The following is a 138,655-nucleotide window of genomic DNA, read 5'->3' on the forward strand; positions in this document are numbered from 1 at the left end:
GTGTAAAAGTTGTTTCTGGAACAAACATTAAAATCAGATTTTAGAAAAAAGGCAATTAAATACTCCCAGTCATGCAATTAAGCACTGGAACATGCATATTGTTTAGAACCCTGGTGGTCAATGAAGGGTTTGGGGACCTCTTATTCCACAGTAAAAATTAGGAATAACTATAATTTCTTATAATTATGACCATTAACGCTAATTTAATTTGAATTTGTCCTAATTAGAGAATGACTAAGGATGACTATTCTTCTCATAAGCTGCTCTCTCACCACTTGTATTTCACAGCTGCAGTATAGTCAGTTTGAATTAAATTAATTCATAAACTCTTTACTTTAAAAAAATGCAACTCTTGTCTTTAAGCAGTCATGGCTGCCTGATACTGCTGTACACAACATTCTTACTGTGTTTCAACCTTTAGCCTGACTTTAAAAAATGTAACAAGACCCTGACCAATAAAAGATTACTCTGATTAAACATTGCACATCAGGTTTCTATCCACATGTATCACAAATATTAAGTGAATTTTCCGAAAACCATCAAGAGACAATTAAAAATACTGTGATGTAAATATCTGGCGGTGGCAGCAGTTTGTGGCACTAATTCCCCAGTCAGGTTTCTTAAAACATCGCAGAAGAAGATGCAACAAAATAATAAAAAATAGTCAATAAAACATGAAACGATGGAAAATCATACAGAAAATGCATTTTGGCTTTGTTGCATTCATGATTTATGCTGCAGTCTCCTCGTAGAGCCACACAGATCTGATCGGTTGTCAGCGTTACTTGTCTGTCAAGTGTCAATGGACAGTAAGTCACTAATTCAACTGCAATTCTTTTGTCACATTTGACTTTTCTGAAGTGTTTTCCACTTGCAATGTGGACAATGTAGATGGAAACAAATCAGTAATTGGACTCAAAGAAGTCAGTTTTGTCTCTACATTCTTTGTCCTTGTCAGAACCTGGTGCCTTCAACTCGACTGCCAATCGTTAAATCAGAGGTCAGGGTGTGTTAATGTTAGCAGCTAATGTACAGAAGAGGGACAGGCTACAGAGAACTGGTAACTTCACTTCTTTCAAACTCTACACCTACAGATTTACATTTCACTCACCTGACTTCCCTTGAGACTGTGTGGGGCTTCCTCTGGAGCCACAAAAGACTTAATGCAACTTTTCATATAAGCAGTAGTGTTCTCCAACACCTATAGATGAAAAACTATTTTTTTCACATGCTCTGTGTTTGAGAACATGATAAAAGTCGTGAGCAGAGACTCGGGATGGACAAAAAAAACCCTAATAACCTTTAACTGAGACAACCTGAGCCCATTTCCCAAATCTTGTAAATGCATTTTCTGAGAAAAGCTGCAAGTTGAAGGTCAGCCAGGACAGCCACCTGGTCCAGACATTCTTCAAATACTATCATTTCTATCATTTGTCTGTGGCCTTATCAAATCATTTTACTTCACCCCTCTCCTCCCTCTTCAGTGAAAGACTCATTTCAACATTTCTGCCTCTTCATATGAGCTGGCCCGTCTTTGAACCTGCAAATTGCTTTGCCAGAGTGGATATTGAGCCTATTTTCCCCTCCAAAGCATGTGATACACCGTCTTATGCGCTGTAAGACTTTGTACCTACAAGAACATTGCTTATGAAAGACAGACAAACAGCAGATAAATCAAAAGAGGCACTTTCTCTTCCTTTAATACGACTTTAACCAAGCGTTAAAGGAGCATTAAACAGGTGAAAAGTACAACTTTTGGAGGATTTTTTTTCATCTCAATCTCAGGAGATCTTTTGGGGGATAAAATGTTCCATGTCTGGATTTGTTCGCAAGCTGAGAAGATCCTCAAGGACAGAGAGCTGGTCTTATTATGTGGTGTGTGGCAGAGCTGTGAAAACGTGTAATTGCCAGAATACCACTGAGTTTATCTCGGGAGAACACGGGCGGCTTAAAACAGAGCACAACACAATGCCAGAAAACGTACGTTTTATGGACGCCAGAAGTTTTAGCGAAACAGATAATGCTTCCCCGGGTTCAGGGCTGGATTCAAGGGTAGATTAAGAATTTTCTGCTGAGAGCCAAGACGCTGCCTGAGAAGTTGATAGGTGGGAATCGTTGGCAGAGACCCAGCGGAGAGCTTTGCAGCGTGCATCAGAATTAAACGAGCTGCACTTGCAGCTGCGAGCCTGACTGAGAATATCAAGTCCTGCCACGCAACAGTCATAACAAATTTATTCTCATTATACTATTAAATACCAGAATGTCAAGGGGCGCCACGTAAAGGAAGAATAAATACATGTCAGTAAAGAGTTTGACCGTGAAAGAGAAGAAGAAGATGTATCCCCCATAAGCCTCAGCTGTTGACTAAGTCAAACTCTGCGGTTGAGTAGCACCCCGGGGGACAGTTCCAGACATTTAACACTCAACCACGATCTGAAAGCGAACGTATTTAAACTGCTGAGTGGTTCATCGCGTCTCTTCAAAGGGTACTCATTAGCTTTAGCTTGTTATTAGTGGCGCAAGCTACAGAACTGTGAGCTTATTGATTAAATGTGTCTCGGTTAAATGCGTCATGGGCAACCCTATCAGCAGACATTGACGCTGGAAGATGCTGCAAAAACCCTCGGATGACATTAAGAGACTGTGGATGGCTGTGGTTACTTTAAGGGAAAGACTGAGGTTACGGTTCATAAAAAAGCCAACATTAATTACAGGACATTAATTCTGGTCTCCAAGTTGTGGATGTCCAATATGGTTGTATATCCTAGAGATACTGGGCCTGTGTTTTTTTTTTATGTACAGTCTTTAGACCTCTGACTCTGCTCGTCTTTGTACTAACGATCCAACCAGGAGAGTTTAATTTCCACTCAAGCCCTGGAAGCGCTCCAGCTGCCAGCCATCTAATGTTCTCTGTGCAGAAAATGAACTGGACTGCCCAAAATAACTCCCTCCGGAGCCAGTTATTAATACCAGTATAAAAAAATGATGTGACAACCGGCTTGTTAATCACCTCAGAGGCTTACAGTAAAATCTGACACGATATCTGACCCGACATTCAACATTAGCCGATGATCAGATAACCTGCTGTACTGGGAAAAGATGCAGTTATTAATTTGTTATATCATTGATCCTTTGCTGTGGTATATCTAGACAGTGGCAAGCTCAGGGTGTTTAAAGGGGCAGGGGCGAAATCAAAAACGGGGGCAGTAGCTGTATGCGTTGGGGCAACAGCGCACAGACATTTGTGATGCTAGAGAGCACTTTAACGCGTTTTCTTCACTGGAAGGGCATCTTTTGCTGCGTTTCTTTAGGGCACCAGGGTCAGCAGATTGCCCCTCGAGTCCACCAGTGTATCCAACCATACGCTGGGGCAAGGGGGGATAAAATGTTGGGATAAAACCCAGAAAAACAAAAGAGGACAACAGCAAATCAAATGAGCTAAAAGCTGTGCATCAGACTGAGCTATCCTCAAGTCAATTTACCTCCAATAAGGGCTCAATAAGGGTTTGTCCAACTGGGTCTGTCCAAAATGTAAAGGCATTCTCTGCCCCTGTGTTTGGCTTGGCATTAAAGTTGGCGTGGGTCCACGCCATCACTCAGCATTGCTGTAAGCTGCTTACAGACAACCTTCTCTATAATGCAACAGAGGGATGTCAAAGCAATGAGGGAGACGAGGTGCAAATGTAAAAGTTGCTGCACACGTCCTGAGGTAGTGAGGAAGCCGTTTGGACACGCAGGTCACAGTGGTATAACATGCTGTGTCCTACCTCGTGAGGAAAATCCAAAGTCAGACAGTCTCTGCAGCGGGGAAGCGGATCACATGTAGCGAGCGTGGCTCTGGAGAGGTCAGCATATACTGTAGGGCAGCATAATGCTGCTTTCAGTGCCTGACTTCACAATGTCATTTATAATAAACCTGACATGACATGCAGATGGGACAGGATGATGTCAAAACTAAAGCTTTTCTATAAAGAAATACTACCGTGGTGCAATTTATTGATTGCATGATGTCTAAATATGAATTATGTTATGGCAGAATCACTCAGTGTGTGATGCTTACCCGACAAAGGTTCCCTGAATTGGCTCAGCTCCATATCATTGTGGGGAGCATGAATTTATTTAAGATGGCTTACCACGCAGGAACTTTGCCAAGAGTCTGACAAGATGAGTGAGGGTGTTAAACAAATGCCTTGGCAAGTTTCACGGAGTTTAAACACCAAAGAATGTGAAGTAAATCTATCGGCCTGATTACCCAGGAGCAAGAGAAACATTAGTGTGAGGTTGTTTTGTCATTTATGAGTCCGCTCTGTGATTTTGAGTGCGCTCGCCATAAAGCAAACTCGTGCCCGATGAAATGCTTCAGTAGTCCATACAATCAATGGTTCTGCCTTTCAGCAAAATTGACAGGGCTGAACTCTGCACATTTAATCATGCAGATGCTTTGCAAAAGCCCTGGCTACATTCAGGTGGTCTTTGGGTCACAGCGATACAGCTGGGAGTAAGGTCAAAGACCTTTTGTCAGTGTGGGCGTGAAGGGCTTCATATTGAAGTCCTCGATCAGGGCAGGACAATTGTAATCAATGTTTATGAAGAATGACAGAAAGAGGCACGCAGAGCAGGCAATCAGTCACAGGCAGGAGCACAAGGAGAATAAAGCAGGGGTAGGTTGCCAAAATGGGGTTCAGGGACTTTTAGGGATGCTTAGAGAGGACTTAGACTCTCTAAATGCCTATTTTCTACCTCAGTTATGTAATTTTAGTGATTTTAATGATGAGGCTGTACCCTCATAATCAGTATCTTGTACCAAAAGACTGTCAGCATACAGTTTAACATACTGCTCTTTAAATGTACCCTTTTCTTGCCCTTAAATGCCTCTATGGGCTCATCTGTGTGGTGTGGTGCACTACACGTTAAAGTTAACTTTCCTTCTAATGTACTTCAAACAAATTTAGACACAGATGAAAATATAAATTAAATTAAATGTGCGCGGAGAGGCAGAGCAGACATCCTAAAAGACATTAAAAAAGAGGTTTAGATGTCATTCAAAGGTGCAAGTGAGCATGAAATTTAAATTTGATACCTCGGTGGGTGCAGTGGAATGAGCAGATGCTGTAGATGATAACAGTATGACACACAATGAGGCCATAACGAAAAAAATTCATTTTCAATCCAATCTAATATTTTTTTTTCAAAGAACTCAGTCAATCATTAAGCCTCATAAACACCTGCAATGAAGTTAAGTGTCCATCAAAAGTTAATAAAGACTCAAAGTTTTCTCACTTCGCATGAATAAAGACAGAGCTAGCTTGGCTCAGTCCAAAGGTAAGAAAATCCGTTGCCAGCCCTTCTAAACCTCACTAATTAACACATTACATCTTGTTTTTTGAATCGATAAAAAAACTGGAGTATAAAAACAACAACAACAAGAGGTTATGTGGACCGGTGGTTGCATGGCAACTGTATAATGGCAAGAAATAGCACATAACCCTCCTACTGAAAGGCAAATTGTCCTATAATACTTTTGTTCAAGATATATACATGTAACGTGTTCATTAGTGAGCTTTAGAGGTGCTGGCAGGTGGATTTAAACTTCACCTTTGGACAGAGCCTCGCTAGCTGTTTTCCTCTTGTTTCCAGTCTGTATGCTAAGATTGATAATCCATCATCGGTGGTAGCTTCATAATTACCGACTTGTCTAACTTTCAGCAATAAAACGAATAAGAGTACTTACAAAATGTGAAACTACATGGAACTGTCTGAAAATCACGTGACTGAATTTTGTACTTGCAAGTAAGCATCATAGCAACACGTGAGGTGACAACACAAAACTGAAAAAAACAGTGAGTGGTGGAAAATAAATACATTCTTTATTTAGAATAACATCACTTTCTGTAGTATTTCAATGTTTAATTTGAAACCATTAGCTTCATGATAGTAGTTTGCCTTTTGCAATTTAATATATTAACTAATGTTACAATGTTACAAAGCACCTGATATATACCACGTAGAAGCTAGGCAAACCTTAGTTTAGGTTAAAGTTAGCGAGTGTGTCGCCCCTGCTTTGCAACGCTCTTGGCCAGCAGAAACAATCATTAGTTATACACCTAAATAGTCAATTATCAGCAAATTGTTCTCCAAGAATCAAAAGTCAAAAGTATTTATTACACAGTCAAGCAGTTAAATTATGATATATGATTTTATTGTACTATTGCAACTGATGCTGCAATGTGGAGGCAGCACTTTACTGTTGTAGCTGGTCAAAGTGTTGTAATTTTAATGTGGTTAGGTTAATGCATCATTTTGCAAGCTGATCACAGCATCTTATAATTTGGCTGTGAAAATCTTAATCAGCAAAGCAGGCTAATTAGTTTGTTGGTAAGCAAATAAATGTAGGAGAGTAGCCGACAAAGTAGCAGATGTCACTCTGTAATATGTGTAAAAGTGGCAGAAAATGGAAATAATCAAGTAAATTACACCTCAAACTTGTACTGATTATCAAAATGACAGCTTTTACTGCTCAATGACGTTTATGCACAACCAAGTTAATTGCTGAGACAGTGTTTTCAATCAAGCCCTCTGTTAAATGAGGCTATGACATAATGGAGGAGATGAATACATTTTATTGATATGATTGGATGATCATCTCTGAAAATGGTGTACTGTTAATAAAGTTACCCCGGTGACTCACAGCATTAGCAAGGATCTTAATTCATCGAGGGAGAAGAGGGAGAGACGCGACCACAGCGGTGCAACTCGCACTGCTGCGCCTCTGCGCATATCCAACAGACACACACACACACACACACACACACAGACACACACACACTCTCACACACACACCCCAACAGACACACAGCTGCTGCAACCCTGCACTGACAGGAGGTTGTAAACTGCGATCTAACAGTTGGATCCGGACTCTTGAGCAGGCTGTATTCTCTGGATATCACTGCTGCTACGGGACGTTAATTTCTTAAGGATGATTTGTGGTTGTTTATTTTTCCAGGATGTCACCTCAAAGAAAAGGATTTACCCCCTGTGACTGCATGCTGATCCGAGCCGGACAGAGTGAAGCTGTCAGGTAGGTGCACTCTCTAATAACAATCCTAACTCACTTTTTATACTTCTTCTTATGTCATGATTGAGTTTATCTTGAAACAAATCAGTACTTCAGGTGTGAAAGCCGAGAATCTCGGAGCTTGGTTTCTAGCTATAATTATTATAGGATTAGTTTGGTAACAACCAATTAATTTATGAATTTTTCAGCAATATCCTTAATGGAACATTAGGAAACTATGTAAAGCATTCTTTTAGAGCAGTAGCTACTCTTCATTACAACCAAGCTGGTGATCATTATCGAGATTAATGAGTTAGGTTTTCCAAGAGCCTAATGTGACATCTTAATGTCCAACCTACAGTCTAAAACATGAGAATATTCAATATATTATTAAAAAGGCTAAGACAAGAAGGAAATTATCATATTCTATTTCAGAATGGAGGCTGGAAACAGTTAAATTCTGGCATTTTTTGGCCATCAACCTGCTGGTTAATTTCTAGATTGTTTAGTTAATTGTCTGGGTTATGGACCAAGATGATGTTTTCTCACAAGAGCCTAATGTGACATCTTTATGTCCGACTAACAGTCCAAAACACAACATCCTTTTTTTCATCTTAGAGGTTGAAGAAAACATGCAAATATTCATATTTTGAAGCAAAAAGGGGAGACTTGAAACAGTTAAATTTAACTTCGAACTTTAACGACCAATTCATAATCAAAATTATTGCATTTCAATCTTCTGGCGACAGACAAATTGATGAATTGATCGACTGTTTCAGCTCCAGGTGGTTTAAATCTCCCTAATTGTCAAATGAAGCAGATTTACTAATGCAACAACACATTTATTTCCATAAAATCTCCTCCTCTCTGATATATTGTGATTGGCTATCCGACTCTATTAGTATTTCAGCAATATTCCTACACTGATGTAATGAGACATTTATCTTATCAATATTCATTCTGGGACACCTGGAGGCATCAAAAAACTGACATTCAACATCTGATCAAAAAGCTGTTTGCTGCCTATCAGTGGCTCTTTGTACCGTTATCATCCAGCCGAATGCATTGTGTCCTGACGTCGTTTTAATTTGCGCTCTGACCTTCACTGCTCTCACATGCACGACTGTAAATCTTATAGAGTACGGACAGGTTGTTGTATTTAATCACAAATCACTGTTTCAAAGTTCATCTGCTGCATGTTGATGAGCTCACACCTTGTTTAATGGCTTGTCGTTCTCTCGCAGGGACAGACTTTGAGTGAAGGCAGCCGTATTGTAGAAACATGCTATTATTATGATAATCTTGAACTTTACTAGCTACCTCTCAAAGGAGGAAGGCATCTGAAAGGAGACAAATGTGTGGGAATTTCACTGAATATGTGCTGTGAGATGATGTTGACAGAAAATGAACAATGGCCTGTAAGTTTGAAGAGTTTTTCCCAATTCACATCATCAGAGGTTTTAATAGAGTTTTTGGAAAGCAAAGCACCAACAGAAAACTCGGTTGGCTAGGTCGTAAAATACAAAACAAAGGAATTCCTACATGTGAACTTTCTGCAAGGACTTGACATTTTCCTTCTCTCACCTCCATCTTATCATCACTGTTTCTTTTCAATTGCAGGTTTCTTTCATGAGCACATGCCCTCCCACCCTGGATACACAGTTATGACTCCTCCTGTCAAAAAATGTCCTTCCTCCTCCTCTACTGTGCTGCACTGTGACATCTCATTTAACTAGTATGCAAACCTTTGGACACTTGCTCCTTTTGTGTTGGATCGGGACTCTGTTTTCCCTAACTGTCAAGGTATATGATGAACGATAATGTCCGAGTGAATGTTGGAAAGTGCCCTGAGAATGAAACCTTAGAGACTAAGTCCATGTTGCAGACAGACTTTAGCTCCGGGTGAAGGAAAGCATCCCCTTCGTTCATGTGAATGAGGCCAGCTCGGCGAGGAAGCGGTGATGCCAGCGTAGAGGGGTCATCTGCCAAGAAAGTTGAACCGAGCTTAACTTTTGCTGGAACATAATACAACATCACCCAGCAGGGCACTGCATCAGCAAATCAAATGCGTTCAAGTGGACATTCCTGTGATAACTTCCCAGAGCTGTAAAACCTTGTCCCTTAGGATCATAAAGCACTGCGTAGTGTTTCGGTGTCTGATCTCACTCAAACTGGACCTTCTGGATTGTACTTGGATGTCTTACAGGTACCTTAAGCAAAACACCGCCACCAACCCAACGCCAACGAAACGCAGGGCTGATTTCAGTCTGAGCACTCTCTAATGGGGGCCTCTCAAAGGTCATCCACAAAACCTCCTTCCTGTCTTCCTCTTTCATTTGTGGGAACATTCTGGCTTCTGTCTGTGATTATGACTGCGTATGCTTGCCCTAAGATCTGTCACTGTACGGACAGGAACGGTGTGGTGGTGCAGTGCACCTCACGCAACTTGGAGAGCATCCCGCCGAACTTGCCGAAGGACACTGTCGTTCTCTTGCTTTCATCTAACCGGATCAGACACATCCCACAGGAGGCCTTCACGGACCTCCACCGCCTCAGGGAACTAGACTTGTCTCACAATGCCATTGAGAGCATGGAGGTCGGTGCCTTTCAAGGAATTTCAGAGAGCCTGCGGACAATGGATCTTTCAAACAACCACCTTAGCAGCCTCCCGAAGGACACCTTCGCCAAGCTACATGCCCGTGTACGTCTCTCCCACAACCCCTGGCACTGCGAGTGCTCTTTGCAGGAGGTGCTGAGGGAGTTGAGGCTCGACCCCGAAACGGTGAATGAGGTGAGCTGCTACACGTCAGTGCAGGAGGAGTACGTTGGACAACCAGTAATCCAGGTCCTGGACTCAGGAATCAACTTCTGCAATTTCCACCACAAAACCACAGATGTGGCCATGTTTGTAGCCATGTTCTGCTGGTTCTCCATGGTGACTGCATACATCATTTACTACATCAAACACAACCAGGAGGATGCCAGGAGGCACATGGAGTACCTCAAGTCCCTGCCCAGCTCTTCACACATTAGCAAGGACTACGACACAGCCAGCAGTGTGTTCTAGTTGCAGCTGTACCAATGAATTTAAATTAAAGTGCACCAATCAATATGTTTACAGCATATAAAGAACATTGTCAGCGAGTGATAAAACTCTATGATAGACACTGCAGAAGGCACAAAGACATAAGGAAGACGTTTAAAAATCACCATCAAGTGCGGGGCAAAGATTAGCACCAGACTCTTTAAAAGCGACAAAATCAGACAGTAACTTTGAATGTGTGACCAGAAGTTTAAAGCAGTCTTGATTTCTCTCCTTCAATGATAACAAATCGGTGGCAGAGCATTATATCTCATTAAAATGTATGTATGATACAAAATAAAACAACACTTTTGCATTTTATGATGTGTTTTAAGAGTTCACAGTGAATTCATCCACCCAGTGAGGCAAACTGGAGAGCCATTTTAGTGTCAGTAAGAGTTTGGGGAAAATTAGCAACCTGAAAAATAATCCCCGCAGCTTTAGAGAGGGATAGCTTGTAGAAAAATATCACTTTTAAGGATGTTTATGTGAGAACGTAAAGTTTTATGATGTATTTCAAAGAAGTAGAGCCTCACTGGGGACTTGTGAAGGGTAGTAGAGAAAGAGGTAAAAGCTAAAGTAAAATTTAGATGTATCATCTGTTAAATTCTTATGTGTATTGCTTCTTAATGTGAAGACTTTGTATCTTTAATAATCCACAAAGGATCTAACCAAGTGGTGCAGACTTGGTGGCATTGAACTCCTCTGGCACCTTATATTAAAGGTGTATCAGCTGCCTGGAAAAACATTTCACGCTTAAACGATTGTCACCTCACGTATTGTTTTCCCTCAAATGGTAATAAGTGTCACTTTTGAGGGTGCAAATAATCAATTCCTGTCACAGAACGCTTCGATTAGATGACCCTGTCTCAGCTCAGAGGTTTATATAAATTGCACTTGCGTAATCTTTCTGTAGATAGTACAAAGTAGTTTTGTGAAATTCCGACATGCAGTATTAGGATAAACATTGTGAAGCAGAACGGATCACAAACATTCACACATTCAGACAACTAAATGAAAGTATTGTTGCAATTATGCAATCAATTGTCATTATGTGCACTCACTGGAGCTGAATTTCTTCTTCTACTTCGGTCGGTTCATGTTTAAACAGACTGCAGCATTTTAGTCAACTCCCAGTACAAAAACTTCTCCCTTCCTGTTGTGCCAAACACCTGAAAAGAATTTGGGCAAATTGAGCCATTTAATATGGTCTCACAAGTTAGAAATTTCCACCAAATCTCAAAACATCAGGTGGCGCTAATTTTCCAGTCTGCCACTGAACTATGGCAGAAAAAGGAGGTGAAATGGGATGATGCATTTGAAAAAGTTTGAGTCAAATGGTATACAGCAAGGTGTAGAAAATGTGATAGTTTCATAGTATTAATTTGAGGAAGGTTACAGTCTCTTCAACACAGACCCAGAATCCGCTGGAGGGATTATATAGCTCATCTGGACTGGGAACACCTTGGGACCCCCCTGGAGGAGCTGGAAAAAGGTCGCTGGAGAAGGACATCTGGAATACCCTACTGCGCCTGATGCTGCAGCAACCCAGTGTCCATTACAACAAACATTACTAGTCCAGTGACCTTTGTTGTTATGCCAAAACTGCTACTCGGTGAGAGTTAAGCAACAAAACTACTTGCATAGGTTTGTGAAAAGATCATGGTTTCGGTTCAAATGTGATGTTTGGTAAACACATTATGTAAGTCTCACACGGGACATGAACACCGGTCTCTTGTGTTATCTTGTATGTAAGTCCTGTATGCAACCATTCCATTAACCTGACCTCCTGCCAACATGGACTTTCCTGCTATTTATATTCTGTCAGTCGCACATGGCACCATGTCATGTTGTCACATGATGGGCAAAAGCAAAAAATGCATTGTGATAACACACAAAATGATGTATGACATGAGCGATATAAGGCTGTCAGAGAAACATCTTGGTTATATTTCAGAAAAGACCGTAGTGTGTGTCACAATAACTCCTTGAGCTTTGCATCCACCCTTGACACCCTTTTTGGACTTTGTGGATCTATAACAATGTCACACTGTTTCCTTGTTTGCTCCAGACTGACAAAAGTCATAACTAATACAACACAATGTAAACGGGCAGACTGTGGCAATTTGCCCAAAAAAAGAAATGTTTCTTTGGGCAGTCTCCTCATTAAGTGGTTTCATCAGTGACAGCCCCTGTTTTTGATTTAATTTTAATAAACTTGTTGAATTTTTATTAAAATCTTGACTGCTGCACCTTTGTTTGTTCAAGTCAATTTTCTAGTTGTGTGTTGAGCTCCTGTCCTCGTGTGCCTGTCTCGCTACTTCTTATCCCCAAGACAGTGCTTTATTTACTTCTTTCTCTCTTGTTTAAACAATCCAATAAAACGTAACATTTATCAGCACCCTGCTACTTCTTCCCTTTCAGGAAATAATGAATCTGTGTCTGTTTGTTGGAGAAAGAGATTGAATCCTGCATCAAATTCTGTGTTTTGTAAGGACACTGGCATAGTGAATAAATATGCCACAAGTTTAGACAACTTTTCAACCTCTCACACCATCCTTTATCAAGCCACCCCTCACAATGAGATCCTGTTATTTATCTCTACAGATTACACTGACAAATACCCACAGCTCCAAATATGGAGCCCATATATCTTCTGCTGCATAGATCGGGGTAAGGCAGAGTATTAATACGTGTCTTGCAACCCAGAAATAGTTTCGTGCCACTGACAGTTCAAATCTATAAATCTAATGAGCCTTTGTGGAGGCGTTTCATTTCCAGATCTATTTGGTTCTTACTACAGTATCCATCTATATCAGGGATGTCCAAACACATTTCAAATGGGGACTGTACACAATAAGTCACATTTGTATCTGTTACATTAACATTTATATTATCAGTGAAATAACTATTTGTTCAAGCGGGAGTGCAAGCCAGTTGATCTTAACTATGACTTTGAAAGTGAAATGTAATTAAAATGTTACAATAAAGGAATTCTGAATCTGAATCTGATTCTGATCTGTTGATGTTCGACATATTGAAACCCCTCAGGTCATAATATCCCTATGGGCCCAATTTGAATTCCATTAAAGATGGGAGTAAGCAATTCTGGAGAAAGCTATTTAATTTTTGTTGAGTCTCACAGGCAGGTTGGAACAGAAACATTGCACGTAGGTGGAGGTCAGTTAGCCTGAACCTGCAGCAGTTCTTGCTGAAGTCAAAAACAGAAAATGTCTACTCGCACAAATATCTGGAGCTGAACAAGCTCAGCAATTTCTTTGCAATTTCTTAAAAGGTTCACAAGCTTGCTATGAGGACACAAAATTATGGCCTGTCTTCAAGCTTCTTTCCTTCTGCCTGAATTTAGCACTTGACATATCTTGGTGTCTAATGCTGACCTTGTAATGTGACCCATCTCTCCAGTCAAACGGTCAAAACATTAATTACAGTCCACATTACTTTGTCTTACAAGTCCCAAGGGCTGCGCTGTGCATCCTAATAAATTCAATATCATTAATTAGCCGCATAGAGTTGAGGTCAGTGTGTCTCTCTAAGTTTAGGGTCAGAGAAACGAGTGGTACTTCATTAGCATTACATAAGCACCAGGAGAAGTGCTTTCTTCTACACTTACTTACTTACCATACTTCAGACCAGGGTGGGAATTTTGTCATTTTAGGGGCAAGGCCATTTGGCCTTCACTTTTTTTTTCTTAGGGGCATCAAGGCCACATGACAGGGCACAAAGGCCTTTGAGTAAAATTCGATGATTTACCTTTCAGATTGATACCATAACATCCTAATTCATAATAAGACATGGATTATGTATTGAATTTTTTTTTTATACCAATATCAAGTTAATGCTACATTAGAAAACCTTTTTTTTAAGTAGGGTTAGGTTTAGGTGATTTTTGTGACACTATTATTTGTGACAATTATGGCAAAGCACATTTTTTCAAAACAAACAGGTGTAGAATAACCAACAGGAGACCACTGATGTGTGGAGTGATTTGGGTGACACTGCACTGAATAATAGTGAAGTTATTGAATATTTTTTGTAGTATCTCTTTTCGGTGTTGAACTTTGTAGATGGTCCCTGCACCCTCGTCTCACAGACGGCTGACCATAGAGACAAATGCTTATGTCCAGCCCGGCGGAGCGCTCGTTTTGATGAAAATACGGTTGTAGCTCATTGTCTACCTTACTACGGCAGGAATGAGGTGTCGTTTGTGTTTTAACAATGTTTCACTTATGAGTTATTGATCCGGGAAGTTTGAATCTATGAATATATTTCCAACTTTACCAAACTAAATCCTACCACATAAGCCAGTTAACGTTACGTATCATATCAAAACCAGCTGAGCTCGCTTGCGCACCTGTGCTTTAGTGTCGCTCGTCTGTGTTGAGATGCTGCTGCTGTGTGAGAGACTTTAATGTGAGATCATCGATGTGATGATGAGACTCCACCTGCGCGAACCGCGTACTCACTGTGATTTTTCTTTCACGGGGCATCAAGGCAGCTTTTTATTCAGCACTGTCCCTGATGTTGGTTTTGGAATACTTTAAAATCATAGCTCTAGTAATGTGGTGTGGAAGGTATGGCGGGAACATTCTCATATTGGAAATGACTTCTCTACAAATTGACCAATATTGCTGATCAAGCAAGACTCTTAATGTATATCAAATATTAAAGAAAAATATAGAGTAGATAGGCCAGGCCATAAACTGTATAAGTGTACATTGCCACTGTGATGTCACCCACTGGGTTAAGGACTACCGTTTTGAAGCCTCGAGTTTGGCATTTTGTGTATTTCACTCTAAATTTGACTGTAAATTAGAAACTGAGCTGAATGCTGTGTTGGAAAAGTGAGAAACTTAACGACTGAGAAGTCATAAGTACATTTTACAGAATTTTTGAAACCAAAGAAATTCTAAATGTACACTCATGATTGTCAGATTTGCTATAACAATACATTCTGATACAATTCAAATCTATTAAATCAGGGTGTATCTGCAAATATTATGTTTTAATAATGTTGTATTCTTATTTACTTGAAATCCATTGCAGTGTCGTTGATTTATGATACATATTTGTCACCTTCAAGCAAAGGGGAAAACAGGATTCCTTTATAGAGATTTACTTGCAGACTGCCTGAAGGCCATCCACTGTCATCACCCATAAACAGCGACCTTCAGGAAAATAGAAAACATCAAGAAGCAAATGTGTATGCTTAGTACTTTTGGTTTCTTTCCTATAACAGTCAGGTTTAGGCCTTTTTCTAAGTTCGATGTACTCTTGAGTGTGATGAATTAATTTGAAAAATTATCGTTTCTGTTGCAGGGTCCAATGTTAAGGCATGTACAGCTGGTGGGTTAGATGGTTAGAACTTGGAGCTGATGATGCCAAGGTCATGAGTTCGACCCCCCATACCGGCCAGAAGTTTCCATTTAGCTGACTTACACTGTGGACATATAGTAAGCAGTGTTGTGGGTAACGCGTTACAAAGTAATGCCTTAGAGTACTCTAATTACTTTTTTCGTGTAACGTTTAACGTAACACGTTAGTTTCATGCGTCAAGCAATCAGTAACTTCATTATTTTTTTTAAAAAGTAATCCGTTATTTTAAGAACTTCTGCGGATAAGGAAAGGAAAATCCCGACTGCAGCCTGCTTTTTGTCAGACAGTACTGTGCCACCTGCGGATGTGTCAGCAGAGGCGCAGCGCTGTGATGCGTCTGTGCCCTGCTGCTGACCTACGTTACCTGTGTGTGTGTGTGTGTGTGTGTGTGTGTGTGTGTGTGTTTTTGAACCCTTGGCAAGATGGCAGAGAGGACAGTATTGCATCGTGAAAATATGCACATTATTTTCAATTTGCCAGCGAAAAGGATAAGAACAACATAACGGTAAAATGCACACTCTGCGTTGGTGAAAAGCTTCTGTCGACCGCAAAAAATCACGATTTCTCAGTGCATTTAAAAGAGGCTGTGTGTGTGTCAGTTAAGTTGCAGCATGTGCAGGGCGCTGCAAACGACTTTTAATTTTTGGTAACGCATGAGTAATCTAACGCTTTTATTCATAGGTAACGCTCAAACGTAACTGATTACTTTTAATAGATGGTAACGTTGTAACCTAATTGACTACTTTCCAAAGTAACTATACCCAACACTGATAGTAAGTCAGGAGGTGATCAACAACTTCACCCACAAAGATGGAGAATTTTTTGGAAAATGTTGACAAAAACAACTCAGCTCAGCTGGTTAGAGCGTGGTGCTAATAACGCCAAGGTCATGGGTTCGACCCCCATACTGGCCAGTACTTTCAATTTAGCTGACTTACACTGTGGCCATACCTCTGCTGGTGAGTAAGTTAGGAGGTCATCAACAACTTCACCCACAATGATGGCACATCGCTGTTGACTCGGCATCCAAAGTGAACCCCAGGGTCACGGCTGTTCATGATGAAGTCAGTGACAACAACAGGCACGTCGGAAAAAAAGGAGAACAGCTACGAGAAGGTGACCACGTGGCCTAATGGACAAGGCGTCTGACTTCGGATCAGAAGATTGAGGGTTCGAGTCCCTTCGTGGTTGGAATCCTCATTCCGACTTCATGCAACAAGGCAGCTGATTCCCATCTCAACCAAGGGGACCTGCTATAGTATCAGATTGGAAAGTCACTGCTGAGAATCTTTAGTTCTGCGCAGAAAGAAGCTATGGAGACCTTGAAAATTAGCTCCACTTGATCTCACATGCGTAGCATGAGGTCTGCCATTTCAGCTAATTGCTCTCCAAAGAAGCTAACTGCAAGGCCGTCACAACAGAAACACTATATCCAAAACAGAGCCCACATTTTTACTTCTGTCGAGGGCCAATTTTTCGGAAAATGTTGACAGAAACAACTCATCGCATGGCCGGTTAGCTCAGCTGGTTAGAGCGTGGTGCTAATAACGCCAAGGTCATGGGTTCGACCCCCATACTGGCCAGTACTTTCAATTTAGCTGACTTACACTGTGGCCATACCTCTGCTGGTGAGTAAGTTAGGAGGTCATCAACAACTTCACCCACAATGATAGGCACATCGCTGTTGACTCGGCATCCAAAGTGAACCTCAGGGTCACGGCTGTTCATGATGAAGTCTGTGACAACAACAGGCACGTCGGAAAAAAAGGAGAACAGCTACGAGAAGGTGACCACGTGGCCTAATGGACAAGGCGTCTGACTTCGGATCAGAAGATTGAGGGTTCGAGTCCCTTCGTGGTTGGAATCCTCATTCCGACTTCATGCAACAAGGCAGCTGATTCCCATCTCAACCAAGGGGACCTGCTATAGTATCAGATTGGAAAGTCACTGTTGAGAATCTTTAGTTCTGCACAGAAAGAAGCTATGGAGACCTTGAAAATTAGTTCCACTTAATCTCACATGCGAAGCATGAGGTCTGCCATTTCAGCTAATTGCTCTCCAAAGAAGCTAACTGCAAGGCCGTCACAACAGAAACACTATATCCAAAACAGAGCCCACATTTTTACTTCTGTCGAGGGCCAATTTTTCGGAAAATGTTGACAGAAACAACTCATCGCATGGCCGGTTAGCTCAGCTGGTTAGAGCGTGGTGCTAATAACGCCAAGGTCATGGGTTCGACCCCCATACTGGCCAGTACTTTCAATTTAGCTGACTTACACTGTGGCCATACCTCTGCTGGTGAGTAAGTTAGGAGGTCATCAACAACTTCACCCACAATGACGGCACATCGCTGTTGACTCGGCATCCAAAGTGAACCCCAGGGTCACGGCTGTTCATGATGAAGTCTGTGACAACAACAGGCACGTCGGAAAAAAAGGAGAACAGCTACGAGAAGGTGACCACGTGGCCTAATGGACAAGGCGTCTGACTTCGGATCAGAAGATTGAGGGTTCGAGTCCCTTCGTGGTTGGAATCCTCATTCCGACTTCATGCAACAAGGCAGCTGATTCCCATCTCAACCAAGGGGACCTGCTATAGTATCAGATTGGAAAGTCACTGTTGAGAATCTTTTGTTCTGCACAGAAAGAAGCTATGGAGACCTTGAAAATTAGTTCCACTTAATCTCACATGCGAAGCATGAGGTCTGCCATTTCAGCTAATTGCTCTCCAAAGAAGCTAACTGCAAGGCCGTCACAACAGAAACACTATATCCAAAACAGAGCCCACATTTTTACTTCTGTCGAGGGCCAATTTTTCGGAAAATGTTGACAGAAACAACTCATCGCATGGCCGGTTAGCTCAGCTGGTTAGAGCGTGGTGCTAATAACGCCAAGGTCATGGGTTCGACCCCCATACTGGCCAGTACTTTCAATTTAGCTGACTTACACTGTGGCCATACCTCTGCTGGTGAGTAAGTTAGGAGGTCATCAACAACTTCACCCACAATGATAGCACATCGCTGTTGACTCGGCATCCAAAGTGAACCCCAGGGTCACGGCTGTTCATGATGAAGTCTGTGACAACAACAGGCATGTCGGAAAAAAAGGAGAACAGCTACGAGAAGGTGACCACGTGGCCTAATGGACAAGGCGTCTGACTTCGGATCAGAAGATTGAGGGTTCGAGTCCCTTCGTGGTTGGAATCCTCATTCCGACTTCATGCAACAAGGCAGCTGATTCCCATCTCAACCAAGGGGACCTGCTATAGTATCAGATTGGAAAGTCACTGCTGAGAATCTTTAGTTCTGCACAGAAAGAAGCTATGGAGACCTTGAAAATTAGTTCCACTTAATCTCACATGCGAAGCATGAGGTCTGCCATTTCAGCTAATTGCTCTCCAAAGAAGCTAACTGCAAGGCCGTCACAACAGAAACACTATATCCAAAACAGAGCCCACATTTTTACTTCTGTCGAGGGCCAATTTTTCGGAAAATGTTGACAGAAACAACTCATCGCATGGCCGGTTAGCTCAGCTGGTTAGAGCGTGGTGCTAATAACGCCAAGGTCATGGGTTCGACCCCCATACTGGCCAGTACTTTCAATTTAGCTGACTTACACTGTGGCCATACCTCTGCTGGTGAGTAAGTTAGGAGGTCATCAACAACTTCACCCACAATGATGGCACATCGCTGTTGACTCGGCATCCAAAGTGAACTCCAGGGTCACGGCTGTTCATGATGAAGTCTGTGACAACAACAGGCACTGTCGGAAAAAAAGGAGAACAGCTACGAGAAGGTGACCACGTGGCCTAATGGACAAGGCGTCTGACTTCGGATCAGAAGATTGAGGGTTCGAGTCCCTTCGTGGTTGGAATCCTCATTCCGACTTCATGCAACAAGGCAGCTGATTCCCATCTCAACCAAGGGGACCTGCTATAGTATCAGATTGGAAAGTCACTGCTGAGAATCTTTAGTTCTGCACAGAAAGAAGCTATGGAGACCTTGAAAATTAGTTCCACTTAATCTCACATGCGAAGCATGAGGTCTGCTATTTCAGCTTATTGCTCTCCAAAGAAGCTAACTGCAAGGCCGTCACAACAGAAACACTATATCCAAAACAGAGCCCACATTTTTACTTCTGTCGAGGGCCAATTTTTCGGAAAATGTTGACAGAAACAACTCATCGCATGGCCGGTTAGCTCAGCTGGTTAGAGCGTGGTGCTAATAACGCCAAGGTCATGGGTTCGACCCCCATACTGGCCAGTACTTTCAATTTAGCTGACTTACACTGTGGCCATACCTCTGCTGGTGAGTAAGTTAGGAGGTCATCAACAACTTCACCCACAATGATAGGCACATCGCTGTTGACTCGGCATCCAAAGTGAACCCCAGGGTCACGGCTGTTCATGATGAAGTCTGTGACAACAACAGGCACTGTCGGAAAAAAAGGAGAACAGCTACGAGAAGGTGACCACGTGGCCTAATGGACAAGGCGTCTGACTTCGGATCAGAAGATTGAGGGTTCGAATCCCTTCGTGGTTGGAATCCTCATTCCGACTTCATGCAACAAGGCAGCTGATTCCCATCTCAACCAAGGGGACCTGCTATAGTATCAGATTGGAAAGTCACTGCTGAGAATCTTTAGTTCTGCGCAGAAAGAAGCTATGGAGACCTTGAAAATTAGCTCCACTTGATCTCACATGCGTAGCATGATGTCTGCCATTTCAGCTAATTGCTCTCCAAAGAAGCTAACTGCAAGGCCGTCACAACAGAAACACTATATCCAAAACAGAGCCCACATTTTTACTTCTGTCGAGGGCCAATTTTTCGGAAAATGTTGACAGAAACAACTCATCGGATGGTCGGTTAGCTCAGCTGGTTAGAGCGTGGTGCTAATAACGCCAAGGTCATGGGTTCGACCCCCATACTGGCCAGTACTTTCAATTTAGCTGACTTACACTGTGGCCATACCTCTGCTGGTGAGTAAGTTAGGAGGTCATCAACAACTTCACCCACAATGATGGCACATCGCTGTTGACTCGGCATCCAAAGTGAACCTCAGGGTCACGGCTGTTCATGATGAAGTCTGTGACAACAACAGGCACTGTCGGAAAAAAAGGAGAACAGCTACGAGAAGGTGACCACGTGGCCTAATGGACAAGGCGTCTGACTTCGGATCAGAAGATTGAGGGTTCGAGTCCCTTCGTGGTTGGAATCCTCATTCCGACTTCATGCAACAAGGCAGCTGATTCCCATCTCAACCAAGGGGACCTGCTATAGTATCAGATTGGAAAGTCACTGTTGAGAATCTTTTGTTCTGCACAGAAAGAAGCTATGGAGACCTTGAAAATTAGTTCCACTTAATCTCACATGCGAAGCATGAGGTCTGCCATTTCAGCTAATTGCTCTCCAAAGAAGCTAACTGCAAGGCCGTCACAACAGAAACACTATATCCAAAACAGAGCCCACATTTTTACTTCTGTCGAGGGCCAATTTTTCGGAAAATGTTGAAAGAAACAACTCATCGCATGGCCGGTTAGCTCAGCTGGTTAGAGCGTGGTGCTAATAACGCCAAGGTCATGGGTTCGACCCCCATACTGGCCAGTACTTTCAATTTAGCTGACTTACACTGTGGCCATACCTCTGCTGGTGAGTAAGTTAGGAGGTCATCAACAACTTCACCCACAATGATGGCACATCGCTGTTGACTCGGCATCCAAAGTGAACCCCAGGGTCACGGCTGTTCATGATGAAGTCATGTGACAACAACAGGCACTGTCGGAAAAAAAGGAGAACAGCTACGAGAAGGTGACCACGTGGCCTAATGGACAAGGCGTCTGACTTCGGATCAGAAGATTGAGGGTTCGAGTCCCTTCGTGGTTGGAATCCTCATTCCGACTTCATGCAACAAGGCAGCTGATTCCCATCTCAACCAAGGGGACCTGCTATAGTATCAGATTGGAAAGTCACTGCTGAGAATCTTTAGTTCTGCACAGAAAGAAGCTATGGAGACCTTGAAAATTAGTTCCACTTAATCTCACATGCGAAGCATGAGGTCTGCCATTTCAGCTAATTGCTCTCCAAAGAAGCTAACTGCAAGGCCGTCACAACAGAAACACTATATCCAAAACAGAGCCCACATTTTTACTTCTGTCGAGGGCCAATTTTTCGGAAAATGTTGACAGAAACAACTCATCGCATGGCCGGTTAGCTCAGCTGGTTAGAGCGTGGTGCTAATAACGCCAAGGTCATGGGTTCGACCCCCATACTGGCCAGTACTTTCAATTTAGCTGACTTACACTGTGGCCATACCTCTGCTGGTGAGTAAGTTAGGAGGTCATCAACAACTTCACCCACAATGGTAGCACATCGCTGTTGACTCGGCATCCAAAGTGAACCCCAGGGTCACGGCTGTTCATGATGAAGTCTGTGACAACAACAGGCATGTCGGAAAAAAAGGAGAACAGCTACGAGAAGGTGACCACGTGGCCTAATGGACAAGGCGTCTGACTTCGGATCAGAAGATTGAGGGTTCGAGTCCCTTCGTGGTTGGAATCCTCATTCCGACTTCATGCAACAAGGCAGCTGATTCCCATCTCAACCAAGGGGACCTGCTATAGTATCAGATTGGTAAGTCACTGTTGAGAATCTTTTGTTCTGCACAGAAAGGAGCTATGGAGACCTTGAAAATTAGTTCCACTTAATCTCACATGCGAAGCATGAGGTCTGCCATTTCAGCTAATTGCTCTCCAAAAAATGTTGAATCCTCTCTCTGACTCCATGGCCAGATGTCAACATGGAGACACATTTAACATCAAACCCGATACATTATATATCATTTGGGACAATAATCATCAAGTTGAAGGACTATTCAAATTACATGAATGCCAAAATCAAAGATTTTACTCACAACATAACTGAAAACAGAAACTAAATCTGTTTAAGTTTCTGTTCATTTAAGAATCTGCTCTGTTACAGTCCTGCTTTCAGTTTATAAAGAAACAAATATGTCTCTGTAACACTGACTTCTTATAATGCTTACCAACTTGCACACATACACACACTTCACCTTTATCGCTCAGAGCTGATGCATGACGCGGCACCTTCACGGATCACTGTTCAGGGTTCAAACACCTGCAGAGGAGACAGCAAATAAGAAGGATATTCATGCTGAGGTGCCCTTAGGTCTTGACCTGTCTGTCAGTCACATTCTTTCTTTCAGTACAACTTCATTCAGGGATAATTAACATGTATTACTTTCTAAATAAGGAAGGACAATATTTAAATGCAATATAGGTATAGTCGTGATGCGGTTTTTATCAGTAAAATGACAGATCAACTAATTCAGGTTGAAAAAAAAATTGGTGAATACAGTACGTAAAGCTGGGGATATTACTCTAACGGAGGCAATGGCATGCTGACTGCACACCTAGAATCTGTGTCCTCGAGGAATTCAATTTCATCTACTCCTCTCAGCAGGGCGAACACATTTCAATGTACCAAAGTAAATGAATGTTATTGAGCGGGGGTATATGTCTCATTTTGTTTTTTCAGCATGTACATTAGGAAAGAGGCGTTTCACCTGCTTTACATGCTGGCGATCACCCTAAATATGTTGCAATTTATAAAAAGGGTTTATTTATTACAACATATTAACCTTAAACCTAACCCAGATTGTCAGAGAAGTCTTTGAGGACTCTGGTATATCCTCAGAACAACAGCTGTTTTATAACCTTTAGGTGTTTATCTTAAAGTAGTTAATTATTCAGGAAAATGCATGATTACATAATCCATACTCAAACAAATGACCTATATATAACTAATACCGGTTATTATTAGCTGTTAGCGAGGATATTCTGATGACTGAGCAGGAGTTTGAAAACTGACCTCAATCCCTTCATTAGATGTCTTCTTTGTGTTTTCTGGTCTGAATTTTAACTAGGTAAGTCAACCAAAAATGGGTTAATGAAACTAAAGAGCTAAACAGAAGAGTGTCAACTAGACGAAAGAATGTGAGCTAAATAAAATAGGTTTAACTAGCTAAACCGAAACAATAGATATGCAGAATAACATTAGCCAGGCAAAAGAATGTTTGCAAAACAAAACAATATTTAAACTAGCTTAACAAAAGAGTGTTAGCTGGACAAAATTTTTTTACTGAAACAAAAGAACATCAGCTAAATAGAAGAGTGTCAACTAGCTAAATGAAGAACATTAGCTTGACAAAAGAACATAGGCTAAGCTAAACAAAACAATGTTAGCTAAACAAAAGACTGTTAGCATCTATCCAGAAAATAGATAATTTTACTAAATCAGGTGTAAGTGCATTCTCAAAGCAGATTTCACTAATGCCACAACATTGTTTTTAAAAATGTCATGAAAACAAACTCACCTTAGAAGCTGAAAGCTGGCAGGTACACAGGTGATTTTTGTGTCAGTCCTGTCATCACTTGGTGGTTAAGGTGACTCCTGAAAGGTCTGTGTGGTCATTTTAGAATTTTTTTTTTTGTACTTTGGCTATTGTGGTGTTTATCCTGGTGAAGACCTGAATGCTAGCAGCTGCCCCACAGTGTTTCTGCAGCAGCTCTGCTCTGGCACACCTGATCCAATTAAGATCTCATGAAAATGTGTCTCCCTTAATTGGATTCGAGGGCTAAGGGCCACTTTTATATTCAGCACAGGCTCATCCACCTGAACACATGTTGTCCTTTGAGGTAATGAGACACATTTTTCAGATTTTTTTCACGTAATTTGCAGTAATTCTTACAAAGATGGAACAAGATAGCCGCAACTTTTCCCCGTCAAACACGCGTACACAGATGTGGCGCGGCTTTTTCGAGGACATCCATTTTCAAAATTGCTTCTGGAGAAGGGTAACAATGAGTTGAACAGATGACAGCTGAGCGGAAAAACAACGAAAAAAAACCCTGCAATGAATACAAACTCCTGTTTTTGAGGATATTCATGGGCGGCATGATGTCTCATGATGACCGTCTGTTCTCCGAAAGTGCCTGGGGAGTGCATGCCAATGAGACAGGCCTCAGGCTCAGGATGCACCCTCAAAAGACGACGCAAGCGGGTGAATGAACGTCGTGCATTCTCTGAGCACGTTTAGCCTTTTTTAATAGGCGAATGATGTAAATTAAGACCTTAAAAAAAAAAGAATGAAAAGGCGAGCAGTGAGTGCACATTCCAACAGAGTAAGTTGAGAGGTTCCCGGCGAGGGGTCGTTCAATTTGCTATGCGGCCTTGAAGGGAGATGCAGTGGGTGAGTTTAGAGGGGAGGAGGGAAGCATCCACTGTCATTGTGTTGCACAGGGGTTGGTGGAAGAGCACGCTGAGAGAGGTTCAGCGTGAATTCTCAAAGATATGAAGCGCTTGTATTGTGTGTGTGTGTGAGCGTGTGATGAGGCAGAGTCAGATAATAAAAAAAAAAAAATGAATGAGTTCAGCTCTCTGACATGACTTTTTATTCCGGATGCAGGCTCTGAGATGCAGTTTTTTAAAATTTATGTGCGTTTGACTAGAGAGAGAGAACGCAGCGATAAGATTCTCCGCGGCCAAAAGTATGTGGACAGCCAAACACTATGTCATTCATGGACATTTCTCTCCACGGGCTTTCATCTCTAAATAATATTACCCCAACACCCCCCGAAATACCAGTGTATATATCTGCATATGACAACTATGTCGTCACGCTGTGGCTGGTTTTGGCACAAAATTCGCTTCAAGTTAAGAAAAGATCATTAAAAAACTGATTTGGTGAAGTCCCTGTTGCACTGTTTATTTTAGCAAGAGTGATTTTGTTCATCTTATTAGTTTAATTTGCTTAGATCCCCGAAGAGTGAAAGCAAACAGTATTTCACAAGGCCCTCCCCAAAAAATAAACAGAAACATAGCTCATTTTTCTCCATTATCCGTGTAATCATTTCTGACTCTTGCAATGTATCTTGGGAGCCCACATGGTGTACCAACTACTCAGTTGGGAATTGCTGGCATTCTTAATTACTGGGTTTGATTTGTGGTTGCATAAGCTAACAAAAAGTTTACTTTCGGTTTAAACTGTTTTATTTGTTAAAGTTTTATGTTTGATGTCTTGAAGCATTGTTCCAATAAGATTCAGCACACGGACGGTCCAGAACCGGTTAGTGCCCTCAGCTACCCGACCAGCAGTCGGGGAGGTCATTTATCAGCAGCTGCACAACAAAGAGCTCGTTTATATCTGTGAAGAAAAAGTTAAAAACAACTATATCACAGGTGAGTGTACCTTCACACAGTGGAATGTTTAATCCCTCGATGCTGCTGTAAGTACACTTAATCTTTTCCTCCTCCGCTGCTCTTGGATCAGAGGATTGTCTTTGCTGCGTTGCCGAAAAATCTTCCCCACACCCGGAGGTTTCCGAACTCCCCAGCAGTGTGTCATGTGTGCAAATGTTGAAAAGGGGGCATCAACGTGCCTCTTTCCGAACTTAGAAAGTTAGGAAAATAAATGGCCATTCTCTGGGTAGCAGCATTACAACAAAAGAAAGCACATGTACAACAAACTATTCAGAAAGGGACGCCTTTGAAACGACTTCTCACTTCATGAAAAAGAGCTTCAAAGATGTATCTGATTATGTGTCCTCAGTAAATGTCCCCTCACCTACAGCACTGAAATTGGACGTCCTAACAGCTTAGATGGGAGCTTGACATGATCCTCTTTGACTTGTCAACTTGTCACAGGATTTGCATGCTCGCGCTGATGAAACCTTTTCAGGCTTTTCAAAGTCAAGCGCACGGACCACAGATCTCTGACAAATGTGTTTTCCATCTCGAGAATATGCTAAGAACTGGGGAAAAAAATAAAATGAGTGAAGCTAACACCTTCTCATCGTCTGTCAGAGGGCGTTTTTCGAACGTCTCCGCATCGCTCTGAGCCCATCGGACTGTGTCTGCGGGTGTTTCCGCCGGCCTAGAGTCACGCTCAGCTGCAGGCCGAGGACGAGGCTTGAATGCATCAACTCGGCACGATTACAGATGCACAGCTGAGCAAGCAAAGGACTCCCCGGGGTGCCGTGTGCCTGTACAACAGCGCTGTAAAACACATTTTGACATCCTATTAAGCTTAAGTTTAAATGTGTTTGCACAGTGATTTAACACATTGGAATACAGTTTCAACACTAAAAGAGGAGATGCAATCATCAACGCGTGAGAAAAAATAGTAAAACATTAGTTAAATCTGTCTCTTCAGAAGAACACATCCAAGAAAAAGCGCAAAGATTTATGAGGCTAATTCACTTCTATGAATAAAGTATGAATGAGTGAGAATAATTTAAAGGAGACCTGTTATGCGTATTTCATTTTTTTTCCTGTTTCATTTGGGCTCCTGTGCATATATAAGATTTTGAAGCTCCTCTCTCCCACAGAAAACAGTGCTCCTTAAACGCCTCAACAGCAATCCCACCTCAAATTCTGTGACTTTGTGACATCACACTATGTCACCACACAGCGGGACTTAAAGTAGAATGAGGAAGCTGGCATGTTTTTGGTTTTTTTTTCGCTTTTAAGCATGTAAACCTGTTCTAGCAGTGACCCAAAATAAAATGACATACATGAAAATTAGCAGAACTTGTCTCCTTTCAAACAAAAGCAAATCTAGATCTGGAAAAACGTTTTTTAATATCAAAATAATTGCCAATGAATTCTGTCAGTTAACCAGGTAATTAATCTGTTTTTGCTGTGCTTGTAAAAACTACTGAGTAGTTTAATTTATGACAAAGCATCATATTTAAAAAAGTTCTGGTCAGATAAATGTCAAGTAAAAATAACAGTTTAATCAAATATTAAAGGTGCAATATGTAAAATATCAACAGTTTTGAATGTATTGTTTGATATACAGCCTTTTGAAGTTATCATGCTAACCAGCTAGCCAGACTAAAGCCTCTGTGCAAGCGGAAACACCAACACTCTTCACCGAACTCTCAGTTTGGACCGCTAGCTGCACGGCTAACTAAGCTAACTAGCTAGCGCCAGCTACAGTTAGCAGTTAGGCTTACTCTTGCGGTATCTAGCAAACAGGTGGTCAATTCTTACATATCGCTCCTTTAAAGGAAACAGCAGTTTATGTGTCATGGAGCAGTTTGAATTTAAAGAACAGCGATGAGAATTGTCACACAAACAAATCTGAGTGCAATGATCCTTTAACACGTACCTGAGTAGGAAGTGATGTGAGCTGCCATGTTCCTGATCTGAAATCATTTTCACAGAGAATTAATGACTTTTAAACTCACATAGGTGGAGTTAACGTCGTTAATGTCATTTCCTGCTTTCACAAGTGTCTGCGGTGAAAAAGGTCAGCCATATTTATCCATGAAGCCTTTATATCTGTTCACCTCAACACCATGTGAGACACATTTCTCCTGGTTAACTTTAGAGTCCACGGATTAATCATTTGATTAATATTCTCCATTAATTATCCTCGGCACGGCTCAAAATACATGTGCTAGTCCAGACAGTCTGACTCCTTCTTCTTCTTCTCCTCCTCTATAAATAACACGACGAGCACTTCGCAGCGGTGCAGCTTTGTTTAAAGATACAAATCTTAAACACAGCGACATGGAAAAAAAAACAACATTTTCCCTCCTGCAGCCGGGATGTGCAAAACCAGATGAAGGAGACACAAACACACCTCGGAGAAAATGTTGATTTTTCTCTATCAGCTGATGCATTATTCATAACCTGAGAGTCTCAGACGACGTGTGGCTTCACTTTGAGTTGTGTTTATATTGTAAAAGTGCATTTTGTACAGCAGTGACTTAATGAGAATTACAACAAAATGACACAATTCTTCATCAGTAGCTTCACTTGGGTTGTTCGCAGCTTTTCCTAAAGATTGTCTCGACTTATTCCGCCAAAGTAAGAGCACTTTTAAACTATTTACATCCAGTAAACACAGAAATATTAGACAAAGAGAGTCTTTCTTCCCTTTTCCCCCCCGTTACTACACATTAGAGTCCTCTGCAGTCTGGTGGTCCAGGAGGGAGCAGCGGTCCTGCTGCTCCTGGACAGAGTTGATAGACGGTCCCTGGCCGGAGAGTGCTGGTGTGACGGCGGCGCTTTGGCCCGGCTGTTCCCGAGGGAGAACCGGGCTCCGCCGCTGCACGTTCACGCCCAGATGTGTGCTGATCTGCGACGACCGCAGGCTTCTCATTTGGCCCCGCGCTCGCACCTCGTACAGCTCCACCGAGGTCTTCTTGTACCTGGAGGAAACGGAAGGTTATTATATTCACCTCTGAGGTATAATATGATGAGATGAAATGAAAAATTTAATAACAAGAAATAAAGGAGAGAGGACGCTGCGGCAGCGCAAGGAAAGGTCACAGGATACATCAGGGAAGGCAAAATATAGAACGCATACACAGAGTGATTTTTTTTTAACCTACGAGTGAATTTTAAACAAACTTTTGAAATGTTGCGAAACAGAAAAGAAAGAGCAAATAAGTTCTGTCAGTAGATGGTGGTATAAGCTACATTATACATGCTTATAATATATAGAGGAGAAGAAGAAGAAGAAGAAGAAGAAGAAGACCTGAACTGGAAACAGAACCAGATGTTAAAAGATCAAATCAAAAAGATAACATTAATAACAGAATGATAACACAAATGTATATTCTGACTCACATTCTCAGCAGTAAAGAAGACAAAACCACTGAAACAGACGAGGCAGCCATCGCAGCAGAGCCCATCCAGGGTTGAAGCACGAGGCCAGCGGGCATGAACACACCTGCAACCAACAGAGGAGAGGATGGTGTTGGACAGCAGTTGGACCAGCTTTACTTCACATGACAAAGAGAGGATTCAGAAGTGTACAATCCGTCCACACCTGCAGCGATGGGTATTCCCACAAGGTTGTAGATGAGAGCGAAGACGAAGTTGATCCTTATCCGCCGCACCGTCTTCTGCGACAGCTCGATACTCGCCACCACGTCCAGCAGGTCGTTCTGCCGAGTAAACACCTTCAGGTCAGACAGTTTATCTCGACACACCGTCAGCCTCGGCGTCGGCGTCACCTACCCGGATCAGGACGATGTCGGCCGCCTCGATAGCCACGTCCGTGCCCGTGCCGATGGCGATGCCGACGTCAGCGCGAGCGAGGGCTGGCGAGTCGTTGACGCCGTCCCCCACCATGGCCACCCGCAGGCCCTTCTCCTGCAGCTCCTGCACTTTGGCCACTTTATGCGAAGGCAGAACCTCCGCCAGCACCTTCCTGATCCCCACCTGCACTCAGATAAAACATTTCATTGCGTATAATATATTTTTAAGTCATAAAATATTTCATAAACGTGTGTTTTACCTGGGCAGCGATGGCTTTAGCCGTGCGTCTGTTGTCTCCTGTGATCATGACCACCTCGATGCCCATACTGCTGAGTGTCTGCACTGCTAACGCCGCCTCTGTTTTAACTGTGTCAGCGATGGCTAACATGGCACACAGCACACCTGTGCACGGAAAACACAAACAGAAAACAGTGACGTGTGAATGCACGGAAGGATATCTTTGTGACAGAATTAAAGACAAAGTCAAAACTCTTAGTTTAAAGTCGTAAATTCTGAGAAAAAAGGTAGAAATTCTGAGTTTAAAGTCAGAACTGTGGCTGGCAGAATTCTGGAGTAAATAATCAATTGAAATAAAATGTGAATGTTTTTTTTTTTTGCTCCTCACCATCTATTGCCACCAGGATCGCCGTCTGTCCTTTCGTCTCATGGCTGGACATGGCGGCGTCGACGTCGGCCTGGATGTGGTGGCCGTTCCTCCTCATCCACTCTCTGTTCCCGATCAGGACGGAGTAAGACGAAGGCTCAGCTGGAAGAAAATAAATATTGTGAAATTTGCTGCATTTTCACATGATTTCGCTGTGTTTGGTCTGTTTCTAGCCGTCAGGGACTCTGGAGAAAGATCCCCAAATCATAATTTGTTCCCATAATATAAGTATCAACGTATACGCAGGATTTTTAGGCTCACCGGTAAGGTTAAAATTCCTTTTATTTCCCATGATTAGTGACTTAACTGAGGAATTATAATGTGAGGAAGGTGGAAAACTAATGGATAAATTGATGGATTTTAATATATCAATGTATTTTGACAGATTATTAAGATGGTCTAATTTCTTCTGACGGGTAAGATATCTATATTGAGATTGAATAACATTTAAAACCTCTTCGTATATTATAATCCACAAAAGAAGATATGAGTGACAGCGTTTTTGCACTTTTATTCAGTAAATAAGTGTTTTTTACTCCATAACAACATTCAAATCTAAGATATGCTCTAATTAAATATCTGAATACTGAGTAAGAATCCCTTAAAATATCATTAAAGTGTTGTTGGATCATTGAAACCAAACTCTTAACCTTGAAAACAACTTTAAACTAATAATCAAACACATAAAAATGAATGTTAACACTACGCTGTTTGTCATAACTCCTTGAGATATTGTAGTTTAAAGAGTTGAGCTGATAATTAAGGGTTAATTTAGGCATTTCTAGAAACTGTAGTTGCTATGAAAGAAAGATTTTTACGAGAATAATTAGCAGCTAATGTGTTTAAAGACGGCTGATTGTCTCGACGTTGGAAGCCGTCAGACCTGCAGGCGACAGCTCGGCAGCAGAGAGGAGGCTGCTCTCGTCCGTGGTGACTCCCGGCAGCAGGAAGCGCTCGTCGCTCTGTGACTGCAGCAAATGTTCCACGTTGGAAACCCGACAGCTGATCCCACAACCGGGCACCGCCTGGAAGTCCTGGCAGTACCCCAGCACGCTGGAGCCCAGCTCCTGTTATGTGCACACAGATTATCAAAGGTTTTACGAGGATAAAAACACAAACATGTAGCTGCTCGTGAGCCTGATCTCTGTTACCTCTTTGCAGTGTTTGGCCACGGCGATCCCCAGCGGGTGCTCGCTGCTGGCCTCCGCCGTGCCGACCAGCGCCAGGATCTTCCTCAGGGGCATCCGGGCCACTTCCCACAGCACCAACACGCGAGTCACCCGCGGCACGCCATTTGTGATGGTGCCGGTCTTATCGAACATCACCACACGGATCTGAGGCACGGAGACACAGCAGAGTCACGACCCTGTCTTCTTCTTACAGCAGATTTTGTCTCTTATCAGACAATATCAAGACTTCGGCAGTTCAAATCAGTGATAGGATCAGATGAGTGCAATCTGACTAGAATGATAAATCCGTCTGGAGCAGAACAAACAGTTAAATCCAATGTTGTGATCTCACTGGAGTGTCTTCAATCCAGCACAGTCAGGGTGGACGTGTTGGATTTAGATGTTGGTTCTGCCTGCAGGCAAACATTTACTCATATTCAGACTGTAGACAGCTTTGAAGACCTGAGACCTGCTGCAGGATTACAGGATCAAAGAATACCAACCAAAATATTATATTTATCCTTTTTTTTTGACTCCTTACAGTCTGCCCAGACTGCATTTTGAAAACTGCTGGTGTACATGTAAATGAGAGAGATCTTATAACCGTCCTGCAATTGTTCCAGTACCATCTGTTACCACATGGTGTCACTAGTTAATCAGTACTGAAACAAATTGGATATTACAGGAAGCAGCCCCCAGTAACAGGATGTAAAGAGTATTGCCTTGTGGGCCATCTCCAGCGGCTCGCCTCCCTTGATGAGGATCCCGTTCTGAGCTCCGACCCCGGTGCCCACCATCACGGCTGTCGGGGTCGCCAGCCCCAGAGAGCAGGGGCAGGCGATGGACAGGACTGTGATGGACGCCTGGAAGGCAAAGCGGACGATGACCTCCGCGTTGGAGATGTTCGGGTTGTAGCCCTGCGAGGAGGAGAACGGGTTATTAGATTGAAATACTTAAACTTTTATTTTGAAAACGAGTGTAAGCATCTGTGTGTGCGCCTACCGGGAAGTTCTCCTTTACTATGTCAAAGTCGACGAAGCCGATTCCGAGCCAGGCCACCAGAGTGAGCACAGAGACGATGACGATGAAGGGCACAAAGTATCCACTGAGCCGGTCGGCAAACTGCTGGATCGGAGCCTGAACAAACAAAAACAACCAGGGAGGGAAAAACTGAGCGTGCTGCAAGCAAACAAGCTCAACTCCAGTCGTAACATATACATTTTTTGACATATTTCAATCAAATAATTTATAATTTATCTTTTTTTCATAATTTATTTATGATTAGTAGTAGTTAGACGTATCAGTTGTGTTTGTTTATTTAGATTTGTGTTTTTTTCCCTCTTTTTTTTCTTTACTATAAAGCAAAATAATATATTGTGAGAATGCAAATAATAATAATAAAATGTCTGAAATTGAGGTTTAAGAAAAAACAGGATTTAAAGCTTAAAAAAACATGAAATTAAAGGACTAAATTGAGTGTTTTCTGCCTTTTAAGCTGCAATCTATGAACATCTTGACTTGTAAAGAAAACAAGGAATCCTTCACACTTGTATATTATGTTCTATGCGATGGACAGCGTGTGTTTGTCGTCCTGATCTTTATTTAAGTTGTTAAAACATGAACATAGAGTTCTTACCTTGGAGGTTTGGGCCTCTTCCACCAGTTTAACTATCTGAGACAGAGTCGTGTCGGCACCGACGTGAGTCGCCTCCACCAGCAGAGCACCGTGAGCGTTGATGGAGCCGGCGATCACCGAGCTGCCCACCTTCTTACTGACAGGCATCGGCTCACCTGACAGAGACACAAGCGGTGACGCCTAAATTCATTCCTAAAGTCGAAATCAAGAACGAGGAATCTGGAACCATGAATGTGTCTATTGTAGCCTATAAATTCTACCTGTGATCAAGGACTCATCCGCCATGGAGTTTCCCTCGATCACTTTCCCATCCACAGGGAACTTTCCTCCTGGGGCGACTTTGACGATGTCGCCCCGCTGGACCAGCTCCACCACCACCTGCTCCTCGCTAAGACACGCACATTAGTTTGATAACGGTGGGTTCGACATTGTTTGTGGTTTTACACAGCTGATGTTGATTCTTGTATGTCGCTGACTCACCTGATGATGGAGTGGTCATGTCCCAGGGTGACCACGGTTGCATCAGTGGCTTGAAGTGACATTAATTTTGCCAAAGCCTCCGAGGTTTTACTCTGAAAATGTCGAAACAACAAACACGCCTACTGTTACAATTTCTGAGTTAGAGTTACCAACACCAACAAAATGACGACTGTATAAAAGCATGTGAGGATCTCAAAAGTTTATTTCATCTTGGTATCTTTTGTTACCTTTGCAACGTGCTCCAGCCATCGACCCAGAGCGATGAACACGAAGAGCATAGGTGGAGTGTCGAAGAAGGTGACGGGGCTCTGGCTGGCTCTCTCTGCCATGGCTACGATGAGGACCACACAGGAGTAGATGTAGGCGATCGAGGTGGCTAACACTATCAACACATCCATGTTGGCTGTGCGGTGCTTTAACGAGCGATACGCCTGGACGTAGAAGTATCGGCCTCCGAAGATCTGGGGGGGAGGAAGACCTGCAGTGTCTAAGACGTGAAAAGAACGAAACCGTGGAGCTCCGTTTGTCAGACATGCTGTGTTCGCTTACCTGCACAGGTGTACAGAGCAGGAAGAAGGCCAGGTTGAGGAGGGACAGGCCGGGCAGCAGGTTCTGCTCCTCGGGCATGGAGCCTCCATGTTCCTGGTGCTGACTGTCCATCACCATCATGTAGATCATGAGGCCCATGACGGGCAGGCCGAAGACAAGACTGAGCAGGAAGGAGTTCTTCCACCTGGAGAGAGACCAGACATGGAACAACGACGCCAACAATATATACCTGTCATTTCCTTTTGACAGAACACGTCACCTGTACATGGATTTCACAATTAACATGGTACTGTTTCACGTCAGAGAGAAAATAACGAGTTTCTGACAGATTCCCTATATGATGTATAGCCCCAGTGGCCTAATGGATAAGGCCCTGGCCTCCTAAGCCAGGGATTGTGGGTTCGAGTCCCATCTGGGGTGTTTCCTATTAGTGGAAGCATGCTTGGCCTCTAACCTTCTTCTCCTCTGACAGTTATGTTAGCTTAATCCTCATAGATAGTTACAGAACACCAATACCTATCCAAATTGCCGCTTTCCTGTGGATTGTCATTAATTTCCATGCACCTTTTCCAAAGAACCGCAGCTCATGCACTTTCAAAAGAACATATTTTTTTCACAGAATAGCAGTTTTAGCTAAGTGAACGCTTGACCCGCTCTGACAGCGAGGGAAGGAGGCCCCAGCGATGCCTAAAACAACATGCTGACAGCACATTCTTGGCGATAGAGATTGTGAAATGGGGTGAAGCATATGTGTGCTCATCCAAGCATGTTCACCCAGAAAATGAAGAAATGTTTTATGGACTACGAAACTTCTCATTCTGATGATGAGGAGGATTTTAAACCAGATACTTGCTGTCGTATTTCTTCCGTGTGATCCAGGTTGTTTTTGTAGCCCGACTTCACCAGACTTGCCTCGAATCCAAGACTCTGGGGCGAGAAATGACACCATGATGTCAAAGATTTTACAGGAGAGGAGAGAAATAGAAATAGAAATCGATCGTCACCTGAATGATCTTGATGATATCTCGCGCTCCGAGCACGTCTGGATCAAACTGGACTTGTGCTTTTTTGGTTGCAAGGGCAACCGAGGCCCCGAGGATCCCTTTGGTTGTGTTGAGCTTGGACTCGATGTTGTGGACGCAGGATGCACACGTCATGCCTGTTATCTACAATGAAAACCAGTGGAAATGAATGTCCTCTTTATATCATTACTCTTCATGAAGCTGCTTCATGTGTGGACTTACAGCGAGGTCCAGTTTCCCGTGTGCTACCGCGTTGTCTTCGATCAATTTGGCGCCAAAACCCAAGTCTTCGATGAGCTGAGTAACCGCAGCAGCGTTCAGGACTTCTGAGTCATACTTCACTTCCGCCTTTCCAGCCATTAGTGACACCAACACCATGATGATTCCTACCAGTCAAGGTGAAACACCGGCATTAAACGTGTAACCTAAAACTAATATCATAACGGCGATTGTCCTTTCTTACCCTTGTGTTTAAGGAGGTTCCGCTCGATGTTGGCCACACAGGAGGCACAGGTCATCCCCGTTACGCAGATGAAACATTTTTGTACTTTAACCTCGTTCCCGGTGGTTTTGTGTGATAGAGTGCCATTGCTGACCCCTGCCTTATTCTGTGATTTTAAGTCAAGAAGGTCAGAAAGTCCAGAAAAGACAGGCCTGGACTTTTCTTGACCCTGGATGCTCTTTGGAGGTTCTGTAGAGAAGAAGGAACAAAGTCAGTGGCGGCATCAGCAATAGCCAAAGAAGATAGAGGTTTATATTAATGAGTGTCGAAATAAAGTTTAACTCCACCAATTTTACAAGTGTACACGTCTTGTGGAGCACTACTGCATATGTGAAACCAGTGGTGAGTTGTTATTATCTTTTTGGCAGATTGAATGAACCCTAATCTATAGTTTTAATGTTCTACATTTTTTTATTCTGTTTGTGACAAGCAATAGTTTATTGACCATGCAACGCCCATTTATGTTTCCATTCATATAGGTAAAACAACAAAAACCAACCAAGATAAGATATCGTTAAAAATTCGACATAAGCGACTGAACGCTTCACTTCTTTCTACTAACTAACTAAGCCACCTGCAGGAAGCTCGACCTTGAAAGGCACATGAAAGACTCCGCTCCTAATCTGCCCGAGTTAATTCCACGTCTTGGCAAGCTGTTTTCGTCATTAACTCCAGCAAGAAAGCACCGGCCAGCATAAGGGCCCTCCAGGTCCGATGGGGAGCATACTTGACTGGTTGCCACAGTGACCGACCAAAACAGCCATCAGGCGAGGTGAATGTGAGGCGTCCTGTTGGCTTAGAGGACTGAAGCTGGATTTCTGGGCTGAAAAGTGTTTTTGCTCATAATGTACAGATGCTAAACCTTCTCTAGACTATAAACAGGGGAGTTATTACAACTACTAACACATTCAATGGGTACAACAATTGAATGCAACCTGAACTGGACCACTTTCAAGTGACACATTGCCATCACACCAACTTACTTATCGTATGTAGATGTGAACTCTGGAAGGTTTAAGGTAGGGAAGGCGATTCTGGAGAAAGATAGATGATTGTTGAGTCTCGTTCCCAGGTTTGGCCTATGATTTTAACCCAAAGCGCGAGAATTTGACAACCTGGAAACAATACTCAAAAATCAGCTATCCCTCCTTTTATAACTGTGCATTTAAGGTTGAGTGGATTGAGAAATAACTTCATTCCAACTTAGGTAAAAGACCAGCTTGTCTGTTTGCAGTGAACGCTGGACATTGGATCAATGGTCAGTTACAACATCAGACATGGTTTTTAGGGGGCAAAAACAAAAGCCTCCACAGCAGTGGATAGAGGTAGCTTAGTTTGCTTAGCTTAGTATGAGGAGTAAACAGCTGGCCTAGCTCTTTACCCAGAATTGTTTTTTGCACCTTCAGATAACAACATTTAATCACAAGTCAGTGTTTTTTCTTGGTGTCTACCTTCAAGTGATGCTTCAAAGCCCATGTCCTCGATCGCCGCCCTGAGCTGCTCCGGCTGCGTCAGACTGGGGTCAAAGGTTATTGTTCCCTTTTCTTCCTTCAGTGACACCGCGATGGACCGCACTCCCGTCGCTTGAGAGATCCTCCCCTCTATGGACTGAACGCAGGAGTTGCAAGTCATCCCTACGATCCAAATGGTAACTGTCTGTGTCGAGTTAAAAACGTCCCCCTGATCAGCGGTTAATAAGGTGGCTTCAAAACCCATGTCCTCGATCTTGTCTTTTAGTTCTTCTTGTGTAACTAGAAGAGGCTGATATACAATCAGCGCTGCAGCGTCTTGAAGCGAAACCTGAATATGTGAAACCCCAGATAAAGGACCAATGTGTCCCTCGATGGACTGCACACAGGACTGGCAGTGCATACCATTCACTCCGATCCGCACTGCTGACTCCACATTGAATCCTATCGCCTGGAGCTCCAGGACGATTTCTTTGGTTGTGATAACTGAGGTATCATAGTCCACTTTGGCCAGGCTGCTGGCTGAGGACAAGCTGGCAGTGAGGACTCCATTGAGGCCAGAGACTCTGCTTTGGATGGCGTGGACCTGGTGCTCGGGGGTGAGTCCCAGGAGCTTAAAAGTCGCTCTGCAGGAAGCTGTCGATGGAGGGTAGAGTTCACTCTGACTCCCGTACTCGTAGGCCAGGTTGTCAAGGCCGTGTTTCTCAGCGTCAAGGCCATTTTTCTGGAGAGATAAAAGAAAGTCTTACATAAAGTCATTACAGTATTGGCTCAGGAACAAAGTCAGGCTCAGGAACAAAGTAAGGCTCAGAACAAAAGCAACATAAAACTCAAACACTTTTAATTTCCTGCTCTATCAACAAAAAGCATGCCTCCCTGTTTTCATTTCCTGAGTTCGTGAAATAGAAAGTGGAACGAATGGATGAGTTCCTCCAGCCAACCACCATCCACCTACTCAACAAGCTCCCACTTGACCCCATACAGGCTTTTTCAAACCCCGCGTCCTCTAATCTCTGCTCTCAGTGAACACAAATCCCAAAAGTTGTGTGGTCAGAGATTAGTCAGTTATCAGTAGGAGTAAGACAATACAACACAGAGCAAAAAGAGCACAAAAGTGTTTATTTGCAACAGATGCTGCTACAATTTTGACAAACAGCTTGTAAAGCTTGGTTTGGAATTTAGAAATTACCACCACAGCTAGATAACTTTGGACAATAAAGCAAAAAAAGCATGAAGCCTGGTGTAGAACTAGCTTTATAATGATGATGATAAACATTTTTTGCTGCAACTACTCATCGCACTAAAACCAAAACTAGGAGGTGTAGTCATGGAACCAAAGTCAGTCCATGCAAACACGGCAACAAAACAATTACAAAAGAAACACTGTATTACAATATACACATTTCATGTTGTCAGGACGTCCATATAGGTCGACTATAAAAGCAGCTGCTTACAACCCTCATTTCGTTTCTTGTTGGGCAGGGACCTCTGGTGGCAAGAGGACTCATTACAGCAGCAAAGGAGAAAGTCAAGAGGACTAGTATAAAGAAATTAACTAATAAAACTAACTGCATGCATATGATGAAGGGCCACTAAACCTACCGCTGGTAGTGGCAATGGACAATCTGATATTTTCACTTTTATTTTGAAATGTAAGCCTCAGATCCCTTTAGATTCCATGTTGTGTTTATACTTGTATAATCTTATAAATGTTTGGACCAGACAATGGTCTTATCCTGACACAACTTTGACATAAAAATTCATTTTTAAGCCATGTTTGTAAATGACCAAACAGCATAACCAGACGACTATTTATAAGTAAACATAATCTTTACAATAACAGCCATATTGAGGATTTATGACCTAATTTTTCCATCTAAAACGTCTCTGTGAGTCTATTTTCTTAAGACATTATCATATAAGAGTTCAGCTCGGTGGCTTAAGTAAAAGTTTTCCATGCCAAGAGTTTTAATCCCCCTGTGACTCAGACATTTCTCATGCCTGCAGACTGGACTGGTCCGTTCCTGTTAATCAGCAAAACTTGACATTAAGAGTTCATCAGAAACTTCAATATCAAAGTCGGGCTACCACATACTGATCAGATTCATGTGTTGATACTGATGAATTCCAAACTCAGAGAAACTCCCAGCATTGCAGGTTTGGGGCCAGAACACCACATGACTCGCCCTCCATGTAATCCTCCCATTGTGACTCTGCTTAAAGTCAACAGTCATTGGCTGCTCAGAGAAGTGAAGAGCTGCACTCCAAATGGGAAAAGCCATTCAGAAATACCATTTGTGTTATTTTAACTTCTTGAAATGCTATATCTAAATGCATCATAGTCACGGTACAATACAGAGTGTCATTTTTTAATTTCTGTTGGTGGACAACTAACTATGGAAGAGAGCTTATTGAGAGAATATTATAAAAGTACCGTAATTTTCAATGTCAAGAACGAGAAGCATATATCTCAGATTAAACAAAAAGATTTACTACAAATATGAAGTCGATCTTTGAGCTAATGTAGGTATAGATTACAATATTGACTCAAGAAATTTGGGCTAAATCTGGGTAGGTTTTATTTTGAAAACCAGCCTATATGATGGGTAGGTGGGTTGCTGTGAACCACTGGGAGTGTTTTGAAGGTTTGTCTGGAGAATAAAAGCAGCAACCACCCCAGATGGGACTCGAACCCACAACCCCTGGCTTAGGAGGCCAGTGCCTTATCCATTAGGCCACTGGGGCTTTGATAACAGGTGTCATCACCTGAGTATTCGATCTTAAAACATGAGACAATGAGCTTTTTTGATGACAGTGATTAGGGCAAGTGACATAACATGTTGACGCCTGAATTCATGAGTACTGTTCAGCTGTTCAAAGTGCAACACACACACGCACGCACGCACACACGCACACACACCGACAGACAGACAGTGTATCTAGACAAACATTTCCCAGAAACATACATTTTCAGCGTCTTTATGACGTCTCAGCGCACTGATATCTACACAAAGTAAACTCTGACCCACTGACCCGACAGTACTTTATTGTTTGCCAGGAGTGGAAACAGGAACAGATGAAAATATAATTCACTCTGTATATTAATCTGTCTTTGTATATCCATATATGCACTTTTAGGAATGTTGTACCCTCCCTTATTTGGATAATGAATACAAAAAATACAGATAACAAAGGTTTTCATAAATACATGGGGGTAATATGCTAACAGGAAAAAAATATATATTAATACACTTGAAAATAACTAATTAATCAATAAATTGCTAAATGAAATGGGAAAAGTAAATAAAAAGGGTTAAATCAGAAATATTTATTTATTTTTTTACATTTTAGCACTTTAAATGATTAATTTTAAACTATATTGTTTTCATAATCAAATCAAATTTAAGATCAGTTGAGGAAACAGATTTAATTGCATTATTTTGAGTTATAAATCGCTAAATTAAAAGATGTAACATGGCAAATATTATTTAAGTAAACTAAAAATCCCTACATCCCTCCAGCTTGTAGTTACACACTTTGTATATTGATGAATAGGGATATTTTAATCACTAACATCACTGTATTTACAGTTAATAACAATCATATATGATGCCTACCTGCATCATGATTACCTGTTGTTTTCATTCAAAAAATTTGAATACTGTCATTAAGGATGGACAGAACAGATGTGAACAGCTGGAAACCTGCTGCAACCATCAAGTCCATCCACTGAAATAATCTTAATGTCAACACTGGACTGGATACATGTAATAAAAGTAATGAAATAAATTATTCTAAGTGTAACTGTGGCAACAATCATTGGGTGTTTGATTTCACGTCTTATATGGTCTAATCCTAAACTGTCCGAGAGACGACGACTTGCATGATTACGTTACATTTATTTGGCTTTTATCCAGAAAGCACACAATCAGAGCTTTCACCCAACAGAGCAACATGAGCTACATGTTACACATGATACAGATTCTTTATTCGCACCTGACAATTAAACGTCTGTCCAACGCGGGATCAGCTCAACAGAAATCAAAAGGGGAGACACATATTTGGAGGAGAAGCGTATCTAACTGTGAACCTCCCAACAGGTTGTATATAAGTACGAGTTGCAGCCAGCTCAACCAAGAGTGAAGCTCTCTGTACCGGAAGAGGTGAGACTGTCCAGGATTTCACAATATGGAAAGAAAATAAAACGTGTGAAAAAATGAACAGAGTTTGGTGTAGCGGTAGTTAAACTGCATGTTTCCAGTGCTGGAAAAGCACTTATTAGTAAATAATGTACTTTTTATATGAATTTGACAGACAGATTCAATAGTTTCTTGGCATATTAACATTTTACGTTTAGGTTAAACCCACTCCTTGTCAGTGATGTAATGTAACTAAGTACATTTACTCAAGTACTGCACAACTTTGAGGTACTCTTACTTTACACCCCCACTCCACTATATTTTGGAGGCAATTACAACTACTTTTTACTCCACTACATTTATTTCAATAACTTAGTTACTAGTTACTTTGCAGATTACGTATTCCATCATAATTACAATTTAATATTAACTACATTTAATATTAGATATTTTAAGACTTTTACTCGAGAACTTCTATATAATTTATAGTCACTCACTCATATGGGTGACTTTCACTTTTAATAATAGTTTATTATATAGTAATATTTTAACACAATATCTTTACTTTTACTCAAGTTTGAATTTGGGGTAGTATCATGTTATGTTAACACTTTTTTTCAGAAAATACTACCCAAAATGATCAACAAAGGATTATTTGTCTCATTGTCAGAATCACTCACATCCTGTACTGAAGGAAAAGTAGCAATACTCGTTGAATAAGAAGCACATTATTACAAGTTTTTGAAGTTTAACGTACAAAATTTGATATCTTATAATCAGATGATAATTTTTAATGCAAGAAAATGTCATCTAGTTGAGTAAAATCTTGAATATTAACCTCAGGATTGGTACATAAAGTTGCATGAAACTGAAATACTGAAGTAATGAGTAGAAGTACTTCAGGTAAATGTAATCTAGTACACCCAGTCTGTGCTCTCTGACCTGTTCCATGTATTGATTATCATCACGGGCTGATCAAGGTCTCCATTAAACCACCTGCTGCCACAATAAACTCAATCAAAACTTTTCAAAATAAAACTCCATGAAGAGGCTCGAGATGTTGAGGGACAGGTGAGGCCTACCTTGACGTCTCGCGCCGCGCAGTGTCTCGCGCCGTGCTCGGTGCAGGTGCAGTCCGGCTCGCAGACACATTCGACCATACAGATGTGCTCCCCGGCCGCCGGACCCGGCCCGGAGACATACCTGGACAAACTTTTAGGCGACTTAGGAGAAAACATGCTCGAGCTGCTCTCACACCGGCTGGCCTCTTATCTTCACCTGTCTGCGCGCGAGGGCAAGAGTCCGCGGTGGGCACGCGCTCCTGATAAGAGGAGCGCACGGGGCGCACAGATCTGGAGCTGCGGGGGTTAATGACAGGAGGAGAGGCCGGTCACATGACCTCTGGAGGCTGGAGCACAATGAGCATCAGACTCACAGGAAGTTAACTTCACTACTAATGTCACTATTTATTGTAATTAATGACTCATAATATTAATAATTAATGAAATTATATTATCAGTGATGCTTTCTGTAGAAGAGTGCGAGTCCAGATAAATTCATGTATAAGATGCCAACGAAGGCAGACTTTTATAATAAGAGATTAAATATGCATTTTCAAAATAAAAGTCATGGGTATAAAAATGAAATACTATTAAAAGGTGCAATATTTAAGAACTCGCCACCTTTCAAATTCATACTCTTAGTGGTTACTCTGGTTCTTTAAATGGTAGAAAATGTAAGAATTTAAATTAAAACATTCATTAAATCACCCAACTTTATCAACAGAATGTGAATAATAGTTATGATTCTATGAGGTATATGTATTGTCTTGCGGAGAAGTCTACTAAAGGTAGCATGCTAACTAGCTACCCCAGTCTGGACTGATAGCTACTTGGCCAAGTCTGATACCCGTCATACATTTTCAAAATAAAACCCAAGTTTGATACCTGGAGTTTTCTGCTGTTTGTCGAGGCTCCTGTAATGTTTTTAGTTGTTTAAATTGAAAAAAAGAGATACAGAAATAAATCGTGCTTTCTGTAGAAAAATAGGTTTTTATTAAAGTTCAAATAAATTCAAATACAAGCACTTAAAAAATGCCAAACAGCCCCCCTTCCCCTCTTTATAGCAGACATTTATCATATGGGATTCAATCTAAATCTTCCAGATAAAAGCAAGGTTATACTTATGCACAACTTCTTCTAAAAACCACTTCAAACAAACTGACTCTTGAGTATATATATTTACAAAATACATTTTATTGAGTGTACTGTGTTTGTGTGGAAGGAGGAGGAGGAAGAGGAGGAAGGCGTCAAAGCAAACCAAGAGGGCGTTAAAAAAAGAAGCATAGGAACGTAGCAAAATGAATAAAAAACAGACAAAAATCTTTTTTTTTTTTGAGTGTGACCAAATGAATATAAAACATGGAACACTGCAAGAAAAGTCCAACGTTAGTCATTTCATCCTTTTGTATCTTAAAGATTTCTTTTTGGGAAGTGACAAAAATCTGCCGACAGACAATTCCTCTGGTCAGGAATTAGCAGAAAAACGTCCCTGATTGCAGATTATAGGAGTGATTGATCTAATTACCTCTGATGAGTCTGCATAGAAGCTAGAAGGCACTTAACCTCCACCAACTCCGACACGCTGTTATAGTTTATTCAATTTAAAACATAAACTCAATCAATTTGGAACAAAGAATGAAAAACGTTAATCTAAAAAAAAAAAAAGAAATTATACTAAAAAGATCCTCACTCGTGTTTTCTTCACAAATCCTGCTGGCAGACAAACAGGAAATGAAAACAACCTCCTTGGCCAGAGCAACACAAGGAATCACCTCAACAGACCAAAATGTTCAAACGGACATTTCTTGCAGTGTAGATCTGTACAACGGGGCTGCAGGTTGGGAAGAAGAAGCAACAGGAAACAAAAAACAAAAAAACCTCCAGTCTGAAACGATTCAGCGCTGTCGATCCCAACGCCAAATCGACGCGTCGTCGCACACGGCGATCAGAATGCTGCTGTCGCGGCTGAAGCTCGTTTGCCGGATGGCTGATGTACATTTAGGGAGGGTCAGCGTGATGCACCTGGGGAGCAGAGATGAGAAACAATCATCCATTAGCTACAGCAGGAACCTCATAAGGTTTTTGCTTGTTTTAACTATCAGGCTTTTATTGACAGTAAAGTTTATTCTTTTAAATTCTAACTACAACTACGTCTGATGGGGAATTCTATGATTACCTGATTATTTGTTTAGTTTATAAAATGTCAGACTAAATCAAAAACAACTCTCAAGGTCTGAGCCAACATCCTTAAATTGCTCGTTTTGTCAACCTAGTCTGGTTCCAGCGCTTCTTTCGCTGTTCTTCATTTTATATCCTCATTATCAGATTATCTTTTGGTTTTGGACTGCTGATTGGTTGATTTGAAGGCCTTAACCATCTGACAGTCTAACCCCAATAAAACTTTATGAGCCTCAACATTTATTATGTTAGTGTTTCTGTTATTTTGTCTACGCCCTGTGTGTCAACACAAAGTTCAAACTGGAGCGAGTTGTTTTACAGTTTATTTTGCCTGAAGTTACACTCATCTTTACGGAGTCACTGAGGTGCCATTTAATGTTTAAACCTGTTTTACAGCAAAACAGTCTGACATGATTCTTGCACCAAACTACATTCATATTTTTGGCAATTTAGCTGACAGTCCTAATCAGTAACAAAAGGAGCTGTCCTGGCTGTCTTCAGGTATTAGTAGTGATTAATTGGTTATGATTTGAGGTTGTTAACTTACTTTGCTTTGTGAGGATCTTCCACTTCAAGGTCCCACACGTAAAGCTTCCCCACCTGGTTACCCAGAGCCAGCATCTGTGAACCGGCAGCATAGAAGACAAAATATCAGCACGAGGATCGGATCTAAGCGGCACTGTACTGGATCATGACAGCAGCTGAAAATACTCAATGAGTACAAAATGAGGTGTAAAATTACCTGACGTGCAGACACAAATAAAAGTGAAATGACTTTACCTTCTGCCAGAAGTCCATGGAGAAGCGCATGTACCAAATGTCACACTGGCTGTAATCGAAGCGTCCCAGAATCGTCACATTTGATTCGTTGGGTTTAATGTGATCGATGTCGTCCTCCATCTTCCCTGGTTTCCAGCAGACAATGGCGTTTTCGCAGGACTGCAGGGAAACAAAAAATACAAATAGAAGAGTGTTTAGATTTAAACATATTCATTTCAAAGGCAGTTTTTATATTAAGATTAATTATTTCAAGTTAGATTTTTGGTTTATATTTTTCTGGTACAGAAAGTAAGACAGTTTAAGTTGAAGCCACTTCACTACCGACTAACTTGCCTTAGAAAGAATAAGGTCTCCCAGCCACCGCACGCAGTCCACATAGTTTCTGTGGATGTCTCGTGTTGAGAAGTCAGGGAAGTGAATTTTCTGTGAGACAAACGGTCTGAAGAAGAAACAGAGTTAAAGAGTTAAAAACTGAAGATCTGACAGCCTTAGAGTCTACGCAGTTAAAAACAGTTTGTTTGTTTGTTTACCTGTTGGTCTTGGAGGGATTGTACTCATAAGAGCCGCGAATGGCTTTCTGCATCCTCTCCGAGTTGATTCTCCAGAGTTTGAGGGAGTGGTCCATCCCACAGGACATTATCTTTTCACCCAGGAGATCAAAATCCTGGGGAGGGATGAGAAAACAGAAAAACATTCAGATCCAGCAATAGAATTTGTTTCTCTCAGAGGACCTGACTTAACGACACTCACAGCACTCAGGACTTCATCTCGATGACCTTCAACTCCACCAAATATGGCCACTAATGTGTCCGTCTGTATGTTCCATAGACGAAGGGCGTGATCTTAGGAAACAAAGAAATAACATCCAGTCATTAAATCAAGCAAAGGAAAAGACTATATATTCTATAGACAAAGACTGAAGCTGCTATAATTTGTATTTATTGACTTTTGGCTCATTGTTTGGCTGTCTGGCCTCAACTTTACTGTTTTGGGTCCCTCTCACTACTCTTAAAGCATCATCTCCAGTCACAGCAGGCCTCAAAATGCTTAAAAATCCCACCATACACAACCTACTGAGGATCAAAACACCAGACAGACATAGCTGCCAACTACCTGTTGAACACTTAGACCACTTCTACACCAGAATTAGAGCATATTCGCAGGTATTTTGAACGCTTGTAAACCTCCTAAAAATAGGCAATTAAGTCCTGTCACATTGGCCAAGTTTCCCTTTCTGGTGTTTCTCGTCGTGTTACACGTTTGTCATCATGAACACAGCAGGAAACTGGAAGCTGTTGAAAGCAGCAGATTATAACCTCATCAGAAAACATCACTAAATCAGAAATCTCTGACAACGTCCAGCCAGTCAACTGGTGCAATTCTGCATTTTACAGGCCATAACTTCAAGGAAAGTGTGTGTAAAGAAACAGACTTTAGACATCAGTGTTATTATCTACATCTGAGCTTTTCCTACTGTTTCACCATAAAACATCCACTATGCTGACAGCCTATCTGAACACAAGTGGCGCTCTATTGCTTTCTCGTTTCACAGTCTAATTAACGTATCACTTGCAGCTGTTGGTGGTGACAGCGAGGCAGCAGCTCCTTCACACTGAACATCATGATGCCCTTTAACGAGACGAGGAGAGGCAGCTGTTCACCTTCGTGGCGTCAATGTGTGACTTTAACAAAACGCTCCACATGCCGAGCCAACATTCTTCTGATGAAATAAACAGATTAAACTCTCCTGATGTTCACATGACTTTCTTAGGAAGCACCTGACGATCACACCTGCTGCAGGCTACATGTTTTTCACTTTATCGACAAGCTTCAGCCACAAAGAAGCAGCAACAAATCATGGACGACGTTTACAAAGCCATAAAGGTTTTCTTGTGTCGTTGCTTTGTATTTACCCTCAAAACAAACATGGTTAACCGTCTTCTGACTGATTTTCTGTGTCATGGTTAGATTTTATTGTTGCAGGTTACTGTAGGTTGTTTTGTTTTTTTTACCTTTGCTGACAGACAGAAGCAGATTTGGATCCCTCGGATGAAACTTGAGCTCATTGATGGCGTTTCCGTGACCGACATAATGCTGGAATTAAAGTTATAATAGTTGACATTACGTTGTTTTTATTCATTCTCAGCAAAATAAATAAAAAATGGCCCCAGTCTCACAGCAAAAATTAGATGTGGCTCCTTTAAACATTTCAAGGCAGGTGGAGGTTGAGTGTTGTTGAATGTAACCACAGAGGAGACGTGTGAATTTTACCTTGATGCACTGCATCGTGATGTGGTTGATGACCCGGATGATGCCTCGGGACCCGGCTACAGCCAACAGTGGGTGGCTCGTGTTGGTGTCGTAGGTCCAAGCACACGTGTAGAAGTTTTCATCTGCCTTTTTTCACGTTCAGTCAAGGAAAATACAACAAGAACTGCCCCAGTGAACTTGAAAACACAATTCTGCTTCCTAAAAGAAGGTTGTCATTATTTCTTTCCTTCAACATACTACAAGTATATGCAGTTACATGCTAGCAACAACTTTTGTCTGTCATTGTGCAGCTCTACTGGACAAACTAAGCATTTAGGGGCTTTCATCTAAGCTTGGTAGGTAAAGCAATTCATATTAACCTGAATTTTCCTTCATGGTTGGGATCTTTGCACTCTAAAATGTGACAGAATCTCACTTCCATGCTAGATGGGAGGATCAAACAGTGACTGTGCTCAGTTTTAACACTGAAATATGCATCTGTTTTACTGTTTTTAAAGCAGTCAGCAGTGCACTGTATGGCTTTTATCTCGATCAAATGATTTACAGAACATGAGATCAATGCAATCCAGTCATTGTTAAGGCTGACCTCAGCTGACAAGGAATTGCTTATGTCTATGTTGTTTTTTCTGTCAGACAAAAGCAGCTTGACTTACTATGTGAACTTGACATTATGCTTAAGTGACAAATGGACATTGAGGAAAGAAAACGCTTTTCAAAACAAGTGAAAGGATACGTCTGCATCGACATAAGACTGCAGGAGTCTTATTTCTCCCTGAGAGTGACATTCATACAGAGTTACCTGGTGAAGACAAGATAACACTAGTTAAGTACGCACTGGAAAAAACTCAGGACATTAATTTTGGTGTATAGATTAGCTGAAACACAGAGATTCAGTCCTCATCACATAAAGGTTTTTCATGCTGTGCAGAAAAATAGAAATATCAAGATATGAACTGCCATCATCATCATCATCACTTACCCTGTTACTCCCGACTGTGGCGAACACCAGCGGGTCTCCCTCCTTACTGTGCCAGTTAAACTGAACTCCAAACAGCGGCTGACCGTGATCCTCCTGCAGAGAACATTATGATATTGTTACAAACATACAGCGGACGAAATGAGCACAAGTCATCTCACACATGCTGGATATTCAGGCATGAGTCGCGACTGTACTGGGCAACGGCTGGTGTGTGTACTCACCCTCAGACTGTTGACACATTTAAAAGAATATCTGCACTTCTTGGACTTCCATTTGCCCTTTCCCCAGCTCTTTCTGCCCGGAGCGTTGGCGGTGTTGGTGGGTGTGTCTGGACGCTCTGCGTTGGTCCCACTTTCAACACTGACAGCATCATCCTGCCATTGAAAAAACAACACAGGTGATGTTTAGGATGTATCTTGCAGACGTGGCAGTCACTGCTGATTAACATCTTAGTAGGAAAAGCACTCATAATCAACCACCTGAATTGAATTTTACAGGCTAAACAATCATTTTCTTGCCAGTGTTGTCTTGCAAAGTCTTGTTTTCACACTAACCTTACAGCACTTGGTCTTCACAACCGCTGTAGCATAGATCACAGTAAATAAAACACATTTTTCTAGCTTGTATGTGCCAACAGGGGGTAAATAGTGTTAGCTACAGAGACCAAAATGGCTCTGACACAATTTTCAAAACATCCCTCATTTGTTTAACATCCTCTTATGATCCCTTAAGCTGACTCCTGTACATTATATCTTAAATTAGTCAGGGAAAGACGCCCTGTCCACCTATTAGCTAGCTGCTAACGCTAATCCCCAGGTTACACGTGAATGATGGTCTGAACGTGAGAGAACATATTTTCTGAAAGAACACAATCAAGTCTGAGACTGTCTGTGTGTCGTGTATTCAGGGCAGAATAAAGTGATAACCAGCTAATGTCATTAAAGCTAATTCAGACCAGCTGTTTGAATTTAGCCGGTGCAGATGAACAAAGCTGCTAGCTAACCACTTTAGCCGGCCGGCTACTTTAGCACGATGCTAACTCGCTCGAAGCGCCTTATGTGTCGCTTTTAACCGAACAAACAAGATGTTTTAGCTGCTTACATTCTCGTCTCCTGATAAATCGGGATTACTGTTCTCGTCACTGCTTAGTTTCTGTTTTTTCGCCGGTATTTCTTTTCCCGCTTGAGAGGGGGACTCGGACATGTTCTTATTTTCCCTCATTTTGGCTCAGACTCCGCCTCTTCCTGTCTTCCACCGCACGGACTGCTGGGTAACGTAGTCCGGTTCAGGTTCAGCTCATTTTCATATTTCAGAAGGAAAATTCAAATTATTTGCTCTTCACAGCTGCTTAACTCTGTTATATTTCATTCTAATACTGGTGTTGGTTTCATTAAGAGTACTTTACATATGTTTATGCCTAAAATTTACATAGATTAAGAATCAAAAACTGAACAATTAACCACTTTTTAGGAGGTGAAAGCCTGGAAATCACATTTCAGATCCATCTAGGAGATGCACAGGTCAGTTACAATTGACATTGCAATAGTTACTGACTTAAGTGTCATTTTCAAAGGTGCATTAATAGCACCAAATGTTAAGTAAATACTTTGTGTAGCCACCTTCAGAGAAAAAACATGGTCAAAAGCTTGTTTTTGCAGCTCAGCTCAACCTTTTTTGTTGCCAACTGTGTCGTGGATTAGATTTTCTACATTTCTCAATAAAAACGTTCAATTTCACATCGTTTCAGACCATCACTAAGACTATATCAGTCTTTAAAAGTTGAAATAGCTGGAGCAGATAACACCAAGCACCCAAAAAAACTTCATGATAAAACTTGCAAAATAAGTTCAGTAAGCAGTCTGTCAGTTAATTCATTTTAAAACCATCTATAATGCTGCTGCAGCGTGCTGCCCAAATTGTCTTATAATTCTTGATGTAATGGTAAACAACCCTGACCAGCATTCAATGCAGGTGAAATAAAAAGGTACAAACATGCACAATTACATGTATTTAATTAAAAAACAGTTTACAATCAAAATGTTTTCTTAAGTACAAACATATATGCTTTTACAGTCCACCATTATTCTTCTCTGAGGCTACAGAACCATGTCTGCTCCCTCAATAGAGGCCTCGCTCATCCCCTCAGACAGCTCCTCCTCCTCCTCATCATCATCCTCCTCCACGCCCTCGTCCTCCTCAGCTGCTCTCTTGATGCCCCTCTGCTTCGACAGAGCCACGGCGTAACGAATGTTGTACTTGTTAAAGTCACACCTGTGCAAAGAAATCACACATTTTTGATCAGAAATTTGGTTTGAAGTTGTTTGTGAGGGATCACTGAGGTCAAACGCTGACTTACAGTTTTGAGAGGCTGTCAAAGTGTCTCTGGATGCTCTTCTGCAGCGCCTGGAGCGTCGGCAGTATGGCTCCTGACCTGCACCACGCAAAGATAATCAGGTCAGTCACGAATATACTGAGACATGGTGAATAAACAGTCGTAAGGGAGAAGGTGCACACCTGTTCTTGAGTTTCTGTCCGTGCAGCATGAGCAGATTCTGAGCCCACGTCATGTAGAACTGCAGGTGACCCGACTTCTCCAAACACGCCGCCACGAAGCCCAGAAGCTTCTCCACGTAGATGTCAGGAAGAGAGGCGCAAACTACAGGAACTGGAACGACAAGCGCAAAAATCCAGATCAGCCACGTATTCAATTCACAGCCGTTAGTTTTATATTCAGTGTGTTGTGAGATTCACTCACTCTCCTCGTGTGGCACCGTTTCCAGCACTTCCTGCTTGAGGGCTTTTTCGTTCAGTCTGAACGCCAAGACGATGGCCGACGTCCAGTCCTTTAACCGCAGCTGCTTACGTATGCTGGCCGGCGTCACGTCCAGGTCCAGGTCGTAGGGGTCAAAGACCAGAGTGCTGTCGAGGGAGTAGACCAGCAGGCCCTCGGTGGTGGTGGCCGACCAGCTGCGACCTGAGAGAACATGGAACCACTTTATATCATCGCAGTCCTCTTATTTAAACTACAACTGTTTAATGTTAAAAGTATGATAAAGTGGATCTGCATCGAAATCAGCAGGAGGCAAGCTAGTTAGCTGTTAGCAACCAATGGATCTAACGCAGCTAACGCCTAACAAAGCTAATACAGCTAAAAGAACCAAGAGTTAATACTTCAGCTGCTTCTGTCACCTACCAGTCGGGGAGAACCGCAGCGACGTCACTCTGATCTCTGGCTTGAAGTGTCGAGAACTCATATCACCTGTAAACATACGCAGAAAAAGACGGTGAAGAACTACAGAGAATAAAGTCAGAGAACGAGGGGAACGTGACAGGAAGTCATCAAGAAACAAAGCCTGCCTGAAGTTTAGACCTTTCTGTTGAAAACCAAGCCCGGCGTTCCACCACTGCTAATTTCTTAATGTCCATCTGGTATCTGGTTTAAGTGTTGGAGTGAGCGTCATACCTCTCCTGACTCCAGGGAGGCTGATGTTGACTCCGTCTCCATCTCCAGCTCCTTCGTCCACCAGAGCCAGGCTGCCGAACTCCGTCATCTTCCGTCGGTCCAGGAACTCCTGCAGGTAACGCAGGACCACAACATGAATCAGACAGCCGGACTTGCACGCCGACTTACACACCAATGTCCAGTTACAGGTTGTGACCGAGCTGAAGACGGGACCGTACCTCCATGGCGTCAAAAGACAGGTTACAGGAGATCTCAAACTTCTTCATGAGCATCTGCTCCTTCACGTTGTAGATGCAGACGAACTTGGACTGTCCTCCCGCCAGCATCGACTCCCCGTCCGCAGAGTAGCACAGTGAAGTGAACGACCTGGAGCATAAAATACAGCCTGAATCGATGCCCACAAAGAGTCATCACATAAAACCAAAAGGGAGTAACTCCAGTTCTCTCACTCACTTGCCCTTCGCCGACTGCTTGGCTGTGATTTTATCGGTCTCTTTGCGACCCGTCTCCAGGTCATGGCGTCCGGCCACCGAGCCGGTCTGTGTGGCGGTCTGTGGGTTCCAGAAAGAGATCTCACCGTTCAGAGTGGCCACAGCCAACTCCTGACCGTCAGGGCGGTACGTCACCGACAAACCTGAGGGAAAAAACACAAAAAACACATTAGGTTTAATTCCTTAACCCTCCATAATTAAAATCATTTCAGTAATGTCAGGTTATATCAACAAACAGATTAGTTAAGGATCGGCGTTTACCATCAGAGCTGAGGGGAAGTGTCTCTTTGACCTGCCAGCTGTCCAACATGTCCCACAGCCGGACGGTGCGATCCCACGAGGCGCTGGCCAGGATGGACTGAACCGGACTGAAACACAGGCAGCTGACCGGACCCTCGTGGCCGCCGAGGACCTGGTGGATCACAGGAAGAAGAACATTTTTATCATATTTCACCGGAGCAATACGCATATTTTTGCTACTAATAAATGTAGTTCTGATCCTACCTCCAGCAGTCGGCCCGTCTGCATGGACCACAGGAAGATCTCAAAGGAGTCCTGAGCTCCGGCGCTCACCAGCTCTCCGCTGACATCTACTGCCAGGCAGGAGAACTGCGCCGGCCGGGGTGAGGTGAACGTCCTGAAGTTTCTGTACCTGTAATCAACAAAAAGACACACATACGGTTCACGCTCACGCACATTGATATTCTCCGTGGCTGCTCAGCCTTCACCTCTTCTCTACAAGTCACCTGTGCAGGTCGAACGCTCTGACCGTGCCGTCCAGCGAAGCGCTGACGATGACGAAGCCGCTGGAGGTGAAGGTGACGTTGCTGACGCTGCTGGTGTGTTCGGTGAAGGTGACGAAGCAGAGGCCGCTGTTGGTGTTCCACACTTTGACCTGTGGAGGAAAAACACAGTATGATCTCTGACACAGATACTTTCAGGAAACAGCAACAAATCTGCACTGGTCACCATTTACTGTTTTTGAGGGTTTTACAAAAACTGGTTTGGTGTCAATAGCGTGCAGTGTAAAGTATTTAACACTCACTTTTCCATCGTCGCCTCCTGTGGCGATGTACTGTCCGTCTGGCGAGTAAGCCAGAGACGCCATGTTGTTGAAGTGTCCCTGCTGCTTGAAGACGTAGGACTCGCTCTGCCACTCCCACACCAGCAGCTGACCCATCCCTGAAACAACACTTACATTAAAAAAACAACAAAAACAAAAACAAACAACCAACACAAATACACACGGAAGACATTCTTACCCGAGCACCCAAAGCCGATCCAGTCTCCAGAGCTGTTTATAGACGCTGACGTGATCCTCTGGTCTGAAATACTGGAAGGACGAACATTCAAATAATATTATTTAAATGGGAAACCAATCATTTAAAAAAAATATTCAACAGCAAGTTAACGTTTCTCTCACCTGAGGGAGTGAATGAGGTTAAACTCCGGCAGCTCGTGCAGGTGGAAGATTCCTGACGCGAAACCCGTGACGAGGATGTGAGTGGGCTTGTGGTAGGCGGCCGCTGTCAGGTTGTTAAAATCCCCCTCTTTGTTAAAGAAGTGTCTACAAGAGCAGGAAAAAAATAATATATAGATAATAAATAAGAAAGTTAAGCTGCAGAAGTCAAAAGGCAATTTAAAATCAAAGCCGATGTCTTTTGTATCGACTTAAAACTCGGCACTTGGGCGGCATTTTCTGTCGTCATTTGGTCTTTATCTCCGCTCTGCACCTTGTTGGTGACGACATCTTTGAAGGTGTAATTAAAAAGAAAAAAATTGACTACAAGAACTCTGGCTCAAGCGCACAGTACCAGCTGATTTTCATTACGAATGCTGATGCCGCGATTACAGTTTTAGAGCAGCCAAGGGACGTTTAAAGCTGCAGGTTTGGGAAGCCAAAAGCTTAATGGAGAGCAGGACGGCTGCCACTCAGAGTGTCAAGAGTACGGTGGTTTTTGGAAGGACTCCTGAATGTAAAGAACGACTCTGACTGAGAGCTCAGAGGGAAAACAAGACAAAACGAAAACACAACTAAATACAACTTAATATGACAGGTAATAAACGATGTCATCTCTTACTTGCTCTTCTGTTTGTATCGAACATTTTTGGTCTTCTCCCCTTTGGGAGCTTCAACTTTCCCTCTGATGACCTCTCCCTCCTCTCCCTCCATCTTTTCCTCCTCATCCTCCTCCTCCTCTTCGTCCCCCTGCCTCGGGGTCTTGGGTTTCTCCCGGGTCTTCGTCAGGACGAGGCCGTCCAGCTCGGTGTCGCTCTCCCAGACACACAACGTCCCGTCCTGGCTAACCGTGTACAACTAACAACACAGGGAAAAAATGAATAAACAAACACTGTTTTTGACTTTTCTTGTGCGAAGCCTAAAGCACATTAGTGGAAAACGAAATTAAACTCACATCCAGGCTGTCCTTCTCAAAGAAACAGCCCACGATGACATCCTTGTGTCCACCCAGGGAGTAGTAAATAAGGTTGGCCCAGCGCTCTGCGCCAAACACCCACGTTGACATGTCCTTGCTGCCCACAACGAAGCACCTGAAGGAAAATGTCACGACAATAATGTAACCGTATGCTCTTGATTGTTCTTGTAAACTTAGGACTTCATTGAAATGTCAAATCGCTGGTCCTTCAGTAGTGTAACATAGCGTATTCTAGTTGACAACAAGTACAGAAGAGTCACCTTTAAATGGATAAAAATGCATAATCAAATGCAGTTTGATAAGCCGAACTTAAGTGTGAATGCCAACACACCACAACAAAAAAGTATTTAATGTGCTACATGAGTTTTACCTTCATCTATATGTAATGACATTAAATTGACCATTTTTCGAATGAAGTTTGGTGCGACAGATCGATGTAAACAAATTGTACTCACTTGGAGTCGTCTGTCCAGTCGATGCAGGTGGTTTCATCGTAGGGACCGTAGTAGCTCTTGTCCAACACGAAGGCGTTAAACTCGCGCTTCTTTCCAGGAGCGTGGTACATCAGAGCGACGTTCTCCTTCGTGACAACAAACTTCCTGAAAAGGAAAAATACACCTGAGGTTATTTCACCTGTCGAGGCTCCTAAAAAGTGACAATTCAGTGCTTTTCTTTGCCATAAATGACAGTAAATTAAATATATTTAGGGACTGTTTTGTGAGAGGTTACTGAGACTTAATTACCTGCCGTCAGGTGAGAAGCGGATGCTGTTGACAGGCTTGTGAAAGTGGAAATGATGAAGAACTGCTCGTGTGATGAGACTGACCAACAAAGCTGCACCATCTGTTCGACACAAACACAGAAGTAATTTAGATTTTGGATGTTTTTGTTGCAGCCAGACTCTTAAACCTGCAGATTAGTGGAACTTCTCACCTTCATCTACCACGATTGCTAAATTCCCATCAGGTGAGAGACCCACACATGTTATGTTTTTAGTGGTGGAGAGAGGTAGAGTCTCGGATGTGTTGCTGGAGGACAGAAGGACAGAAATCAGTGTTTGTTTGTTTTTTGCTTTTGCTTTTAATGACAGTAAATTTGGCATTAATTATCATATGGCTTACTTTTTCAGATCGAAGATAGAGACTCTGTTTCCAACCGGACTGATTACAGCGTTGCCATCTTTGGAGAAACTCAGATTTCCCTGACGATAGACAGCTCCGAGCAGATTGGAAAACTACAGTAAAGATAAAGAAAAAAACATTTTATAGCACTCATATGTTCTTGTTATCAGATGGGGAGGGAACGTTTTGAACTGCATTCAAAAATGTCTGTATTTTGAAGTGGTTTGCTTACAAGCCGGTGTACACACAGTGAATACAATGATTCAACCACTTTACAACAGAACTGTAACATATTGTGTCAAACGTCCTTAAAATATGAATGATTTTAGTGTAAAACAATAAAAGATTAGCCCATTTTAGAATGGTAAACCTATGTGAAGAAGTGCAGTTTGGTGTCATACATGTTAGCCGAATATGAGTTTGAACAGAAACACGTCTTAACAAATAGTGATAAATGTGCTCTGCGGCTTTTTGGCTTTAAACGACACGTGATGACAAATTATGTTCAAAACTTTTTGAATGAAGTTTGGCGTGACGTTCTCTCTCAACACGAGCCGCAGATCGATGATGCTAACAGTGCTACAGTAGCAAGTAAGCTAGCAGCGACGTACTTACCCTATAAGCAAACTTCATTTCGGCGAGTATTCCTTAAAATCCACGCATTTATCTTCTTTTTAATTCTTTGTATATCTCCTTAAAGGGTTTATATGACACATGCTTCTTCCTGCACCGCTACGCCACACGTGTTTGCATTTTGTTGACACTTGACACATCCGGTTTGAGGGGAGTCGAGCTCAAACCACTGCGCCCTCTGGCGACAGGGAGGGTGACAGCATGGCACTTAAAGTAGCAGCTATAGTCTGTAAGTATTTTTTGTTATATTTGCTAAAATTGTCATTATGATCTGACAGTATAAAAGGATGCAGGTCTGCTCTTACCTGGTCAGATACGTTCCAAACAGTACAATGGAGGAGAACAGACAACAACAACAGAGCCGAAGAATGCCCCACCATTTCCCACGTAAAAGAGAAGAAATAAGAAGACTGACGATGAAAAGCAGTGTCAAAAGAAAGAAGTCGATCGAGCCAGAGAGAAAACATCATTTCAGAGTTGGAGGGAGATGCGGGATTTAGAGTTTGCTGCTTTTCTGCTGGACAAGTAAGGACCCCTGCTTGATATATCGATATGTTTCATTCTATGTTTTAACCACAAGGCTATGGTGGCAGCGGTTACAGTAATACTGGCAATAGAGCATGTGGCCGTATGATGTTGCAGTCAATCTCGCTTGTTAGCTTGTATGCTAACTCCGGTGTTTAGCTCTGTCTTTATGGCTACTGGTTAGCAAAAGTGTATTTCAAGTGACTGGGCAGTTAGTTTGTGTTCAGTACGCTCTGGAGTGGTTGAACTGGTTTAGAGAAATAACGTTACGTATGCTTCAGAAAGGCAGCATGAAGTTGCACAAGGTAATGATTACCAGGTAACTCTGTGTACCACAATATGAGGAATATTGTTTGTTACTCGGGATAGCTACAGTGATCGGCATGAAGTACTCGTCATTGTAATTAAGTTGTATTGGTCAGAAAGAGAACAGTCAGGGCTTATGTTGTTGTGTTGTCAGGCGTCCTCTGTTACCACGGTTACCAAGCCTGGTGCACACTGCAGGTTCCACTGTGGGGAGGAAAGGCAGGGCTGCAGGCAGCAGAGAGGAAGAAGGAGGGTAGTGTTTAGCTAGCATAAAAAGCTAAATGCAGCATGGATGTTCTCATAGAAAGTAAAGCAGCTTGATTTGTGTCAAACCTGTTATTGCAAAAAAAAAAAAAAATGTTTCAGTATTTTTATAGTGTTGGAACCTTGAATTAAAAAAAACTATTTTAACAGCAATTATGTAACTTCTATGTAACAATGTAACTTCTAAACTGCCTTTCTTGGTCTGGCATGATTGCAAGCTTGCTGTGGCTAAAGCTAGCTAGATGTTTTCCCACTGACATTAAAGTTTCTGTGTGTAGGATTTATTGGTATCTAGAATTGTGATTGCAGATCGCAACCAACAAAAATCCCCCTCGCTTCACCCTCCTTTCTCTTATGGTGGTCGCTAAAAATGCATAAAGTGCTACTATAGAAAGCATTAGCTCATTCTAAGCAAAAAAAAAAAAAAAACAGCCATTCTTAGTTTCAGGTGATTGTATACGGTTAAAAAGATAATTGTGCTAACTTTATCTGTTTTTGCTCCTGTTCTGCTAAATTTTATCATATCTTTAAAGCAAACAACTCACAGGAAATTGAGGAAAATGAATTGAGACATTTTCCTGTAATTGCCTCCTGTAGCCCGTAGTGGCCACTGTTTAGCATATTCTCGATATAAATCTTTTTGAAGGTAATAAAAGTGGTAAGAGCTATTTACTAGCATATGTAACTTCTGTATATACACACGAGACACAGTGAAAATAAAAACAACCCTACTCAAACTGAATGACACACTTGGAACAAAACTAAACCAGGCCACCGTCGGCCTTCACACGATCCCACTGGCCCATTATCATCCAATACCCCTGCTGAATAATTCAGCATCTGACAGCTACAGTACAGTGCACGTGTAGACATGGGCCTGAGCCAATAAACTGAAAACGACACTGAACATTACACCCAGAGTGAGAGAAAACATCAGGTTTATTTTTGCATCTTTTACTGGAACAGTTAGGTGTTGGCTGAGGTGTAGTGATTCAGTACTAAGTCCAGTTTTCATGACTTTTATTTTAAAATCACACCTCATAAAACAGCTTGGTAAACACTTACACTTGTAGTATCTTGCACCAACAAAGCAAAGTTTTTCATTACTTCTTTTCTTCACCTCAGCGTTTTGTGCCAGAGGTCAAAACAAGGCACCACATGCAGCCGGACGTATTTCTGTCCCCCAGTTGAGCACTCCACACAGCCGTAAACAGTCTCCCTCTTCTGATTTCCCATGCCGCAGAGTGCACAGGGCCCTTTTGGGATGTTGTGTTTGAGGAGGTTGACCCGTGTGTGAGAGCTTTCCCTCAGGTACGCCGTAGACACGTCTGTCATGCTGGCAGCTTTCTCATAGTAGTCGGTCACCATGTCATCCATGTAGGTGTCGGAGTGGGTGAGCTCCTCAAATGTCCGGTTTTCTGGAGTAAACAAAAATTAAAATGTGGCAAAAGTTGAGGCATTTTCATGATGTGGCAGGGATTGAAAGAGTACCTGCTCTGAAGGGGTTTCCGTAGACAATTCCAGACAGGAAGCGGCGCAGTCGACCCATTGAGAAGTGACCGATGAAGCCGCCGATCTGCTCTCTGATCTGCTCACGCTCAAACCCTCCCTGGGACTCTGGAGCTACACAAATATCTGACAAAGAAGAAAAAAATCTTATTTCAGAAAACGGATCTTGTCTTGACCAGAGGTTGACATCATGTCAGCTAATAGATACTGAAAATCAAATTACTGTTTGATACTATGATGGCAACACCCAACCATCATAAATGCTGTAATGAGCAGTATGGGGATTGAACCAATGACCTTAGCATTATTAGCAGCATGCTCTAATCAGCTATTCTAATCTAGCATGACATCTGAGGAGGTTTAAAGTTGCCTTGAGTGAGCTGAAATACTGTTGACAATTTACTACTGTACTGTCTACTACCTCAAACTTGAAAACCTCGAATGGAGAGGTTTATAAAGTCTTTTGACAAAGTGATTAACTTGGAGTGCTAAAAACACAGACTTCATCATCAACAACTGTTAACCTGGGGTTCACTTTGGATGCCAAGTCAATGACAATGTGCTGTCATTATGATTGAAGTGGGTTAGGGTTAGAGGGATGTCCACAGTGTTGAAAAATGTGAGGGCTCCATTCTGGACATAGTGTTTTGGTTGTGACAGCCTTGCAGTTAGCTTCTTTGGACAGCAATTAGCTAGAATGGCAGACCTCATGCTCAAGGTCTCCATAACTCCTGTCTGTGCAGAACAAAAGGTTCTCGACTGTGACGTTCCAAGGTGATAGGTGATAGTCGCCCTGGCCTCATCGGCCTTGTTGCATCAAGTCGGAATGAGGATTCCAACCACGAAGGGACTCCAACCCTCAATCTTCTGATCCGAAGTCAGACGCCTTCTCCATTAGGCCACGTGGTCACCTTCTTGCTTGTGTTCTCCTTATTTCCTGACGTGTCTGTGGTAGTCACAGACTTCATCATCAACAACCATGAACCTGGGGTTCACTTTGGATGCCAAGTCAACGACGATGTGCCGTCATTGTGAGTGAAGTCGTTGATCTCCTCCTAACTTACTCACCAGCAGAGGTATGGCCACAGTGTAAGTCAGCTAAATTGAAAGTACTGGCCAGTATGGGGGTCGAACCCATGACCTTGGCGTTATTAGCACCACGCTCTAACCAGCTGAGCTAACCGGCCATGTGATGAGGTGTTCCTGTCAACGTTTTCCGAAAAGTTTGTCCGCCACAGAAGTGAAAATGAGGGCTCCATTTTAGACATAGCGTTTTTGTTGTGACGGCCTTGCAGTTGGCTTCTTTGGAGAGCAATTAGCTTCAATGGCAGGCCTCATGCTTTGCATGTGAAATTAAGTGGGACTCATTTTCAAGGTCCCCATAGCTCCTTTCGGTGCCGAACAAAAAGTTCTCAACTGTGACTTTCCAAGGTGATACTATAGCTGGTCCCCTTGGTTGAGATGGGAATCAGCTGCCTTGTTGCATGAAGTCGGAATGAGGATTCCAACCACGAAGGGACTCGAACCCTCAATCTTCTGATCCGAAGTCAGACGCCTTGTCCATTAGGCCACGTGGTCACCTTCTCGTAGCTGTTCTCCTTTATTTCCGAGGTGCCTGTTGTTGTCACAGACTTCATCATGAACAATCGTCACCCTGGGGTTCACTTTGGATGCTGAGTCAACAGCGATGTGCCATCATGGCGGGTGAAGTTGTTGATCACCTCCTAACTTACTTACCAGCAGAGGTATGGCCACCGTGTAAGTCAGCTAAATTGAAAGTACTGGCCAGTATGGGGGTCGAACCCATGACCTTGGCGTTATTAGCACCACGCTCTAACCAGCTGAGCTAACCGGCCATGCGATGAGCTGTTTCTGTCAACATTTTCTGAAAAGTTTGTCCGCGACAGAAGTGGAAATGAGGTCTCCGTTTTGGACATAGTGTTTCTGTTGTGACGGCCTTGCAGTTAGCTTCTTTGGAGGGCAATTAGCTGAAATAGTAGACCTCATGCTTTGCATGTGAGATTAAGTGGACCTCATTTTCAAGGTCTCCATAGCTCCTTTCTGTGGAGAATTAAATATTATTGACTGAGGCGTGCATCAAGTCTGAATGAGAATTCCAATCACGAACTTTCTGACCCAAAGTCAGACAACTTGGCCATTAGACAACTGGTATTATCATGAAACTCAGGTGCATTTAGGATGGCAAGTCAACATTGATCTGGCATCATTGTGGGTGACGTTGTTGAGCACCTCCTAGCTCTCATACAGTTAGCCACCTAAATTGAAATCACTGGCCAGTATGGGGGTCGAACCCATGACCTTCAAACACATTTTTAAATACTAACCCTCAACTTTCATCCTGATAAACTTATCTCCAGTTCCTTGAGAGTAGATATCGTTGTAGTATTAATACTCCTCATATGTAAGATAAGATATGTGAGGAGTGTTGAGGAGCCTCAGGTGTTAACCACAACTGATGCACCCACAACTTTTCATGTGGCACAGTTTTCAACCATAAAGGGATTGAAGCCTTAAATCTTCACAATAATCATACGCCTCATCCTTTAAGTGCCACCGTCGACTTTAATCACTCTCTTTGTTTGTAGTAGATTAAAGTCAGAGTCAGCAAAACTGTGGAAAGCAGAACAATTTCACTCAAAGGTGAAGTTTCTAATTTCAGCACTTCAGCGTTTTGTGCCAGAGGTCAAAACAAGGCACCACATGCAGCCGGACGTATTTCTGTCCCCCAGTTGAGCACTCCACACAGCCGTAAACAGTCTCCCTCTTCTGATTTCCCATGCCGCAGAGTGCACAGGGCCCTTTTGGGATGTTGTGTTTGAGGAGGTTGACCCGTGTGTGAGAGCTTTCCCTCAGGTACGCCGTAGACACGTCTGTCATGCTGGCAGCTTTCTCATAGTAGTCGGTCACCATGTCATCCATGTAGGTGTCGGAGTGGGTGAGCTCCTCAAATGTCCGGTTTTCTGGAGTAAACAAAAATTTAAAATGTGGCAAAAGTTGAGGCATTTTCATGATGTGGCAGGGATTGAAAGAGTATCATGGCGGGTGAAGTTGTTGATCACCTCCTAACTTACTTACCAGCAGAGGTATGGCCACCGTGTAAGTCAGCTAAATTGAAAGTACTGGCCAGTATGGGGGTCGAACCCATGACCTTGGCGTTATTAGCACCACGCTCTAACCAGCTGAGCTAACCGGCCATGCGATGAGCTGTTTCTGTCAACATTTTCTGAAAAGTTTGTCCGCGACAGAAGTGGAAATGAGGTCTCCGTTTTGGACATAGTGTTTCTGTTGTGACGGCCTTGCAGTTAGCTTCTTTGGAGGGCAATTAGCTGAAATAGTAGACCTCATGCTTTGCATGTGAGATTAAGTGGACCTCATTTTCAAGGTCTCCATAGCTCCTTTCTGTGGAGAATTAAATATTATTGACTGAGGCGTGCATCAAGTCTGAATGAGAATTCCAATCACGAACTTTCTGACCCAAAGTCAGACAACTTGGCCATTAGACAACTGGTATTATCATGAAACTCAGGTGCATTTAGGATGGCAAGTCAACATTGATCTGGCATCATTGTGGGTGACGTTGTGACATTTCAGCACTGAGACATTCATTTAGTCATTTTTATATTTTCAACCACATTCCCAAGGTATGTTAGCACCACACACAGACATCTGATGTTACCAGATGTGTCTGTGATACCAAGTAAAAATCAAAGAGGTTTAAAAACAACTGGAAACATGTCGTTTGTGGAGTCTTTCCCAGTAGCCTTGATGGGTCTCTCTGAACCACTGAAAGCTTTCTGACAATGTAGGAAACTCTTGTGGAAGTTAATCAATTTCGTAGATTTCAAGGAGCCTGATTCACTTTTATATTTTGCCACTTTCATTATCACAGTACAGTACAGTACAGTTTGAGGAGTTGAAAGCACGGTTAATGATGTTGGTATCCGTCTTACCAAGGCGTCCGTCTAGTCGAACAAACAGCTCACAGATGCTGAAGGCAATGGTGGTGTGAGCCGGGATGACGATGGCCTTGTCTCGACCCTTGGGATTTCTGCCATCGTCGATCTGAAACTGAAGCATTAACAGAAAAACAAGTCGCTAGAATAGTGTGTCAGAGAAACTGTTCATATTTAAAGCTATGGACCTTGACATTTTGTTGATTTTGGAGGCCCCCGGTGGACAAATGTTGTCATGTTTCCACCTTCAAAACTATGAAATATAATGTCAACATTAAATTAAATTGTTTATTTGTGTGTTACCCTCATTGTAGTGCCTCTCATCCCTGCGTGGACTGTCAAAGAGCACTGACGTGTGGTCCGGATGCTCTCCACAACAACACAAAGTATGCTGCGTCCGCTCTCCTTGGACTGACGGACCAGGCAGTGATCCAGGTCAACCTTCCTGAACAGAAATCAATAACAGTCTTACATAGTGATCTTTAGAGGTGCCATAACTTGACCTTTGTTAGCTTTATACTGCTCCTCTGCTAAGAGCTAAGCTAGCTGTCTCAAGCTTACAGAAAGCAAGTACTAGCACCACTAAACTCGCTAACACGTTACAAAAATATTAATGTTGTGACAGTTTTTGTAGCTACAGATTCATTAAATATTAACACCAGTGCCCGTTTTGGTGCTGGTAGGTGGATGTTGTTAGTTTCAAACAGAGCCAGGCTAGCTGCTCCTCAGCTAACTGGCTAAGCTATCTGTTTGCAAGTAAAGACGTAACAGTGCTACGACATTTTTACTGAACTCTTGTCAAGAAAGCTAACGTGTTAGTTGTTGAGCCCATATGTCATTTGTTTCATATCAGTTAAGCTAAACAGTATTTCCAACAGCTACTATAGACCTTAAAGTTTGCCACCTGTTAATGTCAAACGTCTATGTAACAATGCAAGACAATAAATGGACTCTATAGAGTCCATTTATTGTCTTGCATTGTCTTCATGTATGTAGCTCCTCTATGTATGCCAGTGTAGAATAACATATGATTTATTCATCTTTACGGGGAAAACCCTCATCTCACGTTCCCTCTGTCACATGGAGGTCAGAGGTCAGGTATCAACTTATAGCTGTTGTTAAGGAAAGCGAACATGAATTGAGATATAATGTCACATTTCTATGGAGATAAATAGATTTATGAGCTCATGACCGCTGACTCTTAAGATACTTATACCGGCGTCTCTCTTTTCAAAAAAGATAAATAATTAATCAAAAATAGATCATTTAACTTGGTTATTAATAAAACATCGCAGAGATGGCACTTATCTAATCTGCCTTAAGTGACACGATGATGATTATGTTGCTTTGACCTCCAGCAGATGAAGATAAGAGTGCACACTGAGCAGCTGTTAGCACTATCACGTCGTGTTACCTGGAGTTGAGTTCTCGCAGTAAGGTGGGCACCTCCAGCTCGTGTTTGGTCACGATGCCGAAGGAGGCTTTGACGGCCACAGAGTCTGACCCGCTGATGTTGAACCCCACGTCGTTGACGAGGTGGTTTCCTAATCGACCGTTGAGGGCTACGTCTGATTTGTCCTCGTAGTTGAGGAGCTGATAGGAAGACACGCCTGGCGCAAGTGAAACATAAGTACATTTATTAAAATAATGCACATTACAAGTGACTTAAGTAATTATTTAAATGCAAAACATATGAGTTTACTGATTATTGTGATTATTACAAGTTAAAATTAGGTCCAACAACAAATATTAAAGCAGTATTTTTCTGCATTTGAGTAGAAGAAGAAGAACATTTAGCCAATTATTGAATATTTTTTCTTAAGTTGCATTTTTAGCGCAGGACTTTCCCTGAAATGTAATCCAATCTTAAACGTGAATATAAATCCTATGGCTCAAAAACTTTTTTTCTGGGCTTGGAAGAGCTGTCGAAAGTTAAAGCAACTGACGTACACTGTTGCAGAGGCAGGCAGTAAAGTTCTGACTCACTGACTCACTGCTGATAGACTTGTTCGTGCTTTGCTTCATTTTAGTAGCCAGCTAATCTGGCTTACTGGCTAACCTTGCTAGTGAGATGCTAAAAACACACATTTTTTGTTGGTTTAAGGCGTTGCAAGGTGCAACTATAAAAAAAAAAACATTGAGTCGTATTTTCCGGACCTGAAGCTTCTTAAAGGCATAAAACTAAGAAAATTCTACATTCAAAGTCAAATTCAACCTCATTTACAGGTTGATCCTTTTTTTCCGACGTCTGTTTCATGACTTTACCTGCTGTAATCTCTTTCTCCCCTACCAGGATGTCTTTCAGTGAGAAGGGGGTCGAGGCGTACTTGGTCTTCTTCCAGAAGTGCCTCTTCCTCTTCCTCATGACCAGGCTGAGGGGCTGGTAGCGGTCGGCCTCACTCAGGCTCGGCACGGGGATCAACCTCCCCGTGTCTCCCACCTGCTTCACAAAGTTCTTAGTGGCTGCTGCGAACATTTCCAATGATGCATGAGTATCAAACCAGGTAAAAAAAAATATATATCTCCCTCTATTCAGAAATCACCTCCATCGTGTGTGGTGAGCTCAGAGCTGTTGAGCAATGACGGGGAGGTAATTCGGGAGTGTTCTTTCGGACTCGTGAAATGTTAAATAATGCAGGTGGTGCGTAAGGGAATACGGGACAAGGTGTGTGTTAACCTGATAGGTCACTGTAGGCCTGCAGCTTCCTGTCACATGGGAAATGGGGTGGAAAAAAGCTAATTATAGGATCATTGTCGTAGACGTTTCATCAGCATACATGACTCTTTTTTTTTTAACTGCTGACTAAAACTTGACCTATGATTAAAAGTCTTCATCTTGTCCTGAACATGTTTCCCTTCAACTAAAACATCTGTTTTGGCAACAAGCTTTTGTCTCAAAGCCTGAAAAAATGCTCTGGATTATTTTTTTTTTCGGGATGTCTCTGTGGTTTCTGTAAGATCTAATGTTTTTTCATGGCAGACCTTTTTTTAGTTTGGATAATGTCCACCTTCCTCCGCTCACAGTGTGTGTGTCCTGCGTGCTCTCGTGGGCCGATCTCTCCTGTGGTCGCGCTGCTGTCTAGTCTATACATCCCAAAATAACTTGCGAGTTGGAAAGGATTTGAATGCCACATGTAAGAAGCTTTAAAAGGAGCTGAGATCGGTTTTTAGTTTTCTATACGTTACACTCTGTAATTTTTTTACTGCTCGGTCCAAAAGAGGCATGATTTGAGGATATAAAAAAAAATACCTCATACTGCAATTTACACTTGCATGCAGCTCTGCCAGCTTTTTGAAATTACAGGAACAACTATCGTACATCGCAAGGGGTTGAATCTCAGTTTATGCATACCTCAGTTATACCTCAGTTCCTACCTACAGTTGTAGTACAACCTCACTTGGTTGTACTATGAAATACAGTAGGTGCAAATTGTAGCAGGTCAAACTCGAAGTTTCATCATTTTTTCCAGAGTTGCATACAAATGCAGTGAATTTCAAGTATTTCAAAAACGACTGAACAATTAATATTCCCAAGGAGGAGGAGCTCCAGTTTTTTGATTAATGTAAAATATGTGCCACCAAATCATATTTTTCAGACGTAAAGGAACGTGCTTGTTTGGTACAGACTGGCGAAAAATCTTTTTATAATTTTCAATAAAAGTTGAATGCAATAATTACCATTCCCACTAAAATCGTGACTTATATCTACCAAAATAAACAGTAGGAGTCTAGTTTTGATCAAACCAAGTATACAAGGGCCAGAATCACCTTCTGATACAGATACTCAATTACTGACCAACCCTTACAATTATTTTGACTTATTAGAATTAAGACTTATAGGTAGCATGGCTTAAATGCAGTGCTCTGTGACCATTTTTGTTTGCAACGTACCATTACCTACTCCCTCCTTGTGACGATATCCAGCCAGCATCACGTTTCCTATAAAAACGTATTTGAAATCACAAATTGTGTCGTCCTGTGTTTTCCCCATGGTATGTTTCTGGTTTTCCTGTTCCTCGTGGTTTTACTGGTTTGAACTTTTGCTTTTTCATTATACTACTGGTTTTTGTGGTTAAATAAAGCTCACTCCTCACCTTTTTACCAGAACATAACAAACATAATTTCAAAGAGAAATAGTTGCATAAATATAAACAATTTAGTTATTGATTGATTCGTGCAAACCAACCAACCTCAACTGTCCAAATATTGACCACCTCTTGATTGACTCCCAACTAAGAGTAATTTAAACGATAGTGGGAAAGTCTACAAATTAAATATTGAGAAATATTAAAAACCCCTTTGAATGAAGAAATGTGTCTTTTAGCATACAACTCATCAATTCAAACTGTTTTTATACAGAATAAGTCAAAGATGGTTGATGGTCAGAGTTTGCGGTGCAGCTATGATGATAAGAAAAGATACAAAACATGTATTCATCATTGTATAGAGCCGTACATCCCCTGACAGTACGTACTAATCCTTGTAAACTCTGAAAAGACTTGCTCAGTATTTCAAGAGGAGCTACACAAACACCGGCTGTCTCACTTTTTGCTGTGACACTCGTGACCTTTGGTTAAAAGGATATCTTCTGTAACCACCAGTTCATCACACTGCAGGAAAAAAAAGCTATGAATGTACAGAAGCTGAGCCCTCATCTGACGGAGGAACCGTCTTCCCATCTGCTTCAGGCTCTGTCCCCCGTGGTTCTGCCTCTTTAATGGGAAATCCGTCTGTTCTTCAAGCACCTGAAACACTTCCTGACCAAAGTTGTTCGGCAGGGGAAACAAGTGAAAATCCACCTCGTGCACTGACAGAAATGTGACTTTGAGGGCTTTACAACTCGACTCAAAATAAAAAAAACACTTGTTAGTAATACAGAGTAGGAAACAACAGCAGAGGAGTCGTGATGTTTGTTTAGTTCTCTGCCTCCGGGACGTCACCTCGGGGACCCACGATCTGCTCGACGCACCGTCTTGGCGGAGCTTCGCCCTGGAAAACACATCAGATGAATGTAACATGCACATTGTAAAGCGCTCAGGCTCGAGCAGTGAACAGATTTAGGTCAGCAAGTCAGATTTCAGGTAGACCGAAAAACAAACTGAGGGCTTCTTTATTTCAGGTACAACATCAATACATTACAAATTTGAAGACTTTATTAATACTTCATCATCCACAGTTGACATTGAGAAAGTCTCCAAAGCTGGAATAATGCTGCACGGGTTTGTTCGTATATGTTAGCATGTGTGTTTGCTTGCACAGGTTGGGGGTTTTGGTGATAAGCAGCAAACTTCCATAGAGCTTTCAGGCACAGTCGACACCGTCACCAGTCTTCCAGCAGCTTCTAATTCATCACCGGCTTGCTTTTCATTGGTTTTTGGTTGACTCTTGTCCATCCTGACCAATGTTCTCCCAGCAGCAGGTGATAGATTATGTTTTCGACCTGATGGTGGCAGCCACGCAACTGTGCCATGCACCTTAAACTTACTTTCTTCGGACCTGAAACTGCTTTGAAACGGCTTCAAGTGACTTCCCTGACTTGTTTAAATCAAGAAGGAGCTCTTTCACATCAATGCTGAGCTCCTTAGACTTTCCCATTGTAGTGTTTGTGACTGAGTCTAAAGGCTGTATCAATCTTAATCACCTAAATTGATCAGAACTATGTAAACTTTTGACCCTTACACAAAAATTTTACTCGTACGTAACCGTTTGTCCAGCATCTTGGAAGTTCGCGCTTCTTTAACGTTACAAAAACTCATTTGATCCATTGTTTTATTTGAGAAAATATTGTATTGTTATCAGAATGAGCGGATGGTGAGATCGAATATGATCTATTTTAAATCTCGACAATCCCTTCTCATCTCATTATATCATTTAAAACTACCATCAAAAAGTAAAACAGTCACTGGCATGCTTTGTGTTTCTCTGTCGGCTCTTGAATCATCAAGACATGAAACATTTGGTTGTTTAAATCAAGCAGACGTTGTTCTTGAACCACAAAGCAGCCAAGGTGGAGCAAACATGTGGATATCCTGAAAAGAGAGACTCAACTTTCGAACGTCTTTCCTCGGCAGCATCATCCAGCCCCGTCTTCTTTCATCAGTCTCTTTTGGTTGGACAAATTTAATGCAGCCTCTAATTAGCTACATCTTTCAAGGCAATTGCATGAGCCCCGAGGAGGAGGCTGGCCTTGAAATAAAGCAAGAAAAAAAAAGAGATGATTGAGGAGGAGGAGGAGAGAGAGAGAAGCAGGGAGAGAGGTGGAGGGGAGCTTGTTTCAGTTTGCAGTAATCGCTCATCCAGGAGCCTGTTCCACTCAGGGATATTTGGATTTTTTCAGTCTGGATGCTGTAGCTCGGGGTCGGGCTCTCTCTGACTTGTGAGGACGCTGCCTGTCTGGCATCCAGACATGGACCCCTCGTTGCGCTCTAGGATTACCGTCTGCCTGGTCATCGCCTTGGCTCAGGTGATCGCCGTGACCTGCCAAGAAGATGCCAAGAACGGTGAGTGAAAACCTGACAAATCTGACTGCTTTTGCTGTCCTCTGATTGTTTTTTCCGCGTTGATACCTGATATGTTGGAGTTGCTGACAGGTTTATGCAAAAGGGTCATAAAGATGTGTTGGCTTGCTTCTGTTTCTGTGGGCGTTTATGGTGAAATAAACATGCGTAAACAGTTCGTTTAATACCTGGAAAAGTTACTTTTTCACATTTGTTTTATGTTTAACTCTTGACACCGATGTTTCCTCCAGGTTTTTCTGCCTTTTAAAAGTATTATGATTGGCTCACCAAACCCTGACACAACATTTCCATCTGTATTTTTTCATGAAAGTGACGTGTTTTTGCAGGTGTGTTTGTGTTTCCCATTCCTTGTTTATGATATCTCTCTTAGGAAGTGGTTTTTGTGGAAGATGCTCATCTCTTTCGTGTTTAGGTTTTAAGTGAAACTGCTCTGCCTACCAGCGACCGGGCCACACTGGCCTTGTGGTTTTGGGATCCAAAGGTATAAATCACACCCACAACCTGGGCCAGAAAGGTTTATTACGCCTTAATGAGGCTCCACTTTCCTGTCTTCGTGAGGCTGCTAAGTGATGATTAAGAGTAGCAGCAAAACCTTTCAGGAATTAAGAAGAGATGGAGAAAGTGATAGCGAGCTTGGATCGCCTTGAAGCTAAATTGGCCTCACACTGCTGAGACCGAAACTCCAAATCAAGACGAGTTCTCACAGGTGGAGATGTGGCCGAACTAAAACAAAATGTCCCAGTGGATCAAAAATATCTTCCCCCCCTACAGGCTGCAGTGCTCGCTAAAGCACGCGTAGGGCTGGCTGGGCTATTTCAGTGCGAGGTCGAGGCTGAATGACGGGGTTTTGGGTGCCACGGCTATAATGATGTGGCCTCGCAGATGGGACGGACAAAAGCAGGCCACTAATTTTGGTCAGACTTCGGGCCAGAGGCAGACAAGACACACCCAGAATGAAAAGATGCTGGATATGAAATATGCCTCGCTCGCCTCCATCCAAGTTCACCTCCACTGAAGCAGCAAAAGAAGAAAGACTTTACTTATAGATGTCTAGCAGATCCCTGAAGGTTATGACATGTGTAGTATCTGTTTCTGGGGATGATTATATGTCCTTTCAGTGTTGTACTCTTGATTCTTGATCGACAGGTGTGTTACTACAGGCCAAAAACTGAGAAAGGAGCATGATTCTAGCAATGAAAAGATGACTCTTGTTCATCCAACAGTGGCATAAAAACAAAAAAGCCTTTTTAACAAACATAAACAGATATATGATATACCTATTGGCCAATAAGACCTTCTATTTAGTATCGTTAAAGAGATTGGTTAAAAAATCCACATATTCACTTTCTTCCTGGAGTTTGATGATGAGGTCCAGAGGTGGACTCATGATGTTTGAGGGCCAGGGGCGAAAAAATTAAAAAGGGCACCAACTGTATGCTGTGGGGCACCAGCACACTGAGAATCGCGATACATTTAAGTTTTGTCCACCAGTGCGAAGATCTATATCACCTTCTTGCCGGTAAGCTAAATAAAGAAGCACTTAAAACTTAGCTTAGCATAATGAGACAAAGTCCCGCCCTTTCTTGGTTTCCTTCAGGGATCGTGGTTGATGGCAAGAGACACGTCATTTTTTAAAAACCTGCTTGAACTGTGCCAATAATTACGCATATGATGTTTGCAAATAAAAAGTATTATTTTACAAGTTAATAAAGTCACAGTTCATTGTAAAGATAGTTAAATATCATTTAGTTTTGAGTGAAAACTTTCAGTGAACTACATCGTCGCTAACACGGCTATGCTTGAAAAGGTGAAAATCGCAGCTAGTCTGTCCGCATTATCTGCAGTTATGTAGCACGCTAGCTAATATGCAGGACCGACTGTACAAGGTGTTGTTGATCGTTAAACCAGACAATGTAACTTGCGACTTTCTCAACTTTAGAAGTGATCTTTGAAATAGACAAAAAACTTTTAATTTATGGTGCAATTCATCTCCACAATTAGCTTAGCGTAAAGAATGGAAAAGGGTGGTTAGCCTGGCTTTGTCAGATGCTAACAAAACCACCTGCTAGCATTATTTCCTGGCAGAGCTTCAGCTGGTTGTCTTGTCTTCTCTGTTCAACATTTTCCCACTGCTTCCAGTAATTTTGCTAAGCTACGCTAACAGGCTGTTAGCTGTATCGTAAAGACATGACACTGGTATCAATCTTCTCATCTTACTCTTGAAACTGTGTGAACACCTTTACATACACTATTTCTTTAACTTGAATATGTTAGCAGTCGAAATAGACGTTACATTTTTTATATTACACTTTAAGATTAATCTGCATGTATCACCTGTTACATATTGGTTGAAACGAGTGCAACACAAGTAATTAATCAGTCTGCACAAAGATTAAAAGAGCCTAATCTTTCTGCAGCTTCTCCTATCCCATGAATTATCTCATCACTTGTGAGTCCCAAGTGTCATTTTAAGCCTGATTCAGATGCTCTGTTTGTTTCAGAGCCAAACATGTCAGTTGTTGTTGTGAAGGAAACGGAGATTTATGACCCCGGCTGTCAGCTTGTTAGGATGATGAGTCGCCATTTTAGAGTTTAGCATGCTGTTCTTGGCTCGGCGTATGAGAATGTGTTTTTTTTGTGTGTGACTTTAGATGGGAGGAACTAGAATAGGCAGACTTCAGTGTATTTGTATCTTACAGGGTAAAATAAGATGAGACAATATTGGATTTAATGGACTATCAATTAGAGAATTACTGCAGTGGTTCCTACATTTTTAGGGACTGTTTTTAGAATAGTTTGATAGTTTTGAAGGATTTAGGCCTGAGGAGGGGAAACTATGACATATTTTGTACGAAAACAGCAAAAATTACAAAAATGATAAAAAGTTATTTTCTTGAGAAAAAGAGTAAAAATAAACCTGATTTTATGATTTTTACTTTTTCTGTAATTCTCGTATAACTTGGCTGCCAAACAGTTCAGATGAAGAAGATGAAAAATGCTTATTAATCAAATTGTGGCGCGTCCTTGGAGCCCCGAAGCTGCAGTTCACATGGGCGGGCTGTTGTTTTATAATAAACCTGAGCTGAGGAGGTTTTAGGCGTCTGCAAACCACAAGGTCCGAGAGCTGCACGGACAGTTTCCACTTAAAACGAAGCCCTCACTTAGTCATGATAATTGCTCTCATGGCCTAAATCCAAGCTATAATCATGTTTAAATGCCTACAAAATATAGTTTTGGGTCACAGGAGTCTGTAGGTTGTGAGTTTACTGCAAAACTTCCATGTAGAAAGTCAGAAACAAGAGCTTTTCTTTAAAAAAGGCAGTAGCAGGAGGGTAGAAACAACCTGCAGCTCATTGATTCTGTAGTTTCCTACATGCTGCAGCCTGCGAGTCGCTCCTCAGGGTGAAGCCGGTCGGTGCTCCGGGTGTGGCACCTCTCTGCTCTCCCAAATAAAGGCGAAGCCACAAGTTCTACCCGAGCCCAACGTATAATACAGCCACTGTGGTTTCCCCTGAAATAACTTGTGCTTTTGAAAACGGGCCTCTCTCGCGGGGAGAGGCCCCACCACATAATTAGTACTTACAGCAGGACGTCACTGAACTGCCTGAGTTAAAATATGCTCACAAAGCTCGTAACAGGTGGCTATATTTGATTTTTTTCCCATTTTCTTTTTAGATTTTACAATTTTTACTATACTTTTCTGTCTTTTATAAAGAAAATACTGACAGACAAAAGAGGGTTTAGGGTTTAAATACTCACCAGTCGGGTCTAGATTGACAGAATTATCTCGCTTAATTATGTTTTTAATGACATTTAACACATTTGTCCCTCAAAGCTACATGCCAAGAAGGAATCCTAATTCCATTTCGGAACATTTTGTTCAAATTCTTTAAAGATTGATATTTACAAACCTGCTAAAATGAGTTAAACAACAGCTGATGCAAGTTATCAAGTCTAAAAATCATGTTTTTACTTGAAAGAAACATTTGCTTTTTCCTTTTTTCTCAATGTACGTGCATTTGCTCCAAAAGACAATTAAATTACAGGATTCTGGGTGCACATCTTGGCATGCTTCTTGATTACATGACATATAGATGAGATGAATGTTGTGCACTAATGTTAAAACTATAGGTCTCATCTAGTGTCAGACAGAGACAGAAATGATTACATACTTACAGCACAGACACATTTATGGACACATTTACAGCCAGGAGCTGTCAGACTCAACCACAGTCTAGTCACTGATTGAAGTGCCTTGCTCAAGTGCAGCTCAGTGGCAATTTGCCTGAAAGTGTTTATCAGTGCTCGAGGACATCGAGTTCTTTGAGTGATAGTTTTGGTTTTGGTATGTAGATGAATGAGAGCAGATTTACCTGCTCTGTCTGGTTTTCCGTGAACATAAACCACTAAAAATCAGAGATGTAGGAAGTATTCAGATATTTTTCTTACATAAAATTAGCAAGATAACAGAGTAAAAATACTCAGTTACGAGTAAAAGTCAAGTACAAAAAGTATTTGCATCAAAATGAGAGAAGAAACTGTCAATTTCAGACTAATTCATATGTTATATTAATGATGCATTATTCACTGTAATGTCACACCTGTCAAAGATGGAGTTCAGTTTAACTCCCTAACTGTAGCTGCCGTACTGGGAGCTTGGGGAGTGTTAGCACAGGTTAGCTAGCTAGCTGGTGAGCATGCTAACTTAACTAGACATCCCTGAAACAAATTAAATACACATCGTAACTTCAAATTTTGACACAATTTGACAATTTTAGTAAAAGATAACTCAAATTTGTTTATATTTTTAGATACTTCTGGGTCGCTCAATCAGTAAATTATACATCATAATTTATTAGCTGTTTAATATTTTGTGTCAATGATCTGAATCTGCAAAGGGAGTCAAACAATTTCAAATACATGTAGTGGAGTAAAATGTACTATATTTGTATAAAGGAGCAGAAAATGGAAATCGGCTAAGTACAAAAACAATCTCATGCAAGTGACTTTAATTTGTAATTTGTTTATATTAGTGTATAATTGTTTGTATTTTGTGGTATTTTCATGTGGAGTTTTGTGTATTTTAAAGGCCCACCTGTAGTGACGACATTAGGCTGTAAATACTGTGATTCATGTTGGAAAATATTGAGTAAAGTGAATTAAGTTTAGTGAAAGAAACAAATGAAAATGAAGCAGCAGCAGAGGTTGATGTATATTCTGACTTAGTCTCCAAACACGGCTGGATACTACACTTCCCATGATGCAACACAACAACACCTACCATTATAAAGCAGTTTTAGAGTCGTACTCCAGTAAATCTGTGGAATTTCCCTGTGAGCTCGGCAGCAGCTTCAGTTTATTGGCTCAGTGTAATTTACGCCTTTTTAATTTCACGTCTTTATCTGAAGTCTGTCGCAGTGAAAGACTAAAAACAATACTTAACTTGTGAACTGAAGAGAGCGACGAGGTTGGCACTCTTTAACTTTCTATGACAGTTATCAGTGGTGTAATTTAACTAAGCACCATTTTATGGTATTCAAAGGGTTTTTAGTTAGAGACAGTTTGAGTTGGCAGTCATTACATTATACAAAATAAGATTTCAAAGAAATATATGTTGAGCTTGTTCACTGTGATACAGGTAATAGTTAAAATGATGGAGGACTGAAACTGGCAAAATAAAAGAATCATAATAAATCGACCAAAACAACAGTAAAGAAATTAAAATTACTACATTGGTAATAATGCGATTATATTACTTTTACTGCATCTCCTTTTATTCAGTTAATTTTACTTAATTAATTGAATTCCTTAAAGTTATAGGGAATCGTGGGAGTGCCATTTAAAACGAATAGCCTACATCTGTAGAAAAATAAAATGGGGTTATATGAGGAGGCATAAATAAAAGAATTAAAATGTAAATCAAAAGTTTAGGAATATAAATGCAAATAACAAAATATTACAAATATTTCATTTATATGTATAAAAAACCAGATAATTGCATATTTACATTTTTTGCATATAAAATACTTAAAATATAATTTTAATGTTCTTTGCTTTTTTATATTATGTTATTTTATTTACTTTTAGGCTATCTATTTATTTTTCCTTATTAACTTCAACTTTTTTCTCTCAGTTATAACTCTACAAGATATAATACGATCATGCAAATATGAAGATAAATAACAAAACATAAATTATAATAATATACATCTTAATTTATGTCCATATTTACATGCTAATTCATTACTTCCACTCAGTTTTTGGCCTTCCTGTGACTCCGTAGGTACTGTATTATCCTCATTAGAAATACATTTTTCACTCCCATAGAGATAATATTTATCTTTTATGATCAAATCTTATTTTCACATTAAATTTTCTAGGTACCACAGCCCCAGTGGCCTAATGGATAAGGCACTGGCCTCCTAAGCCAGGGATTGTGGGTTCGAGTCCCATCTGGGGTGTTGTGCTTTGTTTTTGTCCTGATGCAGCTGTTATTACAAGTACAATAGGAGTAGATCTATTCATGCATGAGGGCAGGATGCAAAGCAAAGTATGGGTGCACCCTAATGGCCAAAAGTGGGAAGTGCAGCTAGATTTCCTTGCTCCTTATTCATTTGAGTTAGTTTGAACTGATGTAATTTTGGTCTCAGCGACTTCTGTTTCATGTTTTGTTTTTTCAGATTGTTTTAAGAGCTACAAATAAAAAGTTTCCTTGTTTTATGTACTAATACCAACAAATGTCTCCAACACACAGAAAGTGTTTCATGACCTCTGGAGTGTTTAAAGTGGGTGTGCGTGACCCCGTTTACCGTTGCTGCTCTTGCTTGACTCAGGCAGCTGCACAGAAAACGGACGGGTCTACTCCAACAATCAGATATGGAGCCCCGAGTCGTGTCGAGTCTGTGTGTGTGACACGGGGATGGTAGTGTGTGAGGACGAGGTGTGTGAGGAGCTCAGTGGCTGCCGGACTCCTGTGACTCCGGAGGGCGAGTGTTGCCCCGTGTGCTCGACCACAGAGCCGACTCGCAGCACAGACACTGACGCTGCAGGTAAATGGACATGAACACTGGACAAACACCTTCAGCTCTCTTTCAGTTGGTGCGACACATCATTATGGGGATTTTCTATCAGTGTGACGAGGGAGGAAAATGTGTGGATTTACTCTTTGATGTATCTTCATGAAGTAGATGTTGATTGGCTGTCGAATAATGACACTTCTGAGGAATATCAATGCTTTTACATTGATTAAACTTTTTTCTTGTGTTGATGGTTGGCATTGCTTCTCTGAGGATCCTTTTAGGTGTTGGCAGAGACTTGGTATAAGGGGTGCTGGTATTGGTGTGTATCTGTGTGGTTGGGTGGAGGGAGTTTGAAAACACGGGTGATGTTTCCTCTGGAGCCATAAAGGATTTATGTGGTAATGTGATTTAAATACGATACAAAACAAGCCAAAAGATTACATATTCTGGCAGAGTCTGCTTCAAAAGACAACAGGACCAGTGGTACCGCAGTCTTTTCAAGCTGCTATTTGTATGAAAGTGGATTTTTGAGTCTGACCTGAACTAGAAAGACCATTTTTTCCATTTGTGTCCGTTAAAACCAAATGTCTTGTCTTCATACAGGAAGTACAGTTGGGTGTTAGAATCATCAAACTTGCCCCGTGTGGTCGGTTGACGCCAAGTCAAGGTGCCACTGGTCAAGTGTTGACTCATGAGTGCCATCCACTGTCGTAAACTGTGGTTCAAGCAATACTTTGGCCATTTCCCTTCAACCACAGACTCCACTGAGGAAACCAGTTTTCCCATCGCAGTGTTTACAGGTTTTTGAGCAATTACAGACCCACAAGAATCATGATTGTTTTCTCTTGGTCTAAACTTCTGGATCGGCTCCACCGGAGCAGGAGCTTCGACCGTCTCAGAGCTGAAATAGACCAGCTGTTATTGTGACTAGTCTTCTTGTTTATTACAGTAAGAAAAGAGGAACGTTGTGATACTTTAAAGAGCTGGTTTTACTGTTTGAAGCAGCTGTGAACAGAGAGCTTTTCTTGGAGTTCCTTTGTTTTATGGTGTACAGAAATCGGTTGATACAAGACGTAGAGCGACATACTTAAGGGAAATGTGAAGTTTGCCGTAGTTTCCACGATTGAAAACCCCATAATGATGTCCAGGCTTCACCAGCAGCTGCCAACTGAAAGGGACTCAGCCGCAATACTGACGCCCGTTGCTGTTCTGTCTCATGAAGATACCTGCACGGAAAACGGAAAGACCTACTCCCACGATCAGATATGGAGCCCAGAGCCATGTCGGATCTGTGTGTGCGACACGGGGACTGTGGTGTGTGAGGAAGTGGTGTGTGAAGAGCTCAGGGACTGCCAAACAACCGAGGCCCCCGAGGGCGAGTGTTGCCCCGTGTGCTCCACAGCAGCACCACAGCCTCCTAGCACGGACAATAAAACTGGTAATAAATATTTTATTGCACCTGGCGGAGGAGATTTAAATGTGGGTCTGTACGTTCCATAAATATCCACATTTATAAATCCACCTTCAGGGTATTTATGTGGATTTTTATGCGGTTTTTACTGTCAGATAATAAAGACGAATGACAATCATAACTCTTCTAACGTGCTAATTTAGAAATCAACTCCCTCATCATCCTCTGTTGTCATTGTTACCTCTTAACATCTGTTTATTTCCCAAAAGTCCTTCAATTTCTTTATGATTTTTTGTGTTTCATCCCAGATCTTTTCCTCTCATGTTGTCTTTGGCATCTATTTTCTAAAGCGGTGTTGTTGTAACATGTATGACACAAGTTTTGACTCTATTTGGTACAAATTTCAAGCTGCTTTCACTGAAATGATGCGCTGAAATACTAATTGTGAATTGTGACCTGTACGATACACCCTTATGGTATTGAAAAGTCAAAATTACGATGTTGGTGATCACCCCGGTGGTTTTTGAGATACTAAGCTAGATTTGCAATACACATGAGATCAGAAATGGACTAGATGTGCATTGCATGGAAGTCTTTGTACCCTATCAGTGAAATGTGCTAAAAATGGGTTAAGGCTGACTCACCAGATGCAGACTGTTGGTGTAAGCCAGCCATTGGGTGCCTATTTCAGGCTCTACTACTCTCCCCTTGCCCTACCTACGTGCTAACGTTTTAAAATTCCCTGTCTCTACGGTAAACAAAAACCTCTGAGCCGGAAGACAAGTTAGCCTAGCCTTTACCTGGTTTCTAATGGCACCCATGTAAACAAGCTAGCAGAAATGACCTTTTCTGTTTGCAGGGATTTAGGCCTTTTAAAGCCAGGGCTAAACAAGTTCCCCTGATGCCATTTTGAAGAGCCACGGTCGTTGCAAGGCTGCAGATCATTTATCTCAATCTCCAGGTGTGTTATATTGGACGTAATGATCCCAATCAAGGGTTTAGCCCACAGTAAACTGGAGTAAAAGCCTGAAAAGAGTGCTCCCTTTTCGATTCACTCAATCCATAATCAATTTTGAAGCGTTTTGAACCTAGGAAAATAAAAAAAAACCTATAAACACCCGGTGTCATGCCTTTTAATGTTGTTTTACACCAACCACCAGCTTACAGAGAACGACTCTGGGCACTGATGTCACTTGCTGTTGTTTTCCACAAAGATTCCTGCACAGCGGACGGCAGAGTCTACTCCAACAATCAGATATGGAACCCCGAGCCGTGTCGAGTCTGTATATGTGAATCGGGGTCGGTGTTTTGTGAGGACGTGGTGTGTGAGGATGTAGGTGACTGCAAGACCACCGAGACCCCCGAGGGCGAGTGCTGCCCAGTGTGTTTGGCTGACACTCAAACTGGTAAAAGCTGGAATGCGACACTGCACATTTAGTGTACGAAACACTTCTTCTGCGGATGCTTCCTGGTTATTCTCTCGCAGTGTTTGCTGTGACTCCAGCAGTCAGGCGATCTTTCCATCGTTGTCAGGACTGCTGGTGCTTCTGTGTCATCTTCCTCCCAGCCTGAAGCTTCTCGTCTTCAGGCTCCATCCTGTGCACACGACCTTGAATTGTTCATTTTATTTCTACAATATCGTGTTTGGAGTTTCCCTTTGATTACATTCTCAGTTTGCAAAAAGGAATACATTGAATTTTTGCCGGATAAGATCGCTTCTCAACTGACCTTTGTGCAGCAAAAAACACTGGTAGCATCGTTTGACAGCCATTTTGGGAAATAATGGAGCCGCTGCCAACTTTTTCTGCCACGCAAAAGGAAGTTGAGCAAGTAGCTTATTTACCAAATAACGTGTATTCCTCTGGGAAATTGCTTTGTCATGTTTTTTTTATTGCACTTTTGATGATTGTAATTGTCATATTTAATTGTATTTGCACTTTCTCTTTCAGCAAAAATTAAGCCTCAAAATGTGGAATTACATTTTTAAATGAATTGTTCTTCCTTCAAAATTGACGACCTTTTAAAGCCTCTATGTGTTGGATTTTGATATGTGTGACTTTGGCGACTCCTAATGGTCGTTTGGAGGATGCTAAAAGCCACAAAAAAAATCTCGACATAGGGGCTAGCATGAAAGATTAGCATGTTAGATAACCGAGAGTTAGATGAGAGGATCAACACCTCTCTAACATCTGTATGCTAAATTTGAAGATACACTCACTGGAATTCAAAAGTCCACCAGATATTAATTTAATTCCCCTGTCTCATAAAAAAGATACCTGCACAGAAAATGGAAAAGTCTACGCCAACAATGACATGTGGAACCCGGAGCCGTGTCGGATCTGCGTGTGCGATATGGGAACCGCCGTGTGTGAAAAGGTGGTTTGCGAGGACCTCGGCGACTGTGAGAAAACTGTGATCCCGGAGGGCGAGTGCTGCCCCGTGTGCCTGACTACAGCTTCAACATCAAAACCCAGCGTGGACCCCAACACAGGTAGCTGTTGTGTTATAATCCTGACATGTTTGCAGACTAGCGTGTTCTACTTTTAAAGTATTCAACCTTTTACTGTCCTCTGTTTCAGCTGCTGATGAGAAGATAAGTGAGAGCTGCACGGTCGACGAGCAGGTCTACCAACACAACGACATCTGGAAACCAGAGCCCTGTCGCGTGTGCGTCTGCGACGACGGTGTCGCCATCTGCGATGAGGTGCAGTGTGAACTGGTGGCAAACTGCGAGAAGGTCGTCACCCGGGAGGGGGAGTGCTGCCCCGTGTGTGACAGCTTCGCCAGCGCCGGCAGACGGATAGGTGAGAGGGTTAGGGTTAGTCTTATTAAATTCAAACCTTTACCTACCAAATGGTGACCGTATTTAGACTATTAACTTGATTTTTATTACCATTTATTATAAAATGATTTAAAAGGTCAACAAGGGACATTACTGTACACGGTTATGTACCTTCCAAACAGGGACCGTATTTAGAAATTAAATTAATTTTATGTTAACTTAGTATGTGGTGGTGTCAAAGGTCAACAAGGGACATTACTCCACACGGTTCTCTACCTTTATTTTGAAAATTAAATTGATTTGACTGGAACTTATTATGTAGTGGTTTAAGAGATTAAAAATGTTTGGTTGTAAGTTTCAGTTGAAAATCAGCAAAACAAGATTTTAAATGTTTGAATTGTCAATTTAATTCTATTTAAAGATTTTTTTTGCATAATACTTTCCATGATAATGACGAATGAAGTAGTTTATAGTTAAAATAATATGAAGAACTAGAGGAATTATTTAGGTTTAGGTTTGTTGAGGAGGGTATATCACTGTTTAGATTAATCTAATTCATTTTTCTTTTTTGTGTCTTCCAAAGAAATCATGGGCTTCAAGGTAAGTTGTGATTCGTCCTGACGTGGATTTATATTTAAGATGAATACAAAAATGATTGTTCTTTAAATAAAAAAATATTGTTTATGTTTTTTTATAGGGAGAGAAAGGTGAGCCAGGCGATATCCCATATGTAAGTAATCTCACTTAATTCAATTGACTTTAAACTGTGTGTGAATTTAATTTTATATCCATCTAACACTTATTTTCTTTTTTACTCTCAGGTGGTGGGGCTACCTGGACATCCAGGACCCCAGGTGGGTTTCTTCTACTTTTACTGTCTTTATTGTTTTTATGTTCACTCTGAAATATATCAGTGTGCATAAGTGGGCAGTGTACAATGTAAAGAGCTCATCAAATGCATCGAATGAGCTGACAGGAGGCTTTAATGTCAGACCTCATGAGAATTTCTATTCACTAACTTGGACACTAGAGGGCACCAAAGATAGAAGTAGATTTCAAAAAACAACCTGCGAGAAACTGAAGGAGGATGATATGATGTTATAACTGCAGTATTCTGTGTAACTACAGAAAATATCATGTAAGAAATATTAATTATCTCTTGTATTTATGTTTATGGTTCAGGGTCCTCCAGGAGCTCAGGGACCAACTGGACCAAGAGGCTTTAGAGGCAGAAAGGTAAGTCGGAATGAAATAAAAGCTGATGACACCAATTTCTTTAATATAAATTCATCAGTTTGAAAATACACTGCATATATTCATTAGTGTCCACTGGCCAAGTACAGTGAAGAGGAACGTGTTGCCTCTCATTAATCATAATGCCTATAACCCCTACAGGGCTTTGCGGGGCCTCCAGGATTCGACGGAGAGCCCGGTGTGCCAGGAAATCCAGGAGAAGCAGGACCCCCAGGCCACCCTACCCACCCTGGGGTGAGTCAACAAATCGTTGAGCAATCTTATAATAAAAGGTTTGAAAGTGGACAATTGTTTGAAAATGTCTTTTCAATCATTTCAGGGCAACCTAGTGTCTCAGATGGCTTCAGGTTTCAATGAGAAGTCTAGTTTCGCCGGGATGGTATCAGGATCCAGGGTGAGCGTAGCAAAAAAAACATTAAACTTTAAACTACATGTATGCAAAGTTGTAAAGTTTGCTATCATGCACAATTTAAAAACCTCAGTGTGTGATTGATTTTGTGTCAGGGTGAACCAGGAGCACGAGGACTTCCAGGGATGCCCGGACAAGCAGTAAGGAAACATTTATTGTTCATAGGATTCAATGTAGAAAAACACTAAGTCACTCTAAACAAGCGACTTAATTAATAGCTTGTAAAGTAAGATACATAGTTTTACCATGATTATTCCTCCTGATTGATTATCGTTTTCTCTGTTCAGGGTCCACCTGGTGCTCAGGGAATTCCAGGAGAGCCTGGAGATCCAGGACAAATGGTAGCAACATATTTGTTATTTGTTTTTAAAATTGGTGCTGATATTCACACAAAGCCTTGTTTGAGAACCTGCTAGATTTAAATGTATTGGAGCCAAAATTTTAAAATCATATGCGAGTTGTGACGGTTCTTTGTGTTTTGTTCTCAGGGTGAGCCTGGTCATCGAGGACCAGACGGGCCTCCGGGAAAGGCTGGACTTGATGTAAGTCAAAGATAGATTTTACTGTACTGTACTTAATTACAACATTTAGACATTTATACGTCTACTCCAATACACTCCCTTTACTACATTCATTACATTGTTTTTATTTTACATTTTCTGCTCAGGGAGGATCTGGACCTGCAGGAGCTCCAGGAGAACCAGGATACCCAGGATCTGCCGTAAGCAGTCGTCTTCCTACGTTCATATAAAATTACCTGAAATATAGTATTATTAATTGTAACAACACAATCAATCTCTGATGAAACAAAGGGGATGTGATCAATTCTGCATACACTACATTTGTAATTTAATGCTAAATATGAACAACAGTAATTATGATGTATAAAAAAAGGACAAGGGCTAACCTCCATCCAGGGAATGATGAAAACTTAACAAAGACTATTCATGCTGATTGGATTATTTGTGTAAATGCAGGGTGTGAGAGGATTCCCAGGACTTCCAGGTCATCCAGGACTGAAAGGACAAAAGGTAAGTCACACCGATACGTATCAATGCATGCTACCTGATCAAAACGTATGTAAGAAGTTATATATAATTATATTATCTTGTAAGAAACATGAAAAACTGACTTGTGTTAATCTCCAACAGGGACATGTTGGTCTTCTTGGGCCAAGAGGTGAATCTGGAGCCGTCGGAACCAAGGTACGAATCTGTCGTCTGATATTATGATCCTCAAAGGTGATGATTGTCGTTTCGATTCATCGTTTGAGCTGCACATTTCAAATCTGCATCACATCCGTCTCTTTGTGTTTTTCAGGGTAAATCTGGTACTCCTGGTGGAATGGGTCCTCCAGGTCCACTGGTAGGTGACACACACAGTAAACGCACCAATAGAACTTTTCATACAGACCCGACCACTTAGATTCTGAGCCTGTTTGTGTTTCGTTTCAGGGACCAGCGGGGATGCAGGGAGAGAGAGGCAGAGCTGGACCGACCGGTCCTGTGGTAAGAAGACGAAACATCTTCATCTGTGCGAACAAATGGTGCAAAAATGTAAAATGGTGTTTCAGGGCTGAGAGATTTTCTTTCTCTTCATCTTTCAGGGAAAACGGGGTGCAGAAGGTCACGTTGGCAAACCAGGTCCTCTGGTAAGGACTTAACGCTCCAGTATAAATGCAATTCAAAGCAACGGTTAAACATTTTGGATCTCTGTCTGCAAGAAAATGTGGAATTTTTATGTCCACCATGATTATTTATGTGTTCAACCTACTCACTATGACATAAAGAGCAGTCAAACTGGGCCAAACGGGCACTGTGTAAATATATATCAAAGCAATCTGAAACAATGGAAAATCAGATAATATGACTGGTTCAAGACGTCACAGTATAAAACTAGTTCTCATAGAGTGAACTTGAAAGCTCAGATTGTTTAGTGTAAATATAGCGAGTGAAGGTGGAGATATTATTATTATTTATTATTATATATATTATAATATTATTATTATGAATATTATTATTACTCTTAAGTTAATGTTTATTTAAAAAAAAAAACATACTGTAGTTATGATGTTAATTCTTTTCAAAAGTCATGGTCATCGGTCATCTGATATAATGTTTATTGAGGTTTTTTGGGTCCAGTATGCTGATACAGTATGTCAAAGTAAAGGAATAGTTGTCAGGTCATATAGGCGATGTTGTGCTGAAACAAAAGATACCAAACTTTGGCATGGGAAGGTTTTTTAATGTGGTATATGAAATCAAAAGTATTCACAAAGACTTACGTTCATGCTTCTCTGGTTTTTAGACATTATTTAGCCACATTATACAAAGAAACTGAACTTAAACCTTGAACATAACAAACTGAAATTACTTAAAATTTCGTTTTGAATATTTAACAACTTGTCCTTTAACTACAGGGTCCAATGGGAATCGTCGGAATGCCAGGTTTTCCTGGAGGCCCCGGAATGAAGGTGAGCTATTTAGTAGTTTTTTTTTTTTGGTTTTAGCATTAAATGAAAGATTTGAGTTGAAGATTAAAGTTTTTGGTTTTTGTTATAATGAATAATAAATAAATAAAGAACTTCATCACCTTTCATCAGTATCACTTGAGCCCTTTAATTTCAACAAAACATCTAAAAAATCATCTTAAAAGGTTCTTGGATTTGAGGTGAGTCTGTTGTCCATGACAGGGTGAAGCTGGACCGACAGGTGTCAGAGGGAGTGCAGGACAACAGGGACCAAGAGGGGAGGCCGGTCGCGTAGGACCACCAGGACCAGCAGGACAGCAGGTGTGTTACGATTACATCATTGTCTCTTTTATTGTTGTGTTCGGCTTTTGTATTTACTATAAGCTAATATTTATTTTTTAACAGGGTGCTGAAGGGACTGATGGAGCTCCAGGTGCCCGTGGACAAAGTGTAAGTGTTGTTGTAAACCAACTTTCTGCATATTTTTGTCTGTTTTTAGAAAATCTGACTGATCCGTCTCCTCCACAGGGTATCGCAGGTGTCCAGGGTCCAGCCGGGCTGTTAGGCCCAGCCGGCCCCCCCGGCCCCCAGGGGACCACAGGAGCACCAGGACCAAAGGGACAAGTGGTACGAGCTCTCATTTAATCTTATTTCCTCTTTCTTTATATATATGTGTGTAACTTTGTGGCTGATGGTGCATTCAATTGCACACTGGAAGCTTTAATGGTTTGTCTGACCTTTTACAGGGTGATGGTGGAGTGCCTGGATACAAAGGAGAAGCTGGATTCAAGGGAGAGAGAGTAAGCTTGAAATACAATCCTTTGACCTCCTGAAGTTAAAGACACTGACACTTCAGTTTACTGTTATTTTGATTGATTATTGATTGTTTGATCATGTTAGGGTGACCATGGAACTCAAGGTCCACTGGGCCCAATGGGCGAGGACGGGAAGCGAGGACCTCGTGGTGACGCTGGATCCATCGGTCCTCAAGGACCTCCAGGAGAGACAGTGAGTCAACTTTTACTTCATCTTTTTCATCAAAAGTTTCATGAACTCAGGGTCAGAACATCACATTTTCCTTCATTTGTTGTAGGGAGCTCCAGGTAATAGAGGTTTCCCCGGTGCAGATGGTTTACCAGGACAAAAGGTGAGTTGACTTAATTCTAAACTATTGCCATCATCATCCAAAGCATGTTCTTTTCTGTGTTTTTAAACATTTGGTGTTTGTCCAAACAGGGAGCCCAGGGTGAACGAGGACTGCCAGGGTCGGCCGGTGCCAAAGGTTTAGATGGAGATCCAGGACGTAGCGGAGAGCCAGGTTTAACCGGGGCTCGGGTAAAGCAGACATTCACATGATGCTCTGTTGTTGCTTTGAAGTAATTCAGACATGATTAAGCACAGGTTATCTGAAGCTTCCCCAGAACCTGAAAGAAACCTCACAAACAGGATGTAAATCACATAAAGAGAGACGGAATTGCTCAAGATTACTTTGCAATAGTTACATATCTTCTTTTGATGAGAAAATCCAGCTTCAAAGGTGTCTGAGGTTGTTCTGTAACTGTGTATCTTATCTCACAGGGTCTGACAGGACTAATTGGTGCCCAGGGAGCAGAAGGGAAGCTGGGACCAATGGTACGCAGAAATTTTAAAATCGCATCACTAATCAAGGATTCCTTTTTATCGGAATAACCAAGTAAGAATTATGTCATTCATTTTTTTTTGGGTCTTTCCAGGGCTTAGCAGGAGAGGACGGCAAACCAGGCCCAGCGGGTTCTACTGGAGGAAGAGGTCCAGCTGGACAGATGGGCCTGCCGGGACCAAAAGGCTTCAATGTCAGTATACTTATATGTGCAACTTTTAAACTGTGTTTGGGTGATTTACAGAAGCAAAGAGGCCACAGATTGACAGTAATTTATAAGAAAAGATCATAACGTCTGTGTGTTCCTGTTGATTTTCAGGGTGATGCTGGGAAGATTGGAGAGGCCGGCAGCCCCGGGCCTCCAGGTCAAAGGGCAAGTCACTTTCCATTGATTGAATTTAAACTTAATCATTAATTATTTATCTATACTAATAGGTACTGTGTCTGTCTTATAGGGTGTGCATGGAAAAGATGGAGAGGAAGGCGCCGCCGGTCCAGCCGGCCCAGCTGTGAGCATCTGATATCATCATCATCATTATCATTCATAGTTTGATATCATCACATTTAGATCATATTATATTAACATATGTTCTGTTTGCTTTTCTTTAGGGTCCTGCTGGAAAGAGAGGAGAGCAGGGACCACAGGGAGTGAATGGTTTCCAGGTATACTTCTGATAATTACTGACATTATTTTACACTGTCCATGATATATATAGTAAATAGTTGTACAGGCATTTTGATAACATCTATTCAAAAGTCCTTTCATAAGTTCTTGTTTCAATAGTTTATATTTCTACCTTAATTTAATGGAATTATATTTCATGAAGAACCTTGTAACTCTGGTTTTGAAAGGTGCTATAGAAATGTTCATTTATCTATGTAAAATATGTATATTTCCTTTTGTCCTCTGTCAGTGGTTAAACTTGAAAATTGATTTTAATTACCATGAAATAAGAATTGTGTTTCTATTTTTTAGGGTTTGCCCGGACTTCCAGGTCCACCGGGAGAGTCAGGAAAGCCAGGTGATGAGGTATGACGAAAAATAAATATTTTATACTGTACAATGATGTTTAATCAGTTTCATTCTTATTGTGCATCTTTTATATTATATTGTTAAAGTGATATGAGAATATATATCATCTTATATCTCGTGATACGGCAAGTGTCGTCTTTTCCTGGTAGGGCAGCATTACAGTAAAGTGAAGTAGTTTTCTAAACTTAACACACTGTTCTACTTGTTGTAATACTTGCCTTTGACGATTATTTATAAAAAACTACCCAACAGTCATCCCTACTATGTTGCTGTAACATCGAAATCAAGATAGTAGGCAAAAATATTGTGATATTTTGATGCCCAGTTCTAGCATTTATAAAGTGCATTGGAGGAAAATTCTAAATATTGAAATACATATCTTGTATTGCAATGATATTTGCAATACAAGATATATGACCATATGGTTGAGCCCTAACTTATCATGTTTAGCTGTGTCTGTTTTTCCCAGGGTCTTGCTGGAGAGGCTGGAACTGTTGGTGGTACAGGTCCAAGGGTAAGTCAGTCTGTATTGGTTATTTTTTATGTTTTATAGCCAAATATTTTCCATCATACACAGTTTTTAAATTACCTTTCAGTCAGAAGTCTTTCATTTTGTCATTTCATCCAATAAGGAATTGCTTCATGTCTTTGTCCTTTGATTGTCCTCGTAGGGAGAGAGAGGCCCTCCAGGAGAGAGAGGTGAAGTTGGACCCAATGGCCTGCCAGGACCTAAGGGTAGTCCAGGTGGACCAGGACCAGATGGGCCAAAGGTACATTAACACTTGCAAACGAAAACCCTTTGCAATATTTCAACTAGTTGCATGTTTACAATAAGATTGACTGTGTGTGGTACATTTTAGGGTAACCCTGGTCCAGCAGGTGGTGTTGGAGAGCCAGGAGGCCCAGGACTTCAGGGTATGCCAGGAGAGAGAGGGATACCAGGACCTTCAGGCCCCAAAGGAGATGCAGTAAGTTAGAGAAGAAAATGATTATATTGTCTGCAAAGAAGTGGAGATACCCCCAAATCTCTGCTACTGATAAGAACATGACTCTGTTCACATGGTTTTTTAGTTCTATGGGGTTGTCTCAAGTAAGTCCGGGGAATGTAGGGGATCACTAAACGAGGCAGAGTTGAACTGTATGTTTGAAAGCAATTCAACAGCTTTCTAAAGGACGTTGAACTTTCCTAACAGGGCTCTGTTGGTGAGAAAGGACCCGAGGGTAAAGCTGGAGCTGACGGTGCACGGGTGAGTCACAACATGATTAGTCAGGACAACAACGAGACTGCAGATTTAATGTTATATTCCAACTGTTTAATAGCCACAGGTCAATATGTAGCACACACATAAATCTTCAGGACAAAGTGGACCAATGTCAGTCTCAATATTCTAACATATTTTTTTTCATTTAATCAAAAGGGGCTTCCTGGTGCTGTTGGACCTGTTGGTTCAGGTGGACCCAACGGAGAGAAGGTGAGCTCAAATTTACACATTATAGCATGTCTTAATACTGTCTTTATACTGGTTTTTAACATGGGTATGTAGAGCAAGACACGTAAATACCGGTCAACAATTGAATTAAAATCTAAATGAGCACTGGATATGACCATGAACCCTTTAGCTAACGCTTAAAAAACTTTAAAGTTCTTCGTTGATAAAGTTTAAAATGAAACCTACATGTATGAAAATCCTTGTCATGTTCTCAGAACTTTGTTCTATAAAGCTTTCTTTTATTGAAAGGGTGAAACTGGACCACCAGGACCTACAGGACGCAGAGGCACAAGAGGAACTCCTGTCAGTAGAACATTATATTTTTCATTGACTTTTCTTCTAATGTCCGTACCTTTATTTCTTCATGATAAAATGTATATCTGTGTCTGATGAATGTAACAGGGTTCTACTGGTGAGCCTGGTCCAATTGGCGCTGCTGGCTTTGCTGGACCTGCTGTAAGTGGCCAATGAAGACAGCCTAAATCATGGCAGTCATGTTCAGTATATACCAGTGAATAAACCAATAAGGGCTTGATAAATAAAAGAATCTCTTTCTCTTACAGGGTGTTGATGGTCAGCCTGGGGTCAAAGGTGAAACAGGTGAGCCAGGCTTGAAGGGAGAAGGAGGAGCACCTGGACCACAGGGGATGGCTGGGAAACCAGGAACACAGGTACATACGAAACATTAAGGAACTACAATTGTAGTTCTTCTTCAATTTTGAGGCTAAAGCTCCCACCATCTTTGTTGTCTACAGTTTAAATGATTACTCTCTCGTGATTAACTAGCGTTAGCATTCATAGCATTACTCAGCTAACCACATTCTCCAGTGTAGAGCAGCAAATCGTTAAGAGCTTTTAACTTATGCACCTGTTTACTATAGTACTGTTGAATCGCTGGGATTAGCTTGAGAGCTAAACTAGGCTTATTTCTACTTGTGTTTTGTGTTTCTAGGGACCAGTTGGCGTGACTGGATTGAAAGGAGGCAGAGGAACACAGGGTCAAACGGTGAGTTACCCTCTATATTTTCAGACACTTCAGTGAGTGTTAATTTCTTTCTTTATAACTTCAACAGGGTTATTCTGAAGTTCTTTGTAACATGTAATAACCATACAAGAGGTACTATTATGATCAAGTTTTTTCTTTTTGCAGGGTTCTCCTGGTTTCCCTGGGCTGCCTGGAGGAATTGGACCAGCTGGTGCTACGGTGAGTTTATTGGATTTGAAAACGTAACTTATACATTCATGCTGATAATCATGTAGCCCAATTGTTAGAATACAGCCGTAGAATGAAAAGGCATTAAAGTAATTTAAATGGAATCATCGGGCAGGATTTTGTTTTTTTTCCCTATGAATTCAGTAAAAGGGCCTGGAAAATGTAACTAATGCACAAAATATAACATTTTAGAAATTAGGAAAAAAAAAGTGTATCTGAATATCTGAATATTAGTGTATCAGTCTTAGAATTTGGGCACAGAAGAGATCGTGTGTGTGTGTTTCAGGGTGCTGTTGGGCCAGACGGGCCCATCGGTGGTCCAGGAAAGCAGGGCCCTTCTGGTATTCGAGGAGAGAATGGAGCTCATGGACGTCAGGGAGAGAGGGGTCATCCAGGCCCAGCAGGGAGCCCTGGAGAGAAGGGAGACTCTGGAGAGGACGGTCCCCCGGTAAGATGAAGGCTTTGCTAATCTTTCAGCAGACAAACACACAAAAAAAACCTTAGATGTTTTAAATGCTCATCTCCGCTTGGGTTTCTCTGTCAGGGGCCTGATGGGCCTCCAGGACCTGCTGGCACATCAGGACAGCGAGGTATCGTGGGTACACCTGGAGTCAGAGGAGAGAGAGGCATGCTGGGACTGCCGGGTCCTGCTGTATGTATTCTTTCTCACACTGTTCCTTGTTGAACGTTCTTTACAAAAAGAAAACATAACATTTGCCGAATTTACAAGAAGTTCCAAATAATTAAGAATTCATAAAAGATAGTGTTGCACAAAGTGAATAAAGTTCTCAGCAACACCCAAAACTGAGCGATTTGTTGGGGGACTGGGGACTTTCTTAACAGGCAACAAAGACAGTATTGATTACCGTCTAAATGTAGTGTGTATAATGTGTAAAATTATTGTATAATATCACTTTGGATTCATTTTTTTTGTCAGGGCCCACCAGGAAAAGCCGGAGCTGCTGGAGCTCAGGGCGGACCAGGGCCTGCTGGTGGAGTTGGTTTACCAGGACTCACTGGGCCAAGAGGAGAGGCCGGGCCTGAGGTTCGTCCAGTCCACCTCAATCCTTATAAGTGTTGAGCTTATTTTTTTATCTGGACTGACTTGTACCCAATTCTTGCATCAAATCCAAAAACAAACTTACTAAATACTTGAAGTTCTGCCTATGTACTAAATGCTTTTAAAAAACAAACTAAATTAAGAGAGTGCTCACAGACACTAAATATGTTTATATGTTTCTTTGCAGACGATAGAGCTTTTTATGTCACAACTTTGGCTTTTAATTACCCTGTCTTTTGTACTTGACTGCCATTATAGATGTACAGTTTTCTTTTTTATTTTCTCAGATTGTCACATGTAAAGTTCATCATCTGTGTTAATTCAGGGTATTGCTGGAGCTGAGGGGCCTCCTGGTAAAGATGGTCTTGTGGGCGAAAGGGTGAGAGTATATGGCTTGTGTCTTGTGTGCTGTTTTATTTTAAGACGTGAACTAAATGTGCCATTCTATTAAATTGTATTAATTGTTGTGTGTACTAACGAAAAGTATGTGAATTGGTTTCAAGGGAGACAGGGGCAATCCTGGTCCAGAGGGTATGGCAGGTACTCCAGGGTCTCCAGGTACTGAGGGCCCTGTGGGTCTGACTGGTGGTCCAGGAGAAAGAGGTGAAAACGTAAGTTACAGAGGCAGAAATATAGCAAATTTTCATTTAATGTGCTACAATTTTCCATCATGTATCAATAACTGTCCCGTCATTTCTCTATATTTGTTTGGACTTTAGGGTGCCAGAGGTCCTGCTGGACCCCCAGGAGCAGCTGGAGTACGGGGTAAAGTGGTAAGGGACAAAATGTAACTGTGCTGTTGCGTGAAAATAACATTTTAAAATAACAATCAAAACTAAATTGGTGCCTGTTTTCAGTGTAAAACAGTGTTTTCCAGTGGTGTGTTGAGTTGTCACCCTGTGTCTAATTTTAGGGCCCTCAAGGACCACAGGGAGGGAAAGGAGCTGCTGGAGAACAAGGAGAGAGGGGTCAGAAAGGACACAGAGGTTTCACTGGACTCCACGGTCTGCCAGGATCAGCTGTAAGCAAAATGTTTAGCAAGAGCAAACGTTTTTGCATGATATTACAAATGTTTTTTGAACAGCGAGTGCAAACTTAAGATATGATATTTTTTTCAAGATATTTTTGTTTATTTCAGGGCGCCACAGGCGACGCAGGAGCTATTGGTATTGTTGGACCAGCTGGGCATAGGGTAAGCATATATTAGCAGTGTGTGGTAGTGTAAACAATAAAGGTTTTTTGTTATTTATAATATAAAGCTCTCAATGTTTTACCGTACAGGGTCCTCCAGGAGTGTTGGGTCCACCAGGAAAGGAAGGAAACATTGGTCAGCCTGGACCTATGGGCGCTCCTGGAAGCAGAGGATCCAGTGGTGAACTTGGAGAACAGGTGATGCAAGACAATTCTTTTTTTTATATTGCAACAATCGGCATTTTGGTATTTTACTAAGAGAGGTACGGTGACTGCAGTGGAAATCTCTTGTAGGGTCCAAAATGGAAAGGGTTAATCCTCTGAGGAGGAAGAATGTTCATGGCAGTCTGACCTTAAAATTTAGATAATTATTATATTCAAGTAAACATTTTGACCTGAAAGTTTGCTACACAAAATGTAAGGGTCATCAAAGTCATAATGAATCAAATCTTTGGGATTCTATGTAAATAAAACTGTCAGCACAATCTTGTAACAAGTTGTCAAAAAATACCTTGACCAGTGTCAGTTGTGGGAACATAAAATTATCCATCTATCACAGCAAAAATTAAGTTTAGGAAAATATTTAATTTCCATCTTTTCTTGGTCAGGGTCCTCAAGGTGAACCTGGACCACCTGGCCCTCCAGGCCCTCCAGGACCCCCCACCGCAGCTGTGGAAGACCTCTTCGTTCCCTCTTACGACTATGACATGAATGGTGGTGGCATGCCGGATGCCGTGGAATTCGTCGAGGACGAAATGGCTGCTGATCCTCCTCCACTTCCAGAGATGAACAAAGACGAAGCTCTTCCCAATAAGAACGAGGCTGCCCTGCGCGCAAACACTGGAGTCCACGCCACACTGAAGACCCTCAGTGGACATCTGCAAAACCTCCGCAGTCCTGACGGCAGCAAGATGAACCCTGCAAAAACCTGCCAGGACATCAAGCAGTGCTACCCTCAGAAACAGAGCGGTGAGGCTCCTCTTTTTCTCCAATTATCAAGACATTATTTTCAGTTATTTCTAGATGAGAACCACTTACGTATGTTGTTGTTTTTTGCTTGTACCTTTTAATGCAGGCGAGTACTGGATTGATCCAAACCAGGGGAGCACAAAGGACGCCATCAAGGTCTTCTGCAATATGGAAAATGGGGAAACTTGCATCTCTGCCAATCCGGACAACTTCCCCAGCAAAGCCTGGTGGACGAAATCCACTCCCACCTCCAACAAACCTGTGTGGTTTGGAGTAGACATGAACAGCGGAACCAGAGTAAGAATTTTTTAGATTCTTCTTTGTTGGGTTTGATTTATTTATGTATTTAAAAAGTTGTAGAACAGAGAAGTGGACTTGGTATTGGCTCGGTACTTGCCTAAGACCAAACGTCGAGTCACGTGTCTGATCTAGAAACTTGTAAAAGTTGAAATCGTGCCTTCCCTTGGAGTAATCATCTCAAACTGATCTAATTTCAGTTCCAGTATGGAAATAAAGAGGAGCAGCCGAACGCTGTGGCGGTTCAGCTGAAGCTTCTGCAGCTTTTGTCCAAGGAGTCACACCAGACCATCACCTACAACTGCAGGAACAGCGTGGCATACAAAGAAGGGAAGAGCAACAGCCTGAAGAAAGCTCTGGTCCTCAAAGGCTTCAACGGCCAGGAGCTGAGAGCGCAGGGCAACACCCGCCTCCGATACACCGTCGTTGATGACGGCTGCTCGGTAAGTCAACGCAGATTACTTAAATTTGGCGAAAAGCGATCGGAAGACGCTTTTGCTGACTTATCCGGCTTTCTTTTCCCTCAGACATCGAACGGAGCGTGGGGCAAGACTGTGATTGAGTACAGGACTCAAACTCCGGCCAGGCTGCCCGTGGTGGACTTGGCCCCCATGGATGTTGGAAAGGCCGATCAGGAGTTTGGCCTGAACATCGGCCCTGTGTGCTTCTCATAAAACACAACCAAGATGGACAGAAATATCCCTTTTTTCAGAGGAGTTACATCATCACCAGAAATTATAGTATATGGACTCCTCTTTGTGTGAGCGTACGAGTCGATGAAGGTTAGATGTTTTTTTTTTTTATCGCTGCCATTCTTCACAAGTGGCTGCATTTCCCATAAGCTGTCGAAGTATTTGCTGTGGCTGCCAGCAACGTAATTTATTCAGCAATCAATACTTTTGCAAACGAGAGCACAGTACTCTACAGGGAAATGCATGTGGGTGGAAAAATAAAGTCTGAGGTGCTAAATAAGATTAGATTGGGGTGGATAGTGGTGGATCAGTGGATTGTAAACGTGCATAAACTGGAAAACGGCCAATAGTATTAAAGTTTTGAGAGATTTAGTGGTAAAATTATAGTGTGTTCCATTAAAATAAGTGTTTAATTTGGCCTTTTCCTAGTAGATGCACGTCCAGAGGCCTGGATAGGGCAAGAGTTGTTATTGCAATGACTGTAGTTCTTAATTTTAATGGAATAAAAGATGAACATCATGCTTGAACGTAAATTATTAAGTTCTGTGCAGGAACTCATTTACTCTTTCAACAGAAAAAAAAGCCTTTGTATCTCCTTTTTAAAACTTCTGTAAATGCAACATATGACTGTAAATTGCAAATTATTTGTTTGTTGTTGACTATGGATGTGGAATAAATGTCTCTCTTTGGAATAAACCGAGGCCATAAAAGTTGAAAAAGTTGAATAAACACCCGGTTTCCCCTCTCATGAGCAGCAAGGTTTGCTTGGAAAATGACTGACACTAAACCATCTCACCACCAGAGGGAGACAATGCTTTTCCTTACAGTCATTAAATCACAGTTAACTGCTCTCACCTGGCATTACAGGTGAACAAGTCCTCAATTAGGTGGACTTTTAAATCAAAACAGCAGTGCTTTAGGGGGTGAAAACCCCAAACAATCCTGTGTCATATGATAAATCAATTCTAGTTTTGGGGTAAGTTTTATTTCAGACTTTGATTTATGATGCATCAGTTCTTATTTCTGAAATATAACAACTCACTGGCTCAGAAAAGCAAGACAAATGCCTAATTTCAGCTCGAACAGACATAGTGACAGCATGCGTATTGGGTGTGTGAGCGAACAAGATGAAAATAGGGGCCAGAGAGAGGGAGAGAGAAGGCGTCCTTACAGGAAGAAAAAGAGCCAAAGTTCACCTCGCACATGTTTCTGGGTCGACCTCTCCTCTCTGCGCTCGCTGAAAGACGTGACACTCTCTCCGTTTCCTGCAGCCCGGGCCTCGCTGCACATCTGTCGAGGCGGTCATTTTTAGCTGGGGCTGCTATTTTCATTTCGAGCATGGAAACTTTTAGGTGAAAAAAACAAAACAATGGAGGTGAAGGAATCGAAGAGCTCTACAGCACAGTGTGACTGAGCGTTGTTGCCATTTTTAATAACTGTTCATATGCAAGCTGCTTCAGAGAAAGACTGAATTACATAAGACAAAAAAATAACTGTTACACCTCCCATTTTAAGACCTTCAAACCCCAGAATGCACTTTCCCCTGTAATTAAAGTCTATTTAAAATTATTTTAGATATAAAGTCATTGTTTGCCACTTCACAGAAAGTGACAGAAACATTTAGAAGATTTAATTTTAAGTTTCAACCCAAACACAGTAAACGAAAACTTTTTTTGTCATCAATGGAGAAAGTCCCCAGACTCCCTTCAAAAAACGCCCAATTTTGTGAGATGTTGAGTCAGGACAAACTTTATTTACATTGTGAAGTTCTGTCCATGACAAATTTTTAAGTATTTGGGCCTTATTGTTAATTCGGCAAATGTTATACATGAAGATATCTCTTCCTTCATGTAAAAAACATTGTGTGTGTTTGTCCTGGTGATGTTCATGTTCTGAGAACTAGAACAACAGACAACACGATCACGGGACCCAGATTATTTTCATCCCACAATTGACGTATTTCAATCTGGAGTACTTACTGACCGATTGTGATTGCTGTCCTTAAAGCCGTGCTGCTAACGTGGCTAATAAATGCTACACAAACAAACATTTAGCAGTATTGTCGTTACAAAAGGACATGTGAGGCTGGTTGTAACAGACAGAAACGGGCCGCTCAGCTTTAATTAGCCTCCTGCTCATCTCAGAGAGGAAGAAGTCATTTCTCATTTCCTGAGGAAATAGATCAGCCCAAAGGCTAAATCCTCCTCTTTTTCTTCGTTTCATCTCCTCCTGCTTTAACAGCGAGGTGCGTCTTTAAAAGCAGAGCGTTCCACGTGATGTGTTTGTGCCTGTTCACCCAAAAACGTGGGGAGTCTGCGACCCTGAGATGACTTGGCAGCGACGCCCAGATCCTGGCTGGGGTGTCTCTTGTTCGCCGAGGAGCCTCGATGAGGTTTCCCAGCTACTCCTTTTCCTTCCTGTGCACCCTCCAACCCCACCTCACTGACGCCCCTCTCCACTTAAAGAAAACTGCGAAAGGATCATGAGAAAGGATCGAACTGTTGGCCTGAATTACGTTCACTGGCATGAGAACACAGGGCAGAGAGGAAATTACAAATCAATTCAAGGAAAGTAGGAAGAGAGAGAGAGAGGTGGGAATGTGTTTCCTAGAAACATATATTTCATTTTTATTGCATTTTAAAAATGTTATACCTACCCACTTTAACAGCTGTCGTTAGCTCTTCCCGCGCTTCCTCAGTCACATGATCAATACCTCATTGGCCCTAATCATTCAGACACTCCCTCTGCTCTCTTGCTTCAATCAAATTGTGAAAATAATCTTCCAAAAGTATGGCTATATAATAACAAATATTTGGTTTTACAAGCAAAGTGACTACTCAGAGGTTTACTGTAGCTGACGAGCTAACGGTTAGCACACTAGCTGCTAGTCCGGAACAATACTTTCTTGAGCTTCTATCTACTTTCTCTGTGCTCAGCAGTTTACTCCCTACCAGTTTTTTTACTTTTCAGAATTAAGCACAGTTGTTAGCCTAGTTAGCTTGGTCGCTAACGGAACAATGAATTCGAACAGATTGCAGGGACAAAATAAAATAATTTTAATGGAACAAATTCAAAAGAATTATCAACAGAATGTGAATAAAAAGCAGTTCTGACGTGATCATGTCCATGTGCTGTGTTGCATCTACTGAAGTTAGCATGCTAACCAGTTAGCCATGTGCTAACGGTGTGAACGCTTACAATAGCAGCTACAGTTAGCAGCAGTTAGCGGTACACCGGGCCATATTTTCTTACATATAACTTTAAGACAGGACACATATCCTGCAACTGTCTGTAAAGGCTTTCCCTGCCTTCTATTCGACACAAGTTGTTAATTAAATATAGATAATGATACAACACTGCTGATAAAGCTACAATTCCTTTTTTTGGACTCTCTTCTGCTCTTCTCAGGACGTCTTGGTTGTTAAATACATTTATACATATTTTGATTTTTAGACAAAACTTTGACTGGGGTTTAGTGAATAACTCACATTTACAGAAAATTAAAAAACGGGAATGAAGTCAAAATTCGCACACCTAAAAAAACTCAGTTGCTCTTGAAAGCTGCTCTTCATATGGCTAATGTCTCTGTATTTTCATACACACACACACACACACACACACACACACACTCCATCCACACACCCCTCCTCCACAGGCTGAGGTCGAAGCTGATCGAAAAGGAAATGGGCTGCTTTAACATCCCACCTTTTCCCAGATCCTGGGAGGAGTCTGCGCCTGGTGGCAGCGGGGAGAACAATGGCAGGAAACTGGGAGAAGAGAGAGGGAGTTCCTGTTGGCAGGACGATGCTGAAGACGAGAGCGGCGCTGCACCTCGTACAAGTGGACACTGGCCCGCCGCCCTGCTGAGTAGGAACTGGGCTCTTTAAAGCCGTAATAAGGTTATTGTTCGAGATGTTTTTGAAGGGTTTGATTTTCAAATGTCTGACGTTTGAAGGGTGGGATGTCTTAGATGTTCTGCTGCTTGACAAAATGATCAGATCAAAAGTGCTTTGTTAAGCAAGTAACATCACGATTGTTCCGTGTGGTTGATCACGCCACCCAGTGAGAACAGAGTCACACATGAGGCTGATTTTGTTGGGTTTTTTCCAGTTCGTGTATATTTCTTGAACCTCCTGTTGATGCGGTCTCAGCCCAGTTCGTCGGTCCACACCAGAGTTCGATTGACACCTTTCACACCAAATGAACCAAATAGACATATTCAACTGAGTTCTTCTGAAACGCACCAAACAAGCACCACCGGGAAACCAGTTCATTGATTGTGGATGTTATCTTTGATAGTTTTGGCCATTGTTTTTATTTGTACTACAGGAAAACTCTTGGAATGGGACACAACCAGAACACCGGTGATAAGGTTTCCCAATGATTTCAGTGAAACAGCCAGTGCGGATCTTTTTTATCCACCCTAGCAGCGGCTTTAGGGATGATCGTTTTGGCCTTTTAGTCAGTCCATGGCTTCAATCAACTCTTGGATGGATTGCCTTGAAATTTGGTTCAGACATTCAAGGTTCCCAGAGGATGGAAACTACTAACTTTGGTTATCACCTAATGTTTAAAGCTCCCATTTGTATGAAAGTCATTCCCAAAATGCAAACTAATATCAAATAGCATGAAATTTGGTATACACATGTACATCTTCATGTTATGTTTTACTGCTTAATCTGCTGCCATCCTCAGGTCAAAACTTAAATTTGTCAGCCAATTTGGTTTGAATTCCTGAAAAACTCTATCACATTCCCGTCTGTCTCAGCTTTGCTTTGCTGATTAGCTAACAGTAGCATGCTACGAGGACATGCTTCACATGTTGGCATGCTAGATTTTTAGTCTTAGAATTGGCCAGCAGGTGTAGACTACTGGTTTAAGAAAAAAGTCATATTGTATTGAAGCTTATGAGGAAATGTCCCGACTTCTCACTTGATTTATGACCTCAGTAAACAGTTTCCTCATGCGTTCATGGTCTCAATCTCTAGTTTCAAGTCTTCTTCAACACAGCATGATGCTCAGTTTGTAAATGAAGGTCCCATTTAGAATCAACATTTTGATTGGCCAAGTTGCCACCAGGGTGTATCTTTGAGTTCTCAATACGATCAAATCAGAATAGGAATCGATGGCTGTTCTCAGGGTTGGCTGCAAAGTAACATTGCTTGTTAAACCTCAAGAAGTAGCATATTTTAAAGGTTAGCCTTGTTTTCTTATTTATTCAGACCACATTGAAGCAATGTCGAAATGTTCTCAGATGTTAGAAATTACATTGGTGAGTGCAATCATCACCGATTTACTGTGAATCATGGCCAATTCCATGGAAATAAAACCCCAGTTGTTGTAAACTGGATTGTCTTATAGATCCTTTGATCAGTACTGCAGTTTCTCTTGCCGCCGGGCTGAAAGGTGATGACGTTTTTCTGGAGGCCCACTGCTTCAAAGGACAAATAAAGTGCTGCACCCCTGGCCAGCTATCTGGAAATGAACTCTTCACATGATGTATTCACACATTTGATCATGATGTCCCTCCAGAAAACACCAAAGGAACGACAGCACCAGTCGACCAAGTGTTGACATCATCCTGCGATGAGCTGCTCAGATAATTCATGACCCTGCAGCGGGCTGAGAGGGCCGTGCAGCGAGCGGCAGACTTCCTGCTGTCCCACCCAGGCCCGGGTCACGTCCATACAGCCGGGCCACATTGCTCACCCCAACCCCTGTACTGTACGCCCTCCACACCCTCAAGCACAGCCAAGAACTCATTCCATTGTTCTCAAGAGTGAGACATCCCCATGCATAAGTGGCCAGATCACGCTACGAGCCAGATGTGTGCATGGTATGTGTGTGTGGTGAGAGTGGTTGAACCAGACGTCTCTGCAGACAGCGGAGATTTGTGAAGAGTTACTGGAAACGGCTGCAGCGCTTTGTTTTTAGTTTGAGTCACTCTTCCTTAGAGAGAACAAGTTCATCTGTATCTTGAGTCATGTTGCTGAGCAAATCAGTGTTTGTAAGGTTGTAATGTCAAAGATTCTCTGCAGTCACCTGTAAACGAAACAGTGTCACGATGACCTGACATCTTCTTGCTTTAGTTTTTTTGCTGGTGGTGTATTGAGATCAGCTTTGGAAGCTTTACTTGTTTCCCTCTTTGCATTCCTAACATGCCACCTCTGCCGTTGCCGGGAAGGTAAAGTGCATCATATCTTGTAGGTGGAATTTTTCGGAGGATGCCTTTTGGAAATGGAAAGTTTCCTTCTTCGGGGGAACGGCCCACAAACTCTGAACACCAAATACTGACAGGTCTTTGTCATTCACTCTGGCCTTTTTGTCAGGTGTACATGGGTGGAAATATACTGGACATTACATTTTGAACAAGTTAAAATAAAAGATTGAAGACTTTTTTAATGCACACATAAGTCGTACCCCATATTTTAAACACTTCTTCTTTGCCAAGGTAATCCACCCGACAGGTGTTTCATATCAAGATGGTGATTAAACAGCTTGATTAGTGCACATGTTCTCTTTGGACCAGTCACCCGCAGTTTATCTTGAAAAAAGGCAATTATTAGGCACTGAACTATGTTATTAGGAAAGTGCTTGCCAACACGTCTTCCCGGTACAGTGTAAACCTCAATTAATCTGTGAAGACAACACTTCTCTAAAGTGTCAGATGCCAATCCAAGGTAAGAATTTGCCCACTTGTAATCTTGCAAAACCCCTCTTTGAGGATGACAAAGGTGCATTGGAGCTTCCCAGAGCAGCGTCTGTGCGTCGTACATAATTGTTTTTTGTTTTGCAAACCAACTATTGCGTCAGTTGTCCGGCCGGTCGGTCTCATGTGATCTTGCAGGTGAACAAGCCGGATGTGGATTAAAAGTCTTCTTTTACTTAAGCCTGTAAAACATGTGAGCACACATACATTATGTCAACAAAATCAAAAGAACCATATTCGCATGGCGGCCATTTTCCTCTGACATCATGCACAGGGTTTGAAGCGCAAAGGTCGTACTGCTGTGTTCTAGGCTACAGGTCGTATAAACATAGGAAATCTTAAAAACTACAATCATTGAACCCCCTTTTGATTGATCAGCAAGAGAAAAGACACTGGGTAATGAAAATTCAGAGGGGCATTGGACCAAAATTTAAGGTAAAACCACAGGTTTGATAACTGATTAGCTTCTATTAGACAAAGCCAATGTTGGCATTCGATCGCATTACTGTTTGATAGGATACTGTTTTGATGCATTTAGCAAGGAAATATCGAGGCACATTTAGGAGCCATTTGTCTAAAGCTGGAAGTGAAACACACAGGTTGTTGAATGCAAACATCATCTAGCTAGTTATCAAATGCGTTGTTTCACCTGGAAATATGGCTGAACGTGCCTCAAAATGTTCCCTATCCATTATCTTTTCCGATCAATTGGTAAGCTGTAAAGTGACAAGAATTTGTTGAATTAACGTTCATACGACTTGTGAGAATTGAACACAGCAGCATAACAGAGCGTGGTGTTGGGGGAAAATGGCCGCCGTGTGAATACCGTCATCTGATGTCTCGTAAAAATATTGGAGGTCATCAGTTATGTACTAAAGTTGAGTGAAATATTGAGTCACTGCCTGTTTCGTAAGTTCATAAAAGTCAGTTTCTCAGATTAGTGCCTCAAGCCAAATTAAAACTATGTGGCGATGACGAGCAAATGTATTATTATTTACGATGTCTGTGAAACATGTGGGCCATTATGTTTCCAGTCCGTCCGGTTCTGAGGAAATGTCCCCAAAATACACAGAACTGCTAACGACCAGAACACAAAACATCGGCTAATTGCTTTAAGTTTCAGTGGAGGCATTCGGAAGTTAGAGGCAGTAAACAAGTGTTAGTCATGAGACTGAGGAAGTGTTTGCTACCAGCACACAAGAGCCGACGGATCAAGAGTTCAATGGCAAAGTATTCTTAGAAACAGGAAGCCTGCGATACATCCACTGCTCTGATTTCCACTGAGGTAAATAAAGGGAGGTGGGGCCTGTCGGGCAGTGTTGTGATAGGTAAACAACTCAAAAATCAAGATTCAAGTCTCCACATTAGTCTCATCTCTCTCTGTAAAGGAAACGCGCGGCGTCAGAAAACCACACAGGATATCATCTTTTTATGTCGATGTAACAGGATGCAAGTTAGAAGTTGCGTTGTGAAAAAAAAGCCAGATGTTTAGCGCTCAGCAGAAAATAACACAGGCGGGGATTGGGAGTTCTGCGATGCCCTATGCACTGTCCAAAAAACCGCCGGGTCCTCTGTGGAGTGAGGTCATGACTATGGAAGTCATGCAAGTAGCTCGTAAATATTACTCGCGGAGATAAACGGTCACGCTCCCGATGCACACATGCTTCTGATCGCCAAGTTCGCAGATGGATGCACTTAACACTTGAAAGAAAAAAGCAGCATGTTAAGTGCTTTTACAGCTCCTCTGCTCGGAGTTTGATAAATGATGCACTGCGATGATAGATATAGTGCTCTTCCTTTGGGACTTCCTAATTGTACCTGGTCGCATATATGTTTTGGACGAGGAACAGACAGCAAACACGCCCGGCTTTGTCTGGAAACAATATTCATTTCAGTGGGAGACATTTTCTAAGGTCAGACAAGGAAATCCCACCCTTAATTAAATGTGGGAAAGAAAACACTCTTACATATTTTCTTTCATTTGTCTTGGAGGGAAACGGGGACATTAAGGAAAACAACACAAACACAGCAAGTCTTTTTTTTTTCTTCTTTTTTTTTCTGGTTCTCGGTTTGAAACAGCTTGTTTTTATTTACAGCATTATTACTTCAGTATAAACAAGCATTGTCTGGATTTTATTGACAAAAATATGTTACACAAAATTTGAAAAATCAGATTCAGACTGTGACTAAAACGTCTTTTGAATTATAAGAAAACACACTGGTAACAGCTTAAACGTCGGGAAAACACATCAGGGATAATATATTCTAAACTCAAGGCTCACTTGCTATCTTTTTGAAAACCTTTCAGCCATATTGCATGGCTTTCTTCAGTGGATGAAACTATAGTCAGAAAAGACAGAAGGCTGTTCTTCCTAGTTACGTTTTTGTTTTCACGAGACAAAAGTTGACATTATAGAAAATACGCTGATTGCTGTCTTGCCGATACTAAGATGAGAGGATAGATGCTAAGCTAGGCTAACTGGGTGGTAGCTGTAGCTTTATATTCACTCCACAGTCATGGGAGTGGTCTCTTTCTTCTCATTTTACTCTCAGCAAAAACTGCAAATAAGTGTATTTTACAGTGTCCAACTACTCTTTAAGAAATAATGCCATAATAAGACGTTAGAGCCTCTAAAAAAATAGCACATATATATTTGTCCAGTGTAGCATACAATAAATAATCAATCTGCTATTGAGCACATCCAGATACTGCAGTCCTGTCCAGGATTCTCTTCAGGGGTTTTTATTTCTATCTCTAAAGATTATTTAAATTCCAACACAGAAAGAAAGTAGGCTAATAAAGCATTTTAGCTAGTTTTATATAGGGTTGAGTGCTACACGTTTAAAGAATAGTCATAATAGTTGGTTGGATTTTGTTTGGACAGAGTCAAGCTAGCTAGCTGTGTATGACCCTGTTTTGGGTCCAAGCTAACAGGCTGCTAGCTAGCGTTAGCTTTATAATGAACAGAGTTGTGTTAATTTTTATCTCATCTAACTCTCAGCAGAAAAGCCAGACGTCAAACTATGACTTTTTATAACAAATATTCATTATTGTAAGCCTACTTCCCGTGTTACAAGGCTGAAACCAGCAGCTCTATGACAGGACAGTTAGCTCCATCGCTACCTGGAGGTGACAGACGTCACGCTACTCAGTTCCTGCTGATTTTCTTTCTCGGTCACCAAACCCTTTAAAGAATTCAGAATTGTCTTTTCTGTTAATTAAGCAGCTGCAGTTTGTGGGAACGTAACATAAAATATAACACAAGTGACATACAATGACGTGTTCATAGCTGACTTTAAAATGATATAAAGTAGTACACTAAAAGCTGTCTAAATACATCATATTTCTTGATAAACCGTATGTCATATTCATACACAATCAAATATATGTACAATCACATGCACTTTTCAGTCGTATTTTCCTCCATGACTACCTCACGATAATCTGTCCAGCATTTTGGAATTATCAGATGTGAAGCAAAAAAACACATAGTGAGGCTAATGGAACGTTAGCATGAAAGATACTGCAGCCAGCATGAAGCCACATTTGTTAAGACAATGTAAGCTTATGTGTCTGACAGCATTTTACTGGGAAACTCGTGTTTTTAACTTAGTTGAAGGAACTGAAACATAAATAGAAAACTCCTCTGAGGATTATGCCTTTAATTCAAGAGTAGGCCAGCTAAAGCAGGAGTGATGTTTAGCAAAGCAAGCTAGCAGATTATTTCTTAATTTTTGTGTGTATTTGTACTTGTTTTGCTTTTACATTTTACATGTCTAGTTCTGTACAGTACTAAAAAGAAATAAAAGTACATTTTTATTTTGGCCTTCTCGTCAGAAAGAGGCTTTACTGCCTACCATTTGAACATTTCTTTTTTTGCTATTCAAGCTAGCCAGTGAGCTAACTCTGCGCGACTATGGCTCCTGCTCTGCCCAAAAAGTTCTGAGATATGTGCCAACAACTAGATTTCGAGAGGTGGTTAAACAGGTTTTATGTGCCTTTCTATGACACAACACCTTTGTTGATAACAACCTATTTTTTAAATGCATCAATATTCTCAAAATGCCCAGAAAAGAAAAACACAACTTCTCTCTTAGCAAGACCGTTAGCAACAGAACAGCTTCTTGTTCACCGAGGGATCTTCAAGTTTATTCCACACGATCAAAAAAGCTTTAATTCCTTGTGTTGCAATTGCATATGAAGAAAACAGTCTTTGGTCTCGATCGCCGTATGTTTTGGTAATATTTGTGGAGAAAAAAAAGTTAAAAAAAGGAAGATGTGTTTTGGGCTGAGAGATTGGAAAAAAGAGAAGTTGGTCAAGTAGTTAAACTCCAAGAAAATACTGACGTCGACCTTCGTAACATCTTTGGGGAAGTCAAAGCATCATCAAGGGCCACCTTCACACAAAAGGGCTGTCTGATCTGAATATGTCCGAGTAGCTCTTGCCGTTCATGTGCTCGGTGTGGCTTTCGATGCTGTAGCAGCGGTGGACCTCCGTGAGCGAAGACGCCACGTAGGAGGCCGAGCGGAAGAAGTCAGCGTTGGCGAACGTACCGGCGAACTGCATACGCTGCTGATTCCAGTGTCTCCGCAGGACACTCTGGACCTGCAAGAGGAAACACAAAGAACATTGGTGGAGGGTAGCATAACAAAAACATAATGAAACCCTGCTTTCCTAACCTAAAACTAGTCACAAATTCAAAATTTAGCTCATAACTCACCTCCCCGTTGAAGAAGCAGAATATTGTAGAAACCAAGAGACCCTGCGTTGGAAAAAAAAAAAAAGAGAGAAATTACACGATGGGGAATCCTTTAAGCTCAAACAGCTGCACAAGAGCCTGCAAAAAACAGTTTACAGTGCCACATGTTCATGCTCTTATCCTAGAAATATGTGTGACATTTGCAGAACGTTGTTTTATTGGCTGTGTTGGATATATGTCCACTGACCTGGTAATGCATGAGGATCTCCATGATGTACAGGTAGATCTCAAACACCCAGTGGTCCTGAGGCTTGTAGGGGAGCAGGACGAACTGGATTCCTAGCAGAGGGATGAGGATGAGGGTGGCTCTAACAGCCCGCATGTAGAGGCTGGACTCGGCGTGGTGCGTCACCCTCAGCTTGGTGATGAGAACCCGGACGATGTTGAGCAGGAAGAAGAGATTCACCTGGAATCAAAAAATATATTGCATTCATAAAAAACAAAAGCAAAACAAAAGACAGTCCAGTGTGGTGGTGTCGCTTTTGTTCGGTGCTTACCACCAACGCAGCGCAGATGGGACCATGGATAATGTACAGCAAGGCTGTATTTGAGCTGACCCAACATCTATGAACACATGGATCAGATCACCTCATCATACAGTATAGAAAACATGTGATTTAAGTAGAGTGATATCTTGAAAATCGAGAATGCTCACCTGTCGTTGTAGTAGCATTGGCGCGCTATCGAATGTAGCACCGCTGGCACGAGTGGAAAACCTGCACAATCCAATCACAGCGTTAACGAGATTCAGGTTTAAACATGTTATAAAATATTTGCATGAAAGTTTGCTCACCCCATCCCAGCAGGTAATACCACATTAGGTGTTGCTTTTCTGCGAACACAGCCACGACGATCAACGTGTGCAGGTAGATCCCCTCACAAAGCATCCAGAAGTAGTTACAGCTCAGCAGGTACAGGTGGACGAAAGTCAGCAGCTTGCAGCTCGCCTGGACGGGAAGAAGGAAGCAACGTGAGCTTTCACAGCTTCGAAGGAAGTTTAAATGCAGAGGAGGACGTCGGCTGCTTACAGAATCGTCGTTCGTGTGGCCCTGTTTCTTGGACATCGTTGTAAGCCAGACGACGGTGATGATCGAGTTCAGCACGAACGACACAAAGAGGTTTTTGTGGAGTGTTATCCTCTGACAGCTCAGACTCCTGAAGCACATACAACACATGATCTGACATTTAATTCGCCCAATCTTGTCATGAAATGAAAGTTGAACCATGAAATTTAAACTTACCATCTGCCAATACAGTAAACAGACTTGTTAGTTAGCTTGATCGATATATATATGAACAATTTTGCGCACTTACTTAACTTACTTACTTAAAATGGAAGAATATTCCTAATGATATGAGCAGTGAAACCAGCGACAGGCCCTGACCGATCATAACCAAATAGAAGTGAGTCATTGCCGTCTGTGAACACACAAAAATAACACAACGTCAGGAGCCAGGGTGACTTTTTATTGAATCTTTTATTCTCTCGTCTTTATCGGTCCTTACCTTCCCGTGATGTGGGGGGTTGGCTTTGCAGTTGGTGAAGTCCGTCCACGTCCTGTTGCTCTCCGGGTGGCGACCCCACTCACCCGTCTCTGTGCACACTTTGAATGCCTGGACTGTCGACAAGAAATATAAATTGAGATTAAGCATAAAAAGAAAGGCAATGGTTAATACAATGCTACAGGTTTGACAGAAATCATGATGGGAAATATATTTACCATGAGGGTCAAAGTCGTCGTAGTAGTCCGGACAGTTCTGCTCTGCTGTTACGCCGGCTTCAGTTTCTTCCCAGCACAGCCACCCGTCCCAGGTTCTGTTGCACTCCGGCCCTGCTCACAACAAAAGGACACACAAAGTAATGCAAAACAGTAACATCAAAAAAAAAAAAAATCCTCGACTGCTTTTTGACATCATCTTCTCACCAATTGTTTTTGTCTTGCGGTGGGACTCTTTCACCATCCTCTGGAAACATTCGTACTGGGCCAGAGCGATCTGGTTCTGTGTCGCCTGGTGTTCACCCCGATGGTTCGGATGCTCCTCGTACTCATCCTCAGGGCTCGTCGCCACTATCAGCTGAGACAGATACACAGACGTACATGATACTAATGAGACATGCTCTCAAGATGCATTGTGGGACGTGTAGGATCAAGTTTAACCTGTATTAGAATGTAAAATCTTCAGCTGCTCTGATTTTTGATCATCACATTTTAGAAATCTGTCTCTCTTAATTGGACAAGTACAAATTTGAATTCAATCAGTGAAAAATGAACTGAAATTGTCACCAAAATGTGAAGAAATGGCAGTTTGACAGTTATGTCTTGTGTTAGCATGCCAACCAGCTAGCTCTGATCCATCTCAGCTCCAAAAACCTTTGTTAAAGGTGTACACACCAATCCTCTCCTGGTCCCCACGCTCCCACTTGCTGCACTATTAACTGAGCTAACAAGCTTACGGCAGCTACAGTTAGCAGCAGTTAGCGGTTACTCTGGTGATATGCTGATAATGAGTTTGACAGTTGGGTCAATTCTTACATTTTGCACCTTTTAAGTTCTCCAGTGTTGTAGAAATACAACATTAAATCCCTGGCGTGCCCCTTTAAGGACTTCATCAGGAGGCTTAGAGAATTCAGCCACCTCATTTTTCAACAGGAAATGCTAAGCTAAGCTAATTTTTGTTAGAGATGTTCAATGAACAGGTGTTAAAACACAGAATGCAACCAGGCTGCGGCTGAAAGGCAGGAAATGCAGAACCTAAACAACAAAACAACAACATCTTGTTAGTCTAAACCTCTAGCTGCACGGCGAACAGAGCTAACAGCAGCTATAGTTAAGAGCAGTGGCCAACATTAAATCCCACGCGTCCCCTTTAAAGACTTCACCAGGAGGTCAAGAGAATCCAACCAATAATGACAACAGTTTTAAAGGACATGACTCGACTGACAGATGCTTTTTTTTAGACAAAAAGCTAACCTCAGCATAAAGTAAAAATGTAGTCACGGTTATAAATATGCTAAAAAACAGGAACACAGAATGCTACCAGTGCATCGCCAAAATACAGGAAATGCAATACATTTCATAAAATAAAAGATCAGGCTTGTTATTAGTGTCATTATGTTTTTATGGACACTTTTTGGGCAAGACATTTGAAATTCTTGATCTAATGATGGATGGATGATCTTAAAATCAATGCTGAAGCTACAAAAACATTAAAGATGCTTCTCTTAAATCATGTGTGGATGAATATTTAGCCAAAAACAGCATATTTCACGTGCTGCACAGTTCGCATACCTTATTGAGGACACAGAGGACCAGAAGAAACACGAAGCAGCTCAGATCCATCTGCGCTCTGATCATCAGGGGTACTCTGAGGTAAAAAAGAAAAAGCAGAGTGAGACTTTGCACAAGAAGACAATAGACAAATTGGACAGTTTGCTCCTAGTTCTGTTTCCTTGGAAGTTATTTTTGTGCAATTCGGAGGAACAGGTAAAACTTTTAGCACCATCCCAAATAGTTTCCCCCCAGAGCCCGATAAGAAAAAAACGCTTCCGGAGTTGCAGCGGCAGCAAACGTGATCCAACACACGATGTGTTGACAAGGAGCTGGAGCCAAACCAGTTCACATGCTGTCACACCCATACTGTACAATGGTAACCTGTCATTTAATTAGTATATTTGTTTATGTATCATTATGTTTCTATATTAAATGACCCTGTAGTTGATTTTCCCTATCTTAAAGATAATGGCTGTAGGGTCAGTCTCACTTTAAACAATGTCCAGTTCCTTAACCTTTGCTCTAATCCAGAGTCATGTAAACAAAAGCGCAACTATATGTCCAAACCTATATTGTTGATTTGTGATGGCAGGTCTCTGGACCCTTTTTTGGACGTCGGGGGGGTTTTACAGTTTTGGCCTCCTGCTTCCTCTGTTCTCCACAGCTTCCTTCCTGCATGCTTATTATGCATGTTGAGAAGGTTTAACCAAGGCAATATCGGCGTGTGTACGTAACAGATGCTCCAAGTGGTAAGCAGTTAAAATTGGGCAACTTAAGTCTACATCCAGATAATACACAAATATGTAAAGCTGAAAGCAGAAGCAGAAATGATTTTGCCATGAAGGGCTTTTTTCCAGACTAAAGATAATCCTAAAAGAGGTGTGGCAGTTAATGTGAGCGCAGTGGAAACTATGGACACAGCATTTTAAATAGGCTGGAGGTTTTATTGACATTTAAATTTATGTCCCTGTCACTTTTTATTTCAGGAAGTTGCTGCACTGAAGATATAATAACGATTTATGATTTCATTTTGTGAAACATGAGTGGTCCATGTCGAGCTTCACCCTCGTACAAATACTTTTTCTAATACCAGAAGTCATAAAACACTTTAGAAATGACTTTGTTTAACTTATGGCTTATAATACAGATTAACTTCTAGTAGGGAGGGAGCACAGGATGCTAATGTTAGCTTGTAAACCACTGCTAGTGTCCAGGTAATAAAGCAGTGTTGTTTTTTATTTGTTTACTTCATTGGTGGGGTGAACAAATTGTGTGCATATAGAAAGTAGAGTATTGAGGGTATAAATTGGAAACGGATCGAGCCTTTTGTATGTTATGATCCTCCATCAAGATATAATTGTGTGTTTGAGGTAAAGAGTTGCACAGATCTGCTAGTAGGTAAAGTGTAACATGTTGTCAGGTGTCTAAAAGAATCTTTGCTATCATAATACGTGGTTTTCATCAAGGATGCTGATATTCAGAGAATTACAAGTCAAACGTTTCTGTTTTCGGAGCGTTATAAAACTTGATGTGATCAATTGGTTTCGTCAAGCTTTAGGATAAAGCCATTGAGTTTACACAACCACTATGACGACTACACTCGTCATAAGATTATCAGTACTTACCACAGTTTATAACTAGTCAAGAGGATCTGTAAGACACTTGAACTTATATTAAATTAAGTCACAACTGTAATGTTTTATGACTCCGAGGCACCAGAGAGCATGTGGTCATTTAACACGATCACCATATTGTAACTCACTATTAATGCACCCAAGACACTATAGAAGTGGTTCTACTATTATGTAATGAGCTGCAACGCCTTACTCCACGAAACTATGTAATAAAAAACAACATCGTGGTGCTGTTTAAAGTTAGTGAGATAAAGAGTGTTTTATTTTGAATTTTTCAGCACCAGGGTTGTAAAATGTGTCTAGTAAGCAAAGGTTTTCTGGTTTAAATGGAACGAGAGACAGGTTGTTTTTACGTGTTTTGAAGGGAAATTACACGAAAATGCCATTTTTGGGCAACAGCATCATCTTACAAGTGTATTTTCATTAAAAAAACAACATAAAATACAACATTCACTGAACGTATATTTCGTAGATGGAGCTTTACCACAATCCACAGCATGTAGCCTTTGCAACATACATCCCTGTAGGCATTTAGACAAATACGTTACAAGATAACAATACGAAAGAGCATAAAAAAACAGTAAAAGAAACACTAAATACCATAAATCCTAATGAAAATCACCTGATCATGATTAAATTGAATCTAAAACGAACCTAAGTATGAGCTATTGATCCCTAAAAACATAGAAAGGCATCTCTTAAGAGGTTTTAACAAAGGGGAAGACACTAATATTTGCAAACTTAACTCATTAACTTATTATAACATATTTAGTTTCATTAAGTCAAAAGCAGGAGTTTAATCTGCCTCTTATCCAAACATTTTATAAAGTAATTATGTACCTCATGGGGCTTGATTGTTGAAGAAAAGTGTTGCACAATGACTTAAATGTCAAAGAATACCCTCGAGTGCAAGAAAAGCTGCTGACAAAACTGACAAATCAGTCACCGATGAGTCTTCCTGAAACTCTCCCCATCCCCAAGAGAGTGACACTCACTCATGCCTTCACTTTTTATTTGGAATAAAAACATTTTGTATCGCAGACCAACAAATTTTAATGAATTTCCAACTCCCCCGACTGCTAATTCAGGAAATATCTGTCAGTTTGCAAGATGAATATCTCCACGAACACACCCAGAGACGCGCTCCAACGACACTTAATAAATCAAAGTGCAGTTACTCCCCGACTGTGTGGGCCATCTGCCCCACAACACCAGGGTTTACACTCGTCGCCATCCTTTATTAAAAACATATTGGTGTGGGAAATCACTTTTCAACACCTCACGACCAACATGTGAGCAGGCTTTTCTTGTTAGGTGTGATTAAATAACAGGTGGGTCGAGGTTATACCACGTCAAATCAGAAGCATCTTTTTGTTTTTAACTGTTTACTTCTTGTGTAAAAAAGCAGTTGTGTATAGGAAATTACACAAATCATAATATATGCTTTTTGAACTCTTAAAACTATCGAATAAAAAAGATTTTTGGTGGGATTTTCATCTTTTTTTCAACCTTGCCAACAGCAAAGTTTAGGGAAACATTGTTTGTACCTTATCAAAAATATATTTCCCCTGCAACAAACCTCCTAAAGTTCCACATCTGACATTTGTAAAGTTAAATCTTCACCGGTGTTCAGCACCGTAACCACAGCTCTTCAGTAATCACAGTCTACACGCTGACAAACTCTTAAACAAACTTACCTTTGCAGCAGCCGGAGAATAATAAAAGCTCAGCCACCTCTTGTAGAATAATCCTTCAGTTAGACCTTTACAGGGAAAAAGAAAAAGCAGTGTTTTTGTGTTTTTTCTTTAAGAGTAGTCCGTCGGAGTGTGTGTGTGTGTGTGTGTGTGTGTGTTTCACACAGAGTCAGAGGCGACACTGAGCTGTAAAGATAAAAACCAGTCTGGGGCTATGGATGACATCACACGCCTGCCTTTTGTGGGACATCCCTACACTCCATTAACACGAGTGATAACCTTTAAATTGTATCATTTGTAACACTTTTTTTAAATTTATTTAATACATACGTATGATTAAAAAGTGACTTTAATGTCCTGGGTGTTGATTTTAAGCAAAATCCTACAACTTTATGAATGTATTTTTTATGTAGAGAGTGCATTTTGTTCATATGTGGTGTGTTTATGTGATTAATAATCCAGGTATTTCTACAGATTGACGTAAAAACATGTTCTGTATTTCAAATATATAAGAAATATACATTATGTTATTAGAAAAATGCCACTTTTCTCTGTTTACTTCTGAAAATGTAATATCCATGGAGCAGCAGAGGGCGCCATTAGCAACGGCGCCCTCTGCTGCTCCATGGCAACAGGGCATTTCTTGAATTACTAGCCAGGGATTACTTTTTGAATGGAGAATGTATTAATCTGACTACTCACTGCTTGTTTTATAACATAATGACTGTAGATATCTACATTAAGTCTGCTCTGAAGTGTTTATTTATACATTTTATTATTGTTTAGTCTATAAAATGTCAGAAAATGGTGGAAAAACTCACAAAATGATGTCCTCAAATGTCTCGAGGACGTTCGCCGCGTGCTTATTTCAGGGATAACTCTGAAACATTTGCTGTATAGTCTGTAAACGGTGTCATCGTGTGTGTCAGGATGGTGTAAGATGTTCTCGTCAACTCTTGTCGCACTACTGGCCAGAACATGACCCCTATACATCCCAGTCCAGCACATCCAGCTGTTGACACGCGGCATGTTCGGAGGAAACCACTAGCACAGATTTGCGGATGTTATGAAATGGTATTCAAATCTCCTGATATTCACACAAGAGGATGTTTCCTCCAAACACAGAAAAAATAATGTGGAAAATGTTCTGTGCTCTTCAACTACGTCCACATCGTCTGTGTGAAGGAGTGGGCGGACTACCAGAGGAACCAGAGGGAAGCAATGTGTCCGCTGGATCTGTGTGAGGGCTGCCAACTTTAGCATCCACTTGCTTCACGAAATGTAAGCTACTTTGAGAAATAACATTTGTACTACATCAACCATGCTCCTAACCCAGGCTTTGAATATTACAAACTATCTCCTTGATCAAAAAACAACGATGCCGATAAACTTGAACCTTACAGTGGCCTCGATGCAACACAAGTAAATTGTTTTCATTTAATATATCTTTGATATTCACACATAATGGAAATTGTAAACAGAATATGAAAAAGTAACAATTTCACTTTAAGATGTCTATGTGATGTTAGCATGCTAAGCTCCTCCTGTAGCGATGTAAACACCAACACTTCCCTGGTGATCCTAACACCCAGTCCAGACTGTTAGCTGCACAGCTAACTGAGCTAACTAGCAAATTACAGTCAGTGGCAGTTGGTTGCGACATTGCATCTTTAAAGTTTTTACATCATCAAATATAAACTTTAAAGCCAGGAAAATTATTTAAAAAAAGAAAAAATCCAAACAATAAATGGTATCAAGTAAGTTTATTAATTTAGTGCACAAAAAGGCAAGACTAATTACACTACTATCATTACAGAGGTAAACACAAAAGGTGCCCATTTTGGAAGAAACAAAAGCCCATGAGGTTCAATGGCTGGACACAGGAGGAGCACACTATAGAACACATTGAAATCAATACAAATACATTCAGCGAGAACACTTTAAAACGGGAGTGGCAGTGGGTTTGATTTCAAGAAGTATCAGCACAAAGTGTTCACAGACTACTCCACGCGTCACCGTGTAAGCTGGGATATACTGTACTTTCAAGCCGATGACTAGCAGGAGAAGTGTTTTCATTTGTAAGCATACTGAATGATTAAGTGCTCAAATTGTCGCTACATTTAAAAATCACAAAGCTCAGGCTTGCACACTCCATTTTGAAAAGACACTCTTTATGCTAAACCTTAAAAAAATTACTATCAATAACATTTCTCGTATGACGCCTTGTCATTCAGCCATTCACTGGAACACACCTCTCAGACCTTTTGCTTTGAGATGAGAAAAACAGCACAAAATAAGTTAAATCACAGCCATGTAATACATAAAATGTTGCCTTACTATATACATACAAAAGAACACATGGATGTAGCTACAGAATCCAGCCTTATACATACAAAATGAAGTGAAAAATTTACATTAGTACCAATACGGAAGACTAAATATGGCAAAATTGTGGCTGCAAAGTTCCTTTTTAAATTTGAATTTATGGTAAATATTGCTAGTCGAACCACTTTCTGGTATTCATGGTGAGTGTTTTGCCAAACCTTATCATGAGCGAATAATGACATCACTACTGTTGTGTTGTGTTCTTTTTTGTAGTACTATTTACACACTGAAAAGTCAATATGTGTCTGGGAATGCTGTGTGCCAGTGTAACAAGTGGGCTCATATTAAAGTGTGGTGTGCTTTGTTTGACTTGAGACAAAAGCTGCCATGTCAGTTAGTAGAGGACAAATATGAAACACAGGCATACATGCGACTTTGTTGTTTTACATTTTACCTCGGTAAAATACTTGTGTACATATTTGTTGAAAAATTGTCAAACCTAAACAAGGCAAAAGGTTTTTTCACTCAGAGGGTCAAAACCGAAACGTAACATGGTGGGACATGAGCCAAAAGTGAACACCTATTTTATTCTAATGTACTGTTAAGATGCTAAATAGTGCAAGGATCCCAAGTTCCCTTAACTTGACCATGCACTTACTATGAAAAGTAAATGACAATTAGGGATCCTACGTATTTTAGAGAATCTTACCTCACAACAAAATAAAACGGCATGAACAGTGAACTATAGGAGAATTATTTGTTATTAATTAAATTTTTTATCTAAGCATAGAAACATCTGGAGTGCTAGACTGAATGTTATGGCAGCCCATGGGCCACACTTTGGACAGCCCCGGTCAACACCTATGCTAATGGCTAAACAAGGCTGTACAGTAGTGCTAATGCTAATCCTTACAAACTCACAATGTCAAGGGTGATGTTAAGCAGGTATATGCCTAACAAAGTTGACGTTGTTCACCATCATAGTTAAGCATGTTAGCATGCTAACATTAATGCGCACTAAACACCAAGGCTGAGTCTAATAGGAATGTAGTTTTGTACATATTTTGTCAAAAATAGAAATTTTGGTCTATTGATGGTGGGTAATGAAAAGTCTCTGAATTACCAAAGTTAGTACGAGCAATCCATCTAATTGAAACAGTTCATACAAAATCACAAATGTCAACCTCATGGTGGCGTTAGAGGCAACAAATATCAGCAAAGTCAGAAGGGTTCATCCAATGGGAACCATGAATGTAAGAAATCTGATGGCAATCCATCAAACAGTTGTTGAGATACTTCAGTCTGGACCAATTGCAAACTGACTTTGCCACCCCAATAGCCAAAAACACTCTGTAGGCCATATGTTCAGCACCATTAAGATTAAAACTTTAAAATTGAACAATCTGTTTAAAACTATATTTCTCTCTTCAGTCATATCTCCCAGTTCTAAGAAAGTAATCCCATGGTCATGTTGACCAGGAAGTAATATATTTTCTCGTTTGGTTGTGAAAGAAAAACTCCAAGGCACCAAATTCGTGTTGTAAAGAAAAAAAAAACTACAAGAAATAGTACTGCATGTTATTAAAACAAGAAAATAATAATAATGGATAACTTGTGGGGCTAAGCAGTAGGTTATGTCCCCATTAACTTACCAATAATTTTACCAGCACCCTTCCAACCAATCAGAAACTATTGTCCCGCACTCACCAGTCACACTAATGAATCCCATAAAACAAAACTTTGACATGTTTCTGCGCCGAGTCATAGCGTGGAATTTAAAATTGGATTCACCCATGATCATAGTAGAGAAGGCCTGTAATAGTAGTTACAGCTGGCAGCACGACACTGAGTCTTCATTCAAGACGAGACAATGAAATGAATCATTCAGTCACAGAGTAATCTAACTGCTACAATGATGTAATGTTAGCTCTACAGTAAAACACAAAATATTTTCATACACACAAGGAAACATTCATTTTCATGCATTCTAACATAATCATAGGCTTCAAACCTTGAATATCAGGTGCGATAACTTCAAAATGGCAGCTTAGCTTTACAATGTACATCTGTGTTTATCACTCCGATATAAAGGAGTATTTCGTGTCATGAGTTAAAACCTTAAAACTGTCTGAAAAGCTGATTCCAATGATAACTTAACTGAGTGTTTTCATGAACCCCAGAGTCACTTTTTAAGTTAAATGAGGCAAACTAGATGTCAGGACTGCAAACTGGGAAAGCTTCTATATCTTATTTAATTTACAGCAGGCATTTACGGTGAGGTTAAGTGCACTACACATAGACCTGTATCTGTGTCCATCCTGCAATCTCACCAGATTTTACTAAATATCGACAACTACCACGTCTTTTGTAATCATATTTCACGATTACAGGCAGTAAGAAGGCACCCTCTTTAATGCCAGTACTGGGGACTATGAGATATCGTGTTCACACGGACATTTTGCTGTGAAGAATCTCGCTGGTGATCTTCAGATTCTTGAAAAATGAGAGAACATGGTGCACGTACTTGTCTAACAGCAGCTACATAATGCTTGAACATGACATAGATCCTGCTTTATTTCTTGAGCTAGCTTACGCATTCTTTGGCAAAGTTGTACAATCACAGAACTCAACAACAACAATGCCTGTGTGAGCACAAGTGGTCAAAACAAATCCAGGTTGCTCAGCATTGGTGTGACACCATGTGATGAAATAGCTCAATAAATGATTAATGGGACATTAATGTGAAAATGCTGGAAATTTGTAATGAGCCATGCTCTAACTTCGCTTGGTCAGAGGTCTACCCTCGCGGACATGCTTGGCACTCCTCTTTTCCGTCTTCCCCTTCTCCCTCACCTTCCTCAGGCGGCGTGGGGGTGGCGTTCCTCTCGACTCGCTGTCCTCCTGAGCACTGGATGTATCCATCCCGTCTCGCTCTTCGGGAATGTTGGGAATAGCCCCACTGCTCCCATCTAGGATGTTCCTCAGGGAAGGGTCCTCTGGTGTACAGGTGGCCGTGGTGCCACTCTCACTACTGCTCAGGTCCTGCTCTTCACCGTAACGCCCTCCTCGGCTGTGGTGGGGCAGGGACGAGGCCCTGATCGACGGCCTGTCACGCTCTGTCTCGCGGATATTCTGCAGTGGCTCGTTCATGTCTACTCCAGAGTCCAGGCTGGTGTCATTGCTGCTTGGCGGGCGGTGGCGATTCTGGAGCTCAATAATAGAGTGGCGAACTTGGGCGGCTGGTTTCCCATCCAAGGAGACAAACCAGGCTCTTGGGTGGGATGACAAGGGCTTGCCCCGGGTCAGTTCGAGTAGGGTACGCTCTGAAATCCCTTGCAGCTCGCTGGGTAAGCCTTGCCCGCTGTTGAAGGCCTGCATCCCAGCCGCCTCGTTAAGAGTCCCAGGCACAGAGACCGAGGATTCGAGGAGGTTACTGTAGCGTCCCCACACTCCGGCATTAGGGCCTTGGCCTTGAGGAGGAGTTTCCAGAGGCTGGGGCTCATCTTGGCTGTTCGGCTGGGGGCTGCTTCCTCCTTGGGAGTGGTGGTGAGGGACTTTGGGTAGTGTCTGGGTGTAGCTGTCTTTACTTGCAGGCTCAGAGTGAGGATCATACTCCACTCCATTGCGGGGGAAAGTAGCAGACTTGCAGCCCGACAGCTGCTGCTCCTGAGCACTGAAAAGCTCTGGCGCCTGAATGATAGCCACCGGCTGATTGTAGAGATGGACCAGCTTGTCTTGAAAGAAGTTGTCAGAGTTCATGTTGTTCTGCTCTGACTTCTCCCGAAGACGAGCCACCTCTTCGCTGTTGATGTAGTGAGACAGCTGGGGACCTTTGATTCGATCCGGAGCAATGTTCTCATAAAAAGAACCCGCCGGGCGACTCCCTGGATCCTCCACATAGATGTTGTAGTTGGCCTTGTGCCTCGGCGTGGAGGGCTCACACTGGACACTGCAGGAAGCCAGGCTGTTTTCGCCAGAGCGGAACAACAGACCCTCCTCCATGTGGGTTGAGGTGGTCTGGTCTTTCTTCACCACCGTGAGTTTGGAAAAGCGTGCTCTCCTCCTTCTCCTCGGCTCTCGATTACAACTTCTATATGTGAAAGAAACAGAATGTCATCAGAATGACTGCAGTTTCATAGGTTTGTTTCTAAACATGTTTGGCTAATTCAGGGCAAGTTTGGGCATTTGTTATTTTCAGCCCCTTCTTTAAAGGCCGTATTCATAAGAAAAGTTGGATTTTTTGAGTCTTACTGCCAACTCATCAAATACTAACGCTTTTTGATGGCGGGCCAACCCCACCCAAACTCCCAAACCATTAGTATTTCATAAGTTGGCTATGAGACTCAAAATCACGCTGATCATCATGTATTCACCAGTAATTAGCCCAATGACAGGAAGTCCTTTTCTCTAATTCTTACTGCAACTCTGTGTGGTGTCCTGACAGAGGGTTAGATTTACTTGTTACCAAAGTACCTGCTAACCATTGCTAACTGTGGCTGGCATTAGCTAGTTAGCTCAGTAAGCAGCAAGGGGCAGCTAGTGATCTTATTTCCTGACCCGTGGTGCCAGGAGCCAAACTTGGCAAAAAAACCCCTCCACTGTGCTGTCATCAAACTGGCCTTCATCGGTCTTGGAGGCAATGTTCACGAACCAGCTGATAAGACTGCTAGCTGCGAGATGGCGAGACGTTATTGGCTACTGTAAATGCCAATCAATATCCCTCCCTAGCTTCCTAAGGGTAAAAATGCCAAATCAAATAGCACAGTGCTAGCCGTTTCATTGGAAGTCCAAAGACTGCTTCAGATGTTAAGGATTTTGATATAGCTGCTTAACCCTGATGATCTTATCCCAACAGAAAAAGAAAGGATAGGAGTGCACAGATAAAACAGGAAATTTTTTTGTCACAGCAGCATTTTTTGCAGACCCACTGCTGCTGTGACAAAATAATTTCCCAGTCTGGGATCAATAAAGTAATTCTATTCTATTCTATTCTATTTTAAATATGAAAAACAGACATTTGTAATGAGAAATAATGAGAACAAAAAATACTCTATACGCTGAGTTAGTATTTCTTACCGGCAGTGACACAGCAGCAGGGAAAGAAATCCAATCACAATAGCAAGCGTTGCTCCAAAAATTCCCACCAACAGGTACGTGTGGTACGATAAGAAATCCAAAGAGCTTTCATGTCCCAGGAAATCTAAACGGTCAGATTTATAGATAGAAATAAAACACTTACAAATACAAATGTCAGAAGGTCAGAAAGCTGAAGGTAGACGTGTAAGGTATGTACCGTATGATGAGGGAAGGGGTGCAGCGATCCAGGAGCCCAGATGGGAAGCAGTGTACGTCCAAACCAGCTCTTTACCGAATTTTTTCACTATTCCCAAACCCTGATTCTCCCAGGCACCTTCACACGGCATAAAGAAAATAGCACAATAAGCATGATGCTGTCTTATTCTGTAGTGTAACTCAGTGGCTTCTCCAGAATCTATATTCTCACCAATCTTTAGGTTGAAGGCCCAGGCTGGTACAGTATCAGCGGCCCTGAGGCGTGTGTTGTGTCCCAGGGGCAGGCTGATCTGAATGGGCCCTCGAACCTGGAGCTCCTCCCAACCAGAATACAGCAGGACGTTGACGGCCGCCACCGGCTTCAGCTCCACACTTCTGAACACTGCATGCAGAGGGAAGAGTTAAGTGAAAAAAAATAAGCAGCATCATGCAAAATACAGACTCGCGTGTCCAAAAAATCTCACAAATCTTTAAATAATTGGGAAAATATCTGTCCATTTAGTGTATTTCATTAGATGTTCTGTTCCAAGATGAGAATGTATGACCAAACTAAAACATTAGGTGCTCCAGACTAAGAATAAACATCTTTAATCATTAATGAGGCCTCGCTGTGTTTAACGCTCACCTGATTTGCTGATGACGACGCCTGGAGTGCAGTTGCTGCAGTCTTTAGCTAGGTGGTGCTGTGGTACGGTCAGGTATGCTGTCACCGAGGAGACGTTGCTCTTGTCAGACATCGTGAGGAGGTTCTTGGGGAACTTCACCTTGGGTTGGGATGTGCTGTCTGTAAAAAAAGATGGCGTCATCAAAACGTGGACGCATCATGCAGGAAGTTTAAATATATAACGTAGCTTCACGGGATTAATCCAAATATCAAAATCACAATATGGCCCAGGTGCAAAAAAGGTCACGGTATAAATGTTTTTTACCTTATTGTGCAGCCCTAACCAAGATGATTAATGACTGTAAATGTTGGCATTTCGTATTTGTTCCTTAACCATCCACAGTTTCTTTTTCATAAGCTGAATATTTTCAAGATCTGTTAGAAAGTACAATGACGTCACAGAGACAACAAACTCGTAAAGTCTTTTTAACGTGAACGTTTTTAACTCTTTAATTATAAAACAAAAGTGTTGAAAGAAAAAAGATGGTAAGGTGGATAAATTCAAGTTTTTCCCTCTGGTCTTCATTAAAAGGAGGTCAGTGACTCTTGATATCGACTGAAATGAAAAGTTTTATCGAAATTAATTTTCAGCTATATTGCCCAGCCCCATGCACAGGGACTATGGGGATGTAGTGACCCTTAAAAGACCCATTCTGAGTCAGTAAAACTGGTGAACTGACTGGGATTACTATAAAGTGTGTAACCTCACCAGGTAGCTTCCTGGTGATGAGCACCGAGTCTTCAAACAGCCAGATGTTCCCCTGACTGTGAGGAAGCAGCAGCAGCGTCACAGCCGAGAAAACTGCAGGAAGAGACGAACAAAAGTTCAGAAAGTCACCGTCATAGATACATAAACCCATTCACTTCATCTATAAATGATCCTTTCAGAAAAGGCAGATGTGATGATGACTCACTACGTCGTTTCATGTGATTTTGAGGCGAGAGGTCCAACTTTTCTCTCATTCTCTTGTATTTTTTGGGACACAAAAGCCATTTATGGAGACTTGTAGTCCTGCGAAACCACCAGCAGATGGCAGCTATGCATCAAAAGCCTGTTTTAGGGTTCAGCCGTCTGGCTCGGCAGCACAAAAGGGAGGCGCCTCTGATGATGCGGAGCCAAGCGGGTCTCGACAGATGACACTCTTTATCATCCCTCTGATTTTATCCCTCCTAACACCTGCTCCCACTTTGCTTCCGACCGGATGGAGGAAGTGGGACCACAGACAATAGAGCCAGAGCGAGGCACCCCCCACCTTTTTTTTTTCTTCTCCCCACACCAACATGAGATCGGCGTGGCCCCCACCCCCCTTCTCTGCATCTGATTCGGCGCAGGACAAAGACAGTTTGCTGAGGCAGCTCTCGACTCGGCTGAGCTGCTGTGGAGAGGATCAATATAAAAACGACTACAGGACGCGGCGTCCGGTTACACTCGACTGTACGCAGGGAACATAAATTGCTTCATCACGAACAAACCTCAAGTTGTATGTTGTCTCAGACACTTCATTAATCTATAATGAGCATGAATAATGCAGTTGTGTGAACTCAGAGGAGCTGCACGACAGGAATTAAGTGCTCACACACAGCAAATAAAATCATTTTTCCTCCAGTTCTAGCCTCCCACTACATCACTGTATTGTTTATGTGTCCACAGCTATGATGGTGTTTGTTTATGAAGACTGAGAGTATCGGCTAAATGCCTCAGTCGTGTTTGTTCTTCATGCTCAGATCGATCCTTGTTGGAAAATCCCTTCTTCCAAGGGGAGGTCAGGGTCAGCCGTGACCCCGGAGCTGCTCAGGTTAGCGTCCAGCAGAGAGGATGAGAACAATCGAGCTTCTTTATGCAGTTTTAGCACCATTTAAAGCGGCTCTGTGTAACAATTTACACGTATTAATCTCTTTATTATCAGCCGCATGTGAGCAGATTGTACTCGGTTTGTTGTAGTTGTTTAAAGCTGCTGGACTGCGGATGTCTGCGTGAAGGACTCGGGGTTGTATTTTAGTCCGACGGATGCACATTCTCAAGTGCCGCTTCTCCACTTTGCTAACAGAGAGCGACAGATACTCAGACATTAGAATTAGACGCAGAAGCAAATATTGAAATACCTCAAACAGATCAAATAAAACCACACAACCAGAGCAGCATATAAAATAGACTCTCTTGATTGCAATTTACGATTATGTAAGACCGAGCTGAACACTCGACCAGCTGGATATCGAAATGTAGCAGGCGTCAAACATTTGCGTCTCGGGATGCGCTGTTTGTATCGTCTACATTATTGGCTTGTTATCAGTATGTGTGAAACCCTGGCCGATCAATCCAGGAGGTGACTGTCTGCACCTTGATCACTGGTTGAGATCCATCAATAAAAATAGAGAAGAAGAAGAAGAAGTTGTATAAGTTGTAAGATGTTTTTTCTTTCTTTTTCCAGTCATTATTGGACCAAACGCTACTGCATGCTTCTTGTACTCATGCTGGAAATGGAGAAATGTTTTTTGGGCCGTGATACAATCTGAGCCGGTGTTTGCTTGGATACCCGAAGCCTTTAAATAGCCGTCGCGTGGTGTTACTCACTGGGTCTCTTGGTGGTGCTCCAGGGCAGCGGGCTGGGGACGTAGCCCTGCATGTGTCCCAGCAGAGTCAGACTGAGGCTTGGACTGTATGCCACCCGGAGCAGGACCTCGCCTCTCGCTCCCGTCTGGGTCGAGCTCGTCAGACTGTGGTTCACGTAGACGTCCACCGTGGAGCCCGGCAGCGGCTGGCGGGTCACCATGTCCCTCACCAGGACCTTCAGGGCGAACTGGGACTCTAGGAGGGGGGAAATCACCACATTTAGACCCTTTTGTTTGCTCGACGTCGTTCGAGGAAACACGTGTCTCCGCATGAGTTCTATCAATATGCAGACGAGCCTCCGCTGCTTCCTCCCAGCAGAACTCGGTAACCTTTCCCTCGCCATGAAAAAGTGATGAGGCAGGCACAGCGGAATGAGAGTGAAGTGGCAGAGAAGGAAAGCTACTCGAACAAGTCTTTCCCACTGATCAGAGGATATTTTTTCATATCAAATCGGGTTTTTAAGAGATGAACAGCCTCAAAAACGCAATCCGAGGTCCTGTTTTGCCCCGAGTGGTTGTTTTAAGCCTCATATCTGCTCATGTTTTGGTCTGTAAACGGTAGCTTGCGTTCCTAGAAGGTGTCCGATTGTGTTTTTTAAACCCGCGCCAAATGTAAACAGAGGCCATCGCCATCAAAAGAGCACCGGCTCAGCTTCTGTATCAGCAGGATTACAGCGGCCCCCCCTCCCCATTAATACATCACCTGCTCGGGCCAAAACGATAAGCAGCCTAATCCCTCAAACCTTCCACATTATACATCTTAATCCTCTTAGCGCGCCGGCCGGACCGCCTGCGAGTTCTGTCCAACAGCTCATCAATACATTCAGGGAAACAACTGCAAACATACAGCAGGGTGTAATTAAATATTAGCTTCATTATGACGGACAAATACACAGAATACAGAGCGTTTAACGACCTGGTTTTACCACTCAGATAAATAGGTTGCATTAAAGGGGCAATGTGTAGTTTTAAGATGGATTTCAAACCCAGGAATTTAATATTTACATTATTATTGAGGTTATCTTTTGCTATATCTTTCCCATAAGTGAATAAACAAGAAAATATGGTCCCCAGAATACTGTTTGAAGCTAGAAAGTTGGCAGGGTCCGCCACAGATAAAGGTCAGATTGTGTATTTAGTTTACTCAGTCGTGAAAACAAAGAGAGTTTTTTTTTTTTTTTTTAAGTTTGTTTATGCATTTAAAAGAAATCAGTCAATGAAGAGTGCTCCTTTAAAATTATCGCTCTCATCAGAGCCTGATGGATAGTTCATAGATAGACGTTTTTGAGCCAGTATCGATATAAGGAAGTAAACAAATCCTGATATTGATATATTGGCAACATACACACATTGTTTTTGCATTAATTCCTTATTTGTAGTGATTAAAAAAACACTTGGGGTATTATCATGACGTAATAACACAAACTCAGCTGTTCTCAGAGGACAGTGAGGTCCCAGAACTCTGTTTGAAGCTGGAAAGGTGGCAGGGTCCGCCACATGCAAACAAAGCAAAACAGTATGAAACTGTGTTGTTATTTAGGGTCAGTTTGTTTATTCAGTCATGAAAACAAAGAGTTCATTTATTTATTTTTTTCATACATTAAAAAAATCAGATAATGAAGATATTTCTTGTCTGGTTGAAAAATCTACATAGTGCACCTTTAAAATAATCATGCAACCCTGCATTTTCTGACATTTTTCTGCATTTTACATTGTTTTATATTAATTTTTACATATTTTTCCCTCAAATAAAACTCCTAAAAAACTGTAGCACACTTCATTTTAATGTATGTATTCTAAAAAAAACCAATATTATCTAAAGTAATGTTGTTATAATTATCTCAATTTACCCAAAACATATGTACTTAAAGGAGCACTACATAGTCTCAAACTCAGAATTGTAATCAATACAATATTAACAAGGTAATAACACAAACTCAGACATATTTATGTGTTCCATAACTGAAATAATTTGCTGTTTGAAGCTAGCAAGGTGGCAGGGTCCGCCACATATAAACACTGTGTTGTCCTTTAAGGTCAGTTTGTTTATTCAGTGGTGAAAACAAAGAGAGTTTGGTGATTTAGTTTGTTCAGGCGTCTGATTATAATTTCTACATAGTGCACCTTTAAAGACAATCACGTTGAGAGCATCAGATTGAAGGCAACGCGGCGTTTTGTGACATTTTTGTGCATTTTAGGAACATATTTGCAGCATTTTCCCCATAAAACCTCAATAAAACAGCAGCAAACCTCTTTCAAATGTATATATTCTCAACAACAATGAAATTATGCAGCATTATTTTAAAGAAATATGGTGAAGATTACCTGAATTTACCCAAAACACTGGACGCACAGCACCTGATTCGGTTGTGAGTCACAGTGCAGCTCATTTCCATTTTTCTCTAACAACAATGAGGCTCCAGCAGAGATCGTCTCTGGTGATGTTTACCTGCGATCAGAGCCGAGGGGCTGATGGATCTCCCGGGAGCGGTCGGGTCGGTGCTGGACGGGTCTCCGAACGCGACGGTGAGGCCATTGTCCCCGGGCGAGGAGGAGGGCAGGCCGCCGCCCTCCTCCTCCGCTCCTCTCACCGCCCCATCCAGGCAGGAGATCAGAAGCAGCGACGGGAGAAAGAGGAGCAGCGGCGGCGGCAGGTGGCGTTCAGCAGCGGGCATGGCGAGAGGGGGAGCAGGCTCACAGACATACCGAACCGCGGCGGACGAGCTCGGGAGCAGGAGAACCAGGTCCAGCGGTGTGTGTGTGTGTGTGTGTGAGTCCGGATCACGAAGGCCTCATCCCTCTCACGGTGTCTTGAAAAGGTTGGTGGGAACAAACCCGGTGGAGAAAAAGGATGAGCTGGTGCTGAGGCTGGGTGTGTGTGGCCCGAGATCGTCCACACTGGAGAGATGTGTCACTCCGAGTGCTGCAGGGATGACGTAGCCTATTTTTGTAGGCCAACCCAGAAGTAGATTTTTTTTCCCCCACTGTTTTTATATTTTTGATGTAAAAAAGTTTTATTTAGCAACATAATCTTTACAAGTATTGACCACTTGTTTTTATTGTTTTTTTTGAATGTTTTTAAAAGTGGTAATTTGAATGCAAGAATCGATTAATGTACCTGAAAAGTTTCCAGTTTCATTTAGCCACTTTTTTAATGACCCATTAAAACCTCAAAATTGTGTATTTTTTCTGACCTGTTTAAACACACAAAATGAGAACAATATATATGTTGAGTCACATTTTTTAAGATTTTAATTGTGTATAATTTTATATATATATGTATATATATATATATATATATATATATATATATATATATATATATATATATATATATATATAATTTGACTCAACACAAAAACAAAAAATAGTCACAAAACACAAAATAAAAATTTGTATTACAGACAAAAAGACTTTTTTCATCATGCACTTCAAGAAAAAAGTCAAAAAGTAAAAAAAAAAAAAAAAAAAAGTTTAAAAAACCTAAACTATGTCTGTTCAGAGGGAAGGACCATACAAGTTTGGAAGATGTGGCCACATGAAATTGTATTTCAACTATAATCTGAACATTTTGACTTTTTTCTTGAAGTACATCATGAAAAAGAAAAAAACCCTCCTCTTCTCATGTTTTTCTCACCCCTCATACTCTTCTGTAAAAGTCAATCATGTAACAGGATAAACAATCAAATAAACAAAAAAAATATTCCTAACTAATTTTGAGTAGTGTGTGAAATAAAACAGCAATAAAAGTGTCAGATATAATAGATGAAACAATTCATGGAATTTAAATTTTTTGTTGTGTGTGGCTGGAAATTTTTACCGTTGCCGTACCGGGAAAATGCCGCAGAGTGAGAGCTCTGTCTGGTCAGGCCCATCTTTGGTAAGACGGGAGACGCTGTTACATCATCGGGGTGTGCGTGGCCCCCTGTCGGTAAACTGAGATCCCTGGATGACTATTTTTATCTCCTGCTTTGTGGAAAATGTGGATATACACCAATCAAGTCACACAAACAAACCTGTTAGAGTTTAAGTGTGAGGACAAGTAGAATGAAGGCATCAAGTGTTTGTTTTAAACATTGATTAGGTAATTAGAAATAATGAATCATATGGGGATCGAATCCATACACCTCTTAAAAGTGTCCCTATGTTATTGTAAACCAAGAGGGAGATAGCAACCAGTTGTAGTGGCAGTCAGGGCAAATAACTCTGAGCAGAAGTTTTCAGGTTGGGTAAGGGTGGAAACCAGGTGTTTCTAAAAGGTGGTTTCCTCATTTACATTTCAAACTTCTTCCATTAAATTGTGTAAATTGCGTTGACTTGTACTTTCTGTCATGTGTTGGTTTGAATTCCGGCTCTTGTTCCAATAAAATCCAGAACTATTAGTGAAATGTCAGAAACAGAAAACATTGACTCGTCTGCAGCTTTAATTGTAAAGAATCATTGTGAACAAAGTTGTGAATGGACAGTAAAATATGATCAAATGTACTCGACACTCCACCTGAAACTCTCTGACTTGTTTTTACGTGTTTCTAATGATGAAACCAAAAGTTTGATTGTGTTCTTAACACACGTAGTGACGTCATAAACTGCACAACATCTGTTCATTTCTGTGTGATTATTATATATAATAATCTCATAATAATAATAATAATAACAATAATAATAATAATACTAATAATAATGTGATTCATACATATTACACTATTATTATAATAGATTATATTATTATATATAATAATCACACAACCGTGTGGACGAGAGACAACCCCCAGACTCCCTTATGAAATCTCTGCATTTAGTGAGTTTTTGAGTTAGGAGACACTTTATAAACTCCGTGAAGCTGTTTGTGACTGATTCTTCATTATTTGGGCCTTCTTGTAAATTCGGCATGTGTTCGGCTCGTTGTGGGTCGTGCTGCAGCCCCCTCAGTCTAACAGGAAGACTCCCAGTCAGTCACACGCCTCTCTGGGTGTTTCCTCAGAGTTTAGTTTCACTTTCTCTCACAGGTGTGTTTACGCACCTGGATTGGCCGTCTGAACCTCCAGCTGAAGGTAATGTAATGAATCTGACATGTTCGACTCGCTAACACAAGCTCTACTTTTCTTTGTTACACCGGAAACAGCACAAAAAGTGAAGCTCGGTTGTTTATTTCTCCAAACTCAAGAGTTTGAACTAGGAGCGTCCGGATACACATCGCCATTTTGTGTCTGCCTGAATCAGCCTGTGGAGGAGGCCGAGACGAGCCGCCGCTCTCCCGCTGTCTGACGCACTAAACGCGGCTGGAGAGCAGCTGTTGGTGTCGGTGAATAATCTGTGGTTGTATTTACAGTCCAGGACTGATGAGGAGGCAGTAAGAGGACATCCAGGAGTCTGAAGGTTTATTTAATTAATACAAATATAACTTCATCACTGAGCAACAGTCAGCAGGAACACGTCGGCTCTCAGTGTTAGTACTTAAAGTGCCCGTTACGTTACTTGAGTATTTCTGCTCCTGATTACTTGTCAGAGGAAGAGATTCTAATTTTTACTTTGCAGATAAATGTTTTAAATAAACAACAGATGACCAGATTGACTCTTTTAGATTAAAAGATATCAGAGAAAGGTGAGTTGACTCCACCACAGCGTCATGACGTCATCTAGTGGACTGATCCAAGTCCAGCAGCTGATGTTCTGACAGGAGACATGACGTCAGTGAGAGACGTCATAGCCTCTACAGACAAAACCCACCTGAACACACCGGAGACTTTCATATTTTATAATAACACAACAGGTTATTAGAACAATTTCTGCCTCTTGGTTGAATCAACTTGTCAGTATTTGTTTTTAATCAGTTATTTAACACTCCAAGCTCCACAGAAAGCCTCCACAGTCATGTACAGAAGGAAAGTCTCCAGATTTCACGTCACTGCTGTGAGCGACTTTATTAGTAGAGAACAGTTAAAAACAGAATACAAACAGATTTAATGACATGATTCAGTTTTGGTTTGATGTCCTGCCATTTAGTGAAATATGTATTAATAGAGTCGGTGAGTTCTGGAATAATGTGCTCTGAGTTTAAATGTTGGAAGAGGAAGTCGACTTTCAGACATTTTGTCCTTCAAGAGTGTTTCTGACCCAAAGGCTGATTTCAGTTGATGTGCAGATGAATGATTTGTGTTTCCTCTCCAGATGAAAGTGTGTGTGAGATGAGCAGCATGAATCAGTGTGAGGACAGAGAGGAGGGAGGCCCTCCCCCTAAAACCACTGGACCTGGACCTGGACCTGGACCTGGACCTGAACCTGGACCTGGACCTGAACCTGGACCTGAACCTGGACCTGGACCTGGACCTGGACCTGAACCCAGCTGTGTGTCCTTCAAGAGTGACCAGTCAAAAGATCGTCTCACTGATTTTAAAGAACAACCAGCTCCTGCTGTAAAGAGGTGAGCTGTTAATAACATTAATATGTGACTGATTCATGTTTTAATTGTGGAGAAAGATGTTTTTTGAAACCTGATGTTTATTTTCAGCTTCGTTCTTCTTCACTTAAATTTATATTCTCACTTTAGAAAGCTGCCCAATAGAACCAGTCTTCAACTCTTCATTTCACTTTATTGAATTAGTTTGGTCCAATATTCTCTGAAGGTTTATTCCTGATGTTTTCCACTATTTTATGGACAGAAGCTTCTGTGTCTGAAGACTAGAAAGTGAATTAACATCTCTGGTGGTCTTCTTCTCTGTCAAACAGGAGATCAGCCTCTACTGGACCTGGACCTGGACCTGGACCTGGATCTGAACATGGATCTGAGCCCAGCTGTGTGTCCTTCAAGAGTGACTGGTCAATAAGTCGTTCGATTGATTTTAAAGGACAACAACCTCCTGCTGTAAAGAGGTGAGCTGTTGATAACAATTAAATATTCCTGATTCATGCTTCTTACACCAGATCCTGCTTGTCCCGATCAATGGATGAGATCATTGATTTCAAACAAGAACATTCTTCAGACAGACAGTAAGTTGTTGTCATGTTGCTCTCTGTTGATGTTTGTCCTCAATAAATCCAGTCTGACCAGTTGTCCTGATGGTCTTCATGTTCTCAGAGTGATGATGGAGGACAAAATTCATCATCCTTGTTCCGTGTAAAAATACTTCATGAAGTTCAGCTGAGGATAATATGAAGCTTCAGAAGTCTGAGCTCCACAAAACAAGTGGAGATCCTCCAAAGAGTTTTCAGTCTGATGTTCCTGACAGTAAAGTTTGTTATCTGTCAAAATGAATTCATGATCCACAGACTGAAATCATCCAGCTTCATGTTTTATTGAACTCTGCTGTGTTGATCCTTTTCTTGTTGACAGCTGCTAGTTTCTCCAGCAGCTTCTGTGTCTGAAGAATAAAAAGTGGATTAACATCTCTGGTGGTCTTCTTCTCTGTCCAACAGGAGACCAGCCTCAACTGGACCAGGACCTGGACCTGAACCCAGCTGTGTTCCCTTCAAGAGTGACTGGTCAAAGAATGAGATAATTTATTTCAAACAAGAACATTCCTCAGACAGACAGTAAGTTGTTGTCATGTTGCTCTCTGTTGATGTTTGTCCTCATTAAATCCAGTCTGACCAGTTGTCCTGATGGTCTTCATGTTCTCAGAGTGATGATGGAGGTCAGAGCAGGATTAGTATTAAAGGACAGGTTCACATTTCTTCATGTCCGTCCCGAAACAACTCTGACAGGACAGTGTTCCTCCTGTGGACAAACAGCAGTGACTCACTTCCTGCTGAAATCTGAGCCCTGCTGCTGAGGAGAGGAAGGGCTGTGTGTTATATCTGAAGTTACAAGGGGCCGACCCAACTGGGCTTCATGGGGCCAGAACCGAAACCTGTATGAAGGAGTGAAAAAATCTGATAACTGATATATCGGCCGATTAGATATAAAATATATAAAAACAAAAAACATATTTTCTGATCTCTTAAATATAGAGCACACTGGCAGAGGAGCTAAACAGCTTCTTTGCCCGGTTTGAGACCACCACCACACACCTGCAGTCACTGCCTCCCCCTGGTTCCAGCACCCCACCTCTCTCTCTCCAGGAGCATGAGGTGAGAAAAAACTTAAGAGCAGTGAACCCCAGAAAAGCTGCTGGTCCTGACGGTATCCCAGGGGCGGTGATTAAAGCATGTGCAGACCAACTGGCAGGGATCCTCACCAAAATCCTCTCCCTGACACATGCCACCGTCCCCACGTCTGAAGGCCTCTATCATCGTCCCCATCCCCAAAAAACCTGCCATAGACAGCCTCAATGATTACAGACCTATCGCTCTGACGTCTGTAATCATGAAGTGCTTGGAGCGATCAGTTTCCCTGCACATCAGAGACTGTCTCCCTCCCTCCCTCGACCCCCACCAGTTTGCCTACAGGGCAAACCCTTCTACAGAGGACGCCATCGCCCTCACACTCCATACAGCGCAGAGCCACCTGGAGAACAAGAAGAGCTATGTGAGGATGCTCTTTGTGGACTACAGCTCAGCATTTAACACCATAATTCCAGACATTCTCATCACCAAACTGCTGGAACTACAGATCCCCCTCCCCACCTGCAATTGGATTAGAAACTTCCTGTCAAGTCGCCCACAGTCTGAGAGACTCGGCCCCCACCACTCCACTGCACTCACACTCAGCACTGGTTCCCGCCAAGGCTGTGTTCTGAGCCCTCTTCTGTACGCCCTGTACACCTACGACTCTCCAACTCACCCAACCAACCGCATTATTAAATATGCGGATGACACCACAGTGGTTGGACTCATCCGAGGCGAGGACGAGACAGCGTACAGGGCCGAGGTGGAGGAACTGTCGCTATGGTGCTCAGACAACAACCTGACCCTGAATATCCAAAAGACAAAAGAACTCATGATGGACTTCAGGAAGAACAGACATGACCACACCCCCCTCCTCATAAATGGAGAACAGGTGGAGACTGTCACCACCTTCAGGTTTCTGGGCACCCACATCTCTGCAGACCACTCCTACTGTACTGTTGTACAGTGTTACAAATACGTCTAAAATCACGTGGAGCACTTTGAAACTCAGATGTTAAGTATTTTTTCTTACTGCAAGTCGTGTCTACATGAATATAGCTTATATTTACAAACATTTAATTCATTATTATCCTTAAATCTAGGCCATTGTGTTGTTAATCAACCAAAAGCAACACACAAAAATGTCAATAAATGACTTTCAGGTCACAAATCAGACAAATTAAATATCAAAATCAAGTTTGTAGGAAAAACAAACCAGTACTTTAGTTTTTTGGTGTCAGATTCAAATTTATTGCAGACATTTTACAAACAAATGGACATAATGAATCATTTTTTCATTCTACAATGTTTGAATCTCAATTGAATACAAGTTTATTGTGACTCTTCACCAATTTGCACTGGACAGTTAGCATCCAGCTAGCTTGTGTTAGCTGTGTGTTGCTGTCCACAGTATTAGACGGGTCAAGAGCTGAAGGGACTAAACCAGACAAGCTCCTGAACCAACCCAGTAAACTGACTGACTGTTGATTCACAGTGGGATCAGCAGTACGACCAACACTTTGATGTCTGAGGAAACCATCTGATTCAATGATGTCATCAACACTTTAACTCAAAGGACCTTCAGCTTGTGTTTGTCTCTGAGTGGACAGACACAATGTGACTGATTCTTCATGATTCCTCCACAGAGTCGACCAGGAGAGCTCAGAGGTTCCCAGAGGTCCGTCTGTCCAGCAGCATCAGACACACCTGGACTCCATATTTATGGTCTGTACATGAACAACAACTACTTTTACATCCAGTCTGTTCACAATAATCTCCATGCTGCACTTTACAGACCAGTGGTGAATCTGACCAACATGGATCTGATGTTAAATGTTGTCATTCACATAATATTCTGTTTCAGCTGCTGGAGGAGAACATTGTGACTTTTGTGAAGAACGAGCTGAAGAAGGTCCAGAAGGTTCTGAGTTCAGATTACCCAGAATGCTTAGAGAGTCAGAGGGAGGATGAGGAGGTGTTGGACAGTGAGGATGAAGAGCAGAGGAGGAGCAGCAGAGAAGCATTTCTGAGGATCACACTTCACTTCCTGAGGAGAATGAAGCAGGAGGAGCTGGCTGACCGTCTGCAGAGCAGTAAGAGGATTTCTCTAAAGATTTAACATTATGGATCAATGAGATATTTACTGAAGTCTGATGATGATGAATCTGTTTATATATACAATATTTAGGGGAAGGAAATTGTCTTAAGTAACTTAATGAACTTTTTTGTTGTGTGTTTCTTTAGAAAGTAATTCTGCAGTTTGTCAGCATAAACTTAAATCTAACCTTCAGAAGAATTTCCAGTGTGTGTTTGAGGGGATCACTAAAGCAGGAAACCCAACCCTTCTGAATCAGATCTACACAGAGCTCTACATCACAGAGGGAGGGACTGCAGAGGTCAATGATGAACATGAGGTCAGACAGATTGAAACAGCATCCAGGAAACCACACCGACCAGAAACAACCATCAGACAAGAAGACATCTTTAAAGCCTCACCTGGAAGAGACAAACCAATCAGAAGAGTGATGACAAAGGGAGTGGCTGGCATCGGGAAAACAGTCTTAACACAGAAGTTCACTCTGGACTGGGCTGAAGACAAAGCCAACCAGGACATACAGTTCACATTTCCATTCACTTTCAGAGAGCTGAATGTGCTGAAAGAGAAAAAGTTCAGCTTGGTGGAACTTGTTCATCACTTCTTCACTGAAACCAAAGAAATCTGCAGCTTTGAAGAGTTCCAGGTTGTGTTCATCTTTGACGGTCTGGATGAGTGTCGACTTCCTCTGGACTTCCACAACACTGAGATCCTGACTGATGTTAGAGAGTCCACCTCAGTGGATGTGCTGCTGACAAACCTCATCAGGGGGAAACTGCTTCCCTCTGCTCGCCTCTGGATAACCACACGACCTGCAGCAGCCAATCAGATCCCTCCTGGGTGTGTTGACATGGTGACAGAGGTCAGAGGGTTCACTGACCCACAGAAGGAGAAGTACTTCAGGAAGAGATTCAGAGACAAGGAGCAGGCCAGCAGAATCATCTCCCACATCAAGACATCACGAAGCCTCCACATCATGTGCCACATCCCAGTCTTCTGCTGGATCACTGCTACAGTTCTGGAGGATGTGTTGAAGACCAGAGAGGGAGGAGAGCTGCCCAAGACCCTGACTGAGATGTACATCCACTTCCTGGTGGTTCAGTCCAAAGTGAAGAACGTCAAGTATGATGGAGGAGCTGAGACAGATCCACACTGGACTCCAGAGAGCAGGAAGATGATTAAGTCTCTGGGAAAACTGGCTTTTGATCAGCTGCAGAAAGGAAACCTGATCTTCTATGAATCAGACCTGACAGAGTGTGGCATCGATATCAGAGCAGCCTCAGTGTACTCAGGAGTGTTCACACAGATCTTTAAAGAGGAGAGAGGACTGCACCAGGACAAGGTGTTCTGCTTCGTCCATCTGAGTGTTCAGGAGTTTCTGGCTGCTCTTCATGTCCATCTGACGTTCATCAACTCTGGAGTCAATCTGCTGTCAGAAGAAAAGCAGTCAACATCCCGGTGGTCTGACGTCTTTGGAGGAAAATCAACACGTTTCTACCAGACTGCTGTGGACAAGGCCTTACAGAGTCCAAATGGACATCTGGACTTGTTCCTTCGCTTCCTCCTCGGTCTTTCACTGCAGACCAATCAGACTCTCCTCCGAGGTCTGCAGACACAGACAGGAAGGAGCTCAAAAACCAATCAGGAAACACTCAAGTACATGAAGAAGAAGATCAGTGAGAATCTGTCTCCTGAGAGAAGCATCAATCTGTTCCACTGTCTGAATGAACTTAACGATCGTTCTCTAGTGGAGGAGATCCAACAGTACCTGAGATCGGGACGTCTTTCCACAGATAAACTGTCTCCTGCTCAGTGGTCAGCTCTGGTCTTCATCTTACTGTCATCAGAAAAAGATCTGGATGTGTTTGACCTGAAGAAATACTCTGCTTCAGAGGAGGCTCTTCTGAGGCTGCTGCCAGTGGTCAAAGCCTCCAACAAAGCTCTGTAAGTGTGGAGAAGTTTTTTCATAATGCAGTAAATGTGCTGTTATTGAACCAAATAGAAATAATTTTCTTATTCTGCTCATTATTCTTTATCCAGACTGAGTGGCTGTAACCTCTCAGAGAGAAGCTGTGAAGCTCTGTCCTCAGTTCTCAGCTCCCAGTCCTCTAGTCTGAGAGAACTGGACCTGAGTAACAACAACCTGCAGGATTCAGGAGTGAAGCTACTTTCTGCTGAACTGAAGAGTCCACACTGTGTCCTTGAAACTCTCAGGTCAGGATTCATTATTTTATTTTATTTTAAATGTGCTGTTATTGACCCAAATAAAAATTAATTTTCTTCATCATTCTTTGTCAAGACTGAGTGTCTGTAACCTCTCAGAGAGAAACCATGCTACTTATTGTTTAATGTCTGTTTAATCCAGATTTAGTATTAATGATTTTTCATATCTCTGACATATTCGTGTAAAACAGAAAGAAAGTCTACATGTGCTACAATGATATCATGAATACTGCATCGCCTAATGTCTTCTTCACTGTTCACACTCCAGACTTGGTGTCTGTAACCTCTCAGAGAGAAGCTGTGAAGCTCTGTCCTCAGTTCTCAGCTCCCAGTCCTCTAGTCTGAGAGAACTGGACCTGAGTAACAACAACCTGCAGGATTCAGGAGTGAAGCTACTTTCTGCTGGACTGAAGAGTCCACACTGTGTCCTTGAAACTCTCAGGTCAGGATTCATTATTTTATGTTATTAGTTCATGTAACTTTACAATTGGAGCAGGTCTTGATCATACTACTAATATAATTCAATTCAATTTAAGAGACCAAACATTTTCCTCACAAGCAAGCAGTTGTTACAGTGGCATTAAAAAAATGACTTTTAACAGGCAGAAATCTCAAGCACAACCGGACTAAGTAGTGAGACGCCATCTGTCTCAACTGGTTTGGTTGAGAGAGAGAGATCATTCACACTGACTCTTCAAGGCAGGAATCTTGCATCAATATTCCACCTTACTGTAGGTGTGAAAGTTACAAAGGTTGAATGAGGGACGGTTTCATTCCGCTCCTGATCCTCCTACTGAGGTAGTAACAGAGCCTCAACAGAGGTGAGACGACATCTGTGTGGACAGGAGTGTGATGTTCTGATAGTGTTCACAGTCTGACAACTTAACAGATCCTGCACTCATCAAAGTAACGACAAAAAAAAAAAATGAACAATGACACCCCTATTCTATAATATATATATTAAAATATATGCTTTCCTCAGGATGAACTGTAATTACTTTTCTTGCCATCATCAGTTCATCATTTTAATCTGTACAATATGTTGGTTCATGGCCAAATATTTGCAAAACTAATGGCATTTCTATTGACTTCAGTTATACTCAATATTTAGTGCTGATTATTGAAAACTAAGGTGATGAATATAATAAATGTTAAACCCTTAAACACAGATGTGCACTCAGTTATTAGGACCGTCAGCTGATCCGCGATGTGTGTTGTTTCGTGTGTCTGCAGGCTGTCAGGCTGTCTGATCACAGAGGAAGGCTGTACTTCTCTGGCCTCAGCTCTGGACTCCAACCCCTCCCATCTGAGAGAGCTGGACCTGAGCTACAATCATCCAGGAGACTCAGGAGTGAAGCAGCTATCTGCTCGACTGGAGGATCCAGGCTGCAGACTGGACACTCTCAGGTATGTAGAGTCCTGCTGCAGCCACAGACAGTCAGTAGCCCCATTCACACTGCACACTGCCAATTCTTCACCTCTGTGTGAATTTATCAGAGGTGACGAGGGGTGAAATTTAGCTCCGGCGCTGATCCGCCTCTGGAGGTAGTATCAGGGGTGCATTATTGGCGAACTGAACCAACCTTCACTCAACTAATTAAAGACAATTGTCAAAGTCATTTTATTTCGTCTCCCCAGGGAGAAATTTGTCTTCGGTATAGGGAAAATTCCTGCATCAATAACAACAGTAAAACATACACATACCACATACAACAACCAGAGGCATCCAGCCCCCTATAAAAAAGACAGTAAAAGTACAGAAATATTATATATATATAATATAATATATATAATATAATAATATTAGGGCTACTGTGCAAATTGCCATCCATGTGCTTGTGCAAGAGAGCTATCCAACATTCATTCTGTTCTGCCTTGCATGCCTTACGACCACTTCTTCATGCTTACATAATCATCCATGCATCCAGTCCATTCTGTACACATTCCTTTATCCATTCATCACTTCCCATGCGTTCAATCATAAAAAATATACATTCATTGCTCCATTTCTATACCCACATACATTTAACCTTAAAAAGTTCATTACTTCCTAGTCTACAATCAGTCATATGTAAATACTCCATTTCTTCATTCAGCCCTGACCATACATTTAAATCCTACAAAAACATACATTTGTTGTTCCATTTATACCCATACATTCAACCATGTGGATACATTACTTCCTATATTCAATCATGATCACCGTTTTTCATTGATGAGCTTGATTGAGAGGGGGATGAATGAATGTTTATACCTGTTGTGTTTGCACAGAGAAACCCTGTACCTCCCGCCTGAATTCAACAATATATATTCAGGATACAACAGATGGCAGCTGTCAGATAGGATAGACTTAGCCTGACTTATTGTTGCCTGGTCAAAGAGCTCCTGCGGGTTGAGAGGAGCTGGTGTTCCCATAATTTTGCCTGCTGTCTTAACTAGGTTAAAAATCTGGGTTTTAGATTTGACTGTTAGGTTTCCGAACCAGCTGGTAATACCATAACGAAGAATAGACTCAATTGTTGCCCTATAGAAGATTAGCATGATATTTTTACTGACCTCAAACATTCTAAGTCTGCGCAAGAAGTGGAGGCGCTGATGAGTTCTGGCACAAACATCTGCCACATGTGTGCGCCAGCTCAGGTCACTGTCTGTGAACTCCTAGATA

The 138,655-nt window shown here is 41.8% G+C and overlaps 8 protein-coding genes, 1 long non-coding RNA gene and 25 other non-coding genes across 37 annotated transcripts; 22 read left to right on the plus strand and 12 right to left on the minus strand.

Annotated features, from left to right (window-relative positions):
* Window positions 1-9,008: 9,008 nt before the first annotated feature.
* On the plus strand, window positions 9,009-12,849 carry LOC115576849 (leucine-rich repeat-containing protein 3-like). The gene has a single exon (XM_030409435.1). The coding sequence runs from the start codon at window positions 9,336-9,338 to the stop codon at window positions 10,119-10,121; it is 786 nt and encodes a 261-aa protein (XP_030265295.1). The 5' UTR covers window positions 9,009-9,335; the 3' UTR covers window positions 10,122-12,849.
* A 3,799-nt stretch (window positions 12,850-16,648) lies between these two features.
* On the plus strand, window positions 16,649-16,721 carry trnar-ucg (transfer RNA arginine (anticodon UCG)). Its single transcript has one exon. It is a non-coding gene; the product is annotated as a tRNA-Arg (tRNA).
* Window positions 16,722-17,039: 318 nt separating this feature from the next.
* Window positions 17,040-17,113, plus strand: trnai-aau (transfer RNA isoleucine (anticodon AAU)). Its single transcript has one exon. It is a non-coding gene; the product is annotated as a tRNA-Ile (tRNA).
* Window positions 17,114-17,318: 205 nt separating this feature from the next.
* Window positions 17,319-17,391, plus strand: trnar-ucg (transfer RNA arginine (anticodon UCG)). Its single transcript has one exon. It is a non-coding gene; the product is annotated as a tRNA-Arg (tRNA).
* Window positions 17,392-17,709: 318 nt separating this feature from the next.
* On the plus strand, window positions 17,710-17,783 carry trnai-aau (transfer RNA isoleucine (anticodon AAU)). Its single transcript has one exon. It is a non-coding gene; the product is annotated as a tRNA-Ile (tRNA).
* A 204-nt stretch (window positions 17,784-17,987) lies between these two features.
* trnar-ucg (transfer RNA arginine (anticodon UCG)) lies at window positions 17,988-18,060 on the plus strand. The gene has a single exon. It is a non-coding gene; the product is annotated as a tRNA-Arg (tRNA).
* A 318-nt stretch (window positions 18,061-18,378) lies between these two features.
* trnai-aau (transfer RNA isoleucine (anticodon AAU)) lies at window positions 18,379-18,452 on the plus strand. Its single transcript has one exon. It is a non-coding gene; the product is annotated as a tRNA-Ile (tRNA).
* Window positions 18,453-18,656: 204 nt separating this feature from the next.
* trnar-ucg (transfer RNA arginine (anticodon UCG)) lies at window positions 18,657-18,729 on the plus strand. Its single transcript has one exon. It is a non-coding gene; the product is annotated as a tRNA-Arg (tRNA).
* Window positions 18,730-19,047: 318 nt separating this feature from the next.
* On the plus strand, window positions 19,048-19,121 carry trnai-aau (transfer RNA isoleucine (anticodon AAU)). Its single transcript has one exon. It is a non-coding gene; the product is annotated as a tRNA-Ile (tRNA).
* Window positions 19,122-19,326: 205 nt separating this feature from the next.
* On the plus strand, window positions 19,327-19,399 carry trnar-ucg (transfer RNA arginine (anticodon UCG)). The gene has a single exon. It is a non-coding gene; the product is annotated as a tRNA-Arg (tRNA).
* Window positions 19,400-19,717: 318 nt separating this feature from the next.
* trnai-aau (transfer RNA isoleucine (anticodon AAU)) lies at window positions 19,718-19,791 on the plus strand. Its single transcript has one exon. It is a non-coding gene; the product is annotated as a tRNA-Ile (tRNA).
* A 206-nt stretch (window positions 19,792-19,997) lies between these two features.
* On the plus strand, window positions 19,998-20,070 carry trnar-ucg (transfer RNA arginine (anticodon UCG)). The gene has a single exon. It is a non-coding gene; the product is annotated as a tRNA-Arg (tRNA).
* Window positions 20,071-20,388: 318 nt separating this feature from the next.
* On the plus strand, window positions 20,389-20,462 carry trnai-aau (transfer RNA isoleucine (anticodon AAU)). Its single transcript has one exon. It is a non-coding gene; the product is annotated as a tRNA-Ile (tRNA).
* A 205-nt stretch (window positions 20,463-20,667) lies between these two features.
* trnar-ucg (transfer RNA arginine (anticodon UCG)) lies at window positions 20,668-20,740 on the plus strand. Its single transcript has one exon. It is a non-coding gene; the product is annotated as a tRNA-Arg (tRNA).
* Window positions 20,741-21,058: 318 nt separating this feature from the next.
* trnai-aau (transfer RNA isoleucine (anticodon AAU)) lies at window positions 21,059-21,132 on the plus strand. The gene has a single exon. It is a non-coding gene; the product is annotated as a tRNA-Ile (tRNA).
* A 206-nt stretch (window positions 21,133-21,338) lies between these two features.
* On the plus strand, window positions 21,339-21,411 carry trnar-ucg (transfer RNA arginine (anticodon UCG)). Its single transcript has one exon. It is a non-coding gene; the product is annotated as a tRNA-Arg (tRNA).
* A 318-nt stretch (window positions 21,412-21,729) lies between these two features.
* Window positions 21,730-21,803, plus strand: trnai-aau (transfer RNA isoleucine (anticodon AAU)). The gene has a single exon. It is a non-coding gene; the product is annotated as a tRNA-Ile (tRNA).
* A 204-nt stretch (window positions 21,804-22,007) lies between these two features.
* On the plus strand, window positions 22,008-22,080 carry trnar-ucg (transfer RNA arginine (anticodon UCG)). Its single transcript has one exon. It is a non-coding gene; the product is annotated as a tRNA-Arg (tRNA).
* Window positions 22,081-28,270: 6,190 nt separating this feature from the next.
* On the minus strand, window positions 28,271-42,579 carry atp7b (ATPase copper transporting beta). The gene is made up of 21 exons (XM_030410393.1): window positions 42,314-42,579; window positions 37,075-37,816; window positions 35,585-35,812; window positions 35,344-35,507; window positions 35,104-35,265; window positions 34,953-35,026; window positions 34,100-34,283; window positions 33,778-34,011; window positions 33,551-33,642; window positions 33,331-33,458; window positions 33,071-33,225; window positions 32,437-32,571; window positions 32,157-32,351; window positions 31,417-31,599; window positions 31,149-31,332; window positions 30,227-30,367; window positions 29,861-30,003; window positions 29,581-29,784; window positions 29,390-29,507; window positions 29,188-29,290; window positions 28,271-28,766 (listed from the first exon to the last, which is right to left on the minus strand). The coding sequence occupies exons 1-21, from the start codon at window positions 42,467-42,469 to the stop codon at window positions 28,508-28,510; spliced, it is 3,984 nt and encodes a 1,327-aa protein (XP_030266253.1). The 5' UTR covers window positions 42,470-42,579; the 3' UTR covers window positions 28,271-28,507.
* trnar-ccu (transfer RNA arginine (anticodon CCU)) lies at window positions 34,447-34,519 on the plus strand. The gene has a single exon. It is a non-coding gene; the product is annotated as a tRNA-Arg (tRNA).
* On the minus strand, window positions 39,765-39,837 carry trnar-ccu (transfer RNA arginine (anticodon CCU)). The gene has a single exon. It is a non-coding gene; the product is annotated as a tRNA-Arg (tRNA).
* Window positions 42,580-43,466: 887 nt separating the features above from the next.
* Window positions 43,467-49,776, minus strand: eed (embryonic ectoderm development). Its single transcript, XM_030410409.1, has 12 exons — window positions 49,602-49,776; window positions 48,722-48,874; window positions 48,501-48,593; window positions 48,255-48,320; window positions 47,522-47,647; window positions 47,263-47,344; window positions 46,001-46,092; window positions 45,781-45,914; window positions 45,584-45,689; window positions 45,251-45,409; window positions 45,018-45,091; window positions 43,467-44,314 (listed from the first exon to the last, which is right to left on the minus strand). Exons 1-12 carry the CDS (start codon window positions 49,719-49,721, stop codon window positions 44,188-44,190), a joined length of 1,332 nt encoding a protein of 443 aa, XP_030266269.1. The 5' UTR covers window positions 49,722-49,776; the 3' UTR covers window positions 43,467-44,187.
* Window positions 49,777-50,495: 719 nt separating this feature from the next.
* On the minus strand, window positions 50,496-56,813 carry pwp2h (PWP2 small subunit processome component). The gene is made up of 21 exons (XM_030410404.1): window positions 56,626-56,813; window positions 56,011-56,123; window positions 55,823-55,917; window positions 55,633-55,732; window positions 55,345-55,488; window positions 54,869-55,004; window positions 54,536-54,771; window positions 53,878-54,021; window positions 53,717-53,787; window positions 53,500-53,636; window positions 53,201-53,349; window positions 52,959-53,106; window positions 52,716-52,866; window positions 52,417-52,597; window positions 52,182-52,329; window positions 51,964-52,072; window positions 51,694-51,759; window positions 51,256-51,474; window positions 51,015-51,165; window positions 50,857-50,931; window positions 50,496-50,771 (listed from the first exon to the last, which is right to left on the minus strand). Exons 1-21 carry the CDS (start codon window positions 56,641-56,643, stop codon window positions 50,597-50,599), a joined length of 2,766 nt encoding a protein of 921 aa, XP_030266264.1. The 5' UTR covers window positions 56,644-56,813; the 3' UTR covers window positions 50,496-50,596.
* LOC115577363 (uncharacterized) lies at window positions 56,741-64,878 on the plus strand. Of its 2 annotated transcripts, XR_003983092.1 has the most exons (4): window positions 56,741-56,872; window positions 56,957-57,168; window positions 63,536-63,656; window positions 64,583-64,878. It is a non-coding gene; the product is annotated as an uncharacterized LOC115577363 (long non-coding RNA). The 2 variants fall into 2 exon arrangements; XR_003983091.1 differs by lacking the exon at window positions 64,583-64,878 and having other exon boundaries at window positions 63,536-63,909.
* On the minus strand, window positions 58,692-65,799 carry pjvk (pejvakin). The gene is made up of 6 exons (XM_030410405.1): window positions 65,487-65,799; window positions 64,636-64,831; window positions 63,525-63,666; window positions 63,219-63,336; window positions 59,230-59,373; window positions 58,692-59,156 (listed from the first exon to the last, which is right to left on the minus strand). Exons 1-6 carry the CDS (start codon window positions 65,695-65,697, stop codon window positions 58,855-58,857), a joined length of 1,113 nt encoding a protein of 370 aa, XP_030266265.1. The 5' UTR covers window positions 65,698-65,799; the 3' UTR covers window positions 58,692-58,854.
* On the minus strand, window positions 60,084-60,156 carry trnar-ucg (transfer RNA arginine (anticodon UCG)). Its single transcript has one exon. It is a non-coding gene; the product is annotated as a tRNA-Arg (tRNA).
* Window positions 60,361-60,434, minus strand: trnai-aau (transfer RNA isoleucine (anticodon AAU)). The gene has a single exon. It is a non-coding gene; the product is annotated as a tRNA-Ile (tRNA).
* Window positions 60,753-60,825, minus strand: trnar-ucg (transfer RNA arginine (anticodon UCG)). Its single transcript has one exon. It is a non-coding gene; the product is annotated as a tRNA-Arg (tRNA).
* trnai-aau (transfer RNA isoleucine (anticodon AAU)) lies at window positions 61,030-61,103 on the minus strand. The gene has a single exon. It is a non-coding gene; the product is annotated as a tRNA-Ile (tRNA).
* trnai-aau (transfer RNA isoleucine (anticodon AAU)) lies at window positions 62,389-62,462 on the minus strand. The gene has a single exon. It is a non-coding gene; the product is annotated as a tRNA-Ile (tRNA).
* A 3,674-nt stretch (window positions 65,800-69,473) lies between the features above and the next one.
* Window positions 69,474-95,364, plus strand: LOC115577322 (collagen alpha-2(V) chain-like). 2 transcript variants are annotated; one of them, XM_030410341.1, is made up of 56 exons: window positions 76,644-76,788; window positions 77,981-78,196; window positions 80,442-80,660; window positions 80,749-80,973; window positions 81,535-81,551; window positions 81,649-81,681; window positions 81,773-81,805; window positions 82,134-82,187; window positions 82,347-82,439; window positions 82,525-82,599; window positions 82,710-82,754; window positions 82,902-82,955; window positions 83,103-83,156; window positions 83,282-83,335; window positions 83,592-83,645; window positions 83,766-83,819; window positions 83,935-83,979; window positions 84,069-84,122; window positions 84,221-84,265; window positions 85,034-85,087; window positions 85,307-85,405; window positions 85,490-85,534; window positions 85,613-85,711; window positions 85,831-85,884; window positions 85,985-86,092; window positions 86,178-86,231; window positions 86,321-86,419; window positions 86,663-86,716; window positions 86,818-86,916; window positions 87,043-87,096; window positions 87,179-87,232; window positions 87,333-87,386; window positions 87,700-87,753; window positions 88,226-88,270; window positions 88,428-88,526; window positions 88,617-88,724; window positions 88,950-89,003; window positions 89,175-89,228; window positions 89,496-89,549; window positions 89,649-89,702; window positions 89,810-89,917; window positions 90,199-90,252; window positions 90,397-90,450; window positions 90,746-90,907; window positions 91,004-91,111; window positions 91,397-91,504; window positions 91,845-91,898; window positions 92,023-92,130; window positions 92,239-92,292; window positions 92,433-92,540; window positions 92,658-92,711; window positions 92,801-92,908; window positions 93,319-93,679; window positions 93,786-93,976; window positions 94,177-94,419; window positions 94,504-95,364. In XM_030410341.1, exons 1-56 carry the CDS (start codon window positions 76,659-76,661, stop codon window positions 94,648-94,650), a joined length of 5,025 nt encoding a protein of 1,674 aa, XP_030266201.1. In that variant the 5' UTR covers window positions 76,644-76,658; the 3' UTR covers window positions 94,651-95,364. The 2 variants fall into 2 exon arrangements, with proteins under 2 accessions (XP_030266202.1, XP_030266201.1); XM_030410342.1 differs by lacking the exons at window positions 76,644-76,788; window positions 77,981-78,196 and adding an exon at window positions 69,474-69,721.
* Window positions 76,128-76,200, plus strand: trnar-ccu (transfer RNA arginine (anticodon CCU)). Its single transcript has one exon. It is a non-coding gene; the product is annotated as a tRNA-Arg (tRNA).
* An 8,062-nt stretch (window positions 95,365-103,426) lies between the features above and the next one.
* LOC115577083 (calcitonin gene-related peptide type 1 receptor-like) lies at window positions 103,427-113,057 on the minus strand. Of its 2 annotated transcripts, XM_030409878.1 has the most exons (13): window positions 112,742-112,945; window positions 109,429-109,504; window positions 108,064-108,214; window positions 107,860-107,970; window positions 107,645-107,757; window positions 107,466-107,557; window positions 107,167-107,293; window positions 106,932-107,085; window positions 106,794-106,854; window positions 106,636-106,702; window positions 106,326-106,544; window positions 106,100-106,141; window positions 103,427-105,984 (listed from the first exon to the last, which is right to left on the minus strand). In XM_030409878.1, exons 2-13 carry the CDS (start codon window positions 109,492-109,494, stop codon window positions 105,778-105,780), a joined length of 1,410 nt encoding a protein of 469 aa, XP_030265738.1. In that variant the 5' UTR covers window positions 109,495-109,504; window positions 112,742-112,945; the 3' UTR covers window positions 103,427-105,777. The 2 variants fall into 2 exon arrangements, with proteins under 2 accessions (XP_030265738.1, XP_030265737.1); XM_030409877.1 differs by having other exon boundaries at window positions 106,932-107,293; window positions 112,742-113,057.
* Window positions 113,058-114,486: 1,429 nt separating this feature from the next.
* On the minus strand, window positions 114,487-126,559 carry fam171b (family with sequence similarity 171 member B). Its single transcript, XM_030409876.1, has 8 exons — window positions 126,079-126,559; window positions 123,592-123,825; window positions 121,729-121,821; window positions 120,981-121,139; window positions 120,567-120,737; window positions 120,357-120,473; window positions 120,140-120,263; window positions 114,487-119,153 (listed from the first exon to the last, which is right to left on the minus strand). The coding sequence occupies exons 1-8, from the start codon at window positions 126,302-126,304 to the stop codon at window positions 117,839-117,841; spliced, it is 2,439 nt and encodes an 812-aa protein (XP_030265736.1). The 5' UTR covers window positions 126,305-126,559; the 3' UTR covers window positions 114,487-117,838.
* Between the last annotated feature and the right edge of the window lie 12,096 nt (window positions 126,560-138,655).

This window comes from Sparus aurata, chromosome 24 (assembly GCF_900880675.1).
Source record: "Sparus aurata chromosome 24, fSpaAur1.1, whole genome shotgun sequence".
Lineage (NCBI taxonomy): Eukaryota > Metazoa > Chordata > Actinopteri > Spariformes > Sparidae > Sparus > Sparus aurata.

Excerpts from the sequence above, each read along its gene's own strand:
- pjvk (XM_030410405.1), bottom strand. The coding sequence starts at position 65,697 with ATGTTCGCAGCAGCCACTAAGAACTTTGTGAAGCAGGTGGGAGACACG. Across the intron at positions 63,667-64,635 it reads CTGCGAGAACTCAACTCCAG|GAAGGTTGACCTGGATCACT; the intron begins GTAACACGACGT and ends ATTTCTGTTCAG. Across the intron at positions 59,374-63,218 it reads TCGACTAGACGGACGCCTTG|ATATTTGTGTAGCTCCAGAG; the intron begins GTAAGACGGATA and ends CTTCTTTGTCAG.
- atp7b (XM_030410393.1), bottom strand. The coding sequence starts at position 42,469 with ATGTTTTCTCCTAAGTCGCCTAAAAGTTTGTCCAGGTATGTCTCCGGG. Across the intron at positions 35,813-37,074 it reads CTTTGAAGCATCACTTGAAG|AACCTCCAAAGAGCATCCAG; the intron begins GTAGACACCAAG and ends TCTTCTCTACAG. Across the intron at positions 29,785-29,860 it reads CTAAAGCCATCGCTGCCCAG|GTGGGGATCAGGAAGGTGCT; the intron begins GTAAAACACACG and ends ATCTGAGTGCAG.
- fam171b (XM_030409876.1), bottom strand. The coding sequence starts at position 126,304 with ATGCCCGCTGCTGAACGCCACCTGCCGCCGCCGCTGCTCCTCTTTCTC. Across the intron at positions 121,822-123,591 it reads GAGCACCACCAAGAGACCCA|TTTTCTCGGCTGTGACGCTG; the intron begins GTGAGTAACACC and ends CTCTTCCTGCAG. Across the intron at positions 120,264-120,356 it reads ACCCCTTCCCTCATCATACG|ATTTCCTGGGACATGAAAGC; the intron begins GTACATACCTTA and ends CTGACCGTTTAG.
- pwp2h (XM_030410404.1), bottom strand. Across the intron at positions 52,867-52,958 it reads AGACGGGCCGACTGCTGGAG|GTCCTCGGCGGCCACGAGGG; the intron begins GTAGGATCAGAA and ends GTGATCCACCAG. Across the intron at positions 52,598-52,715 it reads ACTTCCCCTCAGCTCTGATG|GTTTGTCGGTGACGTACCGC; the intron begins GTAAACGCCGAT and ends TTTTTCCCTCAG.
- eed (XM_030410409.1), bottom strand. The coding sequence starts at position 49,721 with ATGAGGGAAAATAAGAACATGTCCGAGTCCCCCTCTCAAGCGGGAAAA. Across the intron at positions 48,875-49,601 it reads ATTTATCAGGAGACGAGAAT|GATGATGCTGTCAGTGTTGA; the intron begins GTAAGCAGCTAA and ends TTTCAATGGCAG. Across the intron at positions 45,092-45,250 it reads CCATGGACTTCTGGCAGAAG|ATGCTGGCTCTGGGTAACCA; the intron begins GTAAAGTCATTT and ends GCCGGTTCACAG.
- LOC115577083 (XM_030409877.1), bottom strand. The coding sequence starts at position 109,494 with ATGATCAGAGCGCAGATGGATCTGAGCTGCTTCGTGTTTCTTCTGGTC. Across the intron at positions 108,215-109,428 it reads TCCTCTGTGTCCTCAATAAG|CTGATAGTGGCGACGAGCCC; the intron begins GTATGCGAACTG and ends TATCTGTCTCAG. Across the intron at positions 107,294-107,465 it reads GGAATATTCTTCCATTTTAA|GAGTCTGAGCTGTCAGAGGA; the intron begins GTAAGTAAGTTA and ends TATGTGCTTCAG.
- LOC115576849 (XM_030409435.1), top strand. The coding sequence starts at position 9,336 with ATGGGGGCCTCTCAAAGGTCATCCACAAAACCTCCTTCCTGTCTTCCT.
- LOC115577322 (XM_030410341.1), top strand. The coding sequence starts at position 76,659 with ATGGTAGTGTGTGAGGACGAGGTGTGTGAGGAGCTCAGTGGCTGCCGG. Across the intron at positions 87,754-88,225 it reads CAGGAAAGCCAGGTGATGAG|GGTCTTGCTGGAGAGGCTGG; the intron begins GTATGACGAAAA and ends TGTTTTTCCCAG. Across the intron at positions 92,131-92,238 it reads CAGGAGAAAGAGGTGAAAAC|GGTGCCAGAGGTCCTGCTGG; the intron begins GTAAGTTACAGA and ends TTTGGACTTTAG.